Raw genomic sequence first — 144,179 nt, forward strand, 5'->3', positions numbered from 1 at the left:
ATCTTAGCATTGATGTGACAATTGAGATTGGTGACTCTAGAGAAACTTTTTTTCATAACTATTTATAATATATTTGCCTAGAGTGTTCTTTGGAATAGAAAGGTAACTATGTGGGAAGTTAGACAGGCATGAGTTCAATACTAGTCTGTCCCAAGAAATAAAAACAAATATGGCATCAGGGAAATAGATGGTTAAACATAAAAACAAAAGGAAAAAAGAAACCATTTTCTTGCTTTGGCGTGACATCCAATAGCTATTGTATTTGAAAACTTTTCTTATATATCATAGGCTTTCTTCCTGCTTACAGAAGATTCAGTGTCTTGGCTGACTGTTACTGCAGAATTTCTTAAATATGGGTAGAGAATGCCAGTCCTTTCCCATACAGATATATAAACCTGCAATCTTAAATTGGGCAACAGGTCCTTCCTTTTCAGCATTTACTGGTGTTTTGATTTCACACGCTACCCTGGAAGAAATAAGATTTAGTATCAGAATGAGAATGAATTATGGTTTAAAAAATCAGGAGAGGGATACAGAGAAAAGGAGAAAGATTTATTTCATGCTGAAAAAAAGTGCTAACTCGTTAGACTTAGGGGAGTTGAGAATATCCCTTTAAACTGTGGTACTGCAATTGATCTCTGTACGTTTTCTGGTATTCATCCCTTTGAAAAGAGAATGAGAGCCAAGATCATTGGCTGTACTGTGAAGCTGTCACATCTCAGTACTGAAAAGGTACAGTGCAAGTGAATTGAAACAGTCTTTAGTTTTCTATTCCGTATCGCCAAGAGCTTTGAGACTGATGAACCAAGTGAATGCTTTTTTTAGGGCTAAGTGAGATACAGATCCCTCCAGCCTGACAGCGTTTCAGCCTCCGGAGTAAGAAAGCAGCAGAAGCGGCAGCAGCAGAAGCAACAGCACCGGCAGCAGCCCCAGCTGAAGTCCAATAAGGGAGACCTGATCTCCAGTGATTCCTGGAACTCCACCTGGGATCGTGCACTGTCCAGGGTCCTGAAACATGAACCAAACTGCCAGCGTGTCCCATCACATCAAGTGTCAGCCCTCGAAAACCATCAAGGTAGGACCCAGGTTTTCTTTCTTCTCTCTGCTTCTGCGAAGGTATATTTATCCATTTAGCTCAAACATGGGCATTGGTATGGCAGGGCGCTGACAGTGGCGATGCCTAGTTGGTTTGAGTTTGAATTGAAGGTGGATCGAGTAGTCTTTGGTTCGTTTGCATATGTATGTAGGATAGAGAGAGTAGTTTGCACTAAATAACTGTTTTGACTTGATGACTGGCTTTTTTTGACTTAGAATGTATCAACGGTGTATTTCAGAAACAAAGTTTAGTGAGCCTCTAGAGGAGTTTTTGATCTGTGTCAGTTTTTCTAGATGGAACTGGTGTAGAATTTGCAACTGCTGGAAACATATGATATTAAATTGAATACAGACTTTATTACAGTGTTTCATTGTCATATGGGTTTGGAACTTCTCATTCTTTCCAAAGAAAAGTGCATCCTTCATTTGAGTGTTGAACTGGTAGTTATACTAAAGTGACTATAAAGGGTGTAAAAGAGTTTAGAGGAAGTATAAAAATGTACGTCCTTATATATGCCACCATACAACTCAGAAACAGTAAGGTGATTGGAGTCACTGTTTTAGACAGGTGCTTGTTTTAAATTTGAGTCTTTTTCTGACATGGTTAAATGAAAAGGATCAACTCAGAATTTTATTGTTCTGTTTAATTATTAATGTTTATGTCATTCGCCTTGTTCTTATTTGGGATGGTCGTAAGGACTTATAAATAACCAGGTTTCTAGTGAAGAATTTACTCTTATCTTGCCATTTATCTTTATTAGATTACTATCTGTGTAAGTACTTTGCATTTCTGTAGGGGCAGGGAGTAATGGGTTCCTCTGGAACTCTTTTACAGAAGAAACTGACAGCCTGATGGATCAAAATTAATTATTGTGGTCTTTAATTTCCATACAATGCATACCTTTTATTGAGATTCCAAAATTTGAGAAGACTCATTTTATGATTATACTATTTGGGAGTTATATTTAAGACCTTTGAAAATACTGCATAGACTGCAGTCATAAAAGGGATATAATTTTCAGCAATAAGTCTCTTTCTTGTGAACTTACCTACCCTCTGTCAGAGTCCTCCAGTGATAAATAGACCATAAACTGAACACTTTCTTCCATTTATCTGCAATTATTTTTAAAAGCAATGAAGTCTCCAGGATATATCAAATGATGCATAGACTCCCATCATAATAAACATAGAGTTAACTAAAATAATGAAGAACCCAAATTATCAGGATAATTTATACCATCTCTAATTACAAAAGTGTAATATTTTTCAGCATTGGATTTCATGCACTGTGTCCAAGTTTAGAAATAAAATGTTGAGCTTTAGGATAAGTTTTTCTCTGCATGTGAGATTTCCACATATGTCAATTATATGAGTACCATTACTGAAAAATGCCCAAACAGTATATACAGTACTCCACATTTGTGATATACAAACTCTAGTGGGAAATACGTGCTGTAGTCTAAACTGTGGTAGAGTTACAATCTGGCACTATACCTTTGAGTATGTTTAGAAAACCATAAAATGGCTGGTGGCTTTCTGTTTAAGTGTTTGAGGTCATAGGAATCAAGTGTTTTGTTTGCCCTTTTATGTATTGAATAAGGGCAAGTGAATGCTACTTTCTGGGACTGAAAATCACTTCCCTATTGGTGTTCTGGCATTGACTGCCCTCAGACAAACTGTGGAGACAGAAAAAAATAAATGTATCTAGTGTAAGGTTTTGCATCATCTTGCTGATCTTGCAGATGCTGGTTTTTCCATTCTAACTGCAGCCACTGAATTGAAATGAAAGGCATCATAAAAACTGGACAACCCACCATTTAGCAGTGTATTATATTAATGGCTTAATGAATCTTGAATTCATTAAGGAATCTTGAATCAAACCTCTGGGTGATTTGGTTAATTGGACAAGTGAAGTTGTTTTGTGCCCCTCCCCCCTTGATATTACTCTGGGGAGCAAAAGAGGCTTGTGATGTTCCTAAAGTATATATATAGTTACAAGCATTGAACTATTAAGGGAGTAATTACTTGAGTATTTTCCAATTTGCAACAGTAAAAGGGGATGAGTGGAAAAGCTCTCTTACTTCAAATTATATGCTCAATTATGAAACATTTATGGCTTTTGGAATTTATACTAAAATGGCTATCTATATTTAGGTAATGCATTAGCCTATGAACAAAAGGCAGTAACAACCTAAAGAGAAACCATAAGAGGAGAGGTTTTGGGGAAGTTATGAGATATTAAGGCTCAAAGGACTCTTTGAACTTCTGGAATCTATCTTGTTTTGTTTACAGCATGATTTTTTGGAGTTAATTTTTGCTCACTTTTAAAGTTACTATCTGAAACTTTGCAATAAAACTCCCTTATGAAATCTAGCTGGCCTGTAGATAATGATACATGAACCAGTTGGGGCTCTAGAAATATCCAGATACTCAAGAATTTGTAAATTGTTGCACTTTGAAATTCTAAAACCTGTAGGGACTGTCCCCCCATAGTTCAGTGTAATAAACCTGTAGGCAATTGTTCCTCATTGTCAGTATAGTAAATGCTGGCTGTTCCTTCTCTTGGTGGTTTAACCATTTCTAAAAAGAATGCAGTGGGAATGAACAAAAATGAATTGAATTGGCTAAAAATAGCTTTAAAGGCCAAAATGTGTACGTGGAGAAAGAACAGGTGTGTATGTATGTGTGTGTGTGTGTGTGTGTGTGTGTGTGTGTGTGTATTTTTCCCTACGAGAAGTATTTAAAAAACAATGATATGTGCAATGGGTCAAATCTGGCAAGTATTTCAAGTGAAAGCTATTTGTGGTCATGGTAGTAACAGAGTTGGAGAAAAGGGGATTAGGAGGAGTCATAATGAGATAAAATGGTCAGCGTTATTCAGGTGCCTTGACATTTGTCTTTGCCATTCTGGCCATTCTCCAACTCAACCAGTCAACACAGTTTTCCTGATGTGCTTGAGTGGGTGTTTTCTTATAGTCAAAACAGGTAAGAGTGAATAGAGCAGAGAAAGTCAAATAAAGGTTCTAGGCATGTTCTCAGATCACTTTGGATGGAATGTGGAATACAATGCACTCATAAAGTCCTCTCTCATTTTAGAACTTGCAAAGCAGTAAAGCCTTTCCTAAAATGATTGCAAATCTTACCGTCTGTATAGCAGCACTCTAAAAAGATCTTTCATTGTGAGATTTGTAATGGAAAGTTTCAAGGACTATCTGGGAATGCTAAACACAGATTTAATCTTGGCTTATTATAAACTTGATTTCTGAAGAATTATCCCCACCTTGGAAAACAAACTTGTTTTTTTCTTCCTTATTTTGCCTTCTCTGGACTATACTGAAAGCAAATCAAATCTCGCAGCCAAATCTCTGGACTTGATTTGCCTTTCCCCCCACAGTGTAATAGTAAATTTAGAACTTTGCCTAAAAAATGTGAGAGATTTAAAAAATTATTTTGTATTTTAATATAAATCTAACATCCATATATGTCTAAGGGTAGTAAAGGAACTCCATCCTTTTTTAAAAGTTAGACATTGTGCATAAATTATCTAGGGTTGGTGAGTCCCAGGTCAAGAATCATATATGTTTTTATTATGGTAACTTCCAAATACAGTACACAATATTATCTTATTTTTCCCATCCATGAGCCTTTCATATCAGTCTCTCTCTTTCCCTTTCCTCTCTTCAAGACTTGCCTGGTTTTTTTTAATTCTACTGATACCTTCAAACCCAGGTCCCTAGTCCTACATAGAAAAGGATCTCAAGGCCTAAAAGTCTTAATTTCATTCTATTCCTGCTGCAGTAGCTGAAATGTTTTACAATATATATTTGAATGAGTATTTAGAATTTTCATTGCCTTGGGGGTAGAACATCTATGAACAGGTAAACTCTTTTCATAATTTTGGCTGTCTTTTTATACTGTAATACTAAAATGTTATTATGCTAGTAAATAATTTCTCCCCTACTACCTGTAAACCACAGCCCCAGTTAAAATTATGCTATAAGAAACATGGTATAAAATAAAGTAGGACAGAATGAAAATTTAATCACAAATTTTTTTTGTTGTTAAATCTGTGGACTTAAGGATGTATGTGGTTAGAAAATGATTTCTGTCTTTAGTAAATTGAAAATTTTGGAGTGTGACATTGTGATGAGTTGGCATGGTTCATCTGGCTTGGAATGGTACCAACTGGCATCTTGATGGTTGTTAATTCCATACCCCGTGCCTTAAGAATGGACACCTCATCTGTATTTCACATGGTACTTGAGTTGGTGTTGTAATTTAGTCTTAAAGAACATTTCTTAATTAAATATCCAAATAAAAATTCAACAGAATCTAAGAAAAAATCTTATGTCATCACAATTTGCAAAATGTAGCCTCCCAATTTTAGTATTATGTATAATTCTAAGTGCAAAGATTATAATAGACTTCTGAATTGCATCTTGTCTTCAAGGTCAATTTTGGCTTTAATCCTAAGGACTTTAGTCATAAGGGAGAAAAAGAAAGAAAGTTTATTAAATTATATTCTCAACGCAGACTTAGACACACTAAAGAAAAAGTTATCATCTGTATTCAGTGAACCCTACAGTTCCACTTGGCAAGGAACATATTTTTTTTTTCACCATTAGGAGAAGGGGTCATTGTCTTAAGTGATGATATTTGAAGAAGCCAGAGGAGAAGACTTACAGAAAATTTGAATGAAGGATAGTGTGTGTGAGAATTTTTTTCATCACTGTTAGAATGGTCTACCTCTTTTTAATTATTCTGACACAGTTTCCTCATATGCTTAGACAAAAATCACAGACTGCGATAAACACAAATTGGACCACGTTAGAAATTCTGTTGATAAGCAATTATAGTCATTTACAGGTTGAATTTATTGGCAAGTATTTGAATTTTAAAAGATTATAGGATACTTTTATCTTAAATAAATGTCAATTAAGCTGTTTTATAAGAAAGTATTAATGTTTATATTTTCTTTTTAGTAAAGAGTGACAATGTTATAATAATTGGCCCATTTCTGTATTTTGCTGGCCTTGTTTCTTAATAAAATAGAAGAAATAGAAAGTTTCTTTTTATTTGTTATTTATGCATTTAAATGGCAACTTCTTCAAAGAAGTATTGTCATAGAATGTTTGAGGTAAATTTGAATGATTTTAGAAAATACTTAATATTACTTCATTTTCTAGAAACTTATGGTCAGGTAGTAAAGACATTCTTGATGATACATTTGTGATGACAAACCACTATTTGTCATTGAAAAGGTATGGTTCTACAACTGGAGCACAGAATAAATAAGTTAAAGTAATGCTTCTTAAAGTGGCGTTCTTGAGCCAACAGCATCAGCATTGTTGTGAATTTGGTAAAAATGCCCATTTTGGGGCCTAATCAATTAGGCCTAATCAACCCAGACCTAATCAATTAGAAACCCTGGGAATAGGATCCAACAATCTGTCTTTTAACAAGTCCTCTGTGGGCTCAGATGTGTGTTAAAATTTCAGAAACATGGAGCTAAATGACTACCAAGACTACCTAATAAGACCCATTTGTGCTATGATCCACCTGTAAGATTTGGCTGAGTACCACAGATGGAACCTGAAGAACTTTGGAAGGACACTCAGGGTCATTAACTAACATGAATTTTATGAGAGCTGAGATCTCATCAGGCTCATTTCTTCTGTTGCTCACAGGTCTTATTTGATACAAATACAAGGCCATTGCTCACAGAGTTTATTTGATACAAAATCCTGCATACACTAGACATCAAATATATAATTGCTGGTTATTAAATGATTGGTTAAATGATTATTAAATGGGGATGAGATGGTTGAATGGCCTCACCGACTCAATGGATGTAAGTTTGAGCAAACTCCATGAGATGGTGAAGGACAGGGAAGCCTGATGTGCTGCAGTCCATGGAGTTGCAAGGAGTTGGACGTATCTTAGCAACTGAACAGCAATAGCAAAATGACTGCTCAGGTCTATCTGCTCTAAGATGAGCTAAGTCAATTTTTAAAATCTTGTTTAATAGGTAACCAGGTTGGAAATCTTGATGGTCTTTTAAATTCATATTAAGTTTCTCTAAATGTGTATTTACATTTTCTTTGCCTTTTGATGATTCTGTTTTTTGATTTTGGTTTGAGGTCATCTGATAATCAACACTTTTTGGTAACTAAGGAGATCCATAGTCACACTAAGCAGAAAGTGTGCTAGATAAATGTCTCCCTTTTTTGCCAGCTTCCTCTGAAAATTGGCAAAACAGTGGTAGGCAGGAATATCACTATAGCCTTTCTTTCCTCTTCATGAATGTTCTTTAGCTCTTGGATATAGGCCACATTTGTAGGATATAATTGGCAATAGTATACCAAAATTAATTATCATCTTCAAACCTGACCTCCCATTAACAGACCTAGCATGGTGTTCCAGTAGCAGAATTAGATTTAAGCCGGGTGATAAGCTCTAAAATAAAGAAAACTTACCTTCTGAACAGAAAGATTTCTTGGAAATTCTTCAGAATTTTGCTTAGTTTTTACAGTTTCCACTTGGAAAAAGATCAAATGTGCACAACTTACCCTACCACCTGTGAATGAAATGTAAGGCAGATTGGTTGGGTTTTCCTTCGGAGTGTCATCCTCAATTTGAGTTCTCACTTCCTCGGTACTACCATGAATCATGTGATCTTAGGGAAGGCAATTAACCCTGTCAAGGCTTTTTTCCCCACTAACAGAGGGCAATAAACTAAAATTACCTCCCCAAACAAAAATGCTTTGTAAGTGCTTTGTATTATAATTTGTTCTAGAAGCAATTTTTAAGGGATATGACATTTTCATAGAGAGGTGTATAGTGAGAATCAATTTTTATGACATAAAAGCTGAGAATTTTATTTGCAATTATTATTAACTATAATGATGATAAAACTCATTTTGGTGTCACCAGGGAGCTGAAAAGTATCTTCTAATATTGTAGTAACATCTGCAAGATTCATCATGAACCTGTACCAGAAAAGTAGGAAGAAAAGGAGATTGAGTTTAAATGCCATCTAAAGGGCTGATTAACTTAATAAAAAATGCAGTTACTCATTCTGGTGCTAGGCTACAGAAAATGGAAAAGACAGAGGGTGGCTGCATGGATTGCACATGTGGGTGAACTGGGGAGATGTTTCATCATAATATGGACACAGTCTTATTACTACCTCAGGGCTCACTGTTTCCTTTGTCTCATTTATCCTTCCACCCAATGGTCCTTTAAAAAACCCATATTCTCACTTGAAACCTCATACAGAATTTTCTAAGTGAAAGTTCTCAGACTCCCCTAGGCAAACCAGTCATAGTCTCAACTAATCATCTGTGTTCTCACATAATCTTCTCTGTTGTTGTTCAGTCACTACATCATGTCTGACCCCTTTATGACCTCATGGACTGTAGTCCACCAGGCTCTTCTGTCCATGGGATTTTCCAGACAAGAATAATGGAGTGGGTACCCATTCCTTTCTCCAGGGGATCTTCCAGACCCAGGCGTCAAATCTGCGTCTCCTGCATTGGCAGACAGATTCTTTACCATTGAGCCACCAAGGAAGCCCAATCTTCTCTATATCTGATTAATAACAATTTGTCTTCTGAGTTATAATTATTTGTTACTATATGTCTCTCCACTAGCTATTAAAGAACTCTTAAAAGGTCTCTGTCTTTTATTTTTGTTAATTCCAATGTTTAGCCCAATATCTGGTTCTTAGCAGGTCTCTGCAGCTCACTCCAGTGTTCTTGCCTGGAGAATCCCAGGGACGGGGGAGCCTGGTGGGCTGCCGTCTATGGGGTCGCACAGAGTCAGACACGACTGAAGCGACTTAGCAGTAGCAGCAGCAGCAGGTGCTCAATTAAGATTCTTTGAATGAAAGAATGTTCAAAGGCAGCTACAAACTCATTCATCTCTAGAGATGCAGTCTGACTTCTGAGTTCAGAATCACGCTAGTCCTCCTTGATCCTTGAGTAATGAATTGTTTTGCTTTAAAATATGTAAACAACATTTGGAGAGATGACAAAGGGGTCTCATGTCTTGTGACAACAGATATGCTAATCCTCTTGAGGTTGGGTAGTTTCTCTAAGCCAAAAATGGGTTTTTTATTATGAGTGTCTTTCTACATCAGAGTTAAGGAAAGTCTGTGTCCAAACAGAGACTGTCTCTGTCCCTTTTTTGGGCTCTTGTTAACATAGCAAACACTAGTTGCTGCTGATTTTAATTGATGAGGTTATGTAGGGGGACTATTGACTCTGGCACTTTAGTGAGGCTTTTTCTCATCACAAACCTTAATTTCCAAGATGAATCACTGCTGCTGGATTGAAAAACACCATTTCTCACAACTTTGGATTCCAAGATTTGGCCTAAAGAAAAATGGACTCTGCTTTATTTTAATGGAAATTAAATAGCACAAAAGTATTATTGCATTTAATAGATGGGCCCTTTACTTCAATACATTTTTTGAGACAGTGGAAGAAATAGGGCAGAGAGACTATTCAAGACAGATATTCTTAATCAAGGAAGGGGAGCTATGGTTAAATTTTTTCCTTTATGCATGTCCTCTGAAGGAAATAAAATCCATTGAAAGGACATACTCAAGAAATGCTGACAATGATTGGTGAGCCTAATATGATGTGGTGGGTAGAGACTGGGACTCACTGTTTTATTGTTTCAGTCATTCAACATTTAGTGAAAGAGGATTTCAATGTTTAAGAGGGTGATAATGCTTGTTTTTTTTTGTTTTTTTGTTTTGAAATACAGTCTAGGATGCAAATTAATACAGTTGCAATCTTAAATGATAACTGCTAGATGAAGCAAATGTAAGGTTTCAGAGGAGCATTCACAAAGCTCAGAACAGAATTCCACAGAGGAGTTCTTAGATTGATAGAAGAAAATATTCCAGACACAGAGAAAACATGGGCAAAAGATAAAGAAGTAAAGCAATGCAACTGATATGACAGCACTGCTGAGTTGAAACTGAAACTGACTATAATGTGCAAATAATTGGAAGGGGTGAAAAATGATGTTGCAAGTATAAAATGGGGGGCTCACAGTGCTATTTTTCAGAATGTGACTGCATCCTGAGGGTGAAGCTTAAGGGCAAAGACTACAAAGATAAGATCATGAGATTTAAATTCTGTGACCTTGGGAAACATTCCTGAGGAGTTAGGTAGAAAGTGAAGACTGACAGATTCCTGGTCCATCTTTCAGGATAATCCAAGTATAAGACATTATTAGCCAGACAGGGGTTACTGAAGGTAAATCTTAGTAAGAATAAAAGATTTATTCATTAGTTTGATTTAGTACCACCAACTTTTATGAATGCTAATAATAGCTGGTCTTTCTTTAATTTACTGGTAACTTTTGAATTCAAAACTAGTAACTTTTGACTTCCCTGGTGGCTCAGACAGTAAAGTGTCTGCCTACAATGCAGGAGACCCAGGTTCCATCACTGGGTCAGGAAGATACCCTGGAGAAGGAAGTGGCAACCCACTCCAGTACTCTTGCCTGGAAAATCCCATGAACGGAGGAGCCTGGTGGGCTGCAGTCCACAGGGTCGCAGAGGGTCGGACACGACTGAGCAACTTCACCTTCACTTTTGAATTCAAGAGTCTGTTTTTGACTAATGACAATCGTTGGACTATAACAGAAGCTTTTCTTTAATATCTGAGTGTTATATACAGATAATCTTTTTCCTAGTATATTGTTTGTTATTTGTCTTTTCAACAATGCCCACAGATGACCTCTGTTAGGGGCTTCAGACTTTAGCATAAAGAATTCCTGGAAATTTCAGAGGTAGAGGTATGAATATTCTTTTCTTTGTAGTCTTGTAATTACATAAACCATGTGTTGTCTTTAATATAGATACTTTAGGTTTCTTGAAGCACTAGCTCCAAGGGTCTATCTCAAAGGCTCACTCCATTTTTCAGAGAGGACAGGGAAGATTAAAGTACATTTGATGTGCTACACTTCCACAACCATAAAATCTGGAAGTTTTCTTAGAGATGCTCTTCTCCAGATTCTCACTTTGCAGACAAACAAGCTGAGGGTTAAAAAAGGAAGTTAGATAAGGTGAGTTTTGCCCCTTGCATCATTTTGAACAAGAGGCATGCACACGTGCATGTGCACACAAAACCATCCTGCACAATTATCTCCTGATAATAATGCTGTGAGATGGATTGTGTGTGTGTGTGTGTGTGTGTGTGTGTGTGTGTGTGTGTGTTGGCTATCTTCCTTTGAGGTCTGGGGTAAGTTAGAGAATATGGAGGTTTTATTAATCAACGTGCTTTTAGCTGACAGTATCAGAAAACAACAGATAATTCTAAATGACTTGGTTAGAAGAATCAGGAAAAAAATAGTAGTTTCACAAAATAAAAAGTCCCTTGGTAGAGCACTTCAAGAGTTATTTAATTTGGTACCCAAATAGTGTGTCCTAGGACACAGGTTCTTTGCACTGCCTCACTTTGTCTTTTTCAGACTAGCAGCTTCAGTTCCATAATTGGTATGCAGACCTGAGAGCTGACCATGTTCAGTAGACACAGAAAAGTTTCTTCCTTTGAGTTTCTTTTAAGAAAATGTCCTGCTCATACTTCCTGTTAATTGTCTCATGCCAGTTCCTTATCCATTGTGTATGAAGATACGTATAGTTAAGTTGAGAAAATATAGGAGGTAGCTAACCAACTAAACATGCGGTTCTGTTTAGAAACAGTCAGGGATGTTAGATGGTTTTAAAAGATAAAAAATTATGTGCCACAGAGATCAACAAGAATGATTTTAAAATTTGGTGGACATACAATGTACATCATACTGTGAAAGACAGGTAATACCATGGCCTAAGAACTGTTTCAACAAAGATGTAACAAACTAAAACATAATATTGTCTCTGATTTCTTCATGACAGTGATATTTTCCATAACTTTGGAGCAAAAATGTGGGAGGAGAGGGTCCCAAGTTTGTCTCATTTAAGCAGCCTGGTCTCCTTTGATACCAAATGACTTAGTAGCCAATCACTGCATTGTGTTTTCATTTTCCACCATCATTGGACTCTTATCTCTTTGACGAAGATGAGGGGAAATGGTGATATTCTTTATCAAACAATTTTGATTGCTCAAGGCCTACTGCAGTGACCTCTTCCCTGCTAGCTCTAAGGACTTGGAGCCCTTATGCCCTCAGGAGCATTTAAACACCCAAATGCTTTCAAAGTTGAGAGGTTACGTAATAACTAAGGTTAAATGTGCAGTTGAAGCTGTGGTAGCTGGATACAGCTTGTCCCATGTAAAGACACACCAGAACCAAGTCCATTCCCCTTCCCCACAAAATATCTTGGGGGGGCATTTATTACAGGGCAATAAGACTACATGTGATCACACCAAAAAGAATTTTTAGGGGGGTTCTGTACCTCTGGCTTGTAACTCTGGCTTGTGATGTTGAAAAATACTGTGGATTTCATTACCAGATGCTGAACACTGATAGACTTATATCTGGAACCCAGGCTGCTCCCTTGATCTCTATCCTCAGATGTTGATCTTTCCTCAATATTGTCATGTAGATGTCTAATAGACCCTGTAAACTTATTACATGAAAATCAGAACTTTTTTACTTGCTACACACGCTTCTTTCACCTAACATCATTACGTGCTACCACCATCTTCTTTGCAGAGACTCAAACCAAAAGCTTACATTTTATCTTTTTCTCTCTTCTCTTCCAGGAATTTTCCCTGGTGTCTCAGATGGTAAAGAAACTGCCTGCAAGGCAGAAGACCTGGGTTTGATCCCTGGGTCAGGAAGATTCCCTGGGGAAGGGAATGGCAACCCACTCCAGTATTCTTGCTTGGAGAATTCCATGAACAGAGGCGCCTGGTGGGCTACCGTCTATGGGGTCACAAAAAGTCGGACATGACTGAGTGACTAACATTTTCACTTTCTCTTCTCTTCATTCCACCATCCAATCCATCAAAAATTCTGTCCATTCTGCCTGTTAAATGTATGTCCAGTCTAATTTCCTTTTTCTGCCTCCACCAACAATCACCCAAACTCCGTGTACATGCACATTTCATCTGAATTATGGAAGCTACTTGAGAGAACTCTGGCTTCTCTAAGGTAATGCAGATCTTACCAACATTCTCCACTCCCTAGGTGAGTGATGGTTTTAAAATGCAATGCTAATCATTTGCACACCTGATTTAGATCTTAACATCACTTTTAGAAAACAGTCCCAGATCCTTGACTTTACCCTGATGATCCTTCACTGACCTGGCCCCTGTTCTACCCTTTGACCATATGGTGTCCATTCTTTCCCCTGCAACCCTACCCTATGACCCTTCTCCAACAAAAATGGGCCTCCTTTCTGAGGCTAAACCATTGCCAGCTCTTTACCATACCATGATCTCTGCTTGTTCTCATTGTCTAAGAAGTTTTTTTCCTGCCACTTCCCACATCACCTTTCTAGTTACAACTCAGGCCACTTCTGATGAACTCAGCCCATCTAGGCTGTGTTCGCCTCTATGTTGGCACTGAAGAAGCTTGTAACCAAGGGTGGTGATTATCTTGTGTTATGACCATAGTGCTGCTCCCAAAGGCTCCAATTCATAGGGATTTGGGGGACTCTTCCTTCTCTGAAGGCCTTTAATCTTTGTTTTATGCCCTATCACAACCCCTGTAAAAAGGGTTTTATTTTAAAGAAAGTTTCTGGATTCTAGTTTCCAGTTCTTTCCTGATCACTATGTTAATTCAACAAATATTTAGTGAACATATGTGTTGCATGTGTTGCACAGAGGAGGATACCAAAAAGCATAAGACATAGAACCATACAGTCTGGCTTTTTTCTCCTTTCTCTTTGCCTGGGGTGAAGGTGGAGGACATGGAAAATTAAGTTCCTAATGACAGTAGAGTGTGAATATTCTCTGGGAAATCAGAGACGTGTGTGTGTGTACGCTCAGTTCTGTCTGACTCTTTGTGACCCCATGGGCTTTTAGCCTATAAGGCTCCTCTGCCTATGGAATTTTCCAGGCAAGAATTCTGGAATGGGGTACCTATTCCAGGGAATCTTCCTGGGCCCAGGGATTGAACCTGCATCTTTTGCAGGTGGATTCATTTCAGAGATCAGAGAAAGTACACCTTACTCCAACTTGTGTAAAGGACTGAACTTTGAACTTACAGTTGATGGGCAAGTAATAGTAATCATGGTGAAGAATCTGGTAGAAAGGGACGTCTCAGATGGTAGAATGTGTGGAGGCACCCAGGTACTGAGAACCCCACTCTCACCACCCCCATCACTGTGTGATCACTGTCATCAAAGTCTCATCATTCCTGTAGTTAATGGACCACCCCGAGACACACACGCAGCTCTAGGTGCTTTTCTGGGGTATCTCTAATTCCCACAGTGGCTCTTCATGGAAAGGCTTATTATTCTTACTTTATAAATAAGGACAATAATTCGTCCCAAGTTTCCCAGCCTGTAAGAAGTGGTGCTCATATTTGAACCCCATTAGGTTGGTTTCACAGCTCAAGCTGACAGTTTGGATTTCCTGCCTTCTCTTTTAGTGCTGTTCTCCCTGCTGTCTCATGCTTCCCAAACCTCTGCACAAGTGTTTGCTCTTACCCAGGCTTCTTGGCTGTTTTACGCCTCTAAGTCAAAGGTTCCTGTTTTCCCCACAGGGATGCCCTCTGTCCCTCCTTTTCACCTGCCTTGTAGATAATCCACCTTCTGTTTGAAGCTGGCCTCTTCCTTACTTGCCCCCTCCCAGCCCAGGAAGACTGTTTTGTACTCTACCGAACCTGCAGCATGCCATCGTCTTTGTGTATATTTATCTTCTTATCCTCTCCCTTCACCCTGTTCCTCATCCTATCTACCCTCCACCACATGTCCTGTCTGAAGCTGGACTGCAGGGTCCTTGAGGCAAAGGTGATATCTCATTTGTTATTATGACTTTAGTGTTTAGTACCATTCCTGATGTGAAGCAAATGCTCAAACAGGGCTTGCTGGATGAATGAGTAAGCAAAGGCCATCTAATATGGCAAATGATATGTCACAGCTTCAGAACATCCTTTATAATATTTATGTTTCCTTTCACTTCATATAGAGTCACATGGCTCTTGTTCTGGGAGAAATGTAAGTATGAGAAAAGAAACCAATTATATTTGTAGTTTTTCAAAGAATTTGTCTCCCCCTTCCACTGTGTGTATGTGTGTATGCATGTGTATGTGTGTGAGAAACACACAATATGAGAGCTGAGTTTTAAAAATATAAATACTGCTGAAATTGGCTTATTGCTACGTTCTTTCATTAGTGTTTAGATTAATATATTTTAAAGTCACTTAAGAAATTATTTTTTTAAGAATGGAATTTTTCATAAGAAGAATATATTTTCCGAGCACCTACTCTGTGCTAGGACTTCTTTTACCAACAAATTCATTTATTTTTTAACTCTTTTACCTGCTAGGAAAGTAGTGGGAACCTATATTTTAATTAGGTTCTCAGTCAGGCCCTCTACACTCAGTATATCTTTTAAATTCTAGGGAAGATATGATCATTATTCTACCAAAACATATTAAGGACTTAAGGATCTGAGTGAGGAAAAGGTAGAACTGAGCTTTCTCCCTAGTCCTGCCTTGATTTCATAGTTCAAGCTCTTTCTGTTATACCATGTGATAATATTACTCATGGAAACACACAATTTAAGGAGTCTTCATTGTAAAACATATAAGCACTTGATTCTCCAGGTAGTCATTCGCATGGTGACAGATTTGTCTTTGCGAAATCTCACATTTTCACAGTCACCACCATTTTATATCCTTGTCATGTATCACTAATGAATGGGTCTTACCTGGAAATAGCAGAATTGAGAACCCAAGATTCAATGCAGGACAAACAATGCGGAGTCCAAAATATGCGTCTGAAAGGAACACCGAATAGAACATAATACCATCAACTGCTTTCGAAAGACAGCCTAGGGCCTGGGAGAGAGTGGGCATTCAGGAATAAGACCAGGATGAGTGGTGGTTTTAAGTTCATTTAGGCAAATGGTTTCTTACAATTGGAGACCCAAGTAGAGGCATCTGTAGCAATTTGGACTTAACTAGACATGAGTTTGGGTAGACTCCGGGAGTTGGTGATGGACAGGGAGGCCTGGCGTGCTGCGATTCATGGGGTCGCAAGGAGGCGGACACGGCTGAGCGACTGAACTGAACTGAACTGAAGAGCCAGAATAAGAATATTAGCAAACATGACAGAAAGTGTGTGTTCTAAGTATTTGCAAAACATTTTTAAGTAACTTCTTATTGCTGTGAAGCACAATGCTGTGAAGCACATTATCCGTAGGATATGACAAAATAAAGAAGGGACTATGTGGTGTTGGAATAAGAAAAATAGCAGTATATAATGAAGTATAAATATACTACACAGTTTCATAAATTACAACAGATTTTGGGAAAGCAGCTACTAAGGAGTATAACTGTGATTATTAGACACTTATTTGGAACATTTAAAGTACTTTGCAAAATTATTGCTGATCAGCAAAATATTAATAGGTAAAAGTGGCAACTTGTGTTCTAGAGACCACTGGAATGTGATAGGCTAAGGACAAATGAGGCTCAGACTAAGCTGGGGAAAGATAGCAACAAATATATCACAGTACACATGCTCTGCTCCTGGCACTGTGGCTATAGAGCTCAAGCTCTGCTGCTGGTGGTACAAGCCCATCAGCAATAAGAAAAGCCAAGAAAGCCAAGGGTGGATACAGGACACAGTGGTGGAAGTGGAGCTGTCCATGTCCTATCCAACTCCATCCTGGGGGAAGATTCGAGAAAGCATTTGAAATGAGTTTGTGGAGTAGACCTAGGAGGGTAGTCTTGGGTAAATAAATCAACACTGAAGTTCAGACGATATTAGAGACCATGTCTCTTGTGGTTTCCACTCTGTCAGTCCGTACAAAGAAATGTAAGACTTCCACCTCTACCTGGTCTCATTCGATCTCACCTGCCCTAACTCCAGATGCCTCAACCTCAGCCCCTTTGACATATTGGACCAGATTATTCTCTACTATGAGGACTGAACTGTGCATTGTAGGATGTTTAGCAGCATTCCTGGCCTCTACCTGTCAATAGAACCCTCTCCAGTTATCACCAAGAGGTTTCCAGATATTACTAAATATTCCCTGGGAAGCAAAATTGTTCATGGTTGAGAACCACTGGCCTAACTAGTAGCCTTTGCTACAGATAACAGGGCATGGGGCTGGGAGTAGATGTGGCTCATTCTGGTTTTGTGGCTCTTTTGGATTCAGAGTTACTGTGACACTGTACCCCTGGGCCTTTCTGACACTGAGGATGATTGAGCCACCCAAAGGGTACTCAGAATATTGAATCATTGTCATCTGGGGCTTATAGATGAAGGGATTCAGTCAGAGAGCTAGAGATCTGTCTGCAAGTCACATGGAGGAAATGAAACTTGAAATCCAATCATAACACTCTACACCACATCCTTTTTTTCTATAGCAAGTGCTTTTTATCCCAGATTTTGCAGATTCCCCCAACCTTAAGTATTGAGGGAAAGGGGAAGTAGGTAGGATCTTGGGTTTGCTTGTGCTTCTACCCATCCCTGTTGTTGGCCACAGGAGCATGACTATCACCATTCTGTGTTGATAATGGTTTATGTTTCTGCTAAAGTAATGAAAGGTAAACTTCTTTGCATTATCCTTTACACAGAGAGAAGCTCAATGATATTTATGTGCTATTGTTTTCAAGAGTAAAGCAAGCTAAGGCTGCAGGGGTATTAAGTTTGCTAATCTGCAAGGTGGAAATTTCATAGGGACTGGGACCCAAAAAGGCCATTTCATTATCCATTCTTGATCTTTTTCCAGAAAAAGTCATCTTGTCTCCCTATTTCACTCTTCCAGGCTATCCTGAGCTATTCTGCCAGAGTTTTCTTCTGGCAGAACCTTGAGAAATTTTACCCCATTCTTGAGAATCTAAATTCTCATCCTGCTAACATCTTGCTTGGCAGTCTTCAAACTCTATATGAATCCAGGAATTTCTAGCTTTTCATTTTTCATAAAATAGGGGTCATCTCAGGGTGAGAGAAATACAGCTTGACCACTCACATTTCCCTTATCTCCCTGCCATGATATCTGAAGGTCTACATTTAGAGACTGGATTTGTTAAATAAAGAGGTTTATTTCTCCAGTTATCATTTTTCTTAAAAGCAGATGAACTTGAAAATTCTGACATATGTATATTTTGTCAGCCAAAGACAAACCATCTATTTTGGGAGGCAATATTGCATACTTGTGAATTGTGTGCTTTGGAAAGTGTGCTTTCTCAGTTCATATTCCAGGTTGCCACTTTTAGCAATATTATCTCAGACAAGTTTTCTAAATTTTTATGAATCTCTTTTCCTCATCTTTAAGTTGGGATGATAACATTCTCTATATTTGAATTGTTGGAATTGAATGAGATAATGTATGTAAGCTTCTCTGATAGCTCAGTTGGTAAAGAATCCACCTGCAATGTAGGAGACCCTGGTTTGATTCCTGGGTCAGGAAGATCTGCAGGAAAAGGGATAGGCTACCGACTCCACTCCAGTATTCTTGGGCTTCCCTGGTGGCTCAGCTGGTAAAGAATCCGCCTGCAATGTGGGAGACCTGGGTTCAATCCCTGGGTTGGGAAGATCCCCTGGAGAAGGGAACGGCAACCCACTCCAGTATTCTGGTGTGGAGAATTTCATGGACTGTATAGTCCATGAGGTCGCAAAGAGTCAAGCATGGCTGAGCGACATACTTACTGTACATAAAACATTAAAAAAATACTAAATAAATAGTAGCTAGTTCCACTGTTGTTACTACTTTATTCCTGGGGCGATCCTGCATACATGCTGTAAGTTAAAGAAATAATTGATAAAAATGATATTGGAGGTTATCTTGACAATTTCACAATCTTCTGAGTTATCAGAAAATAGGGGTTATAATGAATAGATCAATAAAAACATAACTACATCAAGGAAAATGATATTAAATGAACTATAATATATTAAATCACCCCAATAAGAAATTCTTGTTGTATTAAACTAGTTGAGTTCCTGTATTAGACATTTTAAAATGTGGTCACTTTTCTCCCAATTATAAACACTGTCTTAACTGAATTTGTAGGCTTCTAAAGAAATTTCTACTGTCTTTGTTTGATGTTTACTTCCAGAGAACTGAGGATTTCTGAAAGGGTGAATTTTGCCTTATATATTAAAGAGAATTTTAAGGAAGACGTGTTAATGTCACTAGTGAAAAAGTGAAAAGGTGAAAGTGGAAATTATATCAAATATTTGATGTTTTAGATATTTTAAAAAAGCTTTAGAAAAACTAGACAATTAACATATTTGCCTAAATAAGTCCTCTGACTATTTTATCATATTCTTAATCTGGATCTTGGAAAGAAAACTGTAGTCAAATCACTATTACTTTTACTAATTGAGTAAATGAGAAAAGTATAATGCAGAGCCTAAATAAATGTTTGCAGATTGAATGTTGAGAACTTTTGGTTCTTTATTATCATTATTTTATTATTGGTATTAACTTGCTTGCCCTGGGTCTTTGCTGTGGCCTGAAGGTTTTTTGTTGCAGTGTTCAGGCTTCTCTGGCTGTGGCATGTCAGCTCCAGAGTACGTGGGCTTAGTTGCATTTAGGATCCTAGTTCTCTGACCATGGATTGAACCCACATTCCCTGCATTGGAAGGAGGATTCTTAACCACTGAACCACCAGGGAAGTCCCAACTTTTGGCTCTTAATTGTTACCATCCCCTGTACCACGCATGTTCTTACTGATGTTAGGACCTTTTCTGTTAGCCAATTGAACACCATCATACAACATGTACCATGTACCAATGGGCAATGTAACCAGTGATCTGGCCATTATTCCAAGACAGATTTTGCTTTAGGAGCCTAAATTATTAATAATCGTGTCACTGATTTCATTACCTTGTAGTATATATTACATGTCATGTGACAATATTTGATGTAAGCAGCAGAATTTATATAGATCTAGAAAGATCCAGGTGTAGATCTACTGGCAGAGACGTGTCAAAACTTTCTATGGGACCTGGAAGAATCATACAGTTTTTCCTTTCTTATTCCCTAGGCTTCCCTGATATGTGCAAAGTCAGTGGCATTGGGTCAGAATCTCTTCTGTATTGCAAGAGGTCTCAAAACAAGCTCTCTCTCATTTCAAAAGGATACAAGCAATTTAGATTAAATAGTGATAGATAGTTACTTAATCACAAAATATTGCCATTCCTATGGCTTGCTATGAAATGTCTGTTAATGTTTTCTCATTTTATGTCACTGAGTGCAAGGCTTTACACCATTACCTTAATATTGCTGATTTTTTCTTCTTCTTTTCTTGAACTGTAGTAAAGACAGTCATATCGTGCTGTCACCCTGACTTACCCCTGCCATTTTTGGCTGCTGTGGTCAGTGTAGTGACAGGTTATTCCTTGGTGGACATGAAGCACAATGGGATTAAAGCCATTCTTATCTCCTGAAATCCTCTTACAGACCATATACCCATGTGTATTAAGCCAAAGAAAATGTCTTCTATTTTCTCCCAAAGATTATAAACAGCAATATGCTGGGATGATAACAGAACTGGACAACAGAGCAACTAGACTACCTTGTTTTCTGAAAAATCATCCCATTGCAACCTAATACATCTTCAGATGGCTCCTTTTTTTTTTTTTTTTTTTTTTTTATTCTATGAGTACATGCTTGTGTTGAGTAATTTCTGAGTTAAAAAATTGGCAACTTACAAGCAAATGGTTCCATGCTAGTAAACCTCCATCCTTTCTTATATTTTGGTATACTACTAATTGTTTGGGGCTTCTCTGGTGGTTCAGACGGTAAAGAATCTGCCTGCAGTGCAGGAGACCTGAGTTCGATCCCTGGGTCAGAAAGATCCTCTGGGGAAGGGAATGGCTACCCACTCTAATATTCTTGCCTGGAGAATCCCATGGACAGAGGAGCCTGGTGGGTTACAGTCCATGGGGTTGCAGAGAGTCAGACATGACTAACACTTTCACTTTCACTGATTGTTTACAATCTATACAGTTTGCATATCAATTAAGATTAGTTGGCATATCTAGATTTAATTAAACCACTCCTCCTACAAAAGCAGCTCAATTGTCCGAACTGCAATAATTCTGAATATGTAATAATTTAGATATGCCTATTATAATTGCATAATTAAAAGGAAAATAACTGGTGGAGAAATTCAAATTTTAAACAGGATAACACAGGGTATGCATTTCAACCTCTTATATAAAAGACTTTTTGAAGCTCTCCATATTATGGGAAATATAGATCCTCTTAGCATTACCCTTACCTGTTCATTAAAGACCAGTTCTCTTTTAGGTCTTTCTTGTCTTAATGTCAGTTTCACAGCTTAGTTTGTGTTATTCTCTATATATGAAACTAACACAACTGCATATTTTTCAATAGACATCAGCCTTTCACTAATTCAAAATGTCTATTTCTTTAATTAATCCAAACTAGAGATTATATTTCTCCCCAAACAAAATGTATCCTTACATAAATTAAATGAGAGTTTTTTTGATGAAATGTTCCCTAACAGAGAATAAGTAATTGAGATATAATTGTTTGTAGATGAAAAATAAGTGCCACTTTTATAGAGAATGTGAGTTTAATGCAGATGATTTCCATGATTATGATGTGTTTTATGTGGCTTTTTATACAACTGTTTTGGAAGCATTCAGAGTACCAGTTGAGGCAAAAGCATCTTAATGTTTGTTTTAGTGTTTGGCAACAAATACTGTCTATAAAATATGTAGTAGTTAATATTAAAAGCTCATGCCAGATTGTAACATAGTTTATTCAGTCTCTTTAAATGTATCAATTTAAAGCTCCATCTGAAAGAGTTCTCATTTAGCATTTGGATTTCTTAGGATTTTTGCAGGTGAGCTCTGCTGAAGTTAGGGGGTGTGTGTTCTCTCCTTATTGGCGAAGCCTGCAAAGCAAGGACTCTATGCACTCACCTAGAGCTTTCTTTTAAGGATCAGCTGGTAGCAAGCACCTTCAGTATCCATAGGGTTTGTTGAGTGAGCAGAACACAAAAAGCTCTCCTTTTGAGCAATCTATGTAGGAGGGAGAAGAGATGAGAAGTACCAGGCTTACAAATCTCTCCTTGTTCATTGATTTGCTAGGAGAGAACATCTTTCTTTACTGTGGCTGTGTTTTCTCAAAATTGCCTTTTCTCAGGATGTGATTCCCTTGCTTCCCTTCCCCAGTTCCACTCTCCCTCATGCCCCCTCACTTCCATTAATGATAAGGTTCTTTTAAAAGCCAGTAGTACAATTCTTTTTCACGTTGCATCACATACTTGAAGAAAGAAAATCTAGAATGCTTTAGGAATGACACAGCGATGTCCTACTGGTGCAAGGGGTCTGTGCCTGGGTAGACAAGTGCTGGCTTTTCATTTTGGTCAGATCTACACTTGAGCAGGTTATTCAAAGATTCTAGGATGCAGTTTCCTCATCTCTAAGTTAGAGAATTAGAAACCACATAAGGAAGTACCTGGTATGTATAGAATTTGATAGAAGATAGCTTCAACCTTTAGCTACAAGAAGAATGGAAAGGGGGAAAGAAACAAGAAGGAAGGATGGAGGGAGATAAGAGCCATGTGGAGGCTGGTGGATGATGAGGACATAATGAGACCTGGACTTAGTAAGACATGGTGGACCGCCCTGTGAATGAAAAGGGAGAAATACTATGATATTCATCCAAATTTATCACTTGAGAAATAACTGGAACAGACTGTGCTGATGTCAGGAAGAGGCTGGAACAGGGTGATCAAAGCAAACACATGTGGAGCTTTATTAGAATAGAGCATTATCCTGCACTGCAAGGCAATTTTCATCTTTTAAAAATTCTTTCTCATTATAGAATAGACTTATATTTGTAGACAAATTGCAGAGACAATACTGAGAGTGTTCGTATCCCCCAACCCAGTTTCCCTTCTTGTTAACAATTTGCATCACTGTGATCCATTCATCAGAACTAAGGAGCCAATGTCAGTATGTTCCTGTTAGCTAAATTCCATACCTTATTCTGTTTCATTAGTTTTTCCCTAATGTACTTTCTTTTGTCCCAGAATATTATTCATCATACTGCATAGCACTTAGTCATATGCCTTCTCTTCCAGTCTGTGACAGTTTTTCAAACTTTCCTTGTTTTTGATGACTTAGGCAGTTTTGGGGAGGCTCTTATTTTGAAGAATGTCCCTTAAGTTGGATTTGTCTAATGTTTTTCTCTTAGTTACACTGGGGCTATGGTTTTGGGGAAGGAAATCCCCAGAATGATTTGCTATTCGGTTCTTATTATTCCAAGGGCATGTGCTAGCAACATGACTTCTCATTGATGATAGCAACTTTGATGACCTGCCTAAGGGAGTCTGTCAGACTTCTTCATTGTGAAAATGCATTCTCTTGCTTCTTCTGACATTGCTCTTGGCAGCGAGTTACACACAGCCTTCATTTAAGAGACAGGCAGTTGTGCTCCATCTCCTTGAGGGGGAGGTATCTACATAAATTATTTAAAATTATTTTTTAAAATTTACTTATTTATTTACTTTTGGCTGCAGGGTCAGTACTTGTGGCACACACGCTGAATCGCCCCGTGGCATGTGGGATCTTACAGGATCAGGGTTGTAACCTGTGTCCCCGGCATTGGCAGAAGTACTAACCACTGGATCTAACCAATGGTCCTGACTCCTGGACCACCAGAGAAATTCCTGAAATTCTTTTATTCAGAGATTTACCTCTCTTTCCTTGTTTACTTATTATTCATTTATTTTTATCCATATGAACTCATGGATATTTTTTATATTTGGATTATAATCCAATAGTCCGTGGAGTCTCAAAGAGTCAGACACAACTGAGTGACTAACACTTATAATCCAACACATTTTATTGCTAAGATTGCTTTAGCTTTGGTCATTGGGAGCACAAGTTGGCTCCTGTGTCCTTTTGACATGCCCTCATTGCTTTGGCTTCCTGATTGTTTCCTTATGTTCTGATACTCTGTTTCAGGCTGATCTTGTATATCCCATGCTCCAACCACAGAATGAGCCAATTCTCCAAGGACCCCTGGTTCCTTTTATTGGAGAACAGTAGAAGAAACCAAGATCTGGATGCTGACTGTGTTCATGATGACTGAGGTGTTGTTGCTTCTAAGGCTCTCTCAGCAGAAACAGCTAGAAAATATATGTGGCATGCTAACCCATGCATGTACGTGTGTGCTCAGTCATTCAGTTGTGTCCAACTCTTGCAACCCCATGGACTGTAGTCCACCAGGCTCCTCTGGCCATGGAATTTTCCAGGCAAGATTAGTGGAGCAGGTTGCCATTTCCTTCTACAGGGGGATCTTCCTGGCCCAGGGGTTGAACCTACATCTCCTGTATTGGCAGGCAGATTCTTTATCACTACACCACCTGGGACACCCCCATGCATGTACACATATCTATAATTATTTCTGTGTCTACCTATATGTATCTCTATTTAATATTGAAATGTGAACTCATATGGATATTTCTACCTCTAATACTGTACCATGTATCATTCTAGAACCCTTTGTTTATCTGTAATTTTTCACTCCAACAGTGAGAAATCTGACTTCCATCACTGGTCGTTTGTGTGTCTACTTTTTCTCCATGGGTTTACATGTATATAAGCTACATGTAAATAAGCTAGGTTTACATGTGTATGTAAACCTTATTTAACCTATATGCAGAGTACATCATGAGAAATGCTGGGCTGGATGAAGCACAAGTTGAAATCAAGATTGCTAGGAGAAATATCAATAACCTCAGATATGTAGATGACACCACCCTTATGGGAGAATATAATGGACCCCACTCCAGTACTCTTGCCTGGGAAATCCCATGGATGGAGGAACGTGGTAGGTTACAGTCCATGGGGTCACGAAGAGTCGGACGTGACTGGGCGACTTCACTTTCACTTTCATGCACTGGAGAAGAAAATGGCAACCCACTCCAATATTCTTGCCTGGAGAGTCCCAGGGACAGAGTAGCCTGGTGGGCTGCCATCTATGGGGTTGCACAGAGTCGGACACGACTGATGTGACTTAGCAGCAGCAGCAGCCACCTCTACGGCAGAAAGCAAAGAAGAACTAAAGAGCCTCTTGATGAAAGTGAAAGAGAAGAGTGAAAAAGTTGGCTTAAAACTCAACATTCAGAAAACTAAGATCATGGCATCTGGTCCCTTCACTTCATGGCAAATAGATGGGGAAACAATGGAATCAGTGACAGACTTTATTTTTTGGGGCTCTAAAATCACTGCAGATGGTGACTGCAGCCATGAAATAAAAAGACATTTGCTCCTTGGAAGAAAAGTTATGACCAACCTAGACAGCATATTAGAAACCAGAGACATTACTTTGCCAACAAATGTCCATCTAGTCAAAACTACAGTTTTTCAGTAGTCATGTATGGATGTGAGAGTTGGACTATAAAGAAAGTTGAGTGCCGAAGAATTGATGCTTTGATCTGTGATGTTGGAGAAGACTCTGGAGAGTCCCTTGGACTCCAAGGAGATCCAACCAGTCCATCCTAAAGGAAATCAGTCCTGAATATTCATTGGAAGGACTGATGCTCAAGCTGAAGCTGCAATACTTACTGATTCATTTGAAAAGACTGATGCTGAGAAAGATTGAAGGCGGGAGAAGAATGGGACGACAGAGGATGAGATGGTTGTATGGCATCACCAACTCGATAGACTTGAGTTTGAGCAAGCTCTGGGAGTTGGTGATGGACAGCGAAGCCTAGCATGCTGCAATCCATGGGGTCACAGAGTCAGACCTGACTAAGCGACTGAACTGAACTGAATACTTTCCAATAACTTACAAATTTACTTATGTGGATACCTTTTTAACCCACACTTTTCAGTGAGGTTACATTGTATTCACTTTTTTTGTAATAGAGTTAGATTATTCTGACAAAGTATACATTCCACCCTGGGATCCCCTAACCTACTAGTAATTTTAAAAATTTGCCTACATTAAGATTAACTCTGTTCTGTAAATTTCTGTCAGTTTTGACAAATTCACAGCATTGTGTATCTGCCACTACAGTCCCATGCAAAATATTTTTACCATCCTTAAAAATCTTCTTTTCTTCACCTGGCTAATGGTCTTTCTCTCTAATCACTTGCAATATCTGATAATCTTTTGTCTCTACATTTTTGCCTTTTCCAGAATGTCATAGCAATGGAATTATAGAGTATGTAGCGTTCTCAAACAGGCTTCTTCCACTTAATAAGATGCACTTAAAATTCATCTATATTATATATAGCATGGACTATGAGCTCATTCCATTTTCTTTCTGAGTAGTACTCTATGGAAATATAATACTGTGTTTATCCATTTATCTTTTGGAGGACATCTTGGTTGCTTCTAGTTTCTCATGATTTTTTGGTGAAAAAAGCTACCATAAGCATTCACATGACCATTTTTCTGTGTACATAAATTCAAGTAAGTTTTCTGAATACCTATGAGTGAAACTGGTAGGGCATATGGTAAGTCAGTATTTGGCTTTTTAAGAAACTGAAAAACTGTCTTGCAAAATGTCTATAATATTTTACATCCTAACTAGTAAGGAATGAGAATATTTTACCAGCCATGTTGATATTGTTAGTTTTTTGGATTCTAACCATTCTAACAGGCATGGGATGACATTGGTGCTTTATGTGCAGCTCCCTAGGACAAATGACATTGAGCACCTTTTCATATGCATGCGTGTAAGTTGCTTAAGTCATGTCTGACTCTGCTACCCCATGAACTGTAGCCTACCAGGATCCTCTGTCCATGGGACTCTCCAGGCAAGAATATTGCAGTGGGTTGTCATGCCCTCCTTCAACCTTTTCATATACTCATTTGTTATCTGTATATCTTCTCTGGTGAAGTGTCTGTTCAGTTCTTTTGCCCATTTGTTTTCTTGTTGAGATTTAATTACTTTTTTGCATACTTTGGATGTAAGTCCTTTATTATATACATAATTTACAAATATTTACTCACGATCTTTGACTTTTCATTCTCTTACCTGTGTTCTTCTCAGAGCAAAAATATTTTTTAAAAATTAAAAAAAAATTGTTTGTATCCTGTTTTTATCCACAGCTAGATCTCCTACTATATGGAAATGCTCACAGTAATTTTAGACTACATTACATAAGTTTCTGCTGCTCTTCATAACTGGATATTATATCCAAAAGGACTGCTGTCTATGGAGTGGTTTTAATTATAATCTTGGTTTTTCCAGTTCTGCATGCAGTTACAGCTGTGTCTGTGAAAGCTTCTAAACAGGGCCTCTGGAATCACTGAGAAACCAGGGGAGAGGGCTGGGACTGGAGATGCCTTTGTTAACACATTATCTGCAACAAGGATCACACGCTTATCTGCATAGAGGTCCAGTAGGTAATCACTGAAGTAGCCTGGGTGGAGAATACAGAAAGATGGAGTCCTCACAGCCCATATTAAAAAGACATCTGTTTTCCAACTCTCTTTGATTACTCATGCAGAATACACTTTTCAAGAGAATCTGAAAACTTCTATTTCTTAATGTTGACAGCTAGTTCAATTTTTAAAATGTTGTGAGGGACAAAGTATGTCTATGGCTAGTAGCTGGTTCAAACTGTTTGCTTGCCACTGAGACCTAGGATCTTTAGGCTACACTAACCTTTCTGCCAGCTTGCACATCCCTTTTATCCCTTTTACAGTGCTACCTAGATAGTACTATTAATATTTGGTTTTTGTTGACTCAATTTGATTTTCCTCCTGAGTTTTTCTGATTCAAATCAATCCTTTGAGTCATTAATAAACCTCCATTGTAGCTGTTTATGTTAAATGTAGGGTGCTATTAGGGATTCTATATAAATCCCTCTAATTATAACAATCAGATTGTTAAAACATTCCATCAAGTTGTTTTTCTCATGATATGGATGGGAAAACTAGAAGGCTCAGTTACTTTTCTAAGATCAAAGGCTTGCTGCCAGTGTAGACTTAACAGTATTTTGTCTGGGTCTGCCCTTTCAAATGAGCTAGAGTTCAAAATAGGTAATGAAATGTCCACATCTCTCCAGGACCTAACATTGTCCAGGCATCAGCTAACTGGAGTTGCTGACCACATCTTGTCCATCTGGAAAATCTTTTTCTACAGTCATTCTACTGGATGATTTTGTCAGGATTATGAGTTAGAGTGCAGAAAACATAGGTTAAAAGAAGTATGCTCCTTACAGTGGTAGCTTTCCAAATGTTCATTTGTAAATCAGTTATTTGGAACTCAGAATCCATTTCCTTGCACAAACAGTTACAAATGCAGTTATGTTTCCCTTGAGGCTTGTCCACAAAAGGCTCTTTAGCCTTAATGTATCTGAAATAGTGTGCATTTGTCATGAAAATGTTTAGAACATAAAACTCTTGTAATTCTAGCAATTAAATAAAAAAGAAAACTGTAAACTTCAATGAGAACTTTAAAATATAGTCTGAATACTGATGGAGGATTTATCCAGAGAAATATATAGAACTTGGAAAACAATTTTGTTAAGATTTAGGGGGAGTCGTTTCTGACACTACTGAAGCACTTGAAAAACTGATGGAATTATGTGCTTGAAATACATGATTTCATTTCATGACCTCTAGGTTTTTGAACACTAATCTTCCCATGATTAAGTGGTATTTCTAGTGTCCATTTTAGTTGACATAAAAGACATGAAAGATAATAAAAAAGAATATAAATGGAGGTGTACTTTTTTTTTTTGAGGTGTACTTTTTAATAATGCAGAACTTGAGAGATACAGCAAGAGAAAGAAGCTTAAAAACCATGCTTGTGTTTCCATAACCATGAAAGGGGTGAGCATAGCTATGAACTACTGGCAGTGGAAAGAGAGACTCCTCTGACTTCTCATGAGAGAATTCTAAAGTTTGCTGCTGGCAGAGACATTTTCTCTGAGAAATTCCTGAGACTGTTACTGTCTGATTCCATAATCTCAAGGTATCTTGGCCATAAGCCATAAGAAATATATCAATGATACAGAGTTGAAATCAAGAGTACAAAACACTGTTCAAATGCACTAAATATTTAGGATCCTGAATATTTATTAAACAAAGGAGGGCCTCAACCTCAGTTAGAAATCAACTCAGTCTTTGAGTGTTTAGATTTTATCTTCTGAATTGTTTAACTTTTGGCCAGGAGTGTGAAAGGTAGAGGTTGTCTATATTTTTCAGATGGCCAAATGTGTCAACGGGAGCTTGAGAAGGGATGAACAATCTGCTGACATTTCCATACTGTGTTTGGCAACAGGAACATACACAATGCCGACAACAGTACAAGTTACATTGACAGAGCAGAGATTCTTTCTGCCAAACATTGCTTTACCTAAAAGGATATAAGAGAAAAAACAAGGTCATCATGGTCACAGGACAAAAAAGAAACCAGGATGAAGAAACTGAAAACCAAGAATACAAAACAAATGGGCACCAGGAATTGATGTGGGAGTCACGCAGCACAAAGTGAAGTCACTCAGTCGTGTCCCACTCTTTGCATTCCCATGGACTGCAGCCTACTGGGCTCCTCTATCCATGGAATTTTCCAGGCAAGAGTACTGGAGTAGGTTGCCATTTCCTTCTCCAGAGGATCTTCCCGACCCAGGGATCAAACCCAGGTCTGCCACATTGCAGGCAGATGCTTTACCGTCTGAGTCACTAGGGAATTTCCCTTTTTTTTTTTGTTCTTGCAAGAGTAAGACACGGTTCTTCCCTGATCCTCCCTTCAATATGTCTGCCAAGGTTAATTGACCAGTCAAGACTGAATTGCTCCAACCACTCTGAACTAACAACAGAGAAACGTGAAAATCATTGTCCAGTTGTGGCAGTGAGGGCAGAATGTCCTTAGCAAGCCTGCTCTAGGGAATTCTGAACCTAACTTTAAATTCTTCATCTCTTACTCCTCTTCCCTGTCCCCTACCCCTTCCTGCTTCTTGTGTTTTAAAAAAATGACTTGAATTTGAGGTTCTGGTGTTCATTAGGATTTCTTATTACAAATTTTACTAATGATAAAATGAATCAATAGTCTCTTGCCTCTGAGAGTTACCACATATCCCAAGTGAAAGATTATGTTCTTTTCAGAAAGTGAAATTAAAATACATTTTTATTCATTTCTCATTTAAAGTTGCAGTTTCAAATCACCTTTAAACCAGCAAGAATAGTTAAAATATAGTTTTGAAGAGACATGTTTTTACTGAAGTGATTGCTTTTAAAAAGTTCAAGATAAAGTTGGAAATAAAGTACTTTTTAAAGTCCTATATTATTCTGTCTGTATATAAATATATATATACTTACTTTGTATTTGACAATTAAAATCAACTAAACTAAAAAGTGGCAAGATTGGAGTTCTAGCAAAAATAGAAGAAATTACAACATATATGGAATACACAGATATGTCTCAGATAGTCACAATTTGGTTGAAATACCCAATTAGCTTTTTCTAAAGAACCCTCATCTTGCCAGTTTTTAGCTCAGTTGATTTTAATTACCAAATACAAAGTAAGTGTATTTATTTATATACAGCCAGAACAATATAGGGCTTTAAACAATTATCACATAATGCTTCTGGGACCTGAGGATGCTAATTCTTCACTAAGTTTCATGGCTATAGAGATATTCCTTTGGGTGGTGAGAAATGAGAAAGAATATGCTGAAAATAACTACAATTCCATCTTCACCAGGATTCTTTGTTAATTTACTACACATTTGGTTATTCAGTATATGTTGGAGAAGGGAATTGCACCCCACTCCAGTATTCTTGCGTGGAGAATTCCATGGACAGAAGAAGGTGGGTTACAGTCCATGGGGTGGCAAGGAGCTGGAGATGACTGAGCCATTAACACTATATGTTCTAGAACCTTAGCAAAAGCTGGCTATGTTGATATGTGTATTATCCTTTTTCCCGAGCTCTTCAAATAAGGGAAATGTATTCTACTTCTCACATGTTTCTTCCCCTTTGATGGAAGTCAGGATCTCTTACAAAAAAGAGGAGTATAAAATGTTTCATACCACTTTCACTTATATATACTGTTCTACTTGCTCATTGCCTTACCCTTTCAAGTTTTATCTCACCATAGAATTTAAGAACATCATTGGTTGGGAGTTTATTTCAAGTCTTTTCTCACTGTTTAGCACTTTGTAGGAACTGAGTAGTTACTCAATAAATATTTAATAGTTAGCAATTAGTCAAATATGGGAGGGGGGATAAGAGAAGGAGATAGACAATATCTTCTGGATTATCTTGAAGCCTCTGAAATCTATACCATTATTTCACAGTCTAATTATATGTTCTTTGCAGCACATATCATGTTCTTAAGACTTGATATGCTTCGACAGTACTATTATTTAATGAACAGAAATAAGAATATGGTACTGGCAATAAAAGCTATTGTGGGATGACCTGAGAGAACAGCATCGAAACATGTATATTATCAAGTGTGAAACAGATTACCAGTCCAGGTTGTATGCGTGAGACAAGTGCTTGGAGCTGGTGCACTGGGATGACCCAGAGGGATGGGATGAGGAGGGAGGTGGGAGGGGGGATCAGTATGGGGAACACATGTAAATCCATGGCTGATTCATGTCAATGTATGGCAAAAACCACTACAATATTGTAAAGTAATTAGCCTCCAACTAGTAAAAATAAATGAAAAAATAAATAAATAAAAGCTATTCTATGGTTATCGTCTTCCCTCCTGGTTAGTGAGAAAATGCTATCAAATCAAAATGGGAAGTATTTTAAATTTGAGAGATTTGGATCATTTTCCTGGCAAAGTCAAGAGACCATTTGTTTCCTCTAGGCAGTCTAAAAGGTGTTGAGGAATTAGAACAGAGGAAATTCCAACATTGCTGTGCTGTAACATAGATAACCAGAGACCTAGGAACAAAAGTGAACCACCCACCTCGTCAGGGTTTCTACCTAACTTCACATCTACAACGTTTCATTAGTTCAATTTCAACAACCAAAATAAGTAAGCAGGGAAAATGAGATATTTTCTTGAGGATAAACAGTATTATTGTTTTAAATTTAGTAGTTGATAAATGTGATATGGATAGATATAAATGAAAAAAATAGAATAAAATAGAATGTCAAAAAGGATAAGAAAAAAATGATACAGGTATTAATTATAAGAATTAGAGATACATTTCTTATCCATTTCAGTACCTTATATATCTCTTATTGTCTGTTTAAATGTTTCCATGCACAACCTACTTATTGCCAGACCCATTAGAAGAGATTGAGCAGAAATCAACAGGCATATTTTAAGGCTCAGAAAGATGAGAAATTGGAGATTCAGACAAGGAAGTAAAGTACTGGGGATCAATTAGTGGAGACCAGAACTGATACAAGATGTCAGGGATGCTGTTAGACTAAGATCACAAAGGGTGATTTGTACTATAGATCACGATGAGTAGGATCTGAAACTTGTCAGAGCAGTAACAGTCAGAACTATGGAAAGGAACAAGGCCAGATACTTGTAAAAGTAGTGAAGTCAGAATTAATTCAGTCCTAACTACTGTGATAGAGGAGAGATTTCAGTGTAACCTGAATTCAATGCCAAAAAAACAAAAGGTAGGACTTTGAAATGCTGGGTATGTTAGACAGAATGCCATGGAGGGTGTTCAGGAGGAATCTTATCTTTATGACTAGGCCATCTGGGTTTGTTAATTGGCCCTTATCCAGAAGAAAAAACAAACTTCCTGTATCTTTATTATAGGAGATAGTGGCACATGTTGGAGTGTTGAGGTATGGATAAGATAATTGGTGTGAGAAAGGCAGAAATGTAGTGAAAATATATAGAGTTGTTTATAACAGTGAAAAATTGTGATCAGCCCCAGATACCGAACATTAGTGGACTTGTTAGATACAATATAGTAATCTATTTAATAGACCCAATACAGTCTTAAATTGATGGTAGCTCTATTATTTTTTAAAAAGGAAAGATGCTATAATACATTGTTCAATGAAATAATCAGTTTTAAAATTAATGTGACACTGAAATTTAGTTGTTAAAATATACATATATATTATGCACACAGAGACACATGAATATATACATACACATTCAAATGAATACTCATACATATTCATTTTCCTAGGTAAAAGTCTGAGGATGATTTGTGATTTTGTGTGGATTTCACTATTTTATAATTATTTTTTGCATGGGAACAAGATTTTGTTGGCACTTGCTTACTGCAGAGTCTTGCTCGGAGAACCAAGTAAACCAAAGACCCTAGGCTACACTGGAAGAACTCTTCACTGGGTACCCAATCCTCAAACAGAAGGGTAATCAATTAAACTTCAATTTAAACAAAGAGAGAGAGAGAAGGGGGTGCATAATCAGTCTGACTTCTGATTGGGAATGAGAATGAGTCCTCCAAGAGGAGGACGTTCACCCTAAGATGAGGGAAAGGCCAAAGGTAAATACTGTGTTTTGCTTTGGGATACAACAATGGTGTTGGTATGGAAGAGGGAAAAACAGTCCAATTGCTTATGTAGTTTTCCCTTCCACTTAGAAGGCATCTCCTTGGTATCTGACAGGGAGAGCAGGAACTCAGGACCTCTCTGAGAGTCTTGGTAGGGGCTGTGTTGCAGAAGGGCTGCAGACCCCGAGGGATGGCTCATCCACACGAGGCCTTTTGAGGGTTAGCAGAAAGGGTGGTTGCCTGGATGACTTGCCATGCAAGGTGCAGGACTTCTGTTTTTTGTTTTTGTTTCGCTTTTTGTTTGTTTTTAATACAGAAGAATTTACTCCATAGTTAGCAGCAAAACACCACATTCCAAATGCATTTATTTTGTATACTACACCCTTAGCAGAAATCAATATGGTCACAGGTAATCTAGGGCTTCCATGGTGTCTCAGAAGGTAAATGTCTGCCTGCAGTGCAGGAGGCCCGGGTTTGATCCCTGGGTCGGGAAGATCCCCTGGAGAAGGGAATGGCAACCCACTCCAGTATTCTTGCCTGGAGAATCCCATGGACAGAAGAATCTGGTAGACTACAGTCCATGGGGTCACAAAGAGTCAGACACGACTGAGTGACTTCACTTCATTTCACAATCCAAATCTAATTTATTTTTTAAAATCTTAAGTTCTGAAGAAAAGACAGATTCTAGGTGGATTGAAAAGTAAGCTTTGATATTTTCCTATTTATACTTCTGAAATTTATGTTTTTAGGTTATTTAGTTTTTCTTAACTTTCACTTTTGTATTGAAGTATAGCTGATTAACAATGTTGTGAGTTTCAGGTGACCAGTGGAGGAGCTCAGTCACATAGGTGTATGTATCCATTCTCCCCCAAACCCTCCTCCTATCTGGGCTGCCAGAACACTGAACAGAGTTCCATGTGGTCGTTGTTGCTTACCCATTTTAAAGATAGCAGTGTGTACATATCCATTCCAAATTCCCTAACTATCCCTCTCCATCATTGTTCTCCCTGGCTGTTTTGTCTTGAAGATACCTTGTCAGCTTAAAAAGTCTCAATTTGATAGGGGAAGGAAGGAGTCTGCAGCATTCAAGATGAGCATCCCCAGATAGTGCCAGAGTCCAGGCTAATGGGGGTGGTGGTTGCATTCAAGACTCTCTGTGATGTGGATTCTTGACCTTTGCAGTGGTTAGTTTGTTCTAAAGAAACAAGGTTAAATAAAGTCAGCCATACAACACCATTCAGCCACCAGCATGCCTACTTATTTTTCTTTGCTTTCTATTACACTGTCAGTTTTTGAAGGAATATTTCACCATTGCATTCTTCAGGCCTGGCACAAAGGTGTTTAATAAATAGCTATTGAATGAATCAATGAGGACAATATGTGATATTTACTGATATCTTACATGTATAAATCAGGCCTCATATTACTGGTTCATGGCAGCATTATTTATACTCAACTGTTATTGCCATTCGCATTCAAAAGAAACAAGTTTGATTTTCTTGCAAATGTACTCTTCAATCTTGGAATTTTCATTTATCCAGCTTGGTTCTAGCTCTGTCTCTCATTCTCTCTCTCTGTCTCTTGCTCTGTCTCTCAAGTCCTATGTATCAGAATCATCTTGGAAGATGGTTAAAAAATGCAGAATCCAAGGCTCTATCATAATTTGTGAATCTAGGATCTGAGTATCTGTATGTTTAATGCCGTTGCAGATGATTCTAATGGATCCTAAAGCTTGAGAGACATTGCTAATATGTTTAATTATATTCAAATCATAGTTTTGTATGAAAATGTTATCGTCTAGTAACTTTTAAAAAATTTCATTGGAGTATAGTTACTTTGCAATGTTGCAGTAGTTTCTGCTGTCTGGCACAGTGAATCAGCCGAATGTGTACATATGTCCTTATTGTTCAGTCACTAAGTTGTACCCGACTCTGACTCCATGGACTCTACCCCAACAAGATCCTCTGTCCATGGGATCTCCCAGGCAAGAATACTGGAGTGAGTTGCCATTTCCTTCTCCAACAGATCTTCCTGACTCACGGATTGAACCTGTGTTTCCTGCATTGGCAGGCAGGTTCTTTAACCCTGAGCCACCAGGGAAGTCCATGTATGCATGTATCCCCTCTTTTTGTATTTCCTCCCCATTTAGGTCATCACAGAGCAATGAGTAGAGTTCCATGTTGCTGTAAGCAGGCTATTAGTTATCCATTTTATACATAGTAGTGTATATATATATATATATATATATATCATCCTGATCTCCCAATCCATCCCACCTCCCCTTCCCCCTTGGTGTCCATATGCTTATTCTCTACATCTGTGTATCTACTTCGGCTTTGCAAATAGGTTTATCTGCATAATTTTTCTAGATTCTATATATACATGTTAATAAATTTTTGCTTTTCTGGCTTACTTCGCTCTGTATGACAGTCTCTAGGTCCATCCATGTCTCTGCCAATGGCACAGTTTTGTTCCTTTTTAGGGCTGAGTAGTGTTCATTGTAGATATGTACCACATCTTCTCTATCCATTCCTCTCTTGATGGGCATTTAGGTTGCTTCCATGCCTTGACTGTTGTAAATAGTCCTACAATGAATGAACACTGAGGTGTGTGTACCTTTTGGAATTATGATTTTCTCTGGGAACTTTTTAAAAGCAATTTTTATCTCCTAGAGATTGCAAAGTAAAGAAGTGAAGGGTGAGGGTGATAGGGGTGGTGGATCAATAGGAACTCTGGTTCTTGTCAGGGTAACTTGATAGTGACTATATGTTGGAGTGTATTGATTTTGTTCAAAGAAGTTTTCCTATTCTTCAGAGGGTTCAGTGAAATTTTTTTTTTTTTTTTTTTGCAGACTTCCTGAAGTGTGCTGTTTCAGAAACCTTCAGAGGCATTTAGAAGGGCCAGGGGTCTTTCTATGCATAGGAAATCTTAAGAACTTAAAATCTTTTGGGTGGAAGTAGTTTTCAGTGAACTGTTTGTTCCTCTGATATAGTACCACTAACCACTGGAATGTACTATTTCTGCTTATTGTTTTGAAGCTCAAATAGTCTCAGATTCTTGATGTACTTAGTAATCAAGGCTTTCATTTGCTAATATGTATTTAATAAATCTCTATTCATTTATTAGTCCTAAGTACAGAATGCTAAAGAAAGGATATCTGCAATCACAGATGCTATTAGGATAATTTACTTTTAATTAACTGGGTATTGTTATAAAGAATATGATATGATAGCAGTCTCTTCAAGCACAAAAAGGCAGAAGAGAGTGCACAGTGAATGAAAGTTGTTGGAAGAACCACCTTTTAATACATTTCTTCTCTGCTGAAAGTATGAATGGCTCTCAAACTTTCAGATAGATTATCCATTGGTTGAGACTGTTCAAACATAAGGCCTAAAAGGAAACAAAAATAGATAGTGGTTCTGTTTTGAGAACAATGAAATTGTGTCTTTCTAGTCAAACACACTATAAAAAGCTGTTTTCATCTTTGTGTTTACATGAACTTTGAGTGATGTGACTGGTTCCTGGGAATTGAAACAAAAAGTAGACAGAGGGTGTGTGAGAGGGGAGTTCTTCCATGGCTTGGGTTGGGGTGGTGGATGTTGCTTTTCTTCCCCACAAATCAAGACATAGCAAACAGACAGAAATGGGTAGGTAAGTACACAGCTCAATGAACTGTCCAGGAATGCCCACATCTGTATAACTAGAAATAGAACATGACTGGAACCCAGAAGCCACACAATGTCCTTTTTTAAGGAACTACTTCTCATGAAGATAGTCATTATCCTGACTTCTCACATCATACATTAGTTTTCTCTTATTTGATTCTTTTGATAAATGTAGTCACATTGAATATATATTTTTGTGATTGGCTCTTTTGCTCAAGATAGTATTTGTGAGATCAGTGTATATTTTTGTATACAGTTGTGGCTTGTTTTTTCCAATTTCTTTATATTGTTACATTTTATGAAATACCACAATGTAAAAGTCCTTTCTATTGGTTATGAAAAATTGAATAGCATCTAAACTTGGACAACTAAAAATACTACTACTACCCAACTTCTTTTATGAGGCCAGTATTGCCTGCTGCTCGAATCAGGCAAAGACAGTACAAAAAAGAAAGCTAAAGATCAGTATCCTTCATTAATCTTAGACCTAAAATCTGTAACAAAATATTAGGAAGTTGAATGAAAATTTGTAAGAATAATTATACAGTGTGAACATGTGAGACTGATTCCAGGTATGAAAGCCTAGTTCAACATTTGAAATTCAATTAATATAATCTATGGTATCAATGCTTTGGCCACCTGATATGAAGTGCTAACTCATTGGAAAAGATCCTGATGCTGGGAAAGATTGAAGGCAAAAGAAGAGAGCCGCAGAGGATTAGATGGTTGGGTGGTGTCACTGACTCAATGGCTGTGAATCTGAGCAAACTCAGGGAGATAGTGAAGGACAGTGAAGCCCGGTGTGCTATAGCTCACGGAGTCACAAATAATCGGACATGACTTAGCGACTGAACAACAAACAACAAAGAAGAAAAATTCTACTTTTTAAAAAAATTATATTATTATATAAAGTGACCCAAGAAAATAATTTGGCAAAATCTAACACCCATATATTGCAAATAATTTCCACAAGTTAGAATAGAAGGTACTGTGATCAAGAGTATCTACAAAAACCTTAAAACTAGCATCTTACTTAATGCTGAAAAACTCAATGCTTTCCCTGTAAGACTGGTGATACAGAAAGAATAACCAGGCTTATTCAGTGTAGTACTGGAACTTCTAGCCACTGTTTATAAGGCAAAAACTAAAAAAAAAAAAAAAAAAAAAAAAAGAAGGAAGCAGGGAAAGGAGAGAGAAAAGAAAAGCTATACAGACTGGAAAGAAAATTGTCCTTATTTGTAAATATATGATTGCGTACATAGAAAATCTGCAGGTATCTACAAAAAAACTTAAAGAACTAATAAGTGAGGTTAGGAAATCATGGGATGTGAGATCCTAACACTCAAAAGTCAGTTTCTATATACTATTAATGAATATGTAGAAATTGATATTAAAGACACCATACCATTTACTATCACTCCAAAGAAAATTTAATATATAGGTGTGCACAAAGCAAAACATATGCAAAGTTTGCATGCTGAAAACTATCAAATATTGTTGAAAGAAATAAAAGAAAATTGAGATAAATGGAGAGACATATATATAATTTTCTTGGATTAAAGTTTTCAAAATAGTAAAGATGTTAATTTTTCCTAAACTGATCTCTAAGTTTAATGCAATTCTTTTTAAAATCCTAGCAAAATTTTTATAACACATACAAACACTTATTCTACAATATATATGGAAAGGCATAAGCTCTGGAATAGCTAAAACAATCTTGAGATAGAAGAATAACATGTGAGGGGTCATTCTATCTGATGTCAAGGCTTACTACATAACTACAAAAATCAAGAGAGTATGGTATTGGCACGGTGATAGATTTTGTTCTTGTTGTTCAGTCACTCAGTCGTGTCCGACTCTGCGACCCCATGGACTGCAGCACGCCAGTCTTCCCTGTCATTCACTATCTCCCAGAGCTTGCTCAAACTCACGCCCACTGAGTCGGTGATGCCATCCAACTATCTCTTCCTCTGTCGTCCCCCTCTCCTCCTGCCTTCAATCTTTCCCAGCATCAGGGTATTTTCTAATGAGTCACCTCCTCGATTCAGTTGTGATGGTTTCTGCCGTACATCAAGATGGATCAACCATAGGTATACACATGTCGCCTCCGCCTTGTCTTTATAGTGCATATATGTATGTATTTCTGTTGGTTGCACACCTAGGAGTGTAATTGCTGGGTTTTAGGATTCATACATGTTCAGCTCTATTGGATACTGCAAAGCAAATTTGCAAAGTGGCTATGCCAAATTAAATCCAAAAGCGAGTGAATGTTTGATGTAGGGGAAAGGAATACTCTTAAGGAAGGAATCTCTTTGAAGTTTTGTCTGCATACTTCTTACCTCTCCTTTTTCTTTCTATTCTCCAGTGACTAGTTTTAAATTTATCAACAGACTGGGTAGTTTCATGCTGTCTCTTACCTGGACCCCCACAGACCAGTTGCAATCTTCTCTCAACCCTCTATAATCCTTTGTGACTTAATAAACTGAAGTATACTGAATACCTTAAACAGGGGCCCCAAACTACGGCCTCCAGGCCAAATTCAGATCTGTCTTCTATTTTTAAAAATATATTTGTATAGGAATACAGGCACACCCATTGATTTACATATTGTCAATGGCTGCTTTCACTCTGCAGTGATAGAGTTGAGAATTGTGGCAGAAACTTTAGGACCAGCAAACTCTAAAATATTTACTATCTGGCCCTTTACAGAAAAAAGTTTGCCTACCTCTTTCTTAAAACATCGCAAAGATCTATCTTGGAACATATAAATAGAATTTTATAGTAAATGCACATTTTTTTCTGATACTCTTAGGAATTAAATACAAACATATATTGATAAAGCAAATGGAAATGGTAGAACATACCTTAGCAAAAAAAAAAACACACACAACTTGTTAGCAAGTTCCTAACACACTCAACTTTCTTGGAACCACATTCAAGGCCTATTTGAGGCACTATTTCTCTGCTGAATCTAAGGCAGTGGAAGCACGGAGCATGTATAATGTATAATGGATGCTTCAGGAGGGTGCTGATGAAAAATACATGGAACCAAACGGTAAACCTCAAGCAGCTGTTGAAATCCACTGCAGCTATTGTGCACAACTGATAAATACGTACTGATAGCTAGGACAATATTGGTTTAATGTGTATGCAGCGTGTTCAGAGGGGATCATATTTTACAGAAAATTCTGAATATATCTCTTTTTCTTGCTAAGATCTAAACATATATCTGCTACTTAATTCAGTTTGTTTAACTTTTCGCCCTGTTTCTTAAAGAACGCTACTTAAAAAAAAAAGCAAAACAAAAACAGGCCTTTCAAAATAGGCCTTTCACTATAAGCTATGGATTTAATTGAATCTATTTTTATCTGTTTAAAAAATACAGTAAAGATAGATTCATATGATTTATAACTCTGTGAATTCCATCTTAGAAATGAAAATTATGAAAGCCAAACATATCAGTAATCTATTGCTGTGTAACTACCTCAAAACTCTGTGGCTTGAAACAATCATTTATTACTTTACATCAGTGGAGTTTGGTGGGGCAGTTCAGGGCTGGGGGTCAGAAGATCTGGGCTGGGTTTGCGTGCATCTGCTGTCATATCTAAACAGATTGGTGGGTGGACCTGATGCCAAGAAAGGAGTGCAAAACAGCCTAGAGTGATATTAGTGAACTATTTTGTTTTAGTAAGAGTCTTGTTTATTGCTATTTCTTTTCTTATTTAAATGTTTCAAGCAAGGGACTGTTCAGTTATATTTTGTCAGAGATTACCTGTTTTCCAATGCACATTTCATACTTTTATGATTACTGGAAAGCATCTCGCTGACTTTGGTTTGAAGATCTGGAAAAATAAACCTCCTGCTTAGTATCCTGGATCTTGAATCTTATAACTCCAGTCATCAGGTTCACTCCTTGAGTGAGCAAACTCCACAAGGATAAATCTACGGCCAAGCAAGGTTAACTCTCTCCATTCACTCTGACAACTTAGTATGTGAAAACAAGTTAGTTAAATTATTGTGCTTATAAGTCAATGTAACAAGCAATGTGTTTTACTAGATTTTTTCATTTTTTTCATAAACATGACAGAAGAGTTGGATAAATGGTTTACATGAAATGATAGCTAAGTTGACTGAATATTTTGTTATTGCCAGACCTTGTCTAAATCTAAGAACCTTTAACTGGAAGATATTAAGACCTTTTGATTGGGTCAGTTGGTTTGCTTGTTTGTTTTTTCTCTTTTTTTCCCAACCATTCTTCAATGTGTTGAATTTGATGGGAGGATAGAAGATAAGAGAGAAGACAAGTTCATTTCTGTTAAAAAAAGAGAGACCTCAGTGGGCATCTGTTTATATTTCCTTCCTGTATCATTTGGATATGTTTGAAATATGCAATGAGTCTATCCAACATCTGGCTACTACTTTAAAATAAGTGCCATAAAAACTTCGTAAATAGCAAAATCACTGAACTTTTGTTCCCCTAAAAGAGCAAGATGCTAACCAATAGCCATGTACAGCCCTCAGACAATAGGCAGCCTCTGACAGAACAGAACAGTTTACACTTGAAGTACTTTCAGTCTATCGTTAACTACAAGGGCCTTACAGTGAGCAAGAACTTTCAAAAGAAAAAGAAAAAAAAAATACTAAGGTAATTGCAGGTTGCTATGTATTAATAATAATTCCTTTTTAATTATTAAAGAAAGGGGATTCTCACTCTTGGGGGCACTTAGGTTTCTTTGGAAGCCATGATGGCTGCACATGGAATCCAATTCTTCTTTGGAAGATTATAAACTAGAGATCCTCACACAGGTTCCATTACCCAGCACACACTGTATTTTAAATAAGATTCTCAAAAACAATTAGTATTTCTACTTCATCAAAAAAATCTGAATATCTAACTTCTGGGCAATCAACACATCTGTATTTCTACACTGCAAAATTGTCTGGATCCCTGTAGCAGCACCTTCATTTTGTCACACTCCTGTGACATTAGGCCCTGGTGGCCTGGGGACAGTGTCACTCATTTACCTTATCTGCCTAGTCCCTGGAGACTTGTGTGTCTGAATCATTTGTGTCACTATCAGACTGTTGTTTTTTATCATTCCTTTCATCCAGGGCAAATACCACGAGGGGCATGGCACTGCAGAACTCAAGTGAGTGACTTCAGCATTGGAGCCCGTAGTCTCCAATAATGCCATGCCAAGCCAAGGCTTTGAACTTGCCTGATGCCTGATCCCAGCTCACAGCCTGAATCTAACCTGAAGTGTCCCCCACTACTCTGACTCTCCTGGGATCTCTCAACCCACTCTGCACTTGCAGTTAGATTTATATCACTTTGCCTTGAGACTCATGGAACCAAAATGAACCTGAATATGGAAGAAAACTGAGGTGTAGAGATCTTGAGGATGTTCCTGGCATGGCCAGGTTCTGAGTGGAGAAGTTAGGCAGTAAGCTTTATTGGTCAATAATCAGTTCCTATAGATTACTTTTAGTTTTAAGATCTTTAATGACAGGAAGCGAACATTTGTACTTTCTTTTTAGCCTACAGCTAGTAACACGGGACCTTACTGTGCAGCCTGTGGTCCAAGATCCAGCAGCATTGGCAAAATCTGAGAGCTTGTTAGAAATAAAGACCCTCCAGTTCCTCTCCAGACCTCTTGAATCAGAATCTGTATTTCAACAAGACCCCTAGATGATTCATACAATGCTCATTAGAGTTTGAGAGGCACTGCTGTTTACACAGACAACTCTCAAATAAAAATGGAACATAATATAGGTTGATCACAAAACAACGTAGTTAGAAATTGTATGCTTTCATTATAAGAATTTCATGGACTTCCCTCCTGGCTTCAACACAGAGGAGTATGTGATTTTTCTGTTTAATTCATTGAACTCCTCCTAAGATTTTGTTTGAAGAGAGTGTTGCAGAGGTTAAAAAAAAGTCCATAACAAAGCAAATCACTTTTTATACCTTAATCTGAGTAGAGAAAATAGAGGAATAAGGTGGGATTCATTAGGCAAAGTTCTGTAGAGTAAGATGGTAAATTTGAATGATATGTTGATGGATATTGAGAGGCACAGCAGGTCACCATGTGGAATTGGAATTATAACTTTAATCTGAAGGAGCTTGCATTATTGTGGTTGTTGTGACATATTTTCTAGAATGATGGGCATTCCTCTTTCTTCTTCCCTTTAGTTGTCTCCCAGCTTTCCTTCTTTTCTTCTCCCTTGCTGTATTTTTGTTGCTGTCGCCCGTATCTATACTTGACTCTCAATATCCCACATGTTTGACTGATTTGCTGATTCTGATAATCCAAGATTATCTTGGTCTTTGAGCATAGAAAAGCATGACTATTTTTGGTTAGAAGTGGGATGCATCCCTGAGATGAGAGTTAAATGCTGTTATGTGCAGAAGAAGGGTTGGGGCTAGGGTATACCCCTCCTTTCCCATCACACCCTACTCACACACACACTCTGAATGGGAAAGGTTGCTTATACTCTCTGATACCATTTGAGAGAGCTTTTCCAGAGAACTGACTGGAAGATCCATTAGGGTGACACTTACTCATAAGGTTAGGCACAAAAGGAATAGGATCTTGGTATTAATAGGTTGGTTTTTATCCATGTTAAAGTATTCTGGAAACTGAAGTGATCATGGCGAGGCATTCTGGGTAGATCTGAATGACTAGGTGAGGGTTTCCAAAAATACATCTTTTATTGTGTATGGTATTAATAGAACACAGCATTGTACATGACATTCCAATATTTTTCATAACATTTATGGGTATTCAGATGCAGCTTATTGAAAGAAATTACCTTTTTTCAGATTATAAGAAAAATAAAATAAGAAGCTTTAAGTAGAATATCAAATACTGAATTTGTATAAACATTCACATGAAATGTATTAAATTAATAAATTCCCTTCCAAGAACATAATGCTTTATATCAGGCATTTATGTTTGAAAGAGCTGCTAGTGACTTTTGAGGAAGACTATTTAATGATGAGTGCTTTCAGTTCTTTATCATCACAAGTAGATGGTATCAGATATCAGGAGTGTGTGTATCACTATTTTGGCCATTTGACTGCAACTCTTTTTCTTGCCATTGACCAAAATTTAGTTTCTTTAAATTATACATCAAGGGGCTTGTAATTCTCTAGCTCTAATGATTTTGATTTGTTCTTTTCTTCCAAGTGAAAATATAAGGTTGAAAATACTTGTGATAATGCATGCATATGGATTTTTGTTGATTTTTTTAATAGCAGCTATTTTTAAATAATGATGAAAATTTTATTCAAGCACACATAGATACTGTTCTACTAGTATTAAAAATTCTCATTCAGGAAACCAAAGCAATTCTTATTAAGCATTTTTAATGAGTCTTCCCCACTTCAGTTTTTCAAAGTTGAGTTATTTTGAATCCATAAGTTTTGTCAATAAATAATATAATTTTATATGATTTTTGCAATATTTGACTAAATTTATTTTGGTGCTCAAAAATGTGAGAGAAGTAAAGTCACTTTTTTTCTTAGCTTTACTGAGGTATGACAGACAAATAAAAACTGCATTTTTTTTTCATTTATTTTCATTAGTTGGAGGCTAATTACTTTACAATATTGTAATGGTTTTTGCTATACATTGACATGAATCAGCCATGGATTTACATGTGTTCCCCATCCCGATCCCCCCTCCCACCTCCATCCCATCCCTCTGGGTCTTCCCAGTGCACCAGCCCCGAGCACTTGTCTCATGCATCCAGCCTGGGCTGGTGATCTGTTTCACCCTTGATAGTGTACTTGTTTCAATGCTATTCTCTCAGAACATCCCACCCTCGCCTTCTCCCACAGAGTCCAAAAGTCTGTTCTGTACATCTGTGTCTCTTTTTCTGTTTTGCATATAGGGTTATCATTACCATCTTTTAAAATTCCATATATATGTGTTAGTATACTGTATTGGTCTTTATCTTTCTGGCTTACTTCACTCTGTATAATGGGCTCCAGTTTCATCCATCTCATTAGAACTGATTCAAACGAATTCTGTTTAATGGCTGAGTAATATTCCATGGTGTATATGTACCACAGCTTCCTTATCCATTCGTCTGCTGATGGGCATCTAGGTTGCTTCCATGTCCTGGCTATTATAAACAGTGCTGCGATGAACATTGGGGTACACGTGTCTCTTTCAGATCTGGTTTCCTCGGTGTGTATGCCCAGGAGTGGGATTGCTAGGTCATATGGCAGTTCTATTTCCAGTTTTTTAAGGAATCTCCACACTGTTTTCCATAGCGGCTGTACTAGTTTGCATTCCCACCAACAGTGTAAGAGGGTTCCCTTTTCTCCACACCCTCTCCAGCATTTATTGCTTGTAGACTTTTGGATGGCAGCCATCCTGACTGCCGTGTAATGGTACCTCATTGTGGTTTTGATTTGCATTTCTCTGATAATGAGTGATGTTGAGCATCTTTTCATGTGTTTGTTAGCCATCTGTATGTCTTCTTTGGAGAAATGTCTGTTTAGTTCTTTGGCTCATTTTTTGATTGGGTCATTTATTTTTCTGGAATTGAGCTGCAGGAGTTGCTTGTATATTTTTGAGATTAATCCTTTGTCTGTTTCTTCATTTGCTATTATTTTCTCCCAATCTGAGGGCTGTCTTTTCAACTTGCTTATAGTTTCCTTTGTAGTGCAAAAGCTTTTAAGTTTCATTAGGTCCCATTTGTTTATTTTTGCTTTTATTTCCAGTATTCTGGGAGGTGGGTCATAGAGGATCTTGCTGTGATTTATGTCAGAGAGTATTTTGCCTATGTTCTCCTCTAGGAGTTTTATAGTTTCTGGTCTTACATTTAGATCTTTAATCTATTTCGAGTTTATTTCTGTGTATGGTGTTAGAAAGTGTTCTAGTTTCATTCTTTTACAAATGGTAAAATTGCATTTAAAAAAATGTATTTAGGTTGTACTATATGATATTTTAGATTGATATTTTAGATTGTACTATATGTTATTTTAACAGTATACAACATTAAGTTTTATATACATATATTATAAAAAATGATTACCACAATTAAATGACAAGTTAATAAATCCACCACCTCACATGGTTACCTTATATTTTGTGGTGAGAATACAAGATTTACTTTTTTAGCAAATTTCAAGTACACAGTGGTTGTGGTTTAGTTGCTAAGTCGTGTCCGACTGTTGTGACCTCATGGACTGTAGCCGCCAGGCTCCTCTGTCCATGAGATTTTCTAGGCAAGAGTACTGGAGTGGGTTGCCATTTCCTTCTCCAGGGGATCTTGCTGACCTAGGGATCGAACCTGGGCCTCCTGCATTGCAGGCAGACTCCTGCATTGCAGGCCAATTCTTTACCCACTTATCTATGTGGTATTATTAACTATTATTACCAGGTTGGGGCCTCCCTGGTAGATCAGAAGGTAAAGAATCCGCTTGCAATGCGAGAGACTGGGTTGGATCCCAGGGTTGGGAAGATCCCCTGGAGGCAGGCATGCGACGCACACCTGTATTCTTGCCTGGAGAATCCCCATGAACAGAGGAGCCTGGCGGGCTACAGTCTATGGGGTCACAAAGAGTAGTACACAACTCAAGTGACTTAGCACACACTCACACAACTTAGATCCATAGAATTTATGTATCACTAGAAATATTTACCCTTTGACCAACACCTTTCTGTTTTCTCACCCCTGCCAACCCCCTTGGCAAGCCATCTGGTTCTATGGGTCTGAAATTTGTAGATTTCAAGTATAAGCGAGATCATAGCATTTGTCTTCTCTGTTTGGCTTATGGGCTTCCCTGGTGGCTAGAGAGTAAAGAATCTGCCTGCAATGCAGGAGACCCGGTTCCATCCCTGAGGTGGGAAGAACCCCTGGAGAAAGGAACGGTAACCCACTCCAGTATTCTTTCTGGAGAATTCCATGGACAGGGGAGCCTGGAGGGCTATACTCCATGGGGTCTCCAAAGAGTCTGACTTTATCACTTAGCATAATGTCCTTCAGTTTCACCCATGTTTCACAAATAGCAGGATTTCCTTCCTTTTTGTGATTGAGTAATGCTCTGTTGTACATATAAACTACATCTTTTCAATCGTTTCCATATTGTAAATAATGTTGCAGTGAACATGAGAGTGAAGCTATCTCTTTGAGGACTAACTTCATTTTCTTTGGATATATACCCAGAAGAGCAATTGCTGCATAATATGATAGTTCTGTTTTTAATTTTTTGAAGCAAGTTACTTTTTGAAACCAAAATTTAAAAATACTTTGGATTTAGTGATAATGGTGTGCTCTTATAACTATTAATAGTTTCTTGAGCTCCACCTAATAATATTGTAAAAAAAAAAAAAAAAAAAGGAAAACATATTTTATAGAAAACCACACAGGAAAACATTGATTCATATTTTGTCCGTGACCACACTTAAGTTTCAGATATTTTCCTGTCTTGGGAGGAGGTGCTAGTGCAATTTGTGGCAATTTGTTTGTAACTTTCTCTGCAGATATGTCTTAAGTATTAAAGAAAAGGTATATTGGAGCAAAGAAGTAGAAATTTGAGACAATCCTCATGTTGTCTAATTATTCAGATCAGCTTTTTTCATGGTGAATATTTGTTTGTCTTGTAAATATGATAGCTTCAGCTTTAATAAAAAAAAAAATTCCATTTTGGTGAGAAAGCAAATGTCAAGTAATAATTAAATCCAGTAAATATAAAGTTCTCTAGGGAGATGGGGATCTTTATAGTTTCACAAAATTGATTTTCTGGTCATTGGGCTAATTAAAAAAATTAAATTAAATTTTAAAAATTTATAAAATGTATAAAATTTAACAATTAAATTTTATAAAATGTGACTTATTTTTTCTTTTCAGCATTCATACATTTTTTAAACATTTGTCTTTTTTAAACATTTTAATCACTTTTTAGTTTATAATTCAGTGACATTAAGTATATTCACAGTGCTGTGCAATATCACCATTATTCAATTCCAGAACTTTTTAAAATGTGACTTTAAAAAAAAAAAAAAAAAATGTGACCTTTAAGTGTTCCAGACCTACAGTTTCTTAAATAAACCAACTTAAACTAATTAGGTCCAATTATATTTATTGGAAATAAAAATTTGTTAAACAAACAATAGTTATTATGAAATTTCCTGAGACTTTGACTGATTTTAAACATCAAAATATAAGATATAAATAACTCAAGACTTAAAAATCTTGAAAACTAACATTAAAAAAAAGGTCAGTATCTAATAAGAAAAAGTGATAATAGCAGCAGCCATATGTAACTTCTAGATTAATGAGAAATCATGAAAGTAAAGCATTAAAGAAATAACAGGAAATGATTTCTATACACTAGCAAAAAGGAGAGCCTTATTCTTATAAATAAATTATAGACCAATTAGGGTTATTCCAAAGGAAGATGCGAGGTATTATCCCCATGAAGTCATTTACTGAGGTAATAATTACTGAATTCAAAATGTTACACACAAGTGGTATTCAAACATCATTTCAGGTCCTCAAATTTTGGAATGGCTGAAAACATGGCTTTACATTTTTATTATACTTTGCACATTTAGTCATCAGTATGTCTCAAGATGAACTGTATCTCATTTGTTGACATTGGCTGAGTAACTTTGGCTTGGTGGTGAAGTGACGGAGCAGAGTTGGGACCACCTGGATTTTAAGCCAGGCCCCACCACGGAGTTGTTATGTGATCTTGGGTCAATTCCTCTGTGCCCCAACTTCCTTATCTGTAAAATGATGCTAGTGGCAATGACTACTATTAATAACATGTTGACTGACATGAGTAATAAATGAGTTTACACATTTATTTCACTTCCAACCAGTGCCTAACCTAGAATAGGTACTCAGGTAGTATTATTCACTGTTATTACTACTGAAACTAACAATCGCAATAGTAGTGTATGAAAAAGAGACCCATGATCAAAAGATAAGTACTGAATTAAAGGAATTCCTTAGTAATCCAGTGGTTAGGACTCACACTTTCACTGCAGGGGGCCAAAGTTCAGTCACTGGTTAGGGAACTAAGATCCTAAAAGCCACACAGTGGGGCCAAAAAAAAACTAGGGTGCAATCAAGCAACGTTCTTAATTATAGAATTTTCATGTGTTGGTCATATAGTCACTAAGTTGCTGTGATCCCATGGACTGCAGCCCACCAGGTTCCTCTATCCATGGGATTTCCCAGGCAAGAATATTAGAGGGAGCTTCCATTTCCTTCTCCAGGGGATCTTTCTGACACAGGGATTGAACCTGCATCTCCTGCATTGCAGGCAGATTTTTTACCTACCGAGCCACGTAGCCCTTTTTTAAAAAATTTAAATTTATTTATTTTTAATTGAAACATAATTGCTTTACAGTATTGAGTTGGTTTCTACCAAACCTCCAAGCCAGGCTTCAGCAATACGTGAATCGTGAACTTCCAGATGTTCAAGCTGGTTTTAGAAAAAGCAGAGGAACCAGAGATCAAATTGCCAACATGCGCTGGGTCATGAAAAAAGCAAGAGAGTTCCAGAAAAACATCTGTTTCTGCTTTACTGACTATGCCAAAGCCTTTGACTGTGTGGATCACAATAAACTGTGGAAAATTCTGAAGGAGATGGGAATACCAGACCACCTGACCTGCCTCTTGAGAAACCTGTATGCAGGTCAGGAAGCAACAGTTAGAACTGGACATGGAACAACAGACTGGTTCCAAATAGGAAAAGGAGTGCGTCAAGGCTGTATATTGTCACCCTGCTTATTTAACTTATATGCAGAGTACATCATGAGAAACACTGGACTGGAGGAAGCACAAGCTGGAATCAGTATTGCTGGGAGAAATACCAATAACCTCAGATATGCAGATGACACCACCCTTACAGCAGAAAGTGAAGAGGACCTGAAGAGTCTCTTGATGAAAGTGAAAGAGGAGAGTGAAAGAGGAGTGTTGGTTTAAAGCTCAACATTCAGGAAACTAAGATCATGGCATCTGGTGCCATCACTTCATGGGAAATAGATGGGGAAACAGTGGAAACAGTGGCTGACTTTATATTTTGGCCTCCAAAATCAGTTCAGATGGTACCTGCAGCCATGAAATTAAAAGACACTTACTCCTTGGAAGGAAAGTTATGACCAGCCTAGATAGCATATTAAAAAGCAGAGACATTTCTTTGCCAATAAAGGTCTGTCTAGTCAAGGCTATGGTTTTTTCAGTGGTCATGTATGGATGTGAGAGTTGGACTGTGAAGAAAGTTGAGTGCTGAAGAATTGATGCTTTTGAACTGTGGTGTTGGAGAAGACTCTTGAGAGTCCCTTGGACTGCAAGGAGATCCTAAAGGAGTCCATCCTAAAGGAGATCAGTCCTGGGTGTTCATTGGAAGGACTGATGCTGAAGCTGAAACTCCAATACTTTGGCCACCTGATGCAAAGAGTTGACTCATTGGAAAAGACCCTGATGCTGGGAGGGATTGGGGGCAGAAGGAGAAGGGGACGACAGAGGACGAGATGGCTGGATGGCATCACCGACTTGATGGACATGAGTTTAAGTAAATTCCGGGAGTTGGTGATGCACCGGGAGGCCTGGTGTGCTGCGATTCATGGGGTCGCAAAGAGTCAGACACTACTGAGTGACTGAACTGAACTGAACTGAAACATCAACATGAATCAGTCATAGGTATACCTATGCTCCCTCTGTCTTGATCATCGCTTCCTCCTCTTCTATAGCTCTTAATAAGCCTTTAATATATATTGTATAATATATAAGGGGGCTTAATGGCTCAGTGGTAAAGAAGACAGGAAACTCACATTCTATCTCTGGGTCAGGAAAATCCCCTGGAGGAGGAACAACCCACTCCATTTTTCTTGCCTGGAAAATCCCATGAATGGAGGAGCCTGGTGGGCTGCAGTCTGTGGGGTCACAAAGAGTCGGACATGGCTGCGCACGCACACACACACACACACACACACACACACTCATACACACACAGTCTCTAAGATAAGGGCATAGTCTATAGTGTTTGCTAAATTTATATAACCATAGAACACTAATTTGGCTCAGAAATCCCAAGTGGGCACGGAGTGCAGTTTGGAAAACAGCCACCTGGTAGCATCTGCAGGACTAAAGGATCCCCTGCAACATTGTTTCATTAAGCAGATCCTTCCGGAAGCTCAGTCCCAGCTCTGATCCACATACCTCCATGTCTGGAACCATAGCCTCGTGCTCTTTGTCAAGGCAGGTTTAGCAGGTGGTAAATCATGGTAGACATATAATACGCTTATCAATCATGCTAAATAATTTTGTATCATCTAACACATTAACTCAGTCCTAGATTTTTCTTGGTTCTTTGAAGACCTCTGCCAGTGAGAACATTTGGAACATGTGTTCCTTCAGACACTTTTTGGGTTACATGTGAATATTTCCATCCTATTTGAATGTGTTTTCAAAATAAAGCGTGATCAGAAGCTGCTTGAAATGTTTGACCAGAGTCCAAAATCCTCAGACGGCTTTGTGAAATGTCATCCATGCCCAGATTCCTGATGTATTCATAATGTCCCTGCTGTATCTTTCTTTCCCACACCTTTATTTTCAGACATCCATTGCATTCTTCTGTCCAGGAAGGAGTACAACCAATATTAAACACTGAGAGAGTCTTCCTGGGGACCTGCCAATAGCTTCATAGCCTGTGGGACAAGTTCTGCTGTGTCTAACAGCCATGGTCAGGGGGCAAATGACAGAAGCTTCCTGATCATATCCAGATGAGCAGAGAGAGCTGCATTCGCCGTAGCTTGCGTCCTGGCATCCAATCCTTGTTAATACCAAGTACACTCAAAGGGAAAATGAAATTATTTTCTCCCAAATACCATCAATTCCCAGGAGTGGGGCATAGCTACTAATCCCTATATGAACATGTGTCTCATTACTGGGCTTCCAGATGGCTCAGTAGTAATGATCCACCTGCCAATGCAGGAGACATGAGTTTGATCCCTGGGTCAGGTTGGGAAGATCCCCTGGAGGAGGGGATGGCAACCCACTCCAGTATTCTTGCCTGGGAAATCCCATGGACAGAGGAGCCTGGTGGGCTACCATCCATGGGGTCACAACGAGTTGGACACGACTCAATGACTGAGCACATCTCATTATCACAGTGCTCAGAAACATTACATTTTAGCTTCTCACTCAGTCAGTGGCCTGGCAAAAGAACTGTCTTTCCCCTACCCCCACCTTGGTTTGGGAACAATTATCTGAATTTGGGTGCACATAAGGTTGGTTAGACAAGGTCCTGGAGATAAAAGCAACACAAACCATACACAGCAAATGATTATTTTTAAAGCAACAATTTGTGCAGTAAAATATGCAGGCTCATAAGGGCACACAAACCTGGTTATGAATAACCTCCAGCATTTATTTGCAGTATCCTCGAACAAATTTTATTAACCCTTTAAAGCCTTATTTCTCTCAAATGTTAAATCACCCGTTGTCAGGACTGAAAGAAATAATGCATGTAAATGTGTCTTGGAAAACAGTTGAAAAGTCTCAGGAATATAGAATAATGAATGAATATAAGATTTTGATCATGAATCAGGAAGAATTAACATTTCTTTTAAATAGTTATCAGGTACTTTGTATAGGGCTATATATTTTTAATCTCAATCTTGATTACAAAATGTTAAGGATATTTGTTACAAATGAATTGGTTTGTGCACTCTTATCCAGAATATTATTTGGCTCCTCAGGTGATGCTAGTGGTAAAGAATCCACCTGCCAATGCAGGAGCCATAAAAGAGACGAGAGCTTGATCCCTGGGTCAGGAAGCTCCCCTGGAGTAAGAAATGGCAACCTGCTCTAGTATTCTTGCCTGGAAAATTCCATGGACAGAGTAATCTGGTGGGCTATAGTCAATAGGGCCACAAGGAATCGGACACGACTGAGAATGGACATGGAATTAATAAATTATTTATCCAGTGTCCTTTTTATTTAATAGGAGCTATCATATTGGAAATTCTTTATTCTGACATGGTGATGTATTATATAATTTTATTCCCAAAGCTAATTTGTCATTTTAAACCTCATTTGTGTGTGTCCGTCACTTCAGTTGTGTCCAACTCTTGGTGACCCTTTGACTGTAGCCATATCCTCCTTTACGGGATCTTCCCCACCCAGGGATATAAACCCATGTCTCCTGTGTCTCCTGCACTTCTGGTGTATTCTTCACAGCTGAGCCTCTGGAGAAGTTCAGACTATGTCTATGAAATGTTAAAAGTCCCTAGCAGGGGCTGTGAAATGAGCCATTACAGTTAGGTTAGCAATCAACTCACCAAAATACTCTTATTTTCTTATAATTGTATAACAGTAGCCCCAATGGTAAGCACACACACAGACACACAGGTAACTGCAAAATAATAACATTTTGACCGACATCATTTAGTATTAAAAATGTCTTTTGATTTCAGAGGATGAGAGAAATAATGTTTATATACACATGCTCATTTTCTAGAACTCCTAGATACAAATACTTTGCATTTCAATAAATTATTTTCTTCACATAAAACTTAATAGAAGCTGTCTTAAATATAAGCTAGAATTGGTTGCTTTCCAAAGACAATTAATTATACTAAAATATCTAGTTAAATACAGTTACGGGCACACACAGTTACAGCTGCAGTATTGAACACACATAGATGTGGCTTTGTGTTAGGGCACAGCCACTGAAACTACAACTTGAGGGGGAGAATAGTTTCCCGTCTTTGGAAATATGTCATCTTTACTTAATAAAGGCTTATCGATCATCGACTGTGTGCCCAGGTGCCATGTTAAGCCCTGGGGATACAGACATGAGTAATACATATGTGATCCTGACATTCCAGAGCCTAGGTTCTGGTGAATAGTAAGAGAGTCACACGGCTAATACAAGAAAGAGTAGACAGCTCTTGTTTGCCAGGTCATTTAGTCTCTAGCAGGTCATTTGGTTTCTAGACCTGTATCTCAGCAGTAAAATGGGGTGCGGTAGGACAGATTACATGGAAATATGAGGATTGAATGAGATGTTTTATGTCTGAGGCACAGTGATTGATCTATTAAGGACACTCAGTAAGTGTTGGCCAATGTGATGATGGTGATGCTGTGATTTTGAGCGTGGGTTTCTGCATAAGTGCTCTGGGGTGAGTGCCATGTGAGATGCTTAGTGCACAGAGAGGGGCAGAATATTTTCTGGCCTTTGAATGATGAGAGGGTTGGAAATGGGAGGAGGCTTTGGCTATAATACACTTATTAGTGTAGGCAGAGCATCACACCTGGGAAAAGATTCATAACCATCTGGGAAATACAGCTACAGCAGCTAAGAGGAAACAATAGAGAGCCGCTGAAAGCAGAATAGCACATATTGACTAGAATGGTCCTGGGTGAAGGGTGGGAAACTAAATGGTATCAGCGTGCTTGAAATTGCTGAGGCAACTAGACAAAGTCAGCTTGTTTTAGAATCCAAGAAATGGGCAGAGGGCAGAGAAGGAAAGGGCAGTGGATAGTGGAAGTGAGGGATGCTGAAGTATATGGAAAATGAAGGAGACACATGAGTTCAAAGAAGAAAGACTCAGAATTCAGAATGGTGGTTTGCTCAGAAGAGGGTATGTCATGGGCAGGGATGGAAGAGAAGGACTTGATTTAATGCTCGTAGGAACCAGTAAGAGGAAACTGAAGCTCATAAAGATAAGGGACTGGCCCAAATCTCTTACCAAGTTTAGACATCTCATCTCAGACAGGATGAAATTTATCAAAATGGGGAACATAATGCAATAAACCAGCAGAAGACATTCTTGATAATTCTGACTTTAAAAGATTAGAGGATTCACTCATTACTACCAAAAAATTTAACATGGAAAGTAATAAAGAAAAAAATGGTAGCTAGGTCTTATTTAATTTTAGTTTGAATTAAGGACAGAATTGAAAGGAAATGACAACCCACTCCAGTATTATTGACTGGAGAATTCCATGGGCAGAGGAGCCTGGGGGCTATAGTCCATGGCATCACAAAGAGTCAGACACAGCTGAATGACTAACACAAGGACAGAATATTCCTGTCTTATAATCATGGAGAGAGAGAGAGGACAAACTGAAGATTGTCTACAAGTGAGAAGAAAGGTAAACATACTTCCACTTTACCATGGAAGATGGTTAAAATCATGTGGTAGGTGGAATTCTGAATTAGAAGACCTGGTTTCTAGTGAAATTTTGGTGAATTTTTAGGAAGTAATATGCTTTTTCTGGACCTTTGCTTCCTCATCGATAAGTGTTATATAAGCAAATATTCTTGTTTATATTTCAACTATTTCATTTTATTAAATATTTAATCATCTATTTAAGTGAAGCATACTGCAAGGGTTTAGACCAGTGACAGATTAAGTACAGACAGGACTAAGACAAGTATCCATCAGTGAAAAATAGTGAGTAAGAGCTGAACTTTGGAGCCAGACTGCTTGGGCTCAAATCCTGGGCAAGTTTCTCAACTTCCTGTGCCCCAGTTTCCTCGTCTGTAAAATGGGGACAATAATATTATATTCCTCATAGTGTTTTGTGAGAATTAGTTTAGTTAATGTATATAAGACTGTTGATAGCAAGGCTCTACATATGAGGAGTGAAGAACTTCTCCTAAGCCTTATGGAAAAGATGGAACTAATATGAACTAGATGTTGGAAGTAAAGATTTGGAAAGATATTCCAGGCAAAGGAGAAAGCATATGGAAAAAGAAAGGCAAATATGTGTTTGGTACCAATGGATGGAAGACAGTCACTATATTTTCTAGAATAGAAAGAGACCAGGACTGAAGAAGTGCTGCCATTTGTTTCTCAGTTCAGTTCAGTTTAGGTTAGTCGCTCAGTTGTGTCCAAATCTTTGCGACCCTATGGACTGCAGCACGCTAGGCTTCCCTGTCCATCACCAACTCCAGGAGCTTGCTCAAACTCGTGTCCATTGAGTCAGTGATGCCATCCAACCATCTCATCCTCTGTTGTCCCCTTCACCTCCAACCTTCAACCTTTCTGAGCATCAGGTTCTTTTCCAGTGAGTCAGTTCTTCACATCAGGTGGCCAAAGTATTGCAGTTTCAGCTTCAGCATCAGTCCTTCCAATGAATATTCAAGACTGATTTCCTTTAGGATGGACTGGTTGGATCTCCTTGCAGTCCAAGGGACTCTCAAGAGTCTTCTCCAACACCACTTCAAAAGCATCATTTTTTTCAACACTCAGTTTTCTTTATAGTCCAACTCTCACATCCATACATGACTACTGGAAAAACCATTGCTTTGACTAGACAGGCCTTTGTTGGCAAGGTAATGTCTCTGGATTTTAATATGCTGTCTAGGTTGATCATAGCTTTTCTTCCAAGGACCAAGTACCTTTTAATTTCATGGCTGTAGTCACCATCTACATTGATTTTGGAGCCCCAAAAAATAAAGCCTCTCACTGTTTCCATTGTTTTCCCATCTCTTTGCCATGAAGTGATGGAACCCGATGCCATGATCTTAGTTTTCTGAATGTTGGGTTTTAAGCCCACTGTTTCATGCTCCTCTTTCACTTTCATCAAGAGGCTCTTTAGTTCTTCTTTGCTTTCTGCCATAAGGGTAGTGTCATCTGCATATCTAAGGTTATTTTTATTTCTCCTGGCAATCTTGAGTCCAGCTTGTGCTTCATCCAGTACATCATTTTCACTTGATGTACTACTCTACATATAAGTTAAACAAGCAGGGTGACAATATACAGCCTTGACGTACTTCTCTCCAGAATTGGAACCAGTCTGTTGTTCCATGTCCAATTCTAACTGTTGCTTCTTGACCTGCATACAGATTTCTCAGGAGACAGGTCAGGTGATATGGTATTGTCATCTCTTGAAGAATTTTCCACAGTTTGTTGTGATATACAGAGTCAAAGGCTATCACATAGTCAATAAAGCAGAAATAGATGTTTTTCTGGAACTCTCTTGCTTTTTTGATGATCCAACAGATGTTGACAATTTGATCTCTGGTTTCTCTGCCTTTTCTAAATCCAGCTTGAACATCTGGAAGTTCATGGCTCACATACTACTAAAGCCTGGCTTGGAGAATTTTGAGAATTATTTTGCTAGTGTGTGAGATGAGTGCAATTGTGTGGTAGTTTGAACATTCTTTGGCATTGCCTTTCTTTGGGATTAGAATGAAAACTGGCCTTTTCCAGTCCTGTGGCCACTGCTGAGTTTTCCAAATTTGCTAGCATATTGAGTGCAGCACTTTCACAGCATCATCTTTTAGGATTTGAAAGAGCTCAACTGGAATTCTATCATCTCCACTAGCTTTGTTCATAGTGATGCTTCCTAAGGCCCACTTGACTTCACATTTCAGGATGTCTGGCTCTAGGTGAGTGATCACACCATCGTGGTTATCTGGGTCATGATATTTTTGTATAGTTCTTCTGTGTATTCTTGCCACCTTTTCTTAATATCTTCTGCTTCTGTTAGGTCCATACCATTTCTGTCCTTTATTCTGCCCATCTTTGCATGGAATGTTCCCTTGGTATCTCTAATTTTCTTGAAGAGATCTCTAGTCTTTCCCATTCTATTGTTTTCCTCTATTTCTTTGCATTGATCGCTGAAGAAGACTTTCTTATCTCTCCTTACTTTTCTTGGGAACCTCTGCATTCAAATGGTATATCTTTCCTTTTCTCCTTTGCCATTAGCTTCTATTCTTTTTTAAGCTATTTGTTTCTAGTATAGATATTTCCTAGGGCTTCCCTGTTAGCTCAGCTGGTAAAGGGTCTGCCTGCAATGCAGGAGACCCCAGCTCAACACCGGGGTTGAGAAGATCTCCTGGAGGAGGGCATGGCAACCCACTCCAGCATTCTTGCCTGGAGAACCCCAAGGGACAGAGCAGCCTGGCAGGCTCCAGTCCTAGGGGTCACAAAGAGTCGGACATGACTGAGCGACTAAGCACATAGAGATTCCTACTAGAAAGTTTAGGAATTCTCTCATGCCAGCACATCGTGTCTAGTTCTGTGACAGCAGTGAATGGGAAAATGTTGGAGGCTCTTTAAATGGAATGGCATAATAGGCATGACTTTTGGGGAAGTTGAAGCTAACAGTGATATTCTGGTTGAATCAACATTTATTGATGCACCTTGTTCAGTTTTTGCAAAAGAAAGGTAAAAAGATCCTGGGTATTTTAGAGAAACTGTAGTTCAGGTTTCCTTCAAAATGTTCAAAACTTGTGATAGAGTGGTTCAAGGTTTGGGTCATGAAAAGGAAAACCTTCCCTTTTTGTTTTCTTATGTAAATCACAGGTAGGTGATGTTGGTCACTGGAGAGGGTTAGTTGTATAACTAAATGGCCTGCTTTGTGTAGAGAAGTTTTCTATCAGAGCTTTTGTGAGGTTTGTAGGTCTTTAAAAAAAAATCTGTGTTTCCAGATCAAACGGTAATCAGGTAATTTGGGAGAAGAATAATTAGTTAATATCATTTTAAAAAATTTTATTTTTATTTGTTAAAATTATAGAAATATTTAAAAATAGATGTGTAAAATTCTTCATGGGTTATTATGCATGTATTTTTGCTATACATTTTTGTTGCTCCATAGCACACCACCAGCAGAACACCTTTATAGTGCTTGTATTTGAACAGGCATTGAATCATTATTTTACTCTTGGTCCATTAATTCAGAACTCTTTAAACAGTGCCTGTAAGAATTCAACTGCATTCAACTCATCTTATCTCCCTTTGTATTTGCCACTCTAGTTGATTAAAGTTTTCTTTTATATCTGAAGGGAAAAAAACATCTGTAAATATTGCTCTAGCTCTGGAAAACCATTTGTAAGCATTTTAAAACGTGTAATCTTTCTTCTTTTTCACTCACCGCCCATCATCTTAGGAAATATCATCCATGAATAACTTACTTCTTAGAAAACTCCAGCTATGATAAAATAATGACTTTGGACATATCACAATTTTGATAACTAAGATATAGAATGTTCTTCTACAAGGAACTGTGAAGGCAGATTTTATTCTCTGTAAAATATCCCAAAAGAATAGACTTGGCCTCAGGTGTTGGTGTTGGATGTCAACAGTGATAGGTCCTTAAAAGATGGAGCCATAAATGATCGACTCAAAAGAATTAGGTAACTTGGCAACTGGATGATTAACAATGGATAAGCATCTTGGGTGTCAAGATATATTAGGGGTGTTGGATGAAGTAGTTGGAGTCACCGTTTTAGTGGTTTCCCTATTAGCTGAGAAGCAAATGCCAACTCCGTGTGTGTGTATGTGTGTGTGTGTGTGTGTGTGTGTGTGTGTGTTATATGCAGGTGTTTTATTTGTTTGTTTTTTTTTTTTACCTTTTCTCTTTTCAAAAATTCATATTGTCCTTTGATGAGTTCTTCCCCTGTTTGGGCAGGACTAATCTTGATATCCCTTGTATCAATATCATTCAGTGAAAATAGAAACCATACAGCTATTTTTTAAAAGATAATTTTTTTTATAAGGACACTGGTTAAAGAAATGTTGAAAGACTCACTCTTAAATTATACCAGACTGATGCCTGCAGAAAGCAGCTACCAGCTCTATGATCAAGAGGGTATTAGGGGAAGGTTTGGTGTTATTAGAACCAAGATGCTTGGAGGAAGGAGTCATGAAGTTGAGATCTGAATCTCTGCAGGAAAGAGGTTTTGTTCAGTTGGTGGTACTAAATTATAACAGAAACTCAAAGAAGGAACATTGTAGAACTGGTACCTAGACTTCTAAGCAGGTGCATTGCCACCGTTTCTCCTGTTTCTGAAGGGGCCCAGTGAAGCTGGCTTGAGATGAGCTAAAGAAAGGGAAGAATTGAAGCCAGATGTTAACATCATGGCAAAGGGTCATTGTTGAAGTGACACCTGAGGGAACAATAAGCAAAAATGGAAGAAGCAAGCCTCTTATTTCTCCTCCAGCCTTCTGGCCTCTTAGTACACTTGGCAGAGTCTGACCTAGAAATGATTGGCAAAGGAGAGAGAGATTTGCTGAATCCCAGCCTCAGCCTAACCAAGCAGGTATAGAATGGTGGGTGTTGATCTGAGAGACAATAGGTTAATTACAGCAAAAATCTTTTCACCAAGTTTTACTATTACAAAGTATTTCTTATAGAAGTATGTGAGGCCTCTAGCACCATGAATGAACATATATATAAAAGTGAAGTGTCTAAGAATAGGATGAGTGGTAAACTGTAAACTAGGATAATGGAAATGATTTAAGGAGGAAACAAATGTTCATCACAGCACTGTTTATAATTGCCAAGACATGGAAGCAACCTAGATGCCCATCAGCAGATGAATGGATAAGAAAGCTGTGGTACATATACACTATGGAATATTACTCAGCCGTTAAAAAGAATTCATTTGAATCAGTTCTAATGAGATGGGGTGAAATTGGAGCCCATTATACAGAGTGAAGTAAGCTAGAAAGATAAAGACCAATACAGTATACCAACACATATATATGGAATTTTAAAAGATGGTAATGATAACCCTATATGCAAAACAGGAAAAGAGACACAGATGTACAGAACAGACTTTTAGACTCTGTGGGAGAAGGCAAGGGTAGGATGTTCTGAGAGAACAGCATTGAAACAAGTATACTATCAAGGGTGAAACAGATCACCAGCCCAGGTTGGATGCATGAGACAAGTGCTCAGGGCTGATGCACTGGGACGACCCAGAGGGATGGGATGGGGAGGGAGGCGGGAGCAGGGATCGGGATGGGAACACATGTAAATCCATGGCTGATTCATGTCAATGTATGGCAAAAACCACTACAATATTGTAGAGTAATTAGCCTCCAACTAATAAAAATAAGTGAAAAAAATAAAAATTAAATTAAATTAAAAAAAATAAGGAGGAAACAAATATCTCTCTTAACCCATGATGGCTCAAGAAATTTGTTTAGTCCTTCAGAGATTTCACCTCTTTTAATAATCCTAATAGCCTTTTTTAAGGACATGGGATTAGTGCTTTATTACAAACGGGAAAAAAAAAAAAAAAAAAACATGCTCAAAGGATTTAAGTAATGTCAGTATGCCAGGTTAAGACAATAGGATGGACTTGTGTGTGTGTGTTTGTGTGTGTGTGTGTGTGTTCCTGAAAGAGATCCTCAATATTTATCATTTTAGGCAATTAGGTGGAAGCTGTGAGTAGTTAAAACAAGATAAAGAGAGGACTTCTGGGGGAGAAGTGAAGACAGATCTGACATCTCCTGCCTTTATGGGATAAAAGCTTGTCATCCTGCAGATCAGCTCCTGTGCTGATAATTCAAAATAAATTTCCTGAAATGAGGTCTCCTGTAATAATGCTCTATCACTGTGGAGCTTTTCTGTTGTCAGTCAAACTTCTGCCAGTGTTCATACAATCCCGTATTCTCTGAAGAGCCAACTCCCACTCAGAATTTCTGACTCATCTCTTGTCACCCGCTCTGGGAAGAGTTTTCTAGCTCCTCTCCTTTCGGCCAAACTTTTGAGACCATTAGGCACACTCGTCTATGTTTTTAAGCCTTTGAAAATTTCAGTTATGGCATAAATTATTCTATTTCTACTCAAAATGGAGAGATGAGAGCAGAAACTATCCATTGGTTATTGCTGGATTTCTAGATGCTAAAAGAAACCTGACATGCAGCAAGCACTTAGTCAATATTTGTTGACGCCATTGACAGAATTGAAGGATTCATGAGGAACCCTGATCAAGTTCCTCAATATTTTAATTACCCTATTGAACACATCTGAGGAAAAAATTGCTAAATTAGGCTTACATTTTGTGTGAGTGTAATATACACTTGCCTGTACGCTGAACTTTGATGGCAACAGAAGTTCCATGGTATTAAAATGTTTATTCTGCCATATTCACAACTCCCCAAAACTTAATTATTTGGGTTAAGTTTTTGAAAGCCCTGATAAAATGCCAGTTTGAAACAATCATACCAATATATCAGATTAGATGAGTCTCCTAATTTTCTGCTAAATGGAAACCAGATTTGAACCTTGACAGCTTAACACTAAAGATCTAAGACCTGCCCACTCTGCCTCACAGTTTTATTCAGATAAACAAGTGCCTCAAAATAAAAATAGGATATTGATTGGTCTCCAGGATCTAGGAAAAGCAAAAGAATAAAGAGTGAAAGAAAGATAGAAATGGGAATAGACTTAATGCAGTTGAAACAAAAACAGTTACTCTGAAACATTTTTGGTCTTTGGATTATCCAAGTGAAAGGAGCCCAGGAAAGTAGTTTGACAGGGAAGAATATTATGGCAGGGATAAGGGCAGCAAAGGGCCATAATCAAAAGGCCATAATGAATGGGTTGTAACTGAGGGCCACAGACAGGGAATTGGAAAGATTTTTCACCATGACTATGACCAGGCAGTTGGCTTATAGAAAGAGCTGTGGTTACAAGATGATCAGTCACTTAACTTTCTAATGAATGATTTCAGGTTTCCTAACATTTCTTTTCACAGGATTATATAGTAGTTAAGTGTGGGAGGTCTATACATATATCTAAAAAATATGTTTTACCTTGGCTCTACCGTTTATGAACTTCATGACCATTTGAGTCTGGTTCTTTAACTTCCATCTGCTTCAGATTTTATATCTTAAAATGAAGACAATGATAGCATTTCCTTCAAAGGGTTATTGTCAACAATAAGTTAATAACACATGGGCAGCACTTATCCCCTGGGGACCAGGAAAATCCCCTGAAGAAGGAAATGCAACCCACTCCAGAATCCTTGCCTGGAAAATGCTATAGACAGAGGAGCCTGGCAGGTTGCAATCCATGGGGTCACAAAGATTTGGACATGACTCAGCAACTAAACCACAACGACACTTATCCTAGGAGTAATGGTGAGTATTCAGTTAAGGCTTACAGTTTTTAGCATGTTGTGATTATTCATTTCCAGTTCTTGCAGGTACATCCTTCAACTTTGTGTTTTGAATAACAAAAATAGCTTCCCTACTGGTTCAAACTGTAAAGAATCTGCCTGCAATGCAGGAGTTTGATCCCTGCATTCAACCTGGGTTTTGATCCCTGGGGGGAGAAGATCTCCTAGAGAAGGGAATGGCTACCCACTCCAGTATTCTTGCCTAGAGAATTTCATGGACTGAGGAGCCTGACAGGATACAGTCCATGGGGTCCCAAAGAGTCAGCAACAACTGAGGGATTGACACACAGCTGAATATATATATATACACACCCGCACATACCCACACATTTTGAAGGGCTTCCCAGGTGGTGATAGTTGTAAAGAACCTGCCTGCCAATGCAGGAGACATAAGAAACATGGAATCAATCCCTGGGTTAGGAAGATACCCTGGAGAAGGGCATGGCAACCCACTCCAGTGTTCTTGTCTAAAGAATCCCATAGACAAAGGAGCCTGGGGGACTACAGTCCACTGGGTCACAAAGAGACACAACTTAAGTGACTTAGCACGCACACACATACATTTTGAAAGATTCGTAATTCTAAGTATTATGAATGTCTGATTCCTGGGACCTAGGAAATAATCACTAATTTTCCCAAAGCTGCTAAACATCTACCATATTCTAAATGACCTTAATCAAGTGCTGTCCTAGTCTGGGGAGGCAGGGGAGCGACTTGAAGGTGAAATACCCTGTTAGCAATCCCCTAGGTGAAAGGAAAATTTAAAATAATATTCTACTGATTCATTGTACATTACTACGCCCCATTAGGTGCCTACATTACATCTTAGGGCACAATCAATATCTGTCATCTTGCTTATGGCTTTGGTGCTAGAGCGGTTCAATTTCATTTCGCAACTCTCATGCCCATGAAGCTGTAGTTCAGGTGTCATATGATGAAATATTGCTCAGAAGTACATATTCACTCCTAAAGCAGACTGGGAAATAATTGATGAAGAAGGTGTCTTTCCATCTGGTCAAACATCATTAAAGTGAGGATACAATTGATAAGAAAAAAAAAGTGAGACCAACATTCTAGGAAACTTTTTGGTGAATCCTTATGAGAGTGTGTGTGTGTCTGTCTGTCTGTGTCTGTGTGTATTCTGTTCTCAAGAGAATTCTTTTAAAAGCATTTTTCAGTGTTTAAACTAGATTTCTATGTATGAAATGTTGATATAAATAAAGACAATTTAGGAGTCTGTCTATTATAAAAGGAGAAGTATTGGTGTGTAAACATGTACTTTCTTTTTGTTAAGAATTAAAAAAAAAATTCAGTTTGAGCCTGTGGCAAAGCTAAAGGGAGATCCCAAAGCAACCATGAGTAAGTAACATACTGGTTGCCATCATTCTAAACAAAACTACTGCGTTAGCTAAATAGCCTATATTTTGAGTTGTTTTCTTTCAGAATTGAAATGCAGTTGACTGCTGCTTCTCTTTCTCCTGTGAGTGCTTTCCTAGAGACACCCAGAACACACTCCAGTCAAAATATCTCTGCACATTCTACCAAGTGGAAACTCATTTGGATTAAAAGAGGCCCTTACTATAATTCAGACACACTTGAAAGGGTTAAACCCATCATCTGGTGACTCATTCTTCAGTGTGAATTTTTTAAAATGTTAAATGCATGGTTTCTTTCCAAATTGAAATCAGACAGAGAAGTGAATTTTGCTCAGGAGAGAGGCAACAGATCCCCATTAGGGTTTTGGAACACCATGGGACAGGACAGGCCAGGGTCCCTGTCACAGTGGGGAGTTTCGGGTAGACAGAAGACAACACGAAGGGGTGTTTATATTTGCGTGTGCATGTGCGTGTGTGTGAAGTATAAACAGGACAAAGAGGGCTCTAGAAATAGATGTGTGAGAGCTTCAGCAATGAATTCAGCTGGCATTGCTCATGTTTAAGATGCTGTAGATACTTTTTGCAGTGACTGGAAAATCACCACTAACATGCTGCCTCACACAGATAATCACTCTAAGTGTTCTGATGTGTCCACCTTTATTAAAGGAGGGATGTACACAATTTAGTATACCTGGTGACAATTGATTGGGGATTAAAAAAAACTCCTATGACAGTGGCTTTCTTTGACATAGGGCAGGGTTTGTCCTAACAATAACTGAAAAAGTGGCTTAATCTGATCATTCATATCTAATTATGTCCTTTATAACCAGAGTTAACTGGCTGGGAGTTTTGATAGATTTTGATTATAATAATTCATTTGATTTCTTTTAAAATCTTGAGAAATTCAAATAGCTTGACACTGATGCAATATTATACTTCAGAGGAGGCACTTTTTGAGTTTTAGAATATTGAACTGAAACTCGCTCTATGGAAGATACACTGATATTGGAGCGAATGCCCTGAGTTTGAGAAAAAGAGGGTACCCGGAAAGGGGGAGAAGGATCTGGAGGCTCAAATAACACATTGTTCTATGAGCATGGCTGTGGGAAAGGAACGAAAAGTGGGTATAAGGTAAAGGCAAGTGAAACCATCATATGGAAACATGAATTCTCATTGGAATCATCTCAGAATGCTGCAGGCAATTGTAAACCTTGCTGAGATGAATTGGACTAACCTGTTATTTTCCTTTATGCTGGATATTGTCAGAGTTTTGCGCCATGAAATATAAGACACTAGCAAGGTTTTTTTTTTTTTAAACAATTATTCATCAGTTTCTATTTTTATATAGCTTTAGGGGACTGTAGAATAACCCTAATGTATTTTAGAATGCCTATGGGGAGGAAGAGAGTGACAAGCAGTGAAGAATTTACTTTGATTGTTAGAAGAGATATGTTTTAACCAAGTGTAGTAAAGTGAATCCTCTATTTTCTTTGTCATTTGTCACAGACTCAGGTACTGCTCCTTCCTCACAGTCACAGTAAGTCGTTCGAGTCTGTCTATAACTTAGAACGAGTGTGGTTGTTCTTTATTGTCTGGATTTCTGACTTCCTCAGTTCAGGCCTAAAAATTAGAATTTTGCTGAAATGTACAGAATTATTCAGTAAACTGCTATTTAATTCTCCTTTCCTTTGTCACTTCCTGTTTATAACTCATTTGTTGCTATGAGACAAATGTTCTTTAAACACCGCTTGGTTTTTTGAGTCGTTTCTTGTTGAAGAACCTAATCAGCATACCATTGCTTCAGGTAATCTCAATTTTCCTTCCCAGATTTCAAAGTCATCCTCAGTTTCGTTCTGCTTGATCTCACCGTGATTTCCTGCCCCTCCTCTTCTCAAAATGTGCGTTTCCTCCCCATTGAGGCCTTTTCCTCACTGTCACACATGGCCTTCATGCCATTCCCTTTGTTACTGCTTTTCCCAAGAGCACTCACCCAATCTTCTTCTTTTCCCTGTATAAAGTTTCATCTTCATATTGACCTATGTGCTAACAGAATAAGGAACACGCACTGAAACTAGCCAATGGGCCAGTCACTGTTCTAAGCACATGTCACGGATAGTGCTATTTACGTTTTTAAAAAATATTTATTTATCTGGATGTGTTGTGTCTTAGTTGCAACACATGGGATCTTTTTTTGTGATGCATGGGCTTTTTGGCTGTGACATACAGGCTTTGTTGCCCAGCAGCATGTGAGATCTTATTTCCCTGACCAGGGATCAAACCCATGTCTCCTGCATTATAAGGCAGATTCTTAACCACTGATCCACCAGGAAAGTCGCAAGGGCTATTGAATTTTTATAACAACCTTGTAAGGTTGTAAGGTAGTTCTACTTCCCCATTTTACAGATGAGGAAACTGAGGCACAGAGGAGTGACTTGCCTAGTAACACAGCTGTTGAGTCACTCAACTGGGATACACTTCCAGGCTGCCTGCCTCCTCATCCTCCTCTCTGTATTGCTGCGCCTTCTGCCACCTTCTGCCTCTCCCCTTCACAGTCTCAACTCTGTCTTCCAGCTCATACTGACCCCCTCCATTATGAACATGTATGGAAGCTATGTTCAAAGCCATACAGTACATCATTTCACTTTGCCTGTTTCATGCCTTTATTCCCCTGGGCAATTATATAGCAAGATGTCTTAAAAAGCGTTCCATGCCTCATTCTCAGTTCAGTTCAGTTCAGTCACTCAGTCGTGTCTGACTCTGCGACCCCACAGACTGTAGCACGCCAGGCCTCCCTGTCCATCATCAATTCCTGGAGCTTACTCAAATTCATGTCTATCGGGTCTGTGATGCTACCCAACCATGTCATCCTCTGTCGTCCCCTTTTCCTCCTGCCTTCAATCTTTCCCAGCATCAGGGTCTTTTCCAATGAGTCAGTTCTTCCCACCAGGTGGCCACAGTATTGGAGTTTCAGCTTCAGCATCAGTCCTTCCAATGAATATTCAGGACTGATTTCCTTTAGGATGGACTGGTTGGCTCTCCTTGCTGTCCAAGGGATTCTCAAGTCCTCATTCTACTTTCTTTCTAAAATAGTATAAGGTCCCAGCTTATGGAGGAGCTCATTTAGTACTCATTTGTTGTTGATAGATACTGTGAAGGTAACTTTCCTCCCCTTCAATTATAAAATAATTATCTTGATCTTATAATTCACTCTGATTGTTTAGACCCAGTACCTTCAAGTCTAGGATACACTATAAAGTGTTATAAAGTCCATGCATAGGATCTACAAAGTGGATCTTAGCTGAGGTGTCAGTTGACCAGCATTTGACCATGCTTTCTAAGTTGGGCTCTGATGGATCTGAATTATCCAGTTTTCATTTGACATTTTTCTGAAAGAATTAAAAAAAAATACTCACATAAAAATCACATCACACGAACCAAAAAATCACAGCATTGTCATTATATATATGATATATACAGTCATATATATATACACACAGTCATGTATACTCATGGACATATTCTACATAAAAGGAAACACTATTAAATTACCTTGGATGCTTTTTAAAGGGCATCAAAAAGTGCATGTTTCCAAAAACACAGATACTGCCTAGGGTATTCAATTTCACTTTGTTTTGGCTGACTTTTTCCTGTAATCAATGTGATGATCATAGTTTGAGAGCATTTCTGGTTTTAATACTGGGTTCAGTCTCAAAGGACAGTTGCTGAAATAGAGGCTTGGGAATCAGACAGACTGAATTTGAATCCCATCTGTGACACTGACTAGCTAGGCAAGATACTGAGTTTATTTGAACAAATACTTCTTGATATCTAAAACAGGGATAATAACACCTACTCTGCAGGGTTGTTGTGAAAATTCAATTCAGTAATGCATATAAAGGAACTGCTTAGCATACTTTTTGCCATATGGTAATTGCTTAATAAGTTTTTATTAGTAATAATAATAGATGTTTTAAATGTAGTAATTGATATATGCTGACTCAGCTGAAAAAAAAAAGGCATATCATAGAATTTGGAGACAACTGTCTTTCAATTTCTTTCTTTCCTCCCCTCCTTCTGTCTCTTCTTCTTTCTTTCTCTTAGCTTTAAAGAAAGAAAAAAAGCTTTATTGAGGCATAATTTATTCACAATAAAATGTACCCACTTTTAATGCACAGTATGAAGGATGTTGGTAATTGTATGCCATCAGGTGAATTCTATCATGTTAAAATATAAAATATCAATAGTTTGTTGTTGTTTAGTCATTCATCCATGCCCGACTCTTTGAAACCCCATGAACTATAGCCCACTAGAGTCCTCTGTCATGGAATTTCCCAGGCGAGAATACTGCAGTGGGTTGTCATTTTCTTCTCTAGGGTATCTTCCCAACCCACGGGTCATACCTGTGACTTCTGCACTGGCAGACAAATTCTTTACCACTGAGCCACCTGGGAAGCCCATAAAATAGCTGCAGTGCTCCAAAAAGTTGTTTCACATTTGTTTACAGTCTAACCCCACCCCAACCCCCATCACGAACCTCAGGCAAAGACTAATCTGCTTTCTGTTACTATGGTTTTCCCATTTCTAGAATTCTTTATGAGTAGAACCATGCAATATGTAGTCTTTTGCATTTGATCTCTTTCACTTAGCATAATGTTTTTGAGATTCACTCATGTTGTTGCATGTAATAACATTTTATTCATTTATTTCTGAGTGGTGTTCCATAGTATGAATATATCAAATCAGTTCACCAGTCAACAGGCATTGGGTTGTTTCAGTTTGGGCTTTATGAAGAATATTACTATAAGCATTTGAACACAAGACTTCATGTGGACTGACTCCCTCATGAGGCTTAGTATTTCCAGAAGGAGGATCCTGGGTCATAATGGAAAGCATAGCACACTGTGTCAGAATTGGAACATCTTTGTTCTGGCCCTCTCTTTGCCTCCAGTGATGCTGGAGGACCATGGTGATGCTCATAAGGAAGCAGGCAGGCGCTTCCTTTGGTCTGATAAATTTTATCCTCTTTTCGGAGTAGTTGCTTCCCTGCCCTCCCTGAACCTGTCACCCTTACCCCTCTCAGCCATGGTTCACTGAACTGGAGTGGGCACCTGGCTCAAGATGAACCAAATGGATTTTCTCCCCTGAGGCTGTGAAGTTCAGAAATAGGGACTTTCAGAACCAGTGGCTTTGTTTAATTGATTGTGTATGCCTGAATTAGAGGTAAGGTGGACAGGACTGGTGTAGCCCGTTAGAGTTAGGCACTGAGAAAAGACAGAGGGAAAGAGAATAAGGGAGAAAAAGAGAGAGAGGGCGGGAGGGAGGGAGGTAGCAGGTAAGCAGTAAGGCCCAGAAATGAGATTAAGTAACAAGATGGACCCACAGCTGTTCCTCCCAATTTCAGTGTTCCAAGATGCTGGGTAATCCTTTCTGGATTTTTTCAGATGCCCAGATAGTACTCCAATGAACAGTCATTTTGGTTTTAATTAGGTGCAATGGGCTTTTGTTTCTGCCATACATCTCAGCCAAATAATCCCCGTCTGAGACAAATCATAATTGTTATGAAGATTGACTGAGTTCTAACTATAAACCTATCAACTGTAAACCAGACACTTTAATAATAAAGCCTTAATTGCTTTCTGAAATTTTACCACCACAATAATCCTATGAGAAAGAGGTTTTCTTTTTTCCCTCCATATTTTGCAATGAAGAAATTGAAATTCAAGGAAATTAATGGTTTTTACAAGGTTGGAGAGTTTCAGAGCTAGAGCCTAGATTCTGATCTGCTTTTCTCCAAAGTCTCTGCTGGAAATAAAGCTCCAGTGCTAACTCCTCAGTGGTGAAACGATGAAGGTGGCCCAGAGCCCTGTAAAACTCCCCCAGCTTAGTGATCCTGCATTGAGATGTCCAAGGAAGGGAATGAAGTAATTGGCAATAAGGGTGTTCCTGTCTATGGACTCCACCTTCTCTGTGAATATGCCGATAATGAGGGTAGAGATAGTATCAGCTGTTTGAAGAAAGGCACTTGTAAATGCTATAGAATGCTAATTTAGAAATGCAGAAAAGATATGTGTGCATGTGAAGACTACATTTATTTTATTTTTTTACTATATTTCATATATGTAAAATTTAGAGAAATATAAATATTCCCCTATTGTGTGCCTGATTGTTTCCTTCTACATTGTCTGGGCTTTGGCTAATTGCTGGTCTTTTCTCCATTGGTCTGTGAATGAAGAAAGACCTGGTAAAATTGATGTTAAAATCAAATGAGTACAAATCTGCTGCCACATAGTAGGTGCTCAGTAAATATTAAGTCCTTATCATTACTTCTTATTCTTCACTGAGACTTTCATTAGTTTTCAGTTCTCCTCTGGTACAGATAATCAAAGAAATGTACAGTGGAGGATATTATTTCATGGACAGTAATGGAGTGACCATTCTATTCTCACTGGAGTAATTAGATACTACTCAGATTATACTATTTATTTATTTATTGTTATTATTTTTTAGCCATACCAAGCAGCATGTAAGATCTTAATTCCTAACCAGGGATCAAAGCCTGACCCCCTGCATTGGGAACAAAGAGTCTCAACCACTGGACCACCAGAGAAGTCCTGAATTAGAGTATTTAGATATTATTTAGAGTATTTAAATAAAAATAGTTCAGGGACTTCTCTGTAGTTATTAATTTAAATTTAGCAAAGCTTCTTCTTAGTTATGGATGCCAAAGGAGTTGAGGATGTCATTTAAAACTTTGGACACAAAGAGTTTTAAATCTTTCTATAGTTCAGGAGTGATGGGTGTGCCTAGATTCTGAGGCTTGGTGAATGATCCCTTCTATGGAAGATACAGAGGGGGTGGGAGTAGAAACTAGTGATTGAATTTTATCTTATACCAAAAGTTAAAAAACAGGATATATATATCCCTTTCTCCAAGATGTGGATATATTTATATATATGGATTTATTTATAGTACATGGTACTTTGCAAAAAACTAATAATTAGTTTCTGCATTTAGCCTTAAACATTCTTCTGTACAAAGAGATCTCATAATATCAATGTGTCTCCAAGAAAATGTTAGTGTGAACTTGGGCCTTGATGAAAGCATGCTTATGGAACACAGTAAGAAATTTCATAGCAAGACGCGGAAGGTGAAGTGAAAGTGAAAGTCTCTCAGTCGTGTCCAGTTCTTTGCAGCTTCATGGACTATACAGTCCATGGAATTCTCCAGGCCAGAATACTGAAGTGGGTAGCCGTTTCCTTCTCCAGGGAATCTTCCCAACCCAGGGATTGAACCCAGGTCTCCCGCATTGCAGGTGGATTCTTTACCAGCTGAGCCACAAGGGAAGCAATGTTGTGCTAAAGACAAACAGAACTGTCAGAGCAGGCTTTCAACATCTGTCCGTGTATTCTTGCACCAAAACAAACAGTTTAAAGACATTCAGAAAAGAATGACTGGCTGTTTCTGAAGATAGTCCTCTGAAAGTGCAGTAGAAAAAAATAAGTATATATAACTGTCTAAAGGTGATGTCAGGGAAGACATAAACCTTCGAGTTTATGTCTCAGGACTTAAGTTCAGCTTCTGGAGCACTCCCAGGCTAATTGAACTCAATTATTGGTATAAACGCTATGTAATGATCGGTAGTAAGTGAAGACAAGGAGGATTAGCCTCCATCAGCTCTTAATGCACATTGGCTCCCAAACCACAAAATAATTCAAAATTCTGCTTTGAGTTTGATCCACAAAGTGATCCTGAACTAATAAGGGAGCCCAGGTGTGATGGCATCACCCCCAGCACAGGAGGTTTCCTCTAGGCACACACTGTCTGTGAGCTTCAGATTGCTTCTTGCCCTGTATTATTTCCAGATGATAAGTTTTCCATACATTCTCTCCCTTGTTAGAGAGTGTTTTATTCCATCATCTGCTTTTAAAAGTAGCAATTAAAAGGGTTGTCCATAAAGATCTCCAGGCACCTGTGGAAATGATGCACATGATTCCTCTCAAGGGATTGCTGTCTTTAAATGTGTCAATGCTGTAGAGATATTTTTATTTGGAAAACAAATATAGAAATAGTAGATCCCAGAGAGAGACTGGTCCCACCTTTTATAAAACTCTGTCCTTTTGTCCTTTGTAAAACAAAACCCAGATAATCTTATTCTGAGTTAGTGAACCCTGATGTTAATTTGGTAACCTGGGAAAGGGAAAGGTCTTTCTGTGTAAAACTTACCTGACTTTTTCTTCCTTTAACATTTTGAGTTCTCACTGTTCATAAAGTATGTCCTCCCACCCACATCACTTCCACACACCTTAGGAGTGAACAATTTCATGTCAATTTGTCTCACTGACTTGATGACACAGAAACTTCACCTTATGCTTTTGTTCATCCTTTTGGCAGAGACTTCCATGCTTCAGACAAGCCTGACAGTATGCACAAACTGTGGCCTTAGCTTTTGCATCTGTAAAATTGAGAGAATGGCTCAGGATTCATTGTATTACTGTGTAAGAAAGTGTTGACTATGGTCCCAGGAAGGTCATAGGCACTGAGAAAAGTAAATTTCATCCTCTCTTTGCAGCCCAATGTTAGGCACATCCACCAGTATGTTACTTCCCCTTACATATCATAAGTTAGCCAAGGTTTTCTCCTTGATACATGACTCTGAGAATATTAATTCCCAACTAGCAAAGCATGTATGTTTTTTAGAAGTGGGTTATGAATGCCTTTGGAGACATGCCAACACTCCAGGTACTAGAAGCAGATCTGTGCAGGTGTTGTCCTCAGCATGGGAGCAGAAACTGGTTGGTCACACTCCTTGCTGAGTAGTGCCTTCACCTTGACCCACCTTGAGCATCATTATGGAGAAAGGTTAGAGATAGTATGATGTAAACAGCAGGTCACTGAACATTTGCCTTTTCTAGGGGCCACATCACTGCCTATGATGTCTTTTAAAATGAAGAAAAAGGAGAGGGAAACCAATATTATTTTGAACAGATTAGATGTGACTTGCACACCTTGATCATTTTAGTCAAACACCAAGACAGAGAAACCTGCTACACAGTCTTGTGAATTCTCAATTAAATACAGTACCCAAGTGGTAGTTTGACATTACCTGCATTAATTTCAAGTCTTTGCTCAAAGGTGGAAAATGTCAGTTGTCCACATGGCCCTGTTTCTTTGGCATTTACCACTTTTGGGGGGATGTAGTAGGAGAGGGTGCCCACAGCTGTTAGCCAGGTACCTTCAGGGAATTTCCAAGCTGTCATTTCTAGCCAGTGATGGAGATGTTTTCTTCCCATCCCTGGGTTGAGGGGACAGAGAATTGATATGATTATGACATATACTGAAGCTTCTCTAGGTCTTAATCCCATTATGAATTGCTTAAAGGAAAAGGGCATATTCTTTAATAAAAAGATAAACTCTTCCCTAAAAAGGTTAGTGATATTTACATTCTATAGGGAAAGGTTGCATGATCCCTGGCAAAGACTTGGGGTTTGTCTATGTTACTCATCGTCCCTCAGGTCAAATAGGTTGATATAGTACCTGAAAAAAATGCAGTGATTTTTCTAGATGAAATAGCTACAATAACTTTGTATTTTCTATTGCTGTAGAAGGTGTGCATTACTCCAAAATGGAGGCCAGAGAAAAGCTGGTTTGGGTTCTCATAGTATTTTCCCCAATTCCCTACAACAGTAATAGGAGTTACCAAGTATCATGGCCTTACTCCCAAACAATACTCAGTGTATTCACTCATTTCTAGTAATAAGGAAAAGCACATTATGCATGGGTAATACTATATAGCATGCTACAGTGTATAGCAGATATTTGATTAAATTGGACTCTACACACAAGTCTCTTCAAATAATTAGAACTTTTTATGTATGCTCTGTGAAGGGAAAGAGCCAAGAGATAAAGAAACATGCTTTGAGTGAAGATTTAGCCCTAAGACAGTTTCTGATTTTATCCTAGGATAGGCTTTACAAACGTCCATATAATCAGAGCTATGGTTTTTCCAGTAGTCATGTGTGGATGTGAGAGTTGGACTGTAAAGAAAGCTGAGGGCCGAAGAATTGATGCCTTTGAACTGTGGTGTTGGAGAAGATTCTTGAGAGTCCCTTGGACTGCCAGGAGACCCAACCAGCCTATCCTAAAGGAAATAAGTCCTGAATATTCATTGGAAGGGCTGATGTTGAAGCTCCAATAATTTGGCCATCTAATGCTAAGAATTGACTCATTGGAAAAGACCCTGATGCTGGGAAAGATTGAAGGCAAGAGGAGAAGGGGTCGACAGAGGATGAGTTGGTTGGATGACATCACCAACTCAATGGACATGAGTTTGAGCAAGCTCTGGGAGTCAGGGAAGCCTAGCGTGTTGTAGTCCATGGGGTCACAGAGAGTTGGACATGACTGAGCGACTTTAACTGAACTGAACTGGGGTGTTGCTTTCCAACATTCCACATTCTACTATACTTTTTCTTTTTGACATCGGTGTTCAGAGTGAATGTTGAGACTGATAACCACTGTGTCTTCCCGGAACCCAATTTGTCATATGCTGCTGCTGCTGCTGCTAAGTCACTTCAGTCGTGTCCCACTCTGTGCGACTCCATAGGCGACAGCCCACCAGGCTCCCCCATCCCTGGGATTCTCCAGGCAAGAACACTGGAGTGGGTTGCCATTTCCTTCTCCAATGCATGAAAGTGAAAAGTGAAAGGGAAGTTGCTCAGTCGTGTCCAACTCTTCGCGACCCTGTGGACTGCAGCCTACCAGGCTCCTCCGTCCATGGAATTTTCCAGGCAAGAGTACTGGGGTGGGTTGCCATTGCCTTCTCTGTTGTCATATGAGGAGAGAATTTTAGTGTTGGAAGGAGTTTTTAAGGTCCCCAGATTCCCTTTTCAGCACCTCTTCAGTGGGCATCTAACCTAGTGTGGTGTTACAACAAGAGCTGACAAGAAGACTAGGGTACCTTAGGAAGGTAGGCAGCTTATTGAAGATTCAATTTACAAAAAGAGTTTTTGGTGCAATGCATTTGATACAGTTCTTTTTTTTCCTAAAAATAAAATGCTGATTTAGATGCAAGTAAAAAACTGTTTCCAGATGGATAGGAAATAGTACAGCATGCACCTTGAAAAGTCTAAATTCAAATATTGTATATCCATACGTTTGTTTAGTTAGTTGCCATTTGGAGTCAGGGGTGGTCTCCAAGTAAGAAAAGATTCAATATGATATAAGAAATAGCTTGCTGCCTCTTCTTTAAAAAAAAAAAAAAATGAGCTTAATCCACTACCCCATATAACCTCACTCCTCATGTCATCCTGCCATCCTTTTTTAAATTTTAAATATAAAATATCCCCAGGATATTTAGTTTCCTTAGGGATCTCTCTTTGGGCAGGTACTCTAGATGAGATAAGAATCCTAGCCACTCTTCCCTGTGTGCTGAGGGTAACTTAGCTCCAAGTCAAAGTCCATGTCTCCCTACAAGTCCCTGTTCATACAGGTATGTAACTGGTGACTCTGCAAACATGCATTAGAACCACCCAGAAGGCTTGTTAAAATGTACTGCTGGGCCTCTTCTGAGTCTCTGGTTCAGTAGACTTGAGGTGGAGTCCAAGAACTGGAATTTTTTAATGTACTCCCAGATGCTACTGATGTTGCTGGTTCCATAACAACACTTGAGAACAACTGTTCCAGGAAAAAAAAAATTTTATATGATTCTACTCTGGCTATAGATTATGGGGGTGGTGGAGAACATTGTCCTGTAACAGGCTGCTGCCCAGGCAGAGGCATGAGATACACACAGCTTAGGATGGAGATGGAGTTGAGAAGTTCAGATTTAATCTCCAAATCTCAACTAAGGCAAGCAGATTCATTAAGGCAGTTTTTTCCCCCTCAAAGTCTTTTCTTCCAGCCAGTCCTTCCTACAGTCCTGCAATGATGAGGTTTTGCTGTTGTCTGTTTTAGCTACTTATACAACTCTATTAACCTGGTAAAAGGACCAAAGATGATCATTTAGTTCTCAGCACTCTTTAGCCTTTGGACCGCAATCAAAAGTATATTTCAAGCAGGGGGAAAATATGTATACCAGGAGAAAAGCCTTGGATCATACTGGCTCTATACTTAGGTTCCCATGGAAACAGGATTATAAGTTAGTGATTTGCTTTTACTTAATGTAATATTGAGGAGAAATGCCTCTTTTTTCATTATTCAAATGCCTCGCCTGTACTTTACCAAATTACAAGAAAGCAGTACCAATGTCTGTTTCTAAAGAGTTTAAACTCATTTACCACATTAAACTCAGAAGAGAGCACTTTATTTAAAAATGTAAATGGAGCAGAATGGTTTTGTGAGAATAAATTATTGAACTTAAAAAAAAAAAAGCAATGGTACCTCATTGTGGTTTTGATTTGCATTTCTCTAATAATGAGTGATGTTGAGCATCTTTTCATGTGTTTTTTAGCCATCTGTATGTCTTCTTTGGAGAAGTGTCTGTTTAGTTCTTTGGCCCATTTTTTGATTGGGTCATTTATTTTTCTGGAATTGAGCTTCAGGAGTTGCTTGTATATTTTTGAGATTAATCCTTTGTCTGTTTCTTCATTTGCTATTATTTTCTCCCAATCTGAGGGCTGTCTTTTCACCTTACTTATAGTTTCCTTTGTAGTGCATGGCTGCTATCCAAAAGTCTACAAGCAATAAATGCTGGAGAGGGTGTGGAGAAAAGGGAACCCTCTTACACTGTTGGTGGGAATGCAAACTAGTACAGCCGCTATGGAAAACAGTGTGGAGATTTCTTAAAAAACTGGACATAGAACTGCCATATGACCCAGCAATCCCACTTCTGGGCATACACACTGAGGAAACCAGATCTGAAAGAGACACGTGCACCCCAATGTTCATCGCAGCACTGTTTATAATAGCCAGGACATGGAAGCAACCTAGATGCCCATCAGCAGATGAATGGATAAGGAAGCTGTGGTACATATACACCATGGAATATTACTCAGCCATTAAAAAGAATTCATTTGAACCAGTCCTAATGAGATGGATGAAGCTGGAGCCCATTATACAGAGTGAAGTAAGCCAGAAAGATAAAGAACATTACAGCATACTGACACATGTATATGGAATTTAGAAAGGTGATAACGATAACCCTATATTCAGAACAGAAAAAGAGACACAGAAATACAGAACAGACTTTTGAACTTTGTGGGAGAATGTGAGGGTGGGATATTTCAAAAGAACAGCATGTATACTATCTATGGTGAAACAGATCACCAGCCCAGGTGGGATGCACGAGACAAGTGCTCGGGCCTGGTGCACTGGGAAGACCCAGAGGAATCGGGTGGAGAGGGAGGTGGGAGGGGGGATCAGGATTGGGAATACATGTAAATCCATGGCTGATTCATATCAATGTATGACAAAACCCACTGGAAAAAAAAAATAATAATAATAAAAAAAAATAAAAAAAAAAAAAAAAGCAAAATTTCTGCTTTTGTGTTCATGAAGTAATGCTGTTTTGCACCCATAGAAGCTAAATCTTTAGGTAGAGTTTCTTATAGGAATTTTTGAAGGCCAAGTCAGGGATTTGCATCCAAATATTGCAAAGGGTACAAAAGACTGTTATGTTGTATTCTCAGTAACTATGGTGGGTAAAGATCAATATAATCAATTCTCCATCAGCTTCTTAAAATCTGGCTCTTTTCCCAACCAACTTGAAGGCATTCTATATCCTTGTTACTGATTTAGTGAGAACTTCTTTACATGGAAATTCACTTTAGTTCCCACTGAGGATTCGCTACTACAGTTCAGTTCGGTTCAGTCGCTCAGTCGTGTCTGACTCTTTGCAACCCCATGGACTGCAGCACGCCAGGCCTCCCTGTCTATCACCAACTCCTGGAGTTTACCCAAATTCATGTCCATTGAATCGGTGATGCCATCCAACCATCTCAAACTCTGTCGTCCTCTTCTCCTCCTGCCCTCAATCTTTTGCATGATCAGGGTCTTTTCCAATGAGTCAGCTCTTCGCATGAGGTGGCCAAAGTGTTGGAGTTTCAGCTTCAACATCAGTCCTTCCAGTGAACACTCAGGACTGATCTCCTTTAGCATGGACTGGTTGGATCCCCTTGCAGTCCAAGAGACTCTCAAGAGTCTTCTCCAACACCACACTTCAAAAGCATCAATTCTTCTGTGCTCAGCTTTCTTTATAGTCCAACTCTTACATCTATACTTGACTACTGGAAAAACCATAGCCTTGACTAGCTGGACTTTTGTCAGCAAAGAAATGTCTCTGCTTTTTAAAATGCTATCTAGGTTGGTCATAACTTTCCTTCCAAGGAGTAAGCTTCTTTTAATTTCGTGGCTGCAATCACCATCTGCAGTGATTTTGGAGCCCCAAAAAATAAAGTCAGCCAGTTTCCACTATTTCCCCATCTATTTGCCATGAAGTGATGGACAGGATGCCATGATCTTAGTTTTCTGAATATTGAGCTTTAAGTCAACTTTTTCACTCTCCTCTTTCACTTTCATCAAGAGGCTCTTTACTTCTTCTTCACTTTCTGCCATAAGGGTCGTGTCATCAGCATATCTGAGGTTACTGATATTTCTCCTGGCAATCTTGATTCCAGCTTGTGCTTCATCCAGTACATCATTTCACTTGATGTACTCTGCATATAAGTTAAATAAGCAGGGTTACAATATATTACAAGTAATAACCAGACTGTTAGGATTTGAGGAGTATAATCTGTCTTTAAAGGACCTATATGTTTCATAGAGTTTACATTGCTGAGGAATCAGTTGTCTTCATGATATAATAAAGACTATAAGAAAGCGTGTGAAACATTTAATCTTTATTTTTATCACTAATTTTCATGAATGTCTAAGGTCCTTATATAAATCAAAATGCTGTCTTAAAATTAAAGCACATCGTTATTTTTAACCTGCAAATTATTTTGATTAGTTGCCTCAGATATATGGAGTTTGACTGCAGGGGAAAGAACAGATAATGGTTGATAGTAAAGCTTGGTGCTACCCTACGTGGTGAAGTGAGTTCTTATTGTTCAGTCACTAAGTCATGTCCAACTCTTTGCAACCCCATGGACTGCGGCACACCAGGCCTCCCTGTCCCTTGCCATCTCTGAGTTTGCCCAAGTTCATGTCCATTGAATCAGGGATGACATCCAACCGACTCATCCTCTGCTGCCCTCTTCTCCTGCCTTCAATCTTTCCCAGCATCGAGGTCTTCTCCAATGAGTTGGCTCTTCATATCAGGTGGCCAAAGTATTTGAGGTTCAGCTTCAGCATCAGTCCTTCCAGAGAGTATTCACGGTTGATTTCTTTTAGGATTCACTGGTTTGATCACCTTGCTTTCTAAGAGTATATGAAGAATCTTCTCCAGCACCACAATTAGAAAGCATCAACTCTTCAGTGCTCAGCCTTCTTTTTGGTACAACCTTCACTTCTGTACACGACTTCTAGAAAGACCAAAACCTTGACTACACGGACCTTTGCCAGCAAAATGATGTCTTTGCTCTTTAATACACAGTTTAGGTGTGAGGTGAGTGCTAGGCTTCAAAAGGAAGGTTCAGGGGTTATGAGCCCTCAGAAGTATGAGACCACGAAAGGAATGTGGAGGACCCCTGAGGGTGAACTTCATATCCTGGACGATGTTTCTGTGGCTGTCAGCTTTACATCTTCTGTACTCATTTCATCTGTGGATCCTCCCTCAAATATATATATTTTTTATTTTTATTTTTTTTTTATTAGTTGGAGGCTAATTGCTTCACAACATTTCAGTGGGTTTTGTCATACATTGATATGAATCAGCCATAGAGTTACACGTATTCCCCATCCCGATCCCCCCTCCCACCTCCCTCTCCACCCGATTCCTCTGGGTCTTCCCAGTGCACCAGGCCCAAGCACTTGTCTCATGCATCCCACCTGGGCTGGTGATCTGTTACACCATAGATAGTATACATGCTGTTCTTTTGAAATATCCCACCCTCACCTTCTCCCACAGAGTTCAAAAGTCTGTTCTGTATTTCTGTGTCTCTTTTTCTGTTTTGCATATAGGGTTATCGTTACCACAAAAGGTTATTGTACCACAAAAGGAATGTGGAGGACCCCTGAGGGTGAACTTCATATTCTGGGCGATGTTTCTGTGGCTGTCAGCTTTACATCTTCTGTACTCATTTCATCTGTGGATCCTCCCTCAAATATATATATTTTTTAAAGCCAACATTTTCAAAATTGGCTTTATACTTCTAAAATAATCAGGTCTGATGTGAGCCATTTTCTGTTTGCATATTAATTCTTTAAGTATCAGTTGGTGGGCCACTTTAAAACAAAAAATTTGCTTCTTCTCTTTACTCTCCTTATTCCTCCTTTGGAGTGTTAAGTGGAGATTAGTCAAGATTGTGAAAATGGAAGGTGTGAGTGAATTATTTTTTTAAAAAGGTGGTTTTTAGGTTAGATTAAGTTTCTTTCCAGTATGCTTGTTCATTGTGGGCAATGTGGTTTAGTATAAAGCCTTGTTCTTCCAACTGTGCCTCTTGGACAAGCAGCATTGATGTCACCTAGGAGCAGTTAGCAGTATAGTGTTTCAAGATCCCCTCAGAATCATGGAATTGAATCTGCATTTTAATAAGAGTTCTAAGTGATCCATGTGTTCACTGAAATTTGAAAAGCATTGGTGAAGAGTACTGGCACTGAAGCTGGTTATCCAGCTTGTAATCCTTGCTCTGCCACTGTCTAGCTATGGGACCCTGTACCGATCAGCTCAGATTTTCAAACCGTGTTCCTTGGAGGTTTATCTGCTCAGCTATGATTACTTGAAGCCTGAGAAGTGAGGTCAAGGGCTCTCCCCTGAGCCCTGAGAAACTCTAGTTTTATAGGCATTTAATCACTGTGTGTGCTAAGTCATTTCAGTCATGTCTGACTCTGTGACCCACTGGACTGTAGCCCACCAGGCTTCTCTGTCCATGGGTTTCTCCAGGCAAGAATACTGGAGTGTATTCCCACGCCCTCCTCCAGGGTATCTTCCTGACCTAGGGATCAAACCTGCATCTCTTATGTCATCTGAATTGGCAGATGGGTTCTTTACCACTAGTTCTACCTAGGTAGCCCTTTTAGTCACTAGTCCAACAGGAGAAAAGATTTGTGAAAGAGATATGAAGCTTACTCGGAGGAGTTCTATAGTCACTTGTGGAGATAAAGTTTGTATAATTATAATACTGTTCATTGATATAAAAATTTTAAAGGAAATATCTCTTTGTTTATGTTGTTTATGTACCCTTGTCAGGTACTGAGACCAAGGGTTTAATGCTTCCAGGAGGTTACATGAGTAGGATAGAGAAACTCAGGTTTCCTGTCACTAAAATTCCCACTATTTATCTCAATGTCCCAACTTTATCCTTTTTCACAGTGTAAGAGAATTGTTTATAGACCTCATGATACTGAAAAGCAGAAACATCACTTTGACAACAAAGATCTGTATAATCAAAGCTATGGTTTTTCCAGTAGTCATGTACAGATGTGAGAATTGGACCATAAAGAAGGTTGAGCACCAAAGAACTGATACTTTCAAACTGTGGAGCTGGAGAAGAGTCTTGAGACAGCAAGGAGGCCAAAATAGTCAATTCTAAAGGAAATCAACCCTGAATATTCATTGGAAGGGCTGATGCTGAAGCTCTAGTACTTTGGCCACCTGATGCAAAGAGCTGACTCATTGAAAAAGACCCTGATGCTGGGAAACATTGAGGGCAGGAGAAGGGGATCACAGAGGATGAGATGATTGGATGGCATCACTGACTCAATGGACGAGTTTGAGCAAGCTCTGGGAGATAGTGAAGGACTGAGAAGGCTGGCTTACCCTGAGTGCTGCAGTTCACCAGGTCGCAGGGTTGGACATGACTTAGACATTGGACAACAACAACATGATACATCCTTCTATTAAATCATTTTTCAGAATCAGCATTGGTTATTTGGTCACCTCTGATCTTAGATCAGGGATCACCAACCCCCAGGCCATAGCCTGGTACAGATCTGTGGTCTGTTAGAAAAAGGGCCCACAGCAGGAAGTGAGTGGCTTGGAGAGTGAGGGAAGCTTTATTTGTATTTACAGCCACTCCCCATGACTCATATTACCACCTGAGCTCCGCCTCCTATCAGATCAGCAGTGGCATAATAAAATGTAATGTGCTTGAATTATTCTATTCTGAAACCATCCCCCCCAACCCTTCAGTTCATGGATATTGTCTTCCACAAACTGGTCCCTGGTAACAAAAAGTTGTGGACCACTGCCATAGATATCAATTGGCTAGTGCTATTCACTTTGCATTAGTTCAGTTCAGTTCAGTCGCTCAGTCATGTCTGACTCTTTGCGACCCCATGACTTGCAACACACAAGGCCTCCCTGTCCATCACCAACTCCCGGAGTTTACTCAAACTCATGTCCATCGAGTCGGTGACACCATTCAGCCTTCTCATCCTCTGTCATCCCCTTCTCCTGCCCCCAATCCCTCCCAGCATCAGGGTCTTTTCCAATGAGTCAACTCTTCACATCAGGTGGCCAAAGTATTGGAGTTTCAGCTTCAGCATCAGTCCTTCCAATGAACACCCAGGACTGATCTCCTTTAGGATGCACTGGTTGGATCTCCTTGCAGTCCAAGGAACTCTCAAGAGTCTTCTCTGACACCACAGTTCAAAAGCATCAGTTTTTCGGCATACATTGATCTAAAAAGGATTCAAAGGTCTGAGACACAGAGTTATAGCCTACACTTGGCAAAGCAACTTCCAATCCTGTACACCCCAGTGAGAAAAAGAGGGCCAAACTCCCCAGTTCATTTTCTGTTGACACTTTATCTACAACTGAATCTCAGAGTCAGAATAGAGTCATAGTTATAACCATAGTTCCTGATCAAATTCCTCTGCATTCTGCTGAAAAAGAGAGTACCTTCATAGCCAGTTGTAAATATGGCCATATGCTATAAGCACATGGCTATATGCTTCTTCTTCAAAACAGCAGCAGATGTTTTTCCCAATTCATAGTGTGGAGCCATCATCCACTTTTTATTTTTTCCATCTGATAGGTGTATTAGTTTATTACTTATTTATATGTTTCTTGGCATATTTCCTCCAAAGAACTCAGGTGATGGAAGGATTTGTTTTAGATGTCTACAAACTATATCCTTACTAATTCAAATATGGGATTTACATGAAGTGATCTTACTTTCCCCTTCATGTATTGTGGTTGGGTTATTATAAAAATAGTCACATCTTCAGATCTTCTCAGGAGTACATATTCAAACTACAATCACCAAGAAAAAAGAAAGGTCTCCTGAAATAACTGACCAATGTTCTTTTCTTAGAAAAATCAATCTCATCTGTAGCTCATGAAATTCAATTTCCCTGGTCAGGGGCAAAGCAGATAATCATTACTTAATAATATTTATGGATGTGAGAAATGCAAGCTAAATAAAATTGCCCTCTAAAACTATTATCAAATTCCTTAAAACTTTTTTTGCTTATCTGAAGGGGATTTATGAAGTGGTGGCAAGTGATTTACCCCCCCCCCCCCTTAGTTTCTATTTGGGCCAATGTATATCAGAGGTACTCAATATTTGGTAAATGAATAAGAGGTGAGTAAATGAATAAAATAAAATACAGATGACCTATAATTTGTACATGATGCCTTCCTAGAGGCTGCTTCATAAAGGGAATTGCTGAAAGGCAAAGCACTTACTGCAAGAATGCTGCTCCTTTTGTGTATAAGAAATTTTGGAAGTTGACAGCAGACAAAAAAAGAAAGGCCAAAAGTAAACATAGAGTTTCATTAGGTAATAAAAAAGGAATGTGATGGTGAAAGAGCAGCAGGATGAAGCATGGATACATGTATAGGAAGTGGGACTCAAGTTAAAGATGATTATATAAATACAATACTTATTTCTTGAAAGTATCCATTGATGGGAAGAAAAAGAGGAGAAGAAACTTCATCTTCTCCATAACAGTGGGCCACAAGCCAGTCCCTTCTTCTCCTAACCTTGAAAAATATTAAAGATTCTTTAATCCTGCTTTGGAGAAGGGAATGGTAATCCACTCCAGTATTCTTGCCTGGAGAATTCCATGGACAGAGGTGCCTGGCAGGCTATATATAGTTCATGGGGTTGCAAAAGAGTCGGACATGACTGAACAGCTAACGCACACACACAAACCTGCTTATCCATATCTTTGGGGGAGGAAAAAAAAAACAACTACAGATTATGAAAGAGAGAATGTGTAAGATATGGGATTTGACTAAGAACCAAGCTGAGTCAAAGATGAGTACTGAAACCTCAGGAGAACCAATCATGAAAGAAAATGTAGATTATTTGGCATAAAACTTTTCTGAGACAACATACCCAAGTGGAAACCCTGGCTTATCCAGGTCATGCTTTCACCACATCATTCAGCAAATCACTTGTTCAGATATAAATTTCCTCATTCCAAGAAGCATAAGCAGAAAGAAACTAACATAAGATCTATAGAGAGGAATATAGAAAACAAAAGGCAAATCTGATAACAGAAAAAAAACAGTGAAGAAGAAATTAGATAAATATACTTCATATTTTAAGAATAAGTGAATGTAAACTGTTTGAAAAAAGATATTAAGAGAATAATTAAAAGATACACATATATCACATTGAGAGGAAAAACAGGTAGCCAGACCTTAGGAAAGAAATAGAATGGAAGTAAAATATCTATCAAAAATTGTGACTGCATTAAACACACATGATGTTAAAAGATAATGCTGAAAACAGCATCCATGGCATAGAAAGAAAGGTTTGAGACAATCATAGAAAAAATAGAATACAAAATATTAGAAACTAAAATGTTTATAAATAAGTGTATAAATATGGAGGTCTGACAAAGGAGATATAAATTTCAATAAAGGATATACAGGAAAAGAGAATAATATAATGCATAAAAAATTAAAATATCCATTAAAGGAACATTTGCTGAAAACAATTAAAACATGAATTTTAATGTTAAGAAGAAAAGGCTATTTGTGTTTTGGGAACAGTTGATGTGAAACATATCCTGATGAATAAAACCAAATTTCTATGAGAGCCCAGTCCAGAAAAAAGGAAGCTGTTCTAAAATTCTTCCTGGTACAATTCAATAGCAGAACACAGGAGAGAAACTATATAAAGAAATTGTTATCCAAGATTTTTATACCCAGCCAAACTGTTGGTAAATATAAAGGTCATATCCCAAAAAGCCTGGAGGAGGAAATGGCAACACACTCCAGTATTCTTGCCAGGAAAATCCCAAGGACAGAGGAACCTAGTGGGCTGCAGTCCATGAGGTTCCAAAGTGTTGGACATGACTGAGCTACTGAGCATGCATGCATCCCAATAAGAACTCAAAGATTATATCTGTAGCTTTAAAAAAAAAAAAAAGAAAACTGAAACTTGATGTAAGAACTTAACTGTGCAAGATAAACCAGATAAAATACTTTGATTTAGATAAATCAGTACACTAGTATTGCATCTATTTATATATAATGGCTAAAAATGTATACATTTATACATAGGCCTAAAAAATATCTTGGAATTATAATTATAGAAGTAAATATAAATGTTATAAATGTACTGCTATATTTGATATTGTGCTTTAATTTCAAATAATTATATATTCATCAGCAATTGGGAGAAGCAGTGAGTGGGAAGATGCTCTGTCAAAATGGTTCTATTTTGAGCTGCTAGGCATGTCTCTTCTTTATGGAAATACATAAAGAGTGTTCTTGCTTCCCTATAAGATATGATGGCTATGTGAAAGTGAAAGTTGCTCAGTTGTGTCCAACTCTTTGCAACTCTATGTACTGTAGCCCACCAAGCTCCTCTGTCCGTGGAATTCTCCAGGCAAGAACACTGGAGTGGGTTGCCATTCCCTTCTCCAGGGGATCTTCTTGACCCAGGGATCAAACCCAGTCTCCTGAACTGCAGGTAGACTCTTTACTGTCTGAACTACCAGGGGAGCTTCATGATAGCTATAAAGGCAGATAAATAACTAAATAAGGAAGAAAGGGAAAGCCATGCAAAATGGTTTTTAAGGATTTGGAATATTTGGAGAGAATTGAGCCCTGTGATTGGTCTTTTTGGGCTGTCTTAGGTTGGATGTTAGAAGCAGAGCCTGCTACCAGAATTTGGCCTGGTTTATTGAGTGAGTGCTCTTAAGAGGAAGAGTGTAAGAGAAGCAAGACTGGGAAATTAAACAAAGATGTAGTCACAGCTTGAGTCTGGCTTCAATCTGGTCCTACGTGGAATTCTGGAGCACATACTGAACCACAGACTTGTGCCGCCTGGAGGCAGGGCCTGGTCGTTTGTACCACCTTTGTCAGTCAGTCATTGGTTCCATAGAGGAAGGGATGAAGAGGGGCATGACTCGGGGCTTGGTGGCCCTGGTTCCAGAGAGGGTGATTCTCTGGGAAAAAAAAAGAGAGAGAGAGAGAGAGTTATGGGCTGTCAGCAAACACTTACAGCAGCTCAGGTCTGGGTGCCTATGCCCGATGAAGGGCATTTGAGCAGGGTCTCAAGAGTGCCACATGTAGGTATTGATAGCTGTACATGATGTTAGCTCTCCCTGTCACTCACTGATCAGTCCTTTATTATCTTTTACAATGGCTTACAGATAACAGTGCCTAGGAGTTGGATTTTACCAAAGAGAGGAGAGGAAAGAACCTCTCTGTGGAGAAAGCAGGAAGAGTGGAGAAGGCTAGAAAATGTGCTGTTGAACTTTAGGGACGTGGTCTTAGCATCAGATTATGTATTCATGATGCCAGAAGTGAAGTCACAAAAAACTCAGATGGTCTCTCTATTAGTCCATTAAGTATTGCTTGATATCCTCCAGGGAATCTACACAGTTCATCCAGTCCTCTCCTCCCCGCTCTCCTCAGTGATCCAACTCAACTGAGATGCCATATCTCATATCACAGTTTGAGAACTTTTAACCCCCAAGAACAATAGATGAGAAATATGACCACTTGGGGGGTGATGTTGAAATGGAAAGAAATTGTCTTGGATTAAGACAAGACTAGAAAGAGCCAATTTGAATTTGTCTCCTATTTGAGATATACCAATGTCTCTGTAAATATCTCCCAGGTGGCTCAGTGGTAAAGAAACCACCTGCAATACCAGAAATGCGGGTTCGATCTCTGGGTCAGCAAGACCCCCTGGAGAGGGAAATGGCTCACTCCATATTTTTGCCTGGAAAATCCTATGGACAGAGGAGCCTGGTGGCCTACAGTCCATGGGGTCTCATAAGAGTCAGACGGGACTAAACAACAATAATAATGTCATTGTAACATAAATACAAAGGAGCACTGTAGTCTCCAGTCTTGAAGAGAGGACTAGAATGTGGCATTTTGCACATTTATTTTTCAAGGGGATTTATTGTTGACCATCTCATGGGATCAGCAATTTACAAAAACATTCTTTGACAAATGCTGGTACTTGCAAGGATACTCAGTGATTTTTCAAGAAATATAGGTGAAGATGGCATTTGTGCTGTAGCTTAATACTTTCTAAAGAAATGTGGAAGATGGATCAGAGAGGAAAGAAAATGTCAGGGAGGCCAGTTAGGGGCTATTTATTCCAATTAAAAATGTAAAAGCCTAAACTAATCTTAGCAGTCATTAATGCAACCTCTCAGGGATCCTAGTGCAGGATCCCATATTCCTTGAAAGAGCACCATGGATGCTTCTTTCTTCATGAAATGCTAATGGAGACTGATATGCCATTCAAAGCATTAATGGTGTTTTTCTTTGCTTTGGAGTCTAAATATCTCTCTGAGAATTATACCCATGGTCTTAATTCTGCTCTTTGAAGTTATGCGGGGTAGTTTATTTGTTCATTCAATAAAAAAAAAAGTTTTATATGCCAAGTGCTGTCTTAAAAATGAGATTCCAAAGGTAAAGCAGACATGGTCTCAGCTCTCAAGGAGCTTCAAACATAATGAGGGAAAAAAAGACATAAACAATCAGGGGTTTTTTTTTTGCAAAGAGAAAAACAGGGAATTTAGAAGGAGGGCTGAATGGCTGGTCTGGCCTCCTTAGAGGATTCATGATACCTTCATGGAATCCTGTATACACTGGAGAGAAACAATCATGTCCTTTCTACCCATTTGCCCTTTTCTTCCTCAATATCCCTCAATGTTTTATATCTTTCCCATATTACATAACTTCTCAATTCTTTAATCCCATTCCTTCCTTCTCTGGAGATTTTGTTGTTCTCTAGTAATTTTCTTCCAATTGTGTCCTTTCAGAATTGCCCATTGCCTTGGTTGTGCTCTGACGAGTCTCATGTGTAAGAGCATTGTAGTCCATGGGGAAGGGGCAATATACCTACCTAGCATGTGTGTGCAGAGAGTTTGCTCATCTATTAGCAGTGTTTCATCTTCCTATTTTTAGTTCTACATTATAGGTTAACTCTCTAGAAATCTTATTCCATCTTGTTCCATAATGTACTAGAACAAAAGAATCAGTTCAATTTAGACACATAGATATTGGTGCATTAATTCAAGCATGTTCACATTGTAATAATAAAAATGTATTTTGGGGAGAGATTAATACTTAACCCAGAGAAAAATCCCTTTAGGAAAGGATTTTAGGCATCTTAGTGGAAAATACCTACTTACTGGAAAATAAATGGGCACTTTTTAAGTATACTTGAGTCCTTATACCTTTGATTGTTGACCTCTCAGGAGACCAGCTCCTAAGAAAAATATTTTTAAAAAGCTTGTGTTATGACTGTAATATAAAAATAATAGCAAATATTGATTGGGTACTCCATTGTGCTTAGAAATGTTACCTGTATTATGACCATTCAATTCCAGAACAACCCTATGAGTTATATGCTATTATCTCCACTTAACAGATGAGGTAACTGAGACTTACAGTTGTTGAAGATTGCTCTAGAGTATGTGAAAGTGACCTTGTTTTAGAACCAAGAAGCTTAGACTTGAGTTGTGATTTTATTAGTTTCTGTGTGATTTTTGGGTAGCTCATGTCTTTACATCAAAAGCTCTTTATCTCTGTACCATCTATAAAATGAAGGAAGTTAACTAAACTTTTTCTCAGGTCTGTTCCTGCTGTATGATTTTATGTTCATCTCCACGAAATTGTTCTTATTTAGCAAATAGTCAAATCTGAGAAAAAGGCAAAATCATTAGTCTTTCTCTAAATCTTTAGCATCTTGTGTCTATGTTGTTTTTTGGTCGCTCAGTCGTGTCTGACTCTTTGCCACCCCATGGACTGCAGCACGCCAGACTTCCCTGTCCCTCACCATCGCCAAGTTACATGTTCAACTCATGTCCATTGAGTCGGTCATGCCATCTAACTAACTTGCCACATCTCCCTGCCTATACTCTCTTTGCCTCTTAAGCATCAGCTGTTCTTTCAAAGGTCTTCCTCTATTTTGAGCATGGATAAGGTGCTGAAAAGCATGAGAAATATGAGCATACTACAAAGAAATCGATAAGGTTAGGAATCTTCACACATTTAACTTAATCATGTCTGACACTGAAAACAAAGTCATATTTTATTGCCTAAAAGGAGTGCTCTTTGGCAAACTGGGATAGCAATCTGATTTGTGAACGATGCTTATTCATCATCTGTGGGGCTCTGGGTGGTGTGCCAGCCAAGGGAACACAGCTGACCTAACAAAATACCTTGAGTTGCATCCATCAACATCAGTTGTATTGTGTAAAATCACTGAAGCAAGGGGAGTTTACATTGGTCAACCAGAAAATATGGGTTCATCCCTTGTCTTCCCTTGTTTCCATTGGCAGTTGGGGGAGAGGCTGCACAGGGAAAGCCAAGAGGGTAAATTCTTCTTGCGCTTTTATACGACCTTGTTTTGTTTTAACAATCACTGCTTGGGTTTCTAAAGTTAGGGAGAGAATAGAGAGGATAAAGCTTCAGAAGACAATTTTTTTTTTCACTTTCATTTTATTTTACTGGAATAGAGTTGCTTTATACTGCTATGTCAGTTTCAGCTGTAGAGCAAAGTTAACCATTCATACATATACATATTTCCCCTCTTTTTGGGGATTTCTTTCCCATTTTGGTCACAGAAGGGTACTGAGCAGAGTTCCTTGTTCTATCCAGTAGGTTCTCATTAGTTATCTATTTTATGCAATTTGAAATTTGCTGCCACAAGCATGATTTCTCTGAATGAGGTATAACTATGGCAGTCTAAGGTATCCCATGGAAAAGACTGTGCCTTTGTGTCTCAGTGATGGGTGGACATGATTTTGAATTATACTGATGAAGTCATCTTTCCCAAGCTATAAATGGCTGTTCCCTTTTCTATGACTCTCCCCCTTTGCTGTTGTATAATCTGCTTACCCTTTAGAATATTTACTTTGAGAAATAGTCCACAGTTGCACTCCCCTTTCTCTAGTTTGAGTTGGGGACCCTTTTTCAGGGTTTCCTTTGGACTATGTGATTAGCTCTATCACAGCTCTTAACCATGTGGAATGAGATATAGTTATGGTTGTGAAATCAATCTTTAGATAAGAGTTTATTGATTGTCTACTCTAGGACTAGCTCTGTGTAAAATGTGGGTTCACTAAATCCTGGAAGCAGTTTTTCAAGCAGGTGACTTTTCAATAATGTCCTGTTTCTCTCTCTCAAAAAAAAAAAAGTTTCTGAAAGTCTAGATTGCTTACAGAACATGATGGCTCAAAACCTATCATGTTCCATCAATCCACCTTTTATCAAAATCTCAATCCAAATGGGAATATTCCCTAATGTCCTACATTGGTACCAAGAGAAGGACTATTGTCTGGTGTGATTGTTTTTCTCAGTCATGGTAATTTAATCTCTAAAATATGATGAAGAAGTTACTGTATCAGGCTTTCTGATGCTGACATCATGCTGCACAAAGAAATAAATACATTCAATCCTGGAGCCAGAGGAATTAGATATTAATAGAAATTTTGGAAACATATGGGGTTCCTAGTCAGAAGGTCCAAAATTAGAAATTAATCTCAAACAGTAAAGAGGTAACGTGGTCAGAAATGGAAAGTGGAGTGTCAATGGGAAATGAGATTATATCAGGAGCTTCCTTGAAGATGATCTTGGGAAAGGAAGAACACATCCAGCACCATTGGGTCACTCTCAGCCCAAGGCATGAGCAGTGGAATGGCCACCTCCCATACTCACACAACCCAGGCACTACACAGATGTAGCTACAGAGTAGATACCAGCTAAGGGATCCATCTGGGTGCTTCTGGAACCCTGTGGAAGGGCAAGTCAGTGAGTTTCACAGGTAATGGGAGGGCTGTTCCGTTTCTCAGTCATGTCCACTTTGAGAGCCCCATGTACTGCAGCACTCCAGACTTCCCTGTCCTTCACTATCTCACAGAGCTTGCTCAGACTCATGTCCCATGAGTAGGTGATGCCATCCAACCATCTCATCCTCTGTCAACTCCTTCTCTTCCTGCCCTCTCTCTTTCCCAGCATCAAGGTCTTTTCCAGTGAGTTGGCTTTTCACATCAGGTGGCCAAAATATTGGAACTTCAGCATCAGTCCTTCCAATGAATATTCAGAGTTGATTTCCTTTAGGATTGATTGACCCTTGCTGTCCAAGGGACTCTCGAGAGTCTTCTCCATTACCGCAGTTCGAAAGCATCAGTTCTTTGGTGCTCAGCGTTTGTCATGGTCCAACTCTCACATTCATACATGACTACTGAAAAAAACCATAGCTTTGACTATTCGGACCTTTGTTGGCAAAATGACATCTCTGCTTTTTAACACACTGTCATTGTGTTTAATATCCAATAGGTCGCTCAGTGGAAAAGAACCTGTCTGCCAGTGCAGGAGACATAAGAAATGTGGGTTCAGTCATTGAGTCAGGAAGATCCCCTGGAGGAGGGCATGGCAACCCACTCCAGTATTCTTGCCTGGGAAATCCCATGGACAGAGGAGTTCATGGGGTCGCAAAGAGTTGGACACCACATAGCAACTAAGCAACAAGTCAGTTAGAAGTGCATGGGATGCTGAAGCTCCAATACTTTGGCTGCCTGATTAGAGACTTGACTCTTTGGAAAAGAAAGACCGTGATGCTGGAAAGACTGAAAGCAGCAGGAGAAGGGAAAACAGAGAATGAGATGGTTGGATGACATCACCGACTTGATGGACATGAGTTTGAGCAAGCTCTGGGAGTTGGTGATGGACAGGGAAGCCTGGTGTCCACGGGGCTGCAAAGAGTAGAACATGAGCAACTGAACTGAACTGGGATGCTATCCTCAGGCAAAATACCTTAGAAAATCAACTTTCAATCACTTTGTGGGAGTGTTATTGACACAGGGTCCAGCTACTCTTTTCCTGGTTCTAGGTGAGAGAAAAGGCTAACCTAAACCTAGCTGGATGATTAATCCAAACTCGGAGATGAAGGTCAGCACAGGGGATGTTCTAATACACCCATGTTCTCTCCTCCATCTCCCCTGGTAACTGACATCCATGCTCTTCAGGTGGCTCTGGATGGGGACCCATTGGCAATAGAGCAATATCAGGCAGGGGAAAAATCGGAGCATCTGTCTCCATCCCCTGCCTGTCAGCTGGTCCCACTTCTTCCTCTGACCCTTCTCAGGCTTGGCTAAACTCTGCTCCCCTTGCCTTCTCAGGCTGAGGGATGCAATGGCTTGCAACTCCTATTTGGCTCCTTAACTTTGCTCCTATCATGTAAATGAATCTTTTGCTACATTTTCTTAATGCAACCTTTATTGAGAAAACCACCCCACTTTGTTTTGTTTGTTTGTTTTGTTGCAGAACATTGAATGATCCACTCTTCCCCTTACATTCATTCTTACCCACTTCAGACCTTCTCTGTATCACAGCCCAGTGATCTTTAAGTGCAAATGTGACCAAGTTGCTTTTCTGATTTAAACTCTTCAAAGACTTCTTGCTGCCCTTTAGAGAAAAGTAACTCAAATATGGTCCCATGGCCTATATGATCCAGCCCCTACCTATGTCTCCTTTTTCACTTTAGCTCACTCATTCAGCTCCAGTTTTATATATATATATATATGTATGTATGTATGTATGTATTTTTTTTCAGGTCCTTGAAACTGCCAGGTGACTTCCTGCTTTAAGCATCTTCCTGAATCCTCTCCTCTCCTCAGAATTTCCTCTCTCTTTTCTTGCCTTATACTATCTCTATTTGCAAGTTTACTTTATGTGTTTGATCACAGGAGAAGGTATTCTTGAAACTCCATTCCATTTTTGCCAGAGAAGTTTTATTCTCCAGTTAATATGACACATTTAGAACATGGGTTTAGATGTTTGTCTCAAAGCACTTACAATTGAGACTTCCATGGTGGTTCAGCGGTTAAGACGACCTTCCAATGTAAGGGGTGCAGATTCAATCTCTGGTTGGGGAACTGAAATCCCACGTGTCTCATGGCCAAAGTAACCAAAACATAAAACAGAAGGAATATTGTAACAAATTCAATGAATACTTTAAAAATGGCCCACCTCAAAAAAATTTCTTTAAAATAAACACTTACCATGGAGTCTATTTGTATAATTGTTTTATGTAAAATAAGTTTGTATTGGGGGAGAGTGTTTAATGTGTTTGTTCTCATAATTTGATTCATAGAACTTCGCACAATTCATGGCACATGATTGCTATTTTATAAATATCTATTGGGTGCAGAATAATAAAACAAAGTATCTCTAGCTAAAGCCAACCAGAATGACAAAAACAAAACAAAGGCCATAACAATGAGGCATTAACAACAGTGAGAGAAGCCTTCTATGATTATTATCTAAATATTCTGTTGTGAGTTAAACTGAAGAGTTATTTGAGGAGTTTGAGAATAAACATAGCCCATAGTCAAAGAAAAGGGGCTCATTCAAAAACATTTAGCTGCTCTCAGGTCAATGGCAGGTCTTGAATTCCATTTTTCTTGAGTGTCTGCAATAAAACCTCAGAGCACAAGCCAATAACTCAACTACTCAAATCCCCTCTAGGGTTTCTTCCAAGTCACTCTGCTGACCTCAGCTCATCAGTTTCGTATAATGATTGCAGCAGAAGCATCCATGGAAGTTCTGTCTTCAGTAAGATAATTAAAAAAAAATCAAGGGCATAATTTTAGTATTAATTTTTAAGTTTTGTAGAATCAACAAAACAAGAAAAATATTCTTTTGAATCATCCAGTTTAACTGCATGGTGAGAAAACCACTGATGGTCAGTGAAAGCTACTGGAAAAATCTGTATTATTCACTTTTTATATAATGTGAACATCTGTTTCTGAATAATTTACTCATGTAAATTAATAAAAAGCAGATACGATTTAATCGAACCTCATTATAGAAACTCTTTCATTCAGTAATTCTGGGAAGTGGGGGACAAAGATAGTCTATAGGGGAAAAAGAATTCAGCTATACTATGAGAGCAAATTGCCTTCCTGCTATAGATTAGAATGCCTTTTCCTTGAACATACAACCAGTCACTCGATATTTATTGATCTCCTTCTATATTGTAAGTACTGTGCTTGTCACTAGGGCAGGAACAGGGAGAGGAATAAATAAACTGTGATACTGTTAAGCAGCTATACTCCAATAAAATTAATTTAAAAAATAAACTGATACTTACACGGAGAAGGCAACCACATCCTACCTTCCTTCATGGCTCCATTCACTCTTGGAAGCCTTCCCTAAATATTCCTCTCTTCAAGAACCTCTATGAAGACTTCTACAACATACTGCATTTGTCACAAATAACCTCTTTTTTGACAATGAGGAGAAAATAAGTATTTACTATATTATGTAAAATATGAGCAAATAGAGGTTCATAGAGGATCAGTGGATCCAAACACAAAGAGCTTTGAAAAATATATGATGTTTATTTTTACTTTTACAGATTATGATATATGTTGTATCGGGTATGAAATTTATACAGAGTTTATGAATAATAAAGCAACCACTTATCCAACCACTACCAAACTTAAAAATTAAATATGACCAGTGTTTTAGAAACTTGCTCAATTGCATCTTCTTGTCAACCTTCCAGAAGTACTTTTTACCCTGACTTCTGTTAATTATTTCTTGCTTCATTTATCATAGTATTGCCAATATAAATATCTGCAAATAAAATGCAGATTATTTTTTAAATTTGAGTAGCTGTGTGAGAAAAGGGCAAATTGCCACTCTTCCTTGAAAGTTCTCAGGAGAAGACAAACAGAACCGAATCTGAGCAATCACTTGGCTTCACCTTTACTGGAGTAAAGGTGACATGAATCTCCTCTTCGGGGCATGTGGCAAGATTAAGGTGCAGACATGGTACTGGACATCCTGCAGAAACATGACCAGGGGAGTTGATGACTCTGTATTATTTTCTACTCCTGATTGAATCATGCCCTACCTACAGCTCTCAGGAGTTGATCAAAGAAGAACATTTCTGTGAAGCAAAATGAGTGTCTTCAACTGATCTAGGATGTATGGCAGTTGGAAGAGCAGAAAATTTATCAGCACAGTGTCAAGGTAAACCAAGACCAGCTACAAATAAGGATCAGATTTACCCGGGCATTTTATTCACTTGTGCAAAGTAGAAGGATGGCACTGGCATCTTAGAGATGACAGTCCTTGGGATGTCTGTCTTTTAGGGTACAGTGTTATAAACCCTACTGGCTGTCCTTCAGATCTATCGCACAGCAGTCCTATGGAGGTATTAATTACTTGCTTTGATCCTCTCATCCTTTCTTCTGTGTTGGATGACCTATTTTGGTTATTTTCGGTTTATTTTCTTTCTCTCTCCCTTTTTTTCTTTTTTCTTTTGCACAAGGTAGAACTCATACTTCAGTAATTTAATGAAAAAGAATGAGAGGGAAGTATATTTTTTAACCTTGCATGTTCAAAAATATCTTTATTATAGCATCATAGTAATTTATACTAGATTAGATAGAAATAAATTTCCCTCAGAATGTTACAGGCATTTTTCCAAAGGTGTTTGCTTTCAGAGTGATTGTTGAAAAACCTGCAGTCACCTCCAGCCTCTAATCTTGGTCCAAGTTTATTCTTTCCCCCTCTTTTGAAGCTTATACAAACTGGTCATTCCACTGTACTGGGCACTCTTGCAGTCTTTACATCTAAAAATTCTTGTCATCCATTTCCAGGAATTTTTCTTGAATTATTTTCTTAATGATTTTCTCCTTTCTGTTTTTATTATCTTTTTTTTTTCCTAGAACATCTATTATTTAGATGTAATCAACCAATTTTCTACTTTTCTATTTTAGATCTCTTTCCTCCAGCTTTATAGTTTATTCCCTTTACTTTATCTTAAAATTTTAATGCTGAGATTTCCATTTTATTTTCTGTTTATGTTTTGTATTACTAAGAACTCCTTTTAACTTATATGAATGTTTTTTCTTGTATTTTGTCTCTGTGCTTCTTTCATGTCTGTATTATCTTTCTAAAACTATAAGTATTTCCTTTTCTTTTGCTTTTATTATGGTCTCTATTTTCTCCAAGCTGCTTTTATATTGTTTATCACTTTGATCTCTGCATTCCATATGAGAGGGACTTCTCTACTTAGAAGTTTTCCTTTAATTCTGGTGTCTGGTGAATGTGATTTCCTCTTCGTGGTTGTGAATAGAAAAAGAAGGCTATGTATGTGAATCTGCTTGACCAACAGGTCATCAACACTGAGCTCTTGCCTAGGAGGACACTCAGTATTTTCGGGACTTCCTTCTTGTGCTGGTCAGATTTCCCTAGGAAGTCCTTGCCCACAGTCCTCCCAGAGCCATGGAAATCTGACTGCCAGGGCTTTTCTGGAAACTGACTTGGGATTGCAACAGTCAGCATTCCTGTGCATAGTCACTTATGTTCTTTGTTTTTAGGATAGTATCCACACTCTTATTGTATTTCCTACCCCTGTGTTTTACACAGACACCCTGTGTTTTACTTTCCTGAAGGAAATAAGCTTCCAGAATTTTATGGTGTGGCAGAAATCTCCCAGGATCACGGGGCTGGGATGAATGAGAAGTTGCAATTCATTGGATTCTCAAACTACTTCAGCTATACCTTCTCTTACTTTAGCCTCTTCTTGCTTCCTCACTGTTCCTCTCCCAACCCTGCAGTTCCAAAATTGCCTGGGTGGGGCTGGCATTTTTTTGATCTTCTTGAGGACCCCATGATGTAACTTGTGTTGGTTTTCAGTTTTTCTTCAATACTGACTTAGGAGTTAGCTTTCTCAGTTCTGCTAAGTTTTCTTTTCCTCATTTGCCTTTTAGCTTCCAGAATTGTCTCTCTATCATCTCCTTTTCTGTTGTGCCCATGTGTGTGGCTTTACAAACAAAATTCATTTACTGTAAATGTAGAGAACTTCACAAGGGAACAGCATTAAATGCATGTGCTTACCTGCCGTCTTGACCCGTAGTTCAGTTGATGTAGTTTTAATGTTAAGCCTTTACCGATTCAACAAATATCTCCTGATTTCTATTAAGTAAGGAGTAACATCATCTTGCTTCCATAAATCTAAGGCAATTTTTTGTACCATTAAGATACACTTTCTTTTTTATATTTAAGATAGTCAAGTTTTCTAGCAGTAAAACTACTAGGCAAAAATGGGGAATGCTAGCTAAATTGGGAAAAGTAGGTCCATTCTCATCTCTCTCTCTTTTTTAACTGGGATATAGTTGCTTTACAATGTGGTATCAGAAAGTGAATCAGCTATATGTATACATATATCCCCTCCCTCTTGGGCCTTCCTCCCACTCCCCAATCCCCCCCGTCAAGGTCATCACAGAACACTCAGCTGAGCTCCCTGTGCTATAAAGCAGGTTCCCACTTAGTTATGTATTTTACTCATGGCAGTGCACCTACGTCAGTCCCAGTCTTCCAGTTCATCCCTCTGCCCCTGTGTCCACACATCTGTTCTCTATGTCTGTGTCTCTGCTCCTGACCTGCACATAAGTTCATCTCTACAACTTTTCTTATGCCACATAGAACTAAAGATATGACCCAGCGATTCCACTGCTGGGCATATACCCCAAGGAAAGCATAACTGAAAATGACACACTCACCCCAGTGTTCATCACAGAACTATTTGCAATGGTCAGGACATGGACGCAACCTGGATGTCCTTTGACCGATGGATAGATAAAGAAGCTGTCATACACATACATGATGGATTATTACTCAGCCATAAAAAGGAATGCACTTGACTCAGTTATAAGGAGGGAGATGAACCTAGAGCCTATTTTACAGAGTGAAGTCAGGAAGAGAAAGACAAATACCATGTATTAACTAATATATATGGAATCTAGGAAAATGGTACTGATCAACTTACCTGCAGGGCAGCAGTAGCAATGCCGACATTGAGAACAGACTTTTGGGTGCAGTCGGGGGAAAGTGGGATGAATTGAGAGAGTAGCACTGAAATATACTACCATATGTAAAATTAGATAGCCAGTAGAAATTTACTGTGTGAAGCAGGGAGCTCAAATCCAGTGCTCTTTGATAACCTAGAGGGGTGGGATGGAGTGGGAGGTGAGGGAGAGTTTGAAGAGGAAGGGGACATACATATACCTATGGCTGATTCATGTTGATATATGGCAAAAACCAACACAGTATTATAAAGCAATTATACTCAATTAAAAATTAATAAATTTAAAAAAGAGTAAAGAAGACACCATAAAAAAGACACCTGCATCCCAATGTTCATAGCAGCATTATTTACAATATCTAGGACGTGGGAGCAACCTAAATGACCATTGACAGATGAATGGATAAAGAAGATGTGGTACATATATGCATCGGAATATTACTTGGCCATAGAAAAGGAAGAAATTGGGTCATTTGTAGAGATGTGCATGGACCTAGAGTCTGTCATACAGAGTGAAGTAAATCAGACAGAGAAAAACCTCTTTACCTCTTAATTCCATTCATATCTTAGCAGCTTCCCCTTCAACTGTAGTACTAGAGTATGATATAAACAAATTAAAATATTTTCTACACTAAGTGTTTTTTCCTCCAATGTTAAAAGAATTACTAAACCAAGGACTTGTCCTTAATCACTCCCTATCTCACACTCCCCAACCCAAGCATTCACTAAATTTAGATTATTTTACCTTCTGAATATCTCCTGCATCTGTTCTGTCGAATGAAAAAACCTAAAATGATTTAGTAGTCAGTTTGATGTTCTTTGCAGCTTCCCTGGTGGCTCAGAGGTTAAAGCATCTGCCCACAATGCGGGAGACCCAGGTTCATTCCCTGGGTCGGGACGACCCCCTGGAGAAGGAAATGGCAACCCACTCCAGTATTCTTGCCTGGAGAATCCCATGGTCAGAGGAGCCTGGTGGGCTACAGTCCACGGGGTCGCAAAGAGTCAGACACGACTGAGAGACTTCACTTTCACTTTGATGTTCTTTATTCAGGGAAAAGCAATCCATGGGCTGGGGAGTACAGGGCCTCGTAAATAGTGGAGCATTCCTTCCAGTGGGTTTGGGCACAAGTGAGTTTTATAGACTGTGAGAGGAAGCAATATGGACACAGAATGATTGGCTAGGCAGTCAGGGACCTCACTGTAGGGTTAGCAGGTCCTATTTTCTGTTAGCTAAAGCTGAGTTGGAGACTTGTGACTTGTATATGTGAGGTTTCCTTGACAATGAAGTGCAGCTTGATTTGGGTTTGGATTTGTGACACAGACGGGCCACTGGGCTGGGCTCCACTCTGTGGGCCCTGATTTATAAATTAATGTTATCGTCTCCTTCTGCATGTTCACTGCCACACACCCTTCAGATTCATCCCCTGCCTTTCTGCCAGGCTGAATTTTCTCAAATACAAATATGATCATGTCACATTCTGTAAAACTCCTAAATGGATTGTTATTGCTTACTCAAGTCCAAACTTAAGAGCAGCATGGTGATGGCTGAAAGAACATTCCCACAGGTCTCTTCAACCTCCTTTTCCATTGTGGCCTCTCTGGCACCAGGCACTTGGGTGAGTTCACACACATTTTTGTGTTTGCATATTTATGTCCATTTTTTTCCTGGAGACATCTTTCAAGACCTGCTTTGGTACCTCCGGCAATCTCTCACCAACCCTCCCAAAGTTGGGCTTGCAGTTCCTTTTCCAAACTTCCAAGCACTCTGCCCCATTCCAAGATACCAACCTGCATTGCCATGAATTGCCTACATTTCTATACCCTACTAGAACTGTCCTGTTTTTCTATTCTGCTTGTCCTGTATACTATCTGACACTTAGTAAAATGTTTCCTGCTATGGTAATATCGAAACTGAGGTCTACCAACCAAAATCATATATTCTATTTTTCCCTTAAGGGACTATTTTGCCCACTTCTGTAATTATCTGAGCCATTTTGATTTGACAGTCATTTGCTGGTCTGGGACTGAAGTAACTTTTTTTTTTTTGCTATTTAACTCTTTAACCTCTTTGGGCTGCAATTATGTCATTTTTATAGGTATTTGATTAGATCGCTATAATTCAACTCTAAGAATTCTATTTTCTTTATAATCTCTCTGCCCTTTTCTGCCCCTTTCCATGCATGTACCCACTTTTCTGTTGTTTCCAAACTAAGGCTTACTCTCAGCAAGCTGCCAGCAACTCTATTCAAGATTTTAGCTAATAAATTGAGATACATTCTCATATGAATTTGTATTACTAGACTAGACAGAACTTTGGATGTCTGAAAAGTCTGATAAATCCCAAAGGTTGAAGCTTCCTATGGAAGGAGGATTTTATAATACCTGTTAGGTTGTTGGACAAAGATACTCCACCAGGTACCGCTCCCCTCATCACCTAATTGACCTTATATCATGTCTTAGGCGTATGCATGGGTTGTAAACTATTGTCTCCCATTCCTGTTGCTTGTTTCAAAATTTTATGTCAACCAGTGTCCCTGGGGATGAAAACTGGGTAAAAATGGTTGGCTTGCCTCCCATGAGATCTGAAGAATACAGACTTACTTTAGTGAGCTTATTCGGTGAATAGCAAGCACCTTGAAAGGTAAACTGATTACAGAGATAAAGCAGTTAGGATCTCTTAGGAGAACAGAAATTCGTATGCATTGAGAAAGAAAAAAAAAAAAAAACAGTTGTTTTTTTTCTGTAAAGAGGAAACATCTCAGTGGAAAGAGATTGTTCACATTTTCAAGTCGGCAAACTTCCTTCACAGCCACGTCATGCATCAAACCGAGAAGGGAGAAGGGAGGCTTTTTTTCTTTTTGGTCCCTGATGTGCACAAGGAAGGTCCCTTGAGATAAACGATCTTGGAGCAGGAAAGATCATACTAGCAATAATAACAACAATGTATCAGTGATTCTCAAATGCATCTGTGAGACAGAGTATGCTTTATAAAGGACATTCACTTCTATTCCATCTCATCTGATCATTATGACAACCCCAGGAGGTACATACGGTGAGTATTACTATCACTATTTCACACATGAGAATCCTGAGCTGTGGAGGAGGTAGGGTTCTTTGTGCAGAATCACAGAGCTAGTTAGTAGCAGCTTTGGAGCCAGAGTCCAGATTTTCTGGGAAATGTTGTCACATAAATAGAGTACCTGCCCTGCCTGCACACAGAAACACCCAGGACATGGAGTAAGCCCAAACCTGCCTCTCATTTGGGAGTTCAAGTCAGTGGCTCTGGCGATGTTCAGATTCACCTGGAAGTTCTCAGAAGAGGACGGCAGTGCAAACTGGGAAATTCCTTGGCAGTAGTTTATCAATACCTGTGACCTGCCTTAGCTGGAAGAATCAGTGCCTTTCTTTTCCTATGTTAGCTGCTGGGCTTGTAAATTTACAGAGAGAAATTAAAGATTTGTTTGATGGACTTAGAGGAATTCCAAACAGTTTCACTTCTTTCTTTGCACAAAGAAGAGCATCAGTGGCCTGGCTCCTTGAGGGTATTGCCTGGTGTTCTTGACCTGGTATCCAAAGAATCTGCTTATCATACTGGATGAAAGAAGAGGAAATGTTGTCCAATTTTTTAAATTACTATGAACTCCCCTGTGTTTTTAACCTGTCAGCTTAGAATCCAGATTTGTAAATTTTGGAGATATAGTACAAATCCTTCATTGAAAATGGCAGGGAATTGAGGTTCAGAAAGCTGAAGGAGTCACCCAAAGTCAAGAGAGTTAGTTAACATCAGAGATAGACCAGAATCAATAGGCATAATAATAGTTTCTAGCTACCCTTTTCTTAGCATCTATTGTGTCCTTGCTACTGTGGTTTGTACTTACATATCTGTCACTATATTGACTCTCATGCCTCAAAATTGAAGGCTCTTATTCCCAGGTTTTTGTCTGAAATCTGAGTCCTTAACAAATTTATATCTTGTTTTTGCTACAGTCTGGTATGGATTAGTGGGTAACAGGTGGGGTGGATGGGCACTCTCTCTTCTTATAGTCACTAAAGACCCAGAATGAGAGAGTTTTCAACTCCCAATAGATGACCCACATGAGGCACACACTTCCATGCTTGCTGGAGTACAAGGGGGACACACAGAAAACTCTTACCCAGCTCTGTACTTGGGATAAGAGTGTGGCATCACTGTGGTTCACGGCTCCTCCACCAAATCAGTCACATGGACCAGTCAACCTCCACAGAGTAGCCAGAGTGATGTTTCTAAAATATACATCCTCTGACTTCAGAACTCTGATGGAAATACTACTTCCTTTCTATCACCTTAAGCTAAAACCAAGCTGTTTGACCTTATTTAATCTGGTCCATTCCATCCTCAGGCCACTATCCACAAACTCATGTTCCTTCATCACATGTGCTGAAAATCCCTGACTATGTCAAGCACTTCCTTGGCTCAGGATCTTTCTATATGCTGTTCCCTCTTCTCCCTCGTCCATGAACTTTCCCTCTGCTTGGCTCATTCTCTTGTATTCTTCATGTTTCAGCATCAGTGTCATCTTTGACCACCTGTAAGTTCTCTGTGAAACCAACTGTTGTCATTTCAGGGGGACTCTGAAGAGCTCTGGTATCATAGTCCTTTATGCCTCAGTGCAGAGAAGAATTCATCAAGAGCAAAGTAGTAGATAAGAAATGATTTATTAGAATAGGGTGCTTCTGAGGTTTATAAGTGGGCAGGTGAGGAATGCCATGCCTCCAGAACCTAGTGAGCTATGATTTTATAATCAAAGGAAAAGTGGGGAGGGGGAGAAGATCTCCTTTGTCGTTCTTGAGTAGATGCCATGTTTTCATCATTAGGTCATTTTTCCAGGTTGTGCACGGGAGTTTTCTTGTCTCTGCATGGTCAAACTAGGTCCACAAATGATTATTTTTAATGTGAGCAGGGAGCATGGCCTAGGGATCATTAACTTACTAAGTTCACTGGGCAGGATGTGGGGCTCATGCCACCTTTGTTTCATTGTTTGGGGGCATGTCCTGTGTTCCTGTTGCCTGGTTTTGTTGCTAAGCAAGACTGCATGGTTTTGTGGTTAAGCAGACCTGCTTTCTCAAGTATTCATTAATTTACAGGTCTCCCATATCTTTCTGCTTACAATCCTCGAGTGGGATTAACTATTTAATCACGTATTTCATCCCCTCATTCTGTCCCTATCACCTGTTCATAGAGATTGTGGCTGTTTTGTTCTCATTATATATTTAGTACATCATGCAAGACCTGGCAGAAAGAAGATACTCAATAAATATTTGTAAAATGATTACACGCAAGAGTGAATGAACAGATACTGTATGTATCTCACGTACAATACTTTGTCTTCAAAAGCACAGTGCTTTGTCTTCAAAAGCACAGTGATGTAGGCATAGCAGCTAAATCACTTAGGATAGGAACTGTGCATAATAAGTGTTTTAGTTTTGGCTATTTTGTAGGTAGCAATAATTCTAAGCATTTCTAACTCATTACCTGCCTACTGCACATTGTCAATGAATAATATATTTTTATCTTTTTGAATATTAAAGTACACAATAGAAGTGGAAACCTAGGCTTTGAGTGATAGAATGTGGAACATATTTTTAAAGGCAGATATGATCAATTCAGCTTTTTTCATAAAAATCATGGAGTGATAATATTTTTAAGTAAAAAAATCAAATATAGTCTGTCAAATGATTTTTGTGTCATTTTCAAGAGTAGAGAAAACATCTAATAAGAGGAGTTTTGACACCATTGTATTGACATATCTAGGCCAATTCAATGGTTTGGAAGGACAATGACATTGAATATATGTAATTAGAACTCTCATGGAAATTCCAAGATAGATGGTTATCACCCAGTTAGAACTAAACAGAATAAAAAGTCATTGGAAGTTTGGTAAGCCTGTTTTAAAAGGTTACCAGTGAACAATGCATAGTAAGAATTCTATGTACATACATTTATTTTAAACCCAGAATATTTTGTATAAACTTGATCAAGTTAACAAGTCCTGCCTAAAAGCCTTTTGGAAATTCTTTAAGTACTACTCGCCATGATTTTAAAATCATTTAGAGAAGTCATTTCATTGGAATAATTAAAGCAAAACTCATTACTGAGTTTTCTTAGCAATGTAACTTTCAGATGAAGTCATACTAAATATTTCCCTGTCTATTACAGCCATCTCCTTAATAACATTTGTCAGCATATATTATACACTAAAATTATTTATGATATTTTATTATTGCTGACTTTGATTTAATTACATTGGAGTTTAAAAGAAAAGGCACATAACCTGAGAGGGTCACAAACACTTGGTTACAGTAGTTCTGTGAAAGGCCATCTTCCCCTTGTCTCTGCCTCTGCTTCCACCTGCTTCCCCGCCTCTAAAACCAGACATAAAATTGTATTGTACCATCTATTCTGCGTGTGTGTGTGTGTGTGTGTGTGTGAGTGAGTGAATGAATGTATAATCTATTCTTAATCCCATCTTCAGAAAATGCTATGGGCTGTCCTCAGAAATTTGCTCCTGAAAATAACAAACCCTCTCAGTCACGAATTAACCCCAATCTGTTTGGGTTTTTTCAGTTTTTTGTGTTTTTTTTTTTGCCCTTGGCCCTGCTGTGCAGCTTATAGAATTTTAATTCCCTGACCAGGATTTGAACCTGGGTCCTCGTCAGTGAGAGCATGGAGTCTTCACCATTGGACCACCTGGGAATTCTCTCTGGTTTTTTAAATACTGCGTCTCCTCTATGTCTCTAAGAGGTGAATATGTCCATCAAGAATGTTTCAAATTAGAGTTCAGAACCTTCCAAAAGAAGCTGTCCACCCGTTTGGAGAACACCTTCTCTGGTGGATGATATGACTTCTAATGCAGACTGAGTGACAGTTTCTCCCAACCACTGGATTTTTTTTTTTTTTTTTTTTTTTAATATACAGGAATCTAATAGTCACCTCTTCTAAAACTTAGAATTATCCTTATACTCCCTGGCCGTGTTTAAGATTTCTGGCTGTCTGGGGCATGTATCACTTGTATCCTGCTCAGGGGTTTGTGTGAGGGTGCAGTCAGGTGGTCGGCACTGGGAGGGGGGTTGCTGGCCCATCCTCTGTCTTCCGTGACACCCACTCCTTCAGTGGGGGGCCCACTCTGGAGCTCCCAGGCACTCCACACCCGCCTGGTTTAGACCTACCCTATTTATTGACTTTCAAGAAAACACATGGCAAATTCCTTCTCTCAATATACAGATAGATCGTCAGATTTTATATTCCAGCCTTCCTAAGGCATTAGAGTAATTGCAGAACTCTAAACTTTAAGTCAAAAGAATTAATCTTTGTCATTTACAACCAGAAAAAATGAAGACAATTTAAAATACTCACATATAGGGAATTAAGTAAATGACATGCACATGATGTCATGTTACTACATATTAAAATTACATTTAACCATCCCATCCCAGCCTCCAACTAATAAAACTAAATGAAAAAAAAAAATAAAAATAAAAATACCTTCAAAAAAAATAAATAAAATTACATTTACAAGATGTTTTCGCTTTTTAATATAAAATTATAAATATTTTAAACTTGTAGAATTTTAATGGCAAGAAAATGCTTGTGTCATGTGTTGAGCAAACAACAAGAAAGAGTATAATAAGATGAAAACTATTTAAAATATCACAGGAGAGGAGGAGGCAGCGGCATCGGGCCTGGGAAGGGGTCCACGGGAAAGAAAACAGATCCTATTTGCTGTGGGAAATGGATTGGAAAAGAGAAGGCAGGGGTAGAGCTCTTGGGAAAGTGTTGCCGAAGCCCAGGTCACCTTCTAAGAATCAGGCGTTGGTGGAAGCAGCTCAGGAGACTGTGAGGCCAGAGTGGTGAATTCATTGTCAAGTCCACAGGAGTCCTGGGAGACGCCCGCAGGGAGAGCGCTGGAGAGATGCGGGCCTGCAATCTCGAGGAAGAGTGCCTTCAAGTGCGCGGGGCCGGCCAGAACCTTGCCCGACGCCGGAGTCTGGCCAGAAGCCTGAGCGGGAAGGGATGTCCTCCCGGAAGGAGCTGGCAGAGCACAGTGCCGTGGACACGAGGCCCCAGGAGAGCAGGAAGGGGCCCCCCGCCCAGGGACATGCCCCCGCGGTGGGGCCGCTGTTCTCCATGGCCCTCGTGAACGTCCTCCTCTGCCTCTTCTGGACCAGCTCTTCATCTGGCCCCGGCGCTCCGCGGAGGACCCTGGCCACTGCCCACCCCCGCTGCGACCCCCGGCCACTTCAGCTTGGGCCAGATGACCAACCGCTCCCCGCGGCTGTCCTCGGAGCAGCTGAGGACAGGCATGCGGCAGCTGAAGCGTGTCAGGGAAGGAGCAGGGAAAGGAGTGTTTCTGCCCGCGTGGAAGGAACGCAAGGTGGCCCCGTCGAGGCTCACCAGGCTGGAGGTGAGAGACACTTCTTGCACCAGCGGCGGATGCTGCAGGCAACCGCAGAGCGAGCACGTGGCCACGCTGCTGGGCCACTGCGAGAATGGTAACAGCATCCTCAGCGAGTACCACCCCTTAGGCTGCCTGGGCAACCAGCAGGCGACGCTGAATCTCTCCAAGTACTGCAGCCTGTGGCACTGCAGGCTGCAGCTGGCCCTGGGCAACCTGGCCGTCCTCCACTTCCTCGCCCCAGCCCCCCGGGCACGCTGGTCATGTGCGACTCCAGCGGCCTGTCCAAGACACTGCCCCAGTACCCGCTGACCGCCAACTTCGGCCTTGCGCTCAACGACCTGGACACCCTGCCCCCGGTGAACCGTGGCTAGACCTTGGTGAAGTGTGGCCACTGGGAGCTCCGCGGGGACTTCGTCACCCCAGAGCGGCTGTGGCCTTTGGGAGAGGACGACCTTCAAGGACGTCCTCATGCCCACCTATGACAAGGTGAGCGACATCTGGAAGATTCCAGACGTCTCCAGTTTCCTTCTGGGGCACGTGGAAGGGAGCGACATGGTCCGATTCCACTTGTTTGATATTCACAAGGTGTGTAACAGCCAGGAGCCTGCAGAGAGATCCACTGCTCAGAATGTCCTGGACGCTTCAGTACGGTCAATGAGGGGTGGGAATCAGGAAACAGCTGGAAGACTTGTACCGGTTCTGCCCTGATGTAAGATGTTAGTGGTTCTGCCCCAGGTTCTCCTCTCCTAACCGCCTGAGGGGCGTTGCTAAGCAAGAGCACATGGGCTTGACATGAGCCTGGCTGCAAGCGAAGGTGGAGAGAAGCAATGTCTGACCAGTATCTGAAGGAAGTAACAAAAATGGAGCTACAAAGAGGTGTCCCTAACAACTAAATTGGCAAAGTTTGTAAGCAATGCGTGTGAAGAGGTTTTTCAGTGGCAGGGTGTGGAAGAGACAAGCGGTATCTCTCCCTTTTTCAGGTGAGTATATGCAGTGTACTTCACTGTTCGGAGGAGACGTCACTATGTTTCAGGTGGCCGCTCAGGGACAGGTCTGTGTCATCCACGTCTCAGCAAGCTAGCATGCTTTCTAAAACCTTGAGTGCATAAGGAACATTTAAAATATCACGTATGACGGAAATCACATCTCTGTTACTACTGCCTTGGATGGTGCTTGTGAAATTCCTCTTTACCTTCCAGCTGGATATTTATTCTGTGTTCAACATTAATTATTGTGAACATTTTACACCAACAGTGTCTGTCACTCACTCATTACTGGAAGGTGCAGAACCCTTCCACGTGAGTTGCTTGATTGAATCCTTCAGAAAGCTCTTTCCTTGGTCCCTGTCATCCTTGTTTGCAGGCGAGGAAGGATTTGGTGCATATTCATCATTACCAATACAGGGGTTAAAGCTGGCATTGAGGGCAGAAATGCTGTGCTCAGGTCTCCTGGTCACCAGAATTACAGAGAGCTGGCCCCAGCCCACCCGGCAGTCTCAGACTCAGTGTCTGGGTGGAGTCTTTGCATTTCTCACTGGTTCCCTGGTGATACAGCCAGTGCTGCCAGTCTGGGAATCACATTTTGAGAACCAGTGTCCTTACCCGTCAGGCAGGCAGTCCAGGCAGGAGACAGGGAGTACGATCAGTATTATCCTTGTTCTCTCTCCCGTGGTGATTGGGTCCTGTGAGTCCTATGGTTGGTCAGAGAATATGCTTGCCCAGCGTATATTAACTGCTGCTGTTTATAAACTTGCTGCCAGAACCCACTAGCATGGCTGTAATCAAAAGAATGGACAATAACAAATGTCGGCGAGGATGTAGAGAATTGGAACCATCAGACGTTGCTGGTAGGAATGTAAAATGGTCCAGCTACTTTGGGAAACAGCCTGACTGTCCTCAAAAGGTAAAAAATGGAGTTACCATGATTCAGCAGTTCCACTTCCCAATATTTGCCAATGAGAATTGAGAACATGTCCATAAGAGAAGTTGGACACAAATATTCATAGCAACATTACTCATAATAGACAAAAGACGAAGATAACCCAAATGTCCATCTGCTAGTGAATAAACAGAAGAAAATGCGATCCATCCATACAAAGAGGTAGCATTCAGCCATAAAAGGAGTGTAGCACTTATGCATGCTCCAACATGGATGAACATGCTAAGTGAAAGTAGGCATCACAAAAGACCAGATGCCATATGATTCCACTTGCAGGAAATGTCCAGAATTGACAAACTCACAGCAATAGAAAATAAATTAGTGGTTTCACAGGGGCTGGCAGGGGCTCGGAGTTGAAGAATGGGGGTTGCTTGCTTTCTTCAGGGGTGATGAAAATTTCCAGAAATTATAATGGTGATGATTGCACAACTCTGCATATAATAAATAACACTGAATTGTATAAAAGGGGGAAATTTTGTGGTTTGTGAATTATATCTCATTAAAGCTGGAAAAAAAATCGCAGAAAAAGACTGGAAGTGAATATTTGCCTTTGTGTGATGAGATTATGGTTTTTATTTTAATTACTGAACTATTCCTCTATGATTTTTGCTGTGAGGAAAACATAACATAAGTGTAAAAAGAAGAAAGGAACAGATTGCCAATGAGGGATTTCTAAAACCAGTTTCTGCGTCTGTATGTGTGTGTATGTGTATTTGTATGTGTATCCAGCTATGCTTATCTATTTCCGCCTACACTGTTTATTTGGTAGGAAAGGTTGCAAGTTTTCCACAAGCCATGCCTAGGGAAGGTTTGCTTTGTCTTTCCACAAATTTGGCTCTGGCTAAAGCGCTCAGAGATTTAGACCTGGATTTATGTAAGTCTTACCTTACTAATACATGGAACCCTTTGGATTTCAGCCTCCCTGGCATCCTCTGTATTGCTGAGGAGTGCAGTTTTTGGCCTTCTTATCTCTCCATATAGAGGAAAAAGAGCTTTGGCATCAAACTGACCTCAGTTGCAATGGACTCCATTGATTGCTAGTGACATGACCCCTGGCTATCTACCTCGGTCGGTAAGCAGCGGCTTTCTCATCTGTTAAGCAGTAAAGAACACTGTCTTATTCTTGTAGGATAAAAATGAGGAGACACATTTGAAAAAAACCTTAGCACAAATTCTCAAACGTGGAGAGTCACTTTATTTCTTTTGTCTTATGATTGCACCATGCTTCCAAGATCAAACATCCTGATAGTGAGGATTTTTTGAAGAGTGGAGCTGGCCTCTCATTTCTTAGGATGGATTTTTTTTTTTTAATCTCTTAGGAGTCTTTTTGGTTCCACTAAATATGCCCAAACTCTTGAATAAACAAACTCCCAGCTTTATTCAAATAAGCCTTGGTTTTTCTCAGGAGAATAGTGGGTTTTAGTTAATAGAATAAAAAACTTCAAATGTGTTTTCTCCACAAAGACTAACTTAATTCTGCTAGAAGCTTTTTCCATTTCCTGATGGTACTTAAGGTGACCATGACGGTTAATAATACTAATTGTTTAAATCCATTTATTAGGAAAACAAAGTTCTTATTTTCTTACCATTATCATTTTTTTTATGAAAAGAATTAACTTAAATCACATAGCCCCTCTTGTGGGGTGTTTTTTTTTTTTTTTTTTTGCCATCTCTAAGCTTGGTGCCATTTTGTTTCAGTATTAAATACAAATCTCATCGAAAGCCTTTTGCAAGGTAGCTTATTTCTATTATTCCCAAGCCCGGTCAAACCCCATATTGATAGCATCCTCAATCTCCCTGAGCCCCTGAGCCAAAGTTGACAAATACATAGAAGATAGCCTGAGGTAAAAGGTAACTTACTCTATTTCTTTCAAAGTAGATTTATTTCTTCATAGACATTAGTTGAGAGGACTGTGATTTTTTTTCTTTTCACACTGGTGCTTCACTCTGCCTCCTGATGGTTGAACAATACTAGATTTTTTTTTCCTGTCCTTTGGAAATATTGCTCATGGCTCCTGTGGGCTGTAGGAGCAGAGAGTCTACAACAGATAAGGTCTCAAATCTCTTCAAACACTCCCCATGTTCGCTCTGCTGCTAAGCCATTAAGCAAGGCAAACTCCTCTCCCATATGGGTTGTTAACTCTTATTTGTTCAGTGTTGCTCTTAAATATGGCTTGCCTGAACTCTAGTTTCTTTCTGGATTGAGAAGAGAGGACTTGGAATCTGCTTTGGTTACAGCAGGGTCTGATGGTCTCCTGGCCCATCTCAGATGCAGCTTGACATGTAGCTTCCTCCTTTTGGCCTCACTCATTCATTCATAAATTCACTTCCCCAATCCAACAAATTTATTTTAACCACCTAGTATCAACCATTCTAGGTGCTAGAGATATTTTAGTGAATGTAGCAAGTGAAAAAAAAAAAAAAAAATCGTCACCTTTCTGGAGTGTATTATCTAGTGAGGGGAGGGAGTGGAGAATAGGTATACTGTACACATTGTTATATATAGTATATCTGAAAGTGATAAGTGCTTTGGAAAAACTGTAGAACAGAATGATGGAGATCAGAAATTTCAAGTGAAGAGGTTTACGGTGTTAGATAAGGTGGTCAGAGTAGAGTCTATTGAGATACGACAGATGAGTCAAGATTTGAAGGAGGTGACAAAGTCAGCCAGAAACCCATTTGGGGAAAGAATTTTCCAGGCCAGGGCAAAAGTCTTGTGGTGGGAAGAATCAAGATGCACTTGTTTAAAAAAAATTAATATTTTTGGCAGTATTAATCATTGGGAAGTCAGAGATGAATCAAGTACGTTTCTTACTTCCAAGAAGCTTATAAACTGGTATAAGATCCATAATAGATAATTTCAATATATCATAATTGTTGACAAAACATAAAGCGAAAGATGCTAGGGGTGATATAGCATCCTAGAAGAATGCTATAGGAGCATGAGAGAGATTTGAGGAAGGTAGCACTGCTAATAGTTTCTCTTTGTGGCATTTTCTAAACAAGATTGGATAGAGTATAGACTACAGAAAAATATAGTATTTTTCAGATGAGAAGTATTCAAACTAGTTTAGGAAGGTCTGTATAAAATATCCCATTTTTGTCACTTCTCTGATAAAAAATACTTTACTGAAGGATCTGAGAAATTCTCGGTAAAGAAATGATTTCACTTAGCTTTGTGATCTTCCGAAGGTTTTTAATCAATGGAATCCTTGGGAAAGTCTTCTCTAAATCAAGCTCCATGTAGACAGTCATTCATAGTAGTGTCGGGTCAGACAGCGGGGCAACCTGAGCCTGAGACAAGAGTCAACCTGAATTCAACCTGAATACACCCTATCTTCATTCCTCATTTTCTTCATCCATAAAATGAGAAGTTTGATCTAAATGGTCTTTAAAAAGATCGTGGTACCCGATCAGATTGAGTCCATTGAATTCTTTTCTTGAGGCCATATGACAGGCTCAGTATAGACTGACTTATTCCATAACTTTTGTTCCAAGTATGCATTGAATAGCTACTATGGGCTGTGCAGAGTTCTCGATTCTGGTGTTACAACTGTGATAGCTATGGGCAGTGCCCCTTTTGGGGTGTACAGTCTATTAAGGGAGACAGATAATGAAAGTGTAAACATATCTGTAAGGAAATTTCAGGGAATGATAGGTACCAGAAAGAATCAGCAACAAACCACACGGGAATGGGAGGGAGAGTAGTTGGGGATGAGAAGACCTATGTTAGATTGGACAGTGAGGGGAGGGAGCTGAGCTGAGCCCTGAGAAATAAAAGGAACCAGTCATGCAATATGTGGTCAATCTTCTAGGCAGAAGAGAGGATGGATGCAAAAAAATACCTGTAGTGAAAAGAATGATGAGCTTCAAGTTCAGAAAGAAAGTCAGCGTAGAAAGAAGGCAGTGGACAGACGTGAATGGGTCTGCCAGGACTTGGCAAATTTTTCTGTAAAGAACCAGACAGTGAATAGGTGAGGGTCTATGGGCCACACTTGTGTTTCTGGCAACTACTCAACTCTGTCAATGAAGCCAAAGCAGACACAGAACTTAAAGTTGGGTGTGGTTGTGTTTAGACAAAACCTTATTCACAAAACACACTGGATCAGATACAGAGCCATAGTTTGCAGACTCCTGGGGCAGGACATCAGGCTTTAGGTGATTGATAGTGACCAGATCATGTAGAACCACATAGTGAGAGAATTAGAGGAAGGCGCTTCTGTTTCATTCAAGCATGAGAAGGATTTTCAGAAGGTTTTTAGCAATGTAGTAGTGGGACTGGCAGAGAAGGAAATGGCATCTCACCTCAGTATTCTTGCCTGGAGAATCCCATGGACAGAGGAGCCTGGCAGGCTACGTTCCATAAGGTTACAAAAGAGTTGGACATGACTTATAGAATAAAGACAACAACCAATGTGACCGGATTATGTTGTAAAAGGCCACACTAACTGTATTTGGTGAATGGATTGTAAGGGAAAGAGGCCAGGCAGGAATAAAAGGTCATGTGATGGTTATAAAAGAACAAAGAAAGTGATCTTTGGCCTCAACAAGCCCACCATTTATGTGGACAGACATGGTAGAGAATGAGAATGATTAAATATCAGTGTATTAAAGTCTCTGCAAAGGCTTGCTGAAAAGAAATTCTTACAGCTTTGTTCCTCGTAGTGCTGGTGTGTATTGAGAATCTCTAAGTAGGGACTACAATGTGTGTGTGTGTAATTTGGTGATTGGTATAATCCTCTTTTATTTTATTTGTACAGAGTAACTCCTTTATGAGATTAGTTTTTATTGGCTTTTATTATAGGATTCATTAGGAAATGTATAGGGTTAACACCGGGGATAAGAAATAAAATGTGAATTGTCTTGAATACCAGACAGTTTAAACTGTGATATTGCATGTTTCTTCTCTACTATCCTGCTTTTTAGTCCCTCTCAGTCTTGCTAGTAAGTAGTTCATAGTGACATTTAGTCTTTCATTTGTTCATTCATTCACTTACTCGTCACATTAAAAAGTATATGCATTGAGCTGGCCAGGTCACTGATCAGACGAGAAAAAAATAACTCTTTCTTCTTCACAAGCTTCCAGACACAAAGAGCTACCTTGGAATCTATCCATGACTAAGCAGAGGAGAGACTACCTAAATTCTTGTTGATTGATGGAATAGACTTTAATGCTTAAGAAAGAGTTTAGCCTATATTGTTCAGTTTGACAGCCGCTAACCAAATATGGCTATTGAGCCCTTGAAATGTGACCTGTCTGAACTCAGATGCGCTGTGAAATATAAAATATACACTGGATTTTGAAGACTTAATAAAGATAATGAAAAATATTAATAATTCAACAATTTTACTACACGATAAAATGTTAGTAGTTCAGATATAAGTTGAAATATATTATAAAATTAACTCTAACCCTTTATTTTAACTTTTTAAAATCTGGCTACTAAAAACATTTGAATTGCACATGTGGCTCACATTGTATTTTCGATGCATAGCACTGATCTAGTTTCACTCAGCTGGATGTCTGATTTCATGGCTCCTTGGCTCCTGGAATGCCCGTTTGAATTAGTCTACAATAGATTTCCATTATGGAACCAGGTAAGGAAATATTCAGCCTCAGGTTTTAGGGCAACTCAATCATGACAGGTATTTACCAACAGAGAGAACCCTGGGTTCCACATGACTGGTATACCCCCACACCCATGATGGAAATCATTGAGAAAAAGCTGGGTTCATTGAGATCAACAGCAAACTGTCTTGAAAGGTAAAGTGAAAGGGTTGGTTGCTCAGTCCTATCCAACCCTTGGCAATCCCATGGACTATAGCCTGCTAGGCTTCTCTGTCCATTGAATTCTCCAAGCAAGAATACTGGAGTGGGTAGCCATTCCCTTCTCCAGGGGATCTTCCCAACCCGGGGATCAAACCAGGGTCTCCCACATTACAGGAAGATTTTTTACCATCTGAGCCACCAGGATTTTTCTTATTCTTATTAACTGATTGAATGCAGGAAATTTAGACATATTTTTTAAAAAAGGTTTTCTTTCTGTGTGATCTCTTGGCAAGGAGATGCATTTATGTGACTCTTCATTCTTGTTGCAGGAAAAAAAAAGTTTCAAGTTTTTCCTACTCCGTAAAGTACATTTTCTCTTCTTGAGCCTCTCCTAGCATTCATTTATCATTCAACACATGTGAAACACAGCTGCTGTTTATTTCTGTGAAATAGTTCTGGTCTCACCTGCAAGAAAACTCAGTCCCATCTTGGGTTTCTTTGTACTTCAACCCATGGAGCAAATCTTACACATGCAAGAGTCTTGATAAGTGTTTTGTTCCTGTGCTGTCATTTCATTACCTGGACACCTGTGCCTTGCATTATGTATGAAAAACTCCAAATGCAATTCTACCTTGAGAAGTATCCATGGCTTGCAAATTCACATTGGTGGTCTTTCTTTCTTTCCTGGGGAGGAGTTCTGTTTCTATTCATGAAAGAATTACTGTTACCCTGTCAGCCAAAGACCCTCTCAGTCAATCTCCCTGCACTGTGTCTAAAGCACTGAAATGTTTTTCTGGTCTGTTGATTTTGAATTTTCCCTTCACCAGTACTTCCACCTCCAGCAAGAACGGTCAAGTGCATGATTCAATTTGAAAGCGGTTGGTGACTCCATATCTCCTAAAATTTGCTGCCTCTGCTGGGCTTGTACACTTAATGGGGCTCAGCATACATCTGATGCTGAGATGAGAAGTAGAAATGTCATTAGAAATGTTGCCTGGATCAACTTTAGTTTCTTAATTATAAAGGAAAACTGAATGTTGTCATTCCTTGGCTAACAAAATGGAGATGGAGGTGGCTTCTAGGATTGAGAAATGAAGGATGGGATCTTTTGGGGTGCTTGCTCATTCTCATCCTTACACTCACATTACATATGAGACATCCTCTGTTGGCTTTTGAAGGCAGTGTGATTCTACGGGAAAAGCGTGGGTTTGGGTTTAAGATTCAGATGTGCTTCAAGTTCTGAGTCCATCGGACACTATCTGTGTGTGGAGCCAGGATCTTGGGTCTACAGGAGTGCGGAGCTCCATCCCAAGGGTACCCTCCTTTTGGGATTTTTGCCCTGTGGTTGCCATCTTGGAATTCTTCATCATTTTATCTTTGGATTTGTGTTTTGTAATTAAACTGCGGTTTGCTGGCCTTCTAGCCTCCTGCCACTTCCCACCTCCCCAGGGAACTAGTTTGCTCCTTCCCTGCTCCTACTTAATGACTGCTACCTCAGTGGCCCAGAGGCAGGTGTGGGGAGAACTGAAGCTGAAAGGCTATGCCTGGTATGCCAGCTCTGTGGCTGAGCCTCAGGCTCCTTGAGGGGTTGTACCTATACCCAGAGACTGTGACATTAAATAGTAAAAATAAACGTGGAGACAGGTCAAGAAAGAGACCATAAAGTGAAGTGAAGTCACTCAGTCATGTCCGACTCTTTGTGACCCCATGGATTGTAGCCCACCAGGCTTCTCCGCCCATGGGACTTTCCAGGCAAGAATACTGGAGTGGGCTGCCATTTCCTTCTCCAGGGGATCTTCCCAACCCAGGGATCTAACCCAGGTCTCCTGCATTTCAGGCAGACGCTTTAACCCTCTGAGCCACCAAGGAAGCCCGAAAGAGACCATAGAAGAAAGGAAATAGCTTTCCCCCTTTACTTTTGAATGAAGGGATCTACACTTTCATTTTTCATTGGACTTTGCAAACTTTGTAGCTGACTCTGACTGTGACTTTGGGAAAGTTCCTTAGCCAGTTGACCCTCTGTGTATCAGTCAGGATCATGATTCAATAAGAAAAGCACCAGTAGTGTGTGAGTGTTGGTATTTATGAGTACACATTTGTACACTTGGGGCTGTCCAGGTGGTGCAGTAGTAAAAAATCCTTCCGCCAGTGCAGGAGACCCAAGAGACACAGGTTTGATCCTTGGGTCTGGAAGATCCCCTGGAGTAGGAAATGGCAACCCACTCCTGTATTCTCATCTGGAAAATTCCATGAAAAGAGGAGCCTGATGGGGTCCCAAAGAGTCAGACAGGACTGAGCGACTGAGCATGCACACATGCACATGTGCACACGCTTATGAGTACATGTATACACACACACACACACATACATACATACACATATAAATATGAGGGCTTCCCTGGTCGCTCAGATGATAAAGAACCTGCCTGTAATGTGGGAGACCCAGGTTCAGTCCCTGGGTTGGGAAGATCCCCTGGAGAAGGAAATGGCTACCCACTCCAGTATTCTTGCCTGGAAAATTTCATGGACAGAGGACCCTGGCAGGAGTTCATGGAGTCACAAAGAGTCGGACACAACCAAGTGAATTTCACTATTACTACTACATATAAATGTACAGATACATGCATGGGTTTGATACATACATAGATAACAAAGATACTAACCTTTAGGGGTTGTTTGCTTCCCACTGAAGGGGGTAGAAGTGGGCCTCTGGACAGAAAATGTCACCTCTTTGGGAGAAACACAGACAGCCATGCTCAATCAGCTGGGCGAAGGAGCTGGTGACCACCTTCACTGACCTCTCTCCTCCTGTCCCCTTATCTCCTGTTAGTGTCTTCTTCTTGCAGACCCAGACCAGAATCCACACTGCAGGGGACACTGCAGTGTGGTCCAGGAACTGGCCTCCCAGGGCCAAAGCTGGGTGGAAGGGGAGGTAAGATGGGGGCAAATGAGAACACCTAACTGGACTTCAGTAAATTTCTCTGAGGGTTACATGAGATAAAGTGTATGAAATACTGTAACTGTAAAGTACTGTAGAATCCAGGCAGAGGTCTTTATTATCCACCTTTGCATGTTTTATCTGTCTGGAGGAGCCAGAACAAGTAAGAATTCATGTAGTAGGGTTTGTAGCCTGAGGAACATCTTGCCACATTCTTGATTCTGTCACACCACCATGCTCAGAAGTGGTGGAGTTTTACAAGATACAAGCCAAGATTCCACTGACATACTTGCTAGTCAGTAATACAGAGATCAAGGTGGTGGGGATTTTGGGTTCTAATCCTGGCCCTGACATATTTCTGTCGGAAAACTGAACAGGCCACTTACTTCTAATCCTCCCCTTACTCATCTTTGAGATGAGAAAACTAACAGCAGGCTTAGTGTGAGGATCAAGAAATTGTTTTCTTTCTTTTTTCTTAACTGTATTTACTTTGTGTCCATACCACATGACTTATGGGATTTTGTTCCCCAACCAGAGCTCGAACCCATGCCCTCTGCAGTGGGACCTTGGAGTCATAACCTCTGGATGACCAGGGAAGTCCCAAGAAACTGCTTTCATATACACACTTCCTTTCACGAAACCAGGCTTGAGAGTCTAGGTCGTTGAATCTCTGAAGTAGTGGGTTCTCTACCTACTTCACTTCTGGAGCTGTGTTTCAAGTGCTGCTGAAAGCATAAAATTGATGGTTGTGACATCTTTGAATTCTGGGACTTGTGAGCGCAGTGACTCCCAAGATGTAGGATGAAGTGACATTGCTTTTCTCCATGTCTGACCGTTCTGTGGTACCCTGTGTTCATAATGGGATGCAGAAATACTGAACTCATTTCTCCTGTGGCACATATTTGAGAGCTGACTCTAAGAGAGGGAAGTTGCTGTTTGTCGTGTCTTGTTTAGTTTTAGTTAAAGACAGATGTGTCCAAAATACTTTGATATGTGGCTTTAAAAGGGGACAGGGGAATAGCTATTAAGCAGAAGGACATTAAAATATAGAAACATAAATCAAACCAAGTAACATTTAATTTTCTCACTGACTAATATCTCGTGTTAGCAGCGGAAGGAGAAGGATTGGAAATGCATTAAGTTCTCATTTGGGTCATTTTTTTGGCCTCCCCGTAACATTCACTTAGCAGTGTACACATGCATAAAAAGAGTGGATGGATTCGGCAGTGGGGAACAAATCATTCTTGTTGGCCCAGATTCACTCACTGACTCTTCCTGACAAGGAGGGGATCCACAGCATGGGATGAAGCTGTGAGCAACGCTTTTGCCCCATCTCTAGGTACTGCACGTGTTGGCTTGGGAAGAGACATCTACTTTAAAGCCACAAGTGCTCAGAGCTGGTACACTGGGAAGACCCAGGGAGAGGGAGGTGGGAGGGGGATCGGGATGGGGAACACATGTAAATCCATGGCTGATTCATGTTAATGCATGGCAAAAACCACTACAATATTGTAAAGTAATTAGCCTCCAACTAATAAAAATAAATGGAAAAAAAATGAAAAAAAAATATAAAGCCTCATTTCTAAGCAAACCATTGAAAATGAGTCTGTATAAACAGGAAGTGAGAGGGCAAGCCTGGCTACCATGGTACTGGTCCGAGAGAAAACTGGATTCATTCCTGTGCTTGAAATCACTTGTGCTACACAAGGGCTCTTAGAGCTGAAAGGACCAATTAGAGATAATATCCCGGACAGCTCTCATCTTACCAATAGGAAAGCAGTCAGGGAGTGGTGAGGGGTGGAAGGGAAGACCAAGGATCACAGGAAAACACTTTACCTACTTTAGAAATGATCACATCACCAAACCTAAAACCTAGAGAAAATCTCTGCCTTTATTCATTCAGTCACCTCTTCTGTATATTCCACTCTCAATATCGTTCAGACTCACTGCATTCTGCCCTTTTCAATTGCCATTGTCTTAGCTTCTGGCCTTCCCCATTCATTGCTCACTTAAATTACTCCAAGTTTCTACTTCCAGCTTTCTAAAATACTGGTTCAGAGATTTTACTGTCTAGAGATTAAACCCCTTCAACATCCCTGCCCCATTCTGAAGACAAATTCCAGGTTCTTTAGCATAACACACAAGGAAACCCATGATCAGATTTGTTTTTCAGACTCCAGTCAAGCCACATTATGTATTTGCCAGGTACCATCCTAAGTTTCTTACAAATGTTGGCTCATTTAATGCTCATAACCACCCCAGGAGACATGTGTTATTGTCCTTATTTTTTAGATGAGAAAGCTGAGGCCAGAGAAGTTAAGTGACTTTTCCAAGGTCTTACAGCTAACAAGAGTTAATCGAGACATCTGCTTTCAGTCTCTGCCCTTAGCCTATAGGACCTGCTGCTGGATCAGCCAGGTCCTTCTCACCTCTAGGGTTATATGCAGGTGATTTCCTCATCTTGAAGCAGCCCTGCTCTTTCCTTATTTGTGTATCTTCCATTTATTTCCTAGTTTTAATAGACTTTATTTTTAGGGTAGTTTTAGATCCACAACAGAATTAAGCAGAGGTACTGATTTCCTCCACTTCCACACATGCAGTCTCCTCCATTATTAGCATCCCCACCTAAATTGCATGCTAAGTCGCTTCAATTGTGTCTGACTCTTTGCGACCCTATGGACTGTAGCCTGCCAGACTGCTCCTTCCATGGGATTCTCCAGTCAAGAATACTGGAGTGGGTTGCCATGCCCTCCACGAGGGGATCTTCCCTACCCAGAGATCGAACCCATGTCTCTTACATCTCCTGCATTGGCAGGAGGGTTCTTTACCACCAGCACCACCTGGGAAACTCACCCTGATAGTCTTATTATCTGAAGTCTATAGTTTACTTTAGAGTTCACTCTTGGTTTTATACATTTTATGGGTTTGGATAAATATATAATGTAATGACATGTATCCATCATTATATTGGGTTGGTCAGAAAGTTCATTCAAGTTTTTCCATAATATCCTATAGAAAAACCCCAAAGATATTTTTGGCCAATCCAAAAGTATCCTACAAAAGGTTTCACTACCCTTAAAGTCCTCTGTGCTCTGCCTGTTTATCCTGCTCTCCCCACTAACCAGGCTTTCCAGGTGGCGCTAGTGGTAAAGAACCTGCCTGCCAATTCAGGAGACACGAGAGACACAGGTTCGATCCCTGGGTCAGGAATATCCCCTGGAGGAGGGCACAGCAATCCTTTACAGTATTCTTGTCTGGAGAATCCCAAGGACAGAGGAGCCTGGCAGGCTACAGTTCATAGGGTTGCAAAGAGTCAGACGCAACTGAAATGACTTAGTATGCATGCACGCATGCCCAACTAATCCCTGGAAAACACTTTTTTTAATGTCTCTAGTTTTGCCTTTTCCAGAGTTTCACATGGGTGGAATCATATAGTGTGTAGTCATTCCACATTGGCTTCTTTCACATAGTAATAAACATTTAAGCATCCTCCACGTCTTTTCATGGCTTGATAGCTCATTTCTTTTTAGTACTGAACAATATTTCGTTGTTTGGTTGTATCACAGTTTATTCATACATTAACTACTCAAGGACATCTTGGTTGCTTCTAATTTTTAGCAATTATGAAAAAAGCTGCTGTAAATATTTACAGGTAGGTTTTTGTGTGGACATGTATTCAACTGCTTTGGGTAAGTATGCATTATGCTAGATTGTATGAAGAGAGTATGTTTTGCAAGAAATTGCCAAACTGACCTCCAAAGTGGCTGTACCATATTGTATTTGTGCCAGAAATGTATGGAAAGTTCCTACTGCTCCACATCCTGGCTGACATTTGGTTTTGTCTGTGTTCTGGATTTTGGTCATTTAATAGGTGTGAAAAGTGAAAGTGTTAGTCACTCCGTCATGTCTGACTTTTTGCAGCCCCATGGACTGTAGGCCATCAGGCTCCTCTGTCCGTAGGATTCTCCAGGCAGGAATACTGGAGTGGTGGCCAAGCCCTTCTCCAGAGGATCTTCCCAACCCAGGGATCAAATCTGGGTTTCCCACATTGCAGGCAGATTGTTTACTGTCTGGACCACTAGGGAAGCCCTGTAATAGGTGTAGTAGTATCTTATTATTGTTTTAATTTGTAACCTTGATAACATATGATGTGGAGCATATTTTCATGTGCGTATTTGCTATAGGTATGTCTTTTTTGGTGAGATATCCGTTAAGGTTTTTTGGTTCCATTTTTTATTAGATTATTTATTTTCTTAATTTTTAGAAGTTTTTGTGTGTTTTGAATGATAGCCCCTCATCAGTTGTATCTTTTCCAATATTTTCTCCCAGTCTATGGCTTGTCTTCTGTTTATTTTTCAAGACTCATTTCAAGTACCACACAGTCTTTTATAAACCAAGACCCTGACCAAATTGTTGCCATGATACATTATAGTAGATTAAAATCCCTGATGAATTTGTCTGTGTCCCCCTCCACCAAGCTGTGTGCTCCTTGGGTTCAGGGAAAATGTCTTTCTTTGTCTCACTTGCATCTGACCCTTGCAGACACTTGAATAGAAAATGTTGTGAATGATCTTTTAATTTTTGACTGTGACTCCTGCTTGTTAGAGGAATCACTTATTTCTGATATTCTGTTTATAGTAGGGATAAACAAAGCACTGCCTTTAACACAGTTATCGTGAGAGTCAGGTTAAGTGGAAGTTGTAAACTTGTAGTCCCAGGCTGTTGGGTAATAGATACACCTCTCTGAGTTGGTCTGATATCTTTGCAATGCCATCTCCCCCACCTCCATCTTTCCTAGGCTCATTTTGCCATGGAGATGCTTGTTATTCAGCAAAGGTCATCCCTTTTCTCATTACAATTGTCTCAAAGTCCACGTATTCCATAAGTTTTCCTCAACTAAGTAGCTTGATTTGGTCTTTGTTTCTTAAAACATACTCTTAGTGTCATCATCTCTGGAACACTCCCCACTTCCCTTTAAAAATTCACTGGGTTTATTTTGCTTATATCCTTCATGAGACCGTACACCTTAAGTGGTCAAGGCTACGATTTTTGGTTCTTCACTGTATTTCCAGGTTCAGCATCAGGACATGTGTTCACCAAATCATAAATAGGTCTGGGAACTACAGTTAATTGAAGAGAGTTCCCTTACCAGGTACTTTGCTGCCTCCTAGTGTTGTGGCCAGGCTTTGGGCTGTGAGAAGTTCTCTCTGAGCTCCAGCTCTGTCAGCAGCCTCCTGATTGGAGAAAATTGTTGCAGACAATAGACCCAGAACAGCTGACCGCGCTGGGGAGTCTTTAGATGGGACTGTGCTGAAACAAACAGGCTTGCCCTTCTGCCTCCCAGACTTGGTTCCATATGGCAGATCATGTGCTTTATCCCTGCGCTATTTGTGGATGTCTGTGGCCAGTTTCTAGAGACTTCTTTTCCGACCTCAGACACCTCCCTCCCTCCCTCCCTCCCTCATTGTTTGTTCCCTGACTTGATTTTTTTTGGAGTTTTTTAAAATTATTATTAATCATTTTCAGCCTTAAGGCTGCAGAGAAGCACATGTTAACATTCAAATACTTTTGAGAAAAATAAAACGTTTTTTTCCCCCAGATACCCAACTTGTCAGCACATTTCTAATCCTACCAGGAAAGATTTGAAAACTGCTTGTTCTCAGAGAAGGTAAAATGGGGTCACTTCAAGTGGGACATAAGTCACAAGAAAGGGGGAGCCAGTGTACTTTATAGATTTGCCAGGCATTGTTTTGGTTAAATATCCGCAGAGATGATATGATGTTGTGGAAGTAATTTGGGAGCAAAGGCTGGGTTCAAACCCCAGCTTCTTTGACCTTTGTCTCTGTGATGTGTGTAAATATCTCAGGTCCTCGGTTTTGCTGCCAGTGCAATGGGGGACAGCAATGCCTTGCTCACAGGGTGTGTGAGGACCAAGTGCAGAGTATATGGAAGGTCAGTTAATGGAGGGGTTCTTGTTCTTGAAATGAAAAGAGGGTAGCTTTCCTGGGAATATTGATTCCTACTACAAAGTTTGTTCGTGTATTTTTCAGCTGCCTTTTCTGTGCCCCAATCTGAATCTCTTGCAGGGAAGAGATGATATCTTTGATCTATAGATGTGCACAGTGCCTGGATTTTAACAATGTTCATTGGACACATGGGATGCCTGTAACTAAAGATGCTGACACTTTTTGAGTTTTCGTTACATTTTTTATAATTCTCAGCCTTTATATATTTTAGAGCTGGAGACTAATTTCCCCCTATATCTGCACCCCAATTAATAGACTTTTGCCCATGTACTACCTTTCTTTTCCTTTTATTTTTTCATTCAAAGCATGATCCAATCTTCATTTCCTCCTGCTGCTTAGACCTCTCACTACCTCTCAATCAAAGCTCCCAGATGCATGTGATGTTCTTTAATTTCACTTGTCTTACCTATAATCACATCGAGCCGCTCATTCGTTAACAGGCTGTTTGGTGGCTTCACAGTTGGAATGACTGTATATCAGGTTTCATTTCCGCAAAGACATCCTTTATCCCAGTTTGCGATGTATATTATTTGTCTTTTCTTCTTGCAAGGCTGAACCGGCTTCTCCCACTCTACCCTCCAAATCAGCTGTTCATTTTCCCTCTGCGATGTCACTGGTAATTTCCAGGTTAAATCATATAAGTGGAAATTGGATCCACAGCTGGAGTTGAAATGCTGCTCCTTAGACTTATTACCTCAGTCTGATCCTGGCTAGATAGAAAAGTTGAAGATGATAGATCTCCTATGCCTATGAATCATGTCATCCATCCAGCAATAACTAAATTGGGCATTGCTTTTCCCTGGGAGAACAATATTTGTATTTTTCTCTTCTGGGTCTATATCAGGGCAATTCGAGAGAGATGAGTGTTTTTCAGTAGTTTTTTGGTCATTTTATGAGAGATGAGTTAGATAAAGTGATAATGTGATGGGGCAACAAATGAATTGTAAATGGCTGACCAGCATTTAGGCTGTTAACTCTCTGAAATTTAGGGAACCCTTTCTCCAAATTACAGACACTTTATTTCTTAGATTCAAACAGTAGAAGTAAGAGAAGATAAGATAGTATATTTTTAATTCAGAAAGCACATATTTGAAGATTCCATGGTATCAAAGTTTATGCCATACCTTTGACTTAATCAGCATTCATTGACACATATATTTATTATTGCCTATCAGTACACCAGAATTTGAAATACAAGGTCAACAAGAATACACACGATCCCATCCCCATGGAGCCAGGCTTTTAATTAACAAAACTGATAATACCTAGAAAACAGACAAATTAGATGATTTTCAGTGTACTAGGAAGAAAACAAAATAGGAAAATGTTAGACCATCTTGTGTTGGATGGTCACAAAAACTTCTTATTGGAGGGTTGCTTGTGAGTCCATAATTGCAGAAGGATGTTTGAGTAATTTAATGAATCTTGAATTGGGTCCAAATCTGTCCACACCCATTTCTTTTATGCCCAGCCCACACTTTCTTCTCTGACCCACTCCAACCCTCAGTAACCATCCTGAGATCAGGAAGCCCAGGGGACTTTCTCCTTAAAATGTCAACAATATCCATTGAGGTCTCAATAAAAGGTGTCATAACTGGCTCACATGTAGAGCATGATGACAGTTGAGTTCTGAGCTGCAAGGGAATCTGACTTCCAGTGTCTGGTCCACTCAAAGGCTGCATCATCTTGAACAGGTTTGTGCCTTTTCTAGATCTTAGCTCCCCATGTGTGTGGTCAACTCTATGAAATGCTCTATGTAGCTCCGTAAATAGGACAATATCCATCTTAAACAAATAGTCCATGTGGGAGAAAAAAGGGACCAGAAGTTGGTGTGAGGGATCAAAATCCCTCACCTGTGACCTGATGAGTACATGTGGTCACAGTCTCTTACATGGAATATGCCATCAAATAAGTAGCATAACAACATACCCTCAAATTACCTTGTTTTTTGTCCACCTTGAGGTTTTAATATCTTCCTGTCCCATGTCCCCTCCCCCACACCCTACCATTATCTTGGCTCTTCAAAGGTTTTAAATCTGCCTCATGGGCTGGATGTCCTCTGCTCCCTTGGATACACTGGAAAATTCACATAAATTTGCTTTTATGATTTACCACTTTTCTGTCACTCCCAGGTGAAAGCAGTACAGGTAGGAAAAAATGACTCAGTGAGGCAAGTATTAACAAAGAGAGGAGATGTGGGATGAGGAGCCCAGCTGGTGTCCATAGCCACTGTCCATAGTCAGTTGGTCAACAGACATGTTGGACCTGGGCCTCAGGGCTGAGAGACTGTGAAGAAAGGAACGAAGAAGTGACAATGACAAATTCAGTCATTGTAAATATCTCCTGAGATTGGTCCTGGGTGCAGAATAGAGACTCAGCCAACTCCTACCTCACCTAGACTATAGTGTGTACGGTATACACTCTGTAGACTATACACTCAGAATGTAGGAGCAGTGTATTTCTACATGCAGAGAACTCCAGCCCTGGATTGTCTGAAGCATCTCCCACTGTGCATGTCAGCTTTACTTGGTTGTATCAGTCATCAAGATTGGTCAGACACAAAGTATGCATTGAGAAGTTGTTGTTCAGTTGCTTAGTCGTGTCCAGCTCTTTGTGACTCCCATGGATTGTAGCTCGCCAGGCTTCCCTGTCCTTCACTATCTCCCCGAGTTTGCTCAAACTCCTGTCTTTTGAGTCAGTGATGCCATCCAACCATCTCATCTTCTGTCTCCCCCTTCTCCTCGTACCCTCAAACTTTCCCAGCATCGGGATCTTTACCAGTAAGTTCGCTGTTCGCATCAGGTGGCCAAAGTATTGGAGCTTCAACTTCAGCATCCGTCCTTTCAATGAATGTTCAGGGTTGATTTCCTTTAGTGTTGACTGGCTTGATCTCCTTGTTGTCCGAGGCATACTTAAGAGTCTTCTCCAGTACCATGGTTTGAGCATAGGAAATACTTAGTAATCTGTGTTGAGTGAATGAACTCAAATACACTACCCTTCAGAGATTAAAAGCAACGAAGATATCCATTATATATTGGGTTGATCAAAAATTTGTGTTTATTTGCCATTTCCCTGACCAAAATTCAAGCCCCCCTGAAGGCAGGGAGTTTCCCTGGTTGTATTCATCACTGAGTCCCTATTGCTAGGAAAAGTACTTCTAGTTACCATATGCTAAGTCCTTTGGCAAACAAACATATAGGCAAATTAAAGCAAATAAAGCAATAGGTAGTTTCAGATATCAATGAGTACTCTGAAAGATATGATTTATTGAGTTAGTAAAAAGTTAGTGTGCATGCTAAGGTGTGTCAGACTCTTTGTGACCCCGTGGACTGTAGCCCACCAGACTCGTCTGTCCATGGGATTCTCTAGGCAAGAATACTTGCCTAGGAGTGGGTTGCCATGCCCTCCTCCAGGTGATCTTCCAGACCCAGGGATTGAACTTGCATCTCGTATGTCTCCTGGGTTGGCAGTTGGGTTCTTTACCACTAGCAATACCTGGGAAGCCCAAAGAGAGAAGCGTCCCTGGTTGGGCTTGTGGGGAGAGATTTAAAAAAAAAAAAAAAAAGATTTCATCAATACACCTTTTCATTTTACTTTTATAATGTACAAATGAGGGTGTGAAGTAAATGTAGACTAGAATTTCAAGTAGAGGAGTTTTTGGGAGGCATCAATGTCAAGATAATAAGTATGCAATCAGGGAAAGAAAGCATGTAAATAGGAAGAGAAGAGGTTTGAGTTCTGGGGCATTTTTGGATCTGGAGTTCTCCTAGATGAGTCCCAGCAAGCTGGGGAGAGAAGAGTGTCTTTGGGTGTAGAAGAAGGACAATATGTATAGCACAGTAACATTCTAGATCCATGTGAAATAATGCTGAGAATTTAAATCAGATGACAGGGAACTAGACATTTTTCTAGTGCAGGGATATATGGTTATTGGTGGCATTAAAGAGACAGAGAGAGAGAAAGAGAGAGAGAGAGAGAGAGAGTGAATGGGGACAGGAAAAATGAAAATAAGATTGTCAACAAATAATATAAACACACTTCTTTTTCTTTGAAAATTTACTGATAGTTACTGACAAGAGTTATTTATTTGATCTCTACTCAAGGTTGAGAATGAAAATAGATCCTGCGAGATATACGTAGTGGTGAGAAAAGTGGGGGTGTGTTCTGAGGCTTTTTTCTCTCTAGAGCAGGTCTCTAGATTAGTCTGCAATGAAATTTCTTTAGCAAGTAGGAGACAGGGGAAGGTTTCCAGCAGAATGCCAATGGGCTGAAACTTTCCTGGCTCATCTTATGGTCACAGGAGGTAAGCAAGATGGTGTTCCTAGGGTAAAACTTGGCTTTCCTGGCAGCCCCTTCTTTGCAACCTTATAGAGTGAAGGCCCAAGCATAATAGAAATAAAGCATTCCATAAAGTGTCCATTACTTTGCCAACAAAAGTCCGTATAGTCAAAGCTATAGTTTTTCCATAGTCATTTATGGATGTGAGAGTTGGATGACGATGAAAGTTGAGCACCAAAGAATTGATGCTTCTGATGTGTGGTGTGTGTTGGAGAAGACTCTTGAGAATTCCCTGGACAGCAAGGAGATCAAACCAGTCCATCCTAAAGGAAACCAACCCTGAATATTCATTGGAAGCTGAAGCTCCATTATTTTGGCCACCTGATGTGAAGAGCTGACTCATTAGAAAAGATCCTGATGCTGGGAAAGATTGAAGGAATGAGGAGGAGGGGATGATAGAAGATGATATGGTTGGGTGGCATCACCAACTCAATGGAGATGAGTTTGAGAAAGCTCCAGGAGATGATGAAGGACAGGGAAGCCTGGCATACTGCTGTCCATGGGGTCACAAAGAGTCGGACACAACTAAGTAACTGAGCTGAACTGAAAGTGTCCTCATTGTGATTTAGAACAAGGAAGAGGTAAACTCAGAGTAGAAGTGAGCACAGACATTGCTCTAAGTAAATAGCTTCAGGAAGCTTCAGGTCCAAAATGAGTCTACCCACTAGAGTCTCATTTCTCTCCCTAGCAAACAAGTCAGAAAGCAGGGTCTAGCTTATATATTCAGTTATTAACGGAATTATTCAGTTATCATCTGTCTATTTATCTGTCTCAGAAGGAGTTGAGGGATTGAGAAAAAACTGTCAGTCCCCCATGAATAGAAATTTGTCAGTTACATAGAGAAAAAACAATATAATGTGAATGTACACCAACTGCGCTTTGTTTCAAGAAGGTCAGTTCTAGATTGTCTGAAAAAAATGAAAGGCAGGAGTGTGGATAGTTGCCAAGTATTTGATCTATCTGGGACTCAGTGAAAGTTGCTCAGTCGTGTCCAACTCTTTGTGACCCCACGGACTATGAAGTTCATGGAATTCTCCATGCCAGAATATTGGAGTGAGTAGGCTTTCCCTTCTTCAGGGGATCTTCCCAACCCAGGGATTGAACCCAGGTCTTCCACATTGCAGGCAGATTCTTTACCAGCTGAGCCACAAGGGAAGCCCAAGAATACTGGGGTGGGTAGCCTATCCCTTCTCCAGTGGATCTTCGAGACCCAGGAATCAAACCTGGGTCTACTGTGTTGCAGGCGGATTCTTTACCAACTGAGCTGTCAGGGAAGCGTTTGGGGGACTCATGCGGACCACAGTCATGACAGTCTCCACTGGAGCCTTATCCCTGAGACAGTTTTTCTGGAGGAACTCTTTACCAGGTCCGCACTGTTGATCTTGATTCTAGTCTTGAATTCTTTTTTCCAAATGTCCATTCTTCTCCCTCTACCCATCCCTCAGCATCTAATCTTATTACTAGGGCAACAGCATCTCTCTTAGTAATCTCTTCCCCACTCCAGTTGGTGAATCTGAAAATTCACAAGCCATTAAAAAAAAAAAAAAATTTACGAGCATGGCTAGAAATAAAATGTTGGGAAACTACTTGCTCTTCAGGAGAAATTCAAAATGGTAAACATCTCCACGCAGTGATTACTGACCTTCCAAGTGGACAGTCCATACAAGGACAGAAGACAGAGAATGTGACGCACACACCCTCAGCGTGACTGTGACTGGCTGAGAGGGCTTTGGACATCCTCTGACTGAGCAGCTGGTTCGCTTTAAGTCAACCAAAAGTGATTTTTAAAACGTAGGACTATCTCCTACCCTGCTTTCTTCCAGATAAATGGCCTCTCTTTCTGGCCTCAAACACATTAAGCTGTTATTTGGCCTCAGGACCTTTGCACCTTCTTCTTCCTCTCCTCAAATGCTCTGCCCCGAGCCCCATGCATGGCTGGTTCTTTCTCATCTTTTTGAAGGCCATCAATTCAAAGTCATCCTCTGATTGTGTCTGGACAATCAATTTAAAGCAGTTCCACCCCCTGCCCACTTTGATTTACTTTATAGCATCTCTCTCAACTTGTTCACTTCTTTGTTCATTTGTGTATCTCCCCATCAGATTAGAAACTCTTTTGAGGCAGGAATTTCCATCATTCCTGCTATATGCTGAATGCCCACCACAGTGCTGGACACACAGTTGGTGCTCAATGTATGTTCATTAAACAAAATGGAAAACGTGAGTGTGTTGGAGAATATTAGATGTTTAAGGATACCTTTCAAATATTTTTGCTGACTTTCTCAACACACTGTCTTCCCATGCCGTGAGATGACTGGGGGAAGAGACCATTTAACCTTCTCCTCATTCCTCTCCGCATCACAGTGTCTAACATAAAATGGATACTTAAGAACTATTTGTGGCATCAACGAGTGATTCAAAATTAAGCTGTATTTGGAATCTCAATATAGTCAGAAGTACATCTCATGTCCAGAAATCAGCATGTTCCCATGCATACAGCTTAGAATGGAAGACAGGATAATGTCCTTTACCCCAAAGACGTCCGTGTCCTAATCTCTGGAACCTGTGTATGTTTACTTGCGTAGCACAGGGAATTTTGCATATGTGATTAAGGGGTGAGGATCTCAAGAAATGGAGATTCTCCTGGATGCACATTTAGAACCTGTGTGATCACCAGGGGAGTGAGAAGGGCAGGAAGGTCAGAGGGAGAAGAGATGCGATGGTAGAAGCAGAGGTCAGAGTCATGTAATTGCTGGTTGGGAACCACAAGAGAAGTAATGCAGGAGCCAAAAATGTTGGAAAAGGCAAGGAGATGCATTCTCTCTTAGAGCCTCCAGGAAGAATCAACACTTGATTTTAGCACAGTGAAATACGTTTTGAACTTCTGACCTCCAGAACCATAGAGAATATATCTGTGTTAAGTCCCTAAATTTATGATCATTTACACAGCAGCAATAGAAAACAAATATTTGTACTCTCACATCAAACCCACCCACACTAGCTTGCTTCATCTCTGTCCCCTACTAGGTAGATTCCATAACTGACACGTGGTGTCTCAAGAAAGGGGATTCTGGATTGTGGGATGGCTTTACTGACCTTCATGGGTTATGAGGAGCTAGATCAGAGGTTTGTGGAAGACCATTAGTGACTAGGGTTGGTAATAAGAGAGGATAGAACCTAGAGGGTGAGAATTTATGTTTTCTCCCAGTTTGATGAAGAACACACTTGTTTCTGGAGCATCACAGGTATTGTCATGGATTACCAAGGGGAAAAAAAAGTAGAGGAAGGGAGAAAGGAAAGCAAGAAGGAGAAGGTTATGCTTATATTATGTCTTTCTCTGATATGTAACCCTGGCTTCTCCAAGTCTGTGCTTACTTTATATACCACACTCAAATGCCATAGGGTGATTTTCTCCATGGTCTCTTTTAGTGCAAACCTTATTTTATTCTACAATCACCAGTTTTCTTTTTAGGCTAAACTTTGGTCCCAGTGATTTAGAATTATATGCAGTTAACCTTAGAAGTCATCTAATTAATATTGCAATTGACATTATGAAAGAGCTGTTATTGATGAACCATGGGATATTTTGTGTGAGTGAGTTGGAAGGAAAAAGTGGACAGTGAAAGAAGAGGAGCATGTGTAGATGAATCCAAAGCTTTCACATGCATTACTAGAGGATATGGTATTGTTAACAGAAAAAGCATAATCTCAGGAATGAAAGGAATCACCTAGAATGCATGTCAACAAGCTATGGCCCTCCAGTCATATATAAAGCTTCATGAAAACACAGCCTTTCATATTTATTTACATAGTGTCTGTGACAGTCTTTCTGCTCCAAAGGCAGAGCTGAACGGCTATGACAGAGACACTGTGGCCCATAAAGCCCAAAGTGTTTCCTGTCTACCCCTTTACAGAAATAGCGCCAATACTTGACCTAGAGGAGTCTAGTCCACGTTGGTCGGTGTGGTACAGTGTGAAGTGCATGAGGACAAATCATAAATCTGTCACTCACTAAGTCTGGGACCACTGGTTGCCCATCAGACCCTCTGAGTTTCAGTTCCTCACCAATAAAATAAGATTAATTCTATCAGAATTTAAGGTCAGTGAGAGCAAGGCCTTAATCTTTTCATTGTGATGCTCAAGTACCTAGCAGAATTATTGGTGCTTTGTAGACCTTCAATAGATTCTTCTTAAATAAACTGCTACCTACCTCAAAGGGCTGCTAAGCTGTGAAGAGTATAAATAATATATGTAAATCATTTAGCATATATGTTAAATATATGTTTATTTAACATATATAACATATATGTTGGATTAGAAACCTAAATAAAATAAATATAACATATATGTTAATTTAATAATAATCCCTGGTATATAGGAGCTCAAACACACAGGTATGAAATATTTAGACATGCATTTTGAGAATATTCAGGTAGCAATGTGTAGTAGCATTTGGATATATGGGAAGTTGAGAAAAGATTTGGACTTGAAAATACAGAAAAAAACATAATATATTTAGAGGCAACCAACAAAATCACAAGAAGAGATGGGTTCCTGAGGCTAAGTGACTTGCCTGAGACAGAATTAGAGGCATGCTATTGCTCACTTGTTAAGTTGTGTCCATCTCCTTGCAAGAGCTGGACTCTAGCACATCCGGCTCCTCTGTCCATGGGGTTTCTTAGGCAAGAATACTGGAGTGTGTTGTTATTTCCTTCTTCAGGGGATCTTCCTGACCCAGGAATTGAACCCACCTCTCCTGCATTGGCAAGTGAATTCTTTACCCCTAAGTCACCTGGAAACCCCAGAATTAGGGTACGGTGCATGCTACTCAGGTTTCCCAGGGTAACACCTGTCCAGGATCTCCATGGCAGGGCCTAGGATATCAGATTAATCAGAACTAAAGATTTGCGGGAAGGGGTAGATTTATTCTAGTATCAGGTAGGACGTCATTTGCTAGGAGAAAGATACCCCCTGTAGGACTTTCCTGGTAGTCCACTGGTTAAGATTTCACGCTTCCAACGCAGGTGACGTGGGTTTGACCACTGGTCAGAGAACTAAGGTCTCACATGCCATATGACTAAAATAAAATAGATAAATTATATATATATATATGTATATATATATATATATATATAGCACAGAGAATATAAAAATAAAAAGGACACACCCTGTATCTACATAGGCTTACACTGGTCCAGGAGGAGAAGAGAGTAGGACCCAGTGATGAATCAGGGCAAGGATCCCACAGTGATGCTCGCTTTCACATCTGTGTGTTCTCTTTCCTTCTACCATTTCTCTTGAGCCAGTCCTCAGATCATGAAGCATGACTGATTGCATTATATTTTCACTAGGTTACAGAAACAGGGTAATTATAGAATGCAGAAATCCTCTAAGGCTTCTAGAAAGGGGAGAAATATGTATGTGTGTGTGTGTATATATATATATATACACACACAATATGTATATATATATATATATATATATATACACACATGTATACACATACACACACACACACACACACATATATATATATATATACACATGTGATCATATGTTATCACAGGCTCTTTGACACTTCCCATAAATGCATTGAGTGTTGGAAAACATCTGTTTGAATTATCCTACTTTGCTAGTTATCCTCACTGACTCTGTGGTGAGGAGCCTCTCACTTTAGGTAATGTTACCATTCATGAGCTGCCCTCCTCCGACACGCTTTTCTTTATGAATAACATCTATGGTCACACAGCCTTGTATCCCCCCATCCTTCCTTAATTAAAGGAGGAGATCCTCATCACCTTTTTTTCTCCTGCCTTGGGGTTTCCCTCCTACCTCAACCAGCTCTGTTTAACTCTTCTGGTTTGGAATATTCTTCACCAGATACTTGGAATCTGCCTCCCCACTGCCACCTAAGACCCTGTCCCCATTCACATGATTGACCTCTCTAAATAGATGCCTGGTTCCTGAGGCTGCAGGACATCTCTTGCCATCTATATGCCATTGGAACAAGAGGAGGGGGGCTTGTTTATTTCCTTTTTGAAGAAGAGAAAGAAACGCACACACACACACACCCCTTTTTTTGCTGTAGATACGCTATTCCTTTAGCAACTCTTTCTCACATTTGAGACTATGCCTCCCCTTCCAATTAGGGAGAAGAGTTTTCCAGTTTTGTTTTAAAGCAGAAATAAACATTCTCCTTTAACGTCTATTCACCATTTGTGAGGCAACTTTTTTTCTCTGATTAGAGGGGGGAAACTTTTAAGTCTATTTTAGAGAAGAAATAAATATTCTCCTCCCCAAAATGCATTTTTAGCCAAAGTATGCCAGCTGGGGTAGTTTAGAAGTTGTATTAGGTTTATCTTTTAACTAGCTAAGCTGCACTTGTTACAAATGGCTTCTGACAGAAACTGTTCTAGAAATTTCTGAAACACTGAACTAAGACTTTTTGACTACAGACTTAAACTTATTTCATCATATTGTGAGTTGTAGACAGAGCTAAAAAAAACTTTTTAATTAAGGGAGCAAAACTCATTTAACCTAGCAAGTGAATGACTTCAACTAGCAGAAGATAAAGTGTTAGCCTTGAAGAGAGCAATACACTCCACAGTTTGGTCCTTACTTTATTGGACTCTGAGGCTCTGCACTAGGTTGCCCTGGGAATTAAGCTATGAATGAATTTGACCAGAGTTATAGGTCCATTTTAAAAACTGAGTCATACCGTGTTCATGGATTGGAAGAATTAATATTGTCAAAATGGCTATTCTACCCAAAGCAATCTATAGATTCAATGCAATCCCTATCAAGCTACCAACGGTATTTTTCACAGAACTAGACCAAAGAATTTCACAATTTGTATGGAAATACAAAAAACCTCGAATAGCCAAAGTAATGTTGAGAAAGAAGAATGGAGCTGGAGGAATCAACCTGCCTGACTTCAGACTCTACTACAAAGCCACAGTCATCAAGACAGTATGGTACTGGCACAAAGACAGAAATATAGATCAATGGAACAGAATAGAAAGCCCAGAGATAAATCCACGAACCTATGGACACCTTATCTTTGACAAAGGAGGCAAGGATATACAATGGAAAAAAGACAACCTCTTGAACAAGTGGTGCTGGGAAAACTGGTCAACCACTTGTAAAAGAATGAAACTAGAACACTTTCTAACACCATACACAAAAATAAACTCAAAATGGATTAAAGATCTAAATGTAAGACCAGAAACTATAAAACTCCTAGAGGAGAACATAGGCAAAACACTCTCTGACATAAATCACAGCAAGATCCTCTATGACCCACCTCCCAGAATATTGGAAATAAAAGCAAAACTAAACAAATGGGACCTAATGAAACTTAAAAGCTTTTGCATTACAAAGGAAACTATAAGTAAGGTGAAAAGACAACCCTCAGATTGGGAGAAAATAATAGCAAATGAAGAAACAGACAAAGGATTAATCTCAAAAATATACAAGCAACTCCTGAAGCTCAATTCCAGAAAAATAAATGACCCAATCAAAAAATGGGCCAAAGAACTAAACAGACATTTCTCCAAAGAAGACATACAGATGGCTAACAAACACATGAAAAGATGCTCAACATCACTCATTATTAGAGAAATGCAAATCAAAACCACAATGAGGTACCATTACACGCCAGTCAGGATGGCTGCTATCCAAAAGTCTACAAGCAATAAATGCTGGAGAGGGTGTGGAGAAAAGGGAACCCTCTTACACAGTTGGTGGGAATGCAAACTAGTACAGCTGCTATGGAGAACAGTGTGGAGATTCCTTAAAAAACTGGAAATAGAACTGCCATATGACCCAGCAATCCCACTTCTGGGCATACACACTGAGGAAACCAGATCTGAAAGAGACACGTGCACCCCAATGTTCATCGCAGCACTGTTTATAATAGCCAGGACATGGAAGCAACCTAGATGCCCATCAGCAGATGAATGGATAAGGAAGCTGTGGTACATATACACCATGGAATATTACTCAGCCATTAAAAAGAATTCATTTGAACCAGTCCTAATGAGATGGATGAAGCTGGAGCCCATTATACAGAGTGAAGTAAGCCAGAAAGATAAAGAACATTACAGCATACTGACACATGTATATGGAATTTAGAAAGGTGATAACGATAACCCTATAGGCAGAACAGAAAAAGAGACACAGAAATACAGAACAGACTTTTGAACTTTGTGGGAGAATGTGAGGGTGGGATATTTCAAAAGAACAGCATGTATACTATCTATGGTGAAACAGATCACCAGCCCAGGTGGGATGCACGAGACAAGTGCTCCGGCCTGGTGCACTGGGAAGACCCAGAGGAATCGGGTGGAGAGGGAGGTGGGAGGGGGGATCGGGATGGGGAATACATGTAAATCCATGGCTGATTCATATCAATGTATGACAAAACCCACTGGAAAAAAATAATAATAATAAAAAAAAATTAAAAAAAATAAAAAAATAAAAAAAAAATAAAAACTGAGTCAGCTGAATGATAGAGGACAGTCTGTTTGGGATTCAGAGAAAATAAACAAATTTCCTTACCTCCATGCTAAGGTGCCTTTCTATTTTGAGAGAAGAAGCCTCTAAATCTTTATACAAAGAACATTTCCTGTCATTTGAATGTGTCCCTTCAATTCCAATCTAGCCTGAAAGCCTCCTCCTTCCACCACTCTGCTTTAGCAAATATTTATACCCCAGTCATCTCAAGTCCATTGAACTCCATCACATGTGTGTTTCAATTATTTAAAATCAGGATAGCATCTCCTGGGCAGCTAATGAAGTCTCAATAGATATACATGATTGAAGCATATTGTTATTTACTCACCTAATAAATCAAGACTTGTTGGGGAGAGTAGATGCAATTGAAGCACTGGGAATGAGAAATAATGATGGCATAGATCATTTTTGAATCACTCTAGCCCATTTTACAGCCTGCAAAATACAATGAATTCCATAAAAGTGACAAATGACACAACATTGTAATAAATAGCTATAGTGCATGCATTGTGGATTGGAGCTTAGATTCATATTGAAGCTCTCTGTCAAAATGGTGGTTGATGAGTTAAGTATTGAAATCATACTCTGTGAAAAGGAATTATATATTTTCCATTTATCTTGATGTATTATATGACATCATATGGTTAACTATATGTAACCTTTCCAAATTGAGCTGATTTAATATTAAGGAATAATTGTTATGAAAGAGCATTTGGTATGTTTGGAATTCTTTATTTTCCTGCTATATTTTTATGTCTTTCAAATGCTCCATGGATGCTTAATCATATTAAATTTTGTTTTGAGTTGAATTCTCAGAAATATGCAATAACATTTGCAGGGCTTCCTAAAAATGAATGTGTTATATCACAGTTAACATTACTGTTTTTGTTTTAAATTAAAATGTTTGCATGTTAAGAATACAAAAAAGTTTCAATTAAGTATCAAATATAAATTAACAGTCACTCAACTGTGAAGGATGGATTTATACTTCTAAAAAAATGGACCAAGACATGCATATGCCTTGAATTTATCCACATTTCCAAAAATTTAGTGAAATATCTACCATTATATTTATTATTGGAAAACAATTGTTAAAGGAATAAGCAAATACAAACAGTATCACGTTAGTCTCTGCTATATCTTCCCCACCTTAGCATTTTGGCCATTAAATGATTAAGAAGGGGAACAACCCCAAGTCTTGCTTCATTACTTTCTGAGGAGACAGCTCGGTTTTTCCTGGTTGTGGGGCCCCGGCTTCATTCATTTATTCCTATTTTTAGTTTGCTTTGAAATGGCACACTTGAGAAGACTGGAAACTAAGCAAGTTAATCTGGATATTAGCCAGCATGAAAGTCAGAGGGACAGAGTGAAGAAATGCAGTGTGTCTTGGGAATTATCCACTTTTCTCTTTGCCCATTTCACACAATACTTTTCTTCTGCCCTCTCTTCTATGTATAAATCTCTTTGCTGTGTGTGTGTGCGGGTTTTTTTTTTTTTTTTGAATGTATTTTTTTTTATTGGAGTATAGGTGCTTTACAATGTTGTGTTACAATGAAGTGAACCAGCTATTTGTATACATGCATCCCCTCCCTCTCCCCACGCCCCCATCCCACCCCTTTACGTCATCACAAAGCCCCCGTGTTACACAGCAGGTTCCCACTGACTGTTCTCGCCATGGTGGTGTATATATGCCCATCTTGCTCTCTCAGTTCCCTCCCCCACTGTGTCCGCACGTCCCTCCTCCACGTTTGTGTGTTTGTTGTGTCCTTGAAGCCTCTGTCTGTCAGTCTGCTGGTAGGATACAGCTCTCAGGAGATCCACTGTGGGATCAAAGAAAAAATGGTTTCAAATGCCAAGACCTGAGGTTTGCCATCACATTGCCATATGACTTGAAGTGACTTACTTCCCTCTGCTTCAGTTTTTCCAAATGTCTAAAATAGGTTCAGTGCTGCCATGGGGATTGCGTGAGGTATGTGTGCATGCTCAATAGCTCAGCCATATCCAACTGTGAGCCCATCAGACTGGAGCCCATCAGGCTTCTCTCTCCATGGAATTCTCCATGCAAGAATACTGGAGTGGGTTGCCATTTCCTACTCCAGGAGGTCTTCCTGACCCTGGAGTGGCCCAGGTCTCTTGCATCCCCTGCACTGACAGGAGGATTCTTCACCACTGCGCCACATGCAAAGACCTTAAGTGAGGTGACCGCAGTTTTGAAGTGATGCTCTGGCATGAGGTGGTAGCACTTTTTGAGTCTTATCTTCCCAGTTAAAAATGTAAATTCTCTGCTTGAATTCTACCAGCAGGCACCATACACTGAGCCCCATCTCTAGATTATGCGAGGTCACCTTATATACCACATTAAATTGATTTCCATCATAGCAGAGAAATAAATATTTTCTTTACTTCACTGATGAAGGAAGTAGCCCACAGAGGTCAAGGGGGGTGGTTTCAGGGTCACTATGACAGTGGACTTGGGCAATAGAGGACTAACATCCCATGGAGGTTTAAAAATGTGTCCAGAATTGCATAGCTGGTAAGTGGTACAATTCAGATCTCAACCAAGGCTTGTATCCAGAACTTGCATTTATAGTCTCTAGGTCATAGGGCTTCATTGAGGTGAAAAGGTTGTCTCTGTAGGTTTCTTCTGAAGTCTTAGGAGCTGAGTGGAGAATACACTGTTCAGTACATACAAAGATTGTCCAATATCGTTATTCCATGAACACAACAATCTGCAGTGCCAATCCACTCATTGCATCTGCATCCTGCCACACTCCGCACCCATCCCCGACCACTTCAAACCTGAGTCCAGCCCCTTCATGCTCAGATCTGACCTATATGACTCCTAAACAATCACAGTAGGGATAAAATATCTTCATGCAATTAAATAGCAGCTTACACCATTCAGTATTGCTTAGGAGGACTTGCATGTGTTTAATTTTTTTTAATTTATTTATTTTTAATTGAAGGATAATTGCTTTACAGAATTTTGTTGTTTTCTGTCAAACCTCAGCATGGATCAGCCATAGGTATATGTATATGTTTATCCCCTCCCTCTTGAACCTCCCTCGCATTTTAAATCTAACACCTTGAGGGTGAGGCAAAGAGGGCTGTGGGCTGTCTGTCCCTCCCTCTTCACTTGGTCTCTCGTCTGCCTTTGTATCCTGCTCATTCTTAAGTGCCCATCTCTGTATCGCCAAGTCTATGCCCCTCTCTCCATTCCAGTATTTTTCTTGCTTTTGCAGAAGCCAACGCAAAGCTGTAATGTTTATTGTAACTTGATGTGTAAACAGAATTTATGTGTTTTTGCTATAAGCATCAGAGCAGTAGAAGGTACTACATGCTTCTTAAAAGTCTGAACAAAGAAGCCCGACTAAGTTGCTTTCTAAAATGTGACATTCCACAGTTTTTTCTCATGTAATACATTCATAATCCTGGTATGAAAAGTACCGCCAAGGAGAGAAGGATGGGTGAGTGTAGCATAATTTGGGGACAGAAGCCTGGTTTAGAAGTGTGGCTTGTCACATGACTGAGACAGTCTCCTTGAGTTATTGAACGTGAGTGTGCAGATCTTGGTTTCTAAACCATGTACTTTTCTGCTTGTTATCCGTGTGAGGAGGTGGTACAAGACAAATCTTACGAGAGTGGGGAAAAAGCAGGTACTTTTCTACTTGCTCTACATTTGAGCTTAAATTGCTGCAAAGTCATTCCCAGAGGGAATTCTTGGGTAACTGCATGTTACAAATAAATACTTCCAACTTTGCTTTCCACAAGCTCAGCATTTTCAGCCCCATAAGAGATGCTCTGAACAAGCAAATGTGCTTTTAACTTAGCTCTAAAATATATCCTGATATGTGGGAGCTATTTTTAAGACAATAGCAAGGACCTGACAGACTGATATTTGCTGGAATGCAAATTGCCTCATGTCTCTCAGACCTCAGCCCACAATGAGGCCCATCAAGTTATTATTGTACCCCTGGAAATACGCTTTGCATTGCACTGGGTATTACTGCTCCCCTTAAAGATGTGGCTATTTTAAAGCTGTGTAATGGGGACAAGAAAGTGGGTGGCCAAACAAAGGAATAGAGGCATAGAAAGAACGCTGAGTGGAAATGAAAAAAAAGCTGCAAAATGAAACAAGAACAAGAGAATTAGAACAGGAGAGATAATCACACACATTCATATCTATCAAGTAATCATCTATCGATCTATCAATTATCAATTGCCCATCATTTATATGTTTATTATTAATCAATGGATCTCTTCATGGACCTATCCATGGAGGGGGCAGAAAAAAGAATGGAATATTTGAACTAAAGCAGATCAAGATGGGAAAACAAATTCTGTGTTTCTTTTGTCAAAGAAGGTGAATCTGTGAAGAAAGTCTAACTGGGATGCACGGTGAGATGGATTACTCCCTAAAGAAGGGTAAAAGCCAGGACTCACACCTCAGTCAGTAGGATGCTGAAAAATACATCCCCTTTGTCCTGTCCCCTTGGGGCACCTACCACTCTTCACATTTTCACTGACCATAGCTTGTGGAACATTGTACTGTAATTTTATATTGTCATTGATTTTTAAAAATTTATTCTATTGAAATATAGTTGACCCACCTCCCAGAATATTGGAAATAAAAGCAAAACTAAACAAATGGGACCTAATGAAACTTAAAAGCTTTTGCACTACAAAGGAAACTATAAGTAAGGTGAAAAGACAACCCTCAGATTGGGAGAAAATAATAGCAAATGAAGAAACAGACAAAGGATTAATCTCAAAAATATACAAGCAACTCCTGAAGCTCAATTCCAGAAAAATAAATGACCCAATCAAAAAATGGGCCAAAGAACTAAACAGACATTTCTCCAAAGAAGACATACAGATGGCTAACAAACACATGAAAAGATGCTCAACATCACTCATTATTAGAGAAATGCAAATCAAAACCACAATGAGGTACCATCACACGCCAGTCAGGATGGCTGCTATCCAAAAGTCTACAAGCAATAAATGCTGGAGAGGGTGTGGAGAAAAGGGAACCCTCTTACACTGTTGGTGGGAATGCAAACTAGTACAGCTGCTATGGAGAACAGTGTGGAGATTCCTTAAAAAACTGGAAATAGAACTGCCATATGACCCAGCAATCCCACTTCTGGGCATACACACTGAGGAAACCAGATCTGAAAGAGACACGTGCACCCCAATGTTCATCGCAGCACTGTTTATAATAGCCAGGACATGGAAGCAACCTAGATGCCCATCAGCAGATGAATGGATAAGGAAGCTGTGGTACATATACACCATGGAATATTACTCAGCCATTAAAAAGAATTCATTTGAACCAGTCCTAATGAGATGGATGAAGCTGGAGCCCCTTATACAGAGTGAAGTAAGCCAGAAAGACAAAGAACATTACAGCATACTAACACATATATATGGAATTTAGAAAGATGGTAACGATAACCCTATATGCAAAACAGAAAAAGAGACACAGAAATACAGAACAGACTTTTGAACTCTGTGGGAGAAGGCAAGGGTGGGATGTTTCGAGAGGAATCGGGTGGAGAGGGAGGTGGGAGCGGGGATTGGGATGGGGAAGACGTGTAAATCCATGGCTGATTCATATCAATGTATGACAAAACCCACTGAAATGTTGTGAAGTAATTAGCCTCCAACTAATAAAAAAATTAAAAAAAAATAAAAGAAAAAGAAATATAGTTGATTTATAATGTTGTGCTAATTTCTGCTATTCAGCAAAGTGACTCAGTTTTATATGTATATATATTTTTCCATGAATATATATTCCTTTTCTATTCTTTTCCATTAAGGTTTATCACAGGATGCTAAATATAACCCCTGTGCTACATAGTAGGACCTGTTGTTTGTCAGTCCTATATATAATATAGTTTGCATCTACTTATCCCAAACTCCCAGTCCTTCCCTTCCTCATCCCCCTTTCTCTTGGTAAGCACCAGTGTGTTCTCTATGTCCATGAGTCTGTTGCTGTTTTGTAGATATGTTCGTTTGTGTTATATTTTAGATTTCATATATAAGTGATATCGTATGGCATTTGTCTTTCTCTGTCTGACTTACTTCACTTAGTATTATAATCTCTAGGTCCATCCATATTGTTGCAAATGGTATTATTCATTCTTTTTTATGCCTGAGTAGTATTCCTTTGTGTATGTGTACATCTTCTTTATCCATTCATCTGTCAATGGACCTTTAGATTGCTTCTATGTCTTGGCTATTGTGTATTGGGTTCATGTATCTTTTCAAATTATAGTTTTATCTGAATATGCGCCTAAGAGTGGGATTGCAGGATCATATGGTAACTGCATTTTTAGTTTTTTGGGGAACCTCCATTATTGTCATTGATTTCTTTACCCATTTCTTCCTTGCTTGAGTACAAGCATTCTTAAATCACCAATACCCCTCCCTAGTCCCAGTGGACAGTTGGGGCTCCCTACATTTTTTGGAAATAGAGAAGTAAATGCACTAGAACCAGATTTAGAAGGCAGAAATGAAGGAAATTTCTGGGAAACCAAAAAGATGATTTTAATGCCAGTGACATTTGTATCATCAAATAATATAAAGATAGCTCTTAGTCTCACTGACCTGTCCAATAGATTGGCAACTAGCCACAAGTGGCTGTTTAAATTTACATTAATGCTAATTAAATAATATTGAGTGTTTATTTCCTTAGTCACACTATTCACATTTCAAGTGATAAACAGCCACAGGTGGCCATTGGCTATTTTATTGAATAATACAAATATACAGCATTTTCATTGGCATGGAAAGTTCTATAGGATAGTATTAAAAGAGAACAAAAATGTAGTGAAATATTTCAGAAGAGATAAGGAGACATTTTAAAAGAAGAAAATATATTCTGTGTGTGCTAAAGTGTGTGTGTGCATGCTCAGTCACTTCAGTCTTTTCTGACTCTTTGCAATGCTATGGACTGTCGTCCACCAGGCTCCTGTGTCCATGGGATTCTCCAGGCAAGAATACTGCAGTGGGCTGCCAGACCCTTCTCCAGGGGATCTTCCTGACCCAGGGATCAAACCTGGGTCTCCTGCACTGCAGGCAGATTCTTTACCGCTGAGTCTTTGGGGAAGCCCATGTGCTAAAATACACCAGGAGACAAAGAAGGATGGTGAGCAGGACATATGCAGGAAATAGTCCTCACAGAGAAAAAACAGAAGGAAACACAAGTCTATTTACTTCAGAAAAGCTAGGCTAGTCTGAGATGCCCTGATTCAAACAGTTTATTAAACCCTACTGACCCTAAAACC

At 39.3% G+C, this 144,179-nt stretch overlaps 1 pseudogene; it reads left to right on the plus strand.

Annotated features, from left to right (window-relative positions):
- The first annotated feature begins 675 nt into the window (after positions 1-675).
- On the plus strand, positions 676-108,074 carry LOC133051018 (protein O-mannose kinase-like; annotated as a pseudogene).
- Positions 108,075-144,179: the final 36,105 nt, after the last annotated feature.

Source organism: Dama dama, chromosome 33 (assembly GCF_033118175.1).
Source record: "Dama dama isolate Ldn47 chromosome 33, ASM3311817v1, whole genome shotgun sequence".
In the NCBI taxonomy this organism is placed as follows: domain Eukaryota; kingdom Metazoa; phylum Chordata; class Mammalia; order Artiodactyla; family Cervidae; genus Dama; species Dama dama.